At 36.5% G+C, this 144,179-nt stretch overlaps 4 protein-coding genes and 1 pseudogene across 10 annotated transcripts; 1 reads left to right on the top strand and 4 right to left on the bottom strand.

Moving 5' to 3' along the window:
• Positions 1-33,947: 33,947 nt before the first annotated feature.
• On the bottom strand, positions 33,948-34,831 carry LOC148879669 (uncharacterized). Its single transcript, XM_088961274.1, has one exon. It carries the CDS (start codon positions 34,662-34,664, stop codon positions 34,194-34,196), a length of 471 nt encoding a protein of 156 aa, XP_088817400.1. The 5' UTR covers positions 34,665-34,831; the 3' UTR covers positions 33,948-34,193.
• Positions 34,832-42,852: 8,021 nt separating this feature from the next.
• LOC148879670 (Transmembrane amino acid transporter family protein) lies at positions 42,853-54,836 on the bottom strand. 6 transcript variants are annotated; one of them, XM_088961277.1, is made up of 7 exons: positions 54,522-54,836; positions 54,126-54,356; positions 50,444-50,503; positions 44,991-45,152; positions 44,374-44,504; positions 43,843-44,079; positions 42,853-43,611 (listed from the first exon to the last, which is right to left on the bottom strand). In XM_088961277.1, exons 1-7 carry the CDS (start codon positions 54,595-54,597, stop codon positions 43,222-43,224), a joined length of 1,287 nt encoding a protein of 428 aa, XP_088817403.1. In that variant the 5' UTR covers positions 54,598-54,836; the 3' UTR covers positions 42,853-43,221. The 6 variants fall into 6 exon arrangements, with proteins under 6 accessions (XP_088817403.1, XP_088817404.1, XP_088817401.1 ...); XM_088961278.1 differs by having other exon boundaries at positions 50,444-50,541; positions 54,522-54,833; XM_088961275.1 differs by having other exon boundaries at positions 44,991-45,177; positions 50,444-50,541; positions 54,522-54,833.
• Positions 54,837-54,987: 151 nt separating this feature from the next.
• On the top strand, positions 54,988-57,374 carry LOC148879671 (QWRF motif-containing protein 2-like; annotated as a pseudogene).
• Positions 57,375-74,447: 17,073 nt separating this feature from the next.
• On the bottom strand, positions 74,448-80,169 carry LOC148879672 (protein trichome birefringence-like 24). The gene is made up of 3 exons (XM_088961281.1): positions 79,245-80,169; positions 78,490-78,767; positions 74,448-75,622 (listed from the first exon to the last, which is right to left on the bottom strand). The coding sequence occupies exons 1-3, from the start codon at positions 79,519-79,521 to the stop codon at positions 74,849-74,851; spliced, it is 1,329 nt and encodes a 442-aa protein (XP_088817407.1). The 5' UTR covers positions 79,522-80,169; the 3' UTR covers positions 74,448-74,848.
• A 4,605-nt stretch (positions 80,170-84,774) lies between these two features.
• LOC148879673 (uncharacterized) lies at positions 84,775-90,810 on the bottom strand. 2 transcript variants are annotated; one of them, XM_088961282.1, is made up of 5 exons: positions 90,182-90,810; positions 87,562-90,034; positions 87,177-87,237; positions 86,852-87,075; positions 84,775-85,239 (listed from the first exon to the last, which is right to left on the bottom strand). In XM_088961282.1, the coding sequence occupies exons 1-5, from the start codon at positions 90,294-90,296 to the stop codon at positions 85,185-85,187; spliced, it is 2,928 nt and encodes a 975-aa protein (XP_088817408.1). In that variant the 5' UTR covers positions 90,297-90,810; the 3' UTR covers positions 84,775-85,184. The 2 variants fall into 2 exon arrangements, with proteins under 2 accessions (XP_088817408.1, XP_088817409.1); XM_088961283.1 differs by lacking the exon at positions 84,775-85,239 and having other exon boundaries at positions 86,848-87,075; positions 90,182-90,665.
• Positions 90,811-144,179: the final 53,369 nt, after the last annotated feature.

Below are 144,179 nucleotides of genomic sequence, written 5' to 3' on the forward strand. Positions count from 1 at the left end.
CTCAGGTCTCTAATCCGCTATTTTCACCTTCCTGGGGACCTCGTCTACAGCCTCCCTACTGGTAACTTCCCTTGGGAGCATGGTCCTGATGATATAGTTATTTTCCATGAACAACTTGAGGCTGGCCTGCGTCTTCCCCTGCACCCCCTAATAGTGGAGGTGCTAAACCACTTTAATGATACCATCGATCAGCTTCATCCCAACGCTATTCGGAACATGGTTGGGACCGTTTCTTTGTGTTATAAGTACTGCCTCCCCTTGAACCTTGACATTTTTGCTTCTATTCTCTATATAAAAAATGCCACTCCTGGAGTTCCTCCGGAAAGGCATTTTTACTACCTCTCTCCCCGCCGCGGCTATAAGCTCATGTACGAGCTACCAAACAAGATTCCCGCCTGGAAGCGGGATTATTTTGTGGTCCGTAACCCCGAGGGGTGACCCTTCCCAACTTCTTGGAGGGGCACCATCCAGGACCCCGGGGCCGAGTTGGACCCTGAAATTGGGAAGAGGAAGAGCTTGACTCCCCGAAGGACGAGGACGAGGTGGAGGAGGTGGTCCCCTGAGGCTGGCGGCTTTGCTTTTCTGTTCTTTTGATTGTTGGTGGCTCTCAGGTGCTAGAACCCGGTCTTGAAAAGATCTTCTTGGGTGGTTGTGCCCTTTTATATCTCTTGTTGAACTTTCTTGAGATGTTTAGCTCAGTTTTTTGTTTTTTTAGAATAGTAATGAAATTTCTTTTTTCTTCAAAGTATGGCGTGCTCCAGTTAGATAATTTTTGTATGCCCTTAGCTTCAATCAGAATGATGTACATTATGAATTTATTGTAAATGAATAAAGTACATATTTGATTCATGTTCCTGTGGTGTGTTTCTATGTAATACCCTTAAACTAGACACTTATTGAGACTCGTGTTAGTTTAGAATGTTCATAGCAGTGGGTCGGTCTAGGGAGACCTATCCTGATAAGGCTAACACTGATGTGCCACCAAGTCGGTTGGGGTGGCCTGTCTTAGCCGCCAGGGTGAGACCCTAGGCACATACAGTGTAGGATAAATTAAATCTTTGAACCAGACCATATTTCCAAGATTGCCTTGTACCTTGGAGATTAATGGGCAAAACTGGAAAGTTACACCCGACCCCTAGACTCGATTATGATACTGCACTAGGTGTCGGATTGGACTGTCTTTGATGTACCAATCAGTGAGATCCTTAGCGGGGTCAAAACCTTGGTATGCTGGGACAGTCTGAGAATTCATCTAAGTGGGTGATCATAGTGACTGGATCAACCCCTTTGTCAGACAAAGGTAATGATCGGGGATGCACTCTCACTGATGGAAACCAAGACTGTTGGCAGCTGATTTCAATCGTTGAGATTTGTTTTGCAAAATATATTTTATATGAGATATAAAAGTATATATATATATATATATATATATATATATATATATATATATATATATATATTATGGTTTCCAAAATGTTTGCAAAATGTTTTAATTCCCGGGATCCATATAAGCAGAGAGTGCAACACTGTTCCTTGCAGCCGAGGGAGAGATCCTCTCTTGTCAGGTAGTGTTTGATCATTATGGGTTGAGAGGTTAAGTGTAAGACCACTGAGGGTAATACCTAATGGGCTAATCTTGCATCTACCCATATTCCCTAGGTGTTACAAGGTGGCTTGGAGAGAACACTACGAAATTCTTTCTTGCCGCAACCTCACCTGCCAGTTTGACCTCCAGTTTAGTGGGAGAAATCAAGATTCGATCTTGACATCAGTTCCTTGTGAAGGGACTGATAGGAAGTTGTGCTCACATGCCATCCTACTACTTCTTGCGAAGGATTAGGTTCTTGGAGAGAACACTGCTAATTTTGCTCCATCCTACACTGTGCCATCTTCAGTGGGAGCAGTATTTGGATCTTTCCTTGGGCATGAACACCTTCGTTGGGAGATATTATTTTTCTGTATCATGTATAATCCTCTCCTTCTGCTTTTGTTCAGATCTGGTTCAGTTTATGGTTCAAGATTGATCATTGAAGCGAAGGATTAGGTTCTTGGAGAGAACACTGCTAATTTTGCTCCATCCTACACTGTGCCATCTTCAGTGGGAGCAGTATTTGGATCTTTCCTTGGGCATGAACACCTTCGTTGGGAGATATTATTTCTCTGTATCATGTATAATCCTCTCCTACTGCTTTTGTTCAGATCTGGTTCAGTTTATGGTTCAAGATTGATCATTGAAAATATGATTTTCTAAAATAAGGATTGTGATTCCCAATTGAAGGGAGAGAAATTTTTTTTTGAAATTCGCCCACCTTATTCTGCAAGATTTGGGCATCCATACGATGGATCTCTCATCCCTTCAGTGGTATCAGAGCCAGGTTCAAGTACCAAATTGGATCAAATCTGAACCTGCGCAAATGGGCAGAAGGTGCTCTACCTGATTTGCACAGATTTGATGTTTCTCTGGAAAATTTGTTTCTAGTGAATGGGCGAATAATCTGAAATTAATTTTTATAAATCTAATTATTATTTAGAACTGTTCTTTATAATTTTCTTGATTGATGGGTTGTTCGTACACATGGAGATCGAAGTCTTGATTGGCGTAGGGAACCTACGATTTTGCAGTTTCTTGATTATTTTATTACATTTGGTCAGTAAAATAATTTTTTTTAGACTAAATGTATAGGTATTCGATCTGATGTAATTACTAATAGAAATTAGGTTTTCTATTTATTTTATTTTGAATCAAAGATGGCGGCACAGAGAAGGAGATTTCGTAGATGGGAGAACCGTTATCTGCGATTTGTAGTTTATGAAACTGCAACCTGTGATCTAACCTCTGTTTTGCATGATGGATTGTGCGAACAGCCCTATTTGACTATTTTTTGCCTGTTCTTTTTTCAGTAATTAATTTCAGATTAATTCTTGAATTAAAATCTTTAATTAAAGATCAAACCCTAGACCCATTTGAACCAGATTGGTCCAAACTGGTTGGATCGAATCTAAGGTTCGATCAAGGTTGAATGTCAGCCCTATTTTTTCCACTAATGGGCCTTAGGATTGATAATTAATTAAATGTTTAATTTGGCCCAACCTGTAAAAGCCTAGTTTTAAGTTGTTAAAACTACTAAGAGCCCACTTCGCGGATAAGGCTATATGGGCCAAACCAATCAACCCTAATTCAGCCCATATACCTAGATAATATTAATGGTTAATATTATGGATTAAAAATGGGCCTCAAATGGGCTTTACAGATATTTAATTGATTGAATCAATTTATCATTGCATGTGATGTATGGATGTGTGATGTGCTACGTACATGGGCCATAAGTGCTTGGTCTATGCTGAATCGGTAGTGGCTATTGCGCACACCATGGCTGAATGCACATCATTGCCATGGTGTCCCTTCTGGTCATTGGATGACCTCCCTCAATGGTGGGCTCCACACCTCATGAAGAGGTTACGTGCGGAACCCTATCCGATTTGGGCCCACCGAAATCTAGCTTTATGAAAGTCAGTGGGAGCCACTTTGGTTTGACCTAGATCAAACTAGGGCGTAATTTACTATTCCCTCCAGCTAATATGAGTGCATGTGATAGGGAGATTCATATGATGAACTCTCTAAAGGCCTTCCATCATTAGCACGAGGATGGGTTCTTCAGTAATGAGGAAACGCACAAGAAAATGGGCTATCCATTTGTTGTTGGGCTTGTCTGAGTGTTTCATAAGATGATAAGGGCGTCATAGACCGATGTGGGAGGGTTTCACCAGAAAATGGAAACTCTCTCATGGTACATTGGCGTTCACGAATATGATGGGTAAGCACTCATTGGATTGAAAGGTTTACCTGAAAACGGCTCTGAACCTTGTCTGACAGATGCCAAAGGGAAAGCTCATATGATGAGTGGATATGATCCTTCACAGAAAGGTGGTGGGGTTATGCAGCTGAAACAATTGGCTCCATGCACCCTATGTGATTTCCCACATTTCCAGAGACAACTCGTAGTCTCTGTCACTGAGATGGGAGGGAAATCTCAGAGATGAATAAATGGGAATGGAACGTAGATTAAAAGCCATATCTATGTGATGAACATGAATCAAATAAGGTTGTGGACTGATGTTTGCTCTTTTATCAGAAAATGGCAAACGGACAATTTGCAAAGCTTCGTGATGACAACAAGCTGAAGGGCCCGAACTATGCCGACTGGTATATGAACCTTATGCTGGTCCTAACTTCTGAAAAGTTAGACAAAGTGGCTAAAAATCCTGCCCTAGAGCGTCCGGCTAATAGGGCTTCTAAGGCCCGGAGGAGAGACTATCAGGATTGGGAGGAGAAAAACTCCCTTGCCCAGTGTTACATCATTGTCTCATTGGTCAATCCAATACAGAGGCAGTTTGATCAGATCGAACTTGCCAATGACATATTGGACAGTCTCAAGACAATGTATGAAGAGCAGAATCATTCTACTCGACAAAAGGTCTTGAAATAGTTCATGACCGCACAAATGTCCAAAGGGCAACAAGTTCTTGACCATTGTCTTCAGACGATGGGCTACATCAATGAGCTTGAAGCTCTTGGATCTGGGTTGGACCTTGCGACCCAGATAGACGCTATCCTTAATTCTTTGCTTCCTTCCTTTAATCCGTTCATCATGAACTATAACATGAACAAGCTGAATGTCAGCTTACAAGAGCTCAGCAATATGTTGCAACGAGCAAAAGAACTGATTAAAAAGGATGAGCATGTAGCTATGCTTGTTGAAGCTAGCAAGACAGGCAAGAGAAAGAGGAATGAAAGAAGCCTTAGAAGAAAGCCACTGAGGGTAAGAAGTAGAAGAAAGACAAAGCATCGGATGCCTGTCACTTCTGCAAGAAGACCGACCATTGGAAAAGGAACTGTCCTGCCTACCTGGAATCCAAGAAAAGTAATTTCGAATCTTGTGTTATAGAAACCAATTTATTGGTAGCTTCTACGTCCTGGTGTATTGACTCATGGGCTTCAACTCATGCGTGTAACTCACTGTAGGGGTTCAAGGTAAGCAAAAGGCTGAGTGAAGGAGAAGTTATGCTCTACTTGGGGACTTCTGCAAGTGTTGCAGCCGCGGCCATAAGAACCATGGAATTAATTTTTAGAGAATGAACTATTGTACTGAAAGTTTGTCTTTATGTACAAAATTTAAGAAGAAATTTGATTTTTGTCTCAAAACTGTGTCTGGATGGTTATTTTGCCTTTTTTTAGTAATACGATTACTATTAAAAGAAACAACTGATTCATCGCATACGGGGAACTAGAGAACGGTCTCTATGTTCTACATCATTCTCCAGAAACTAACATAACCGAAACTACATCGGCTGAAATCCCCAAGAAAAGAGTCAGTGATACAGTTAATCCTACGTGCCTATGGCATTACCGATGGCCATATCGGTGTTGACCGAATCACAAGGTTGGTAAAGGATGGTCCTTTGGATTTTCTAACTGTAGAAGATCTTTCCACTTGTGAGCCTTGCCTACAAGGTAAGATGATGAAATGACTATTTAACGGTAAGGCTGAAAGATGTACAAACACACTTGACCTTATACATACTAATGTATGTGGTCCCCTGGGTGTTAGGACACGGAATCAACATGTGTATTTCATCACCTTTACAGATGATTTCTCACGATATGGTTACGTGTACCTAATGAGACACAAGTCTGAATCCTTTGAAAAGTTCAAAGAGTTCAAACAAGAGGTTGAGAAACAGTTGGGGAGAGAAATTTAAGCCATTCGATCAGACCAAGGTGGCGAGTATCTCTCTGACGAATTCAATGACTACTTAAAGGACAATGGGATAGTATCACAATTGGCTCCTCCTGCTACACCACAACTTAACGTTGTTTCAGAAAGGAGGAATAGGACCTTATTGGATATGGTCCGGTCACTTCTCATACACTCAGAGCTACCCACATCCTTTTGGGGTTACGCATTAGAAATTATGATTTACATGTTGAATCGGGTTCCAACCAAATCAGTTCCGAACACTCCATATGAACTTTGGACCGGAAACAAATCAAGTATCAGACACTTGAAGATTTGGGGTTGTCCAACACACGTTAAAAAAATAACTACAGACAAGTTGGAATCCAAGACTAGTCATTGCCTATTTGTAGGCTACCCAAAAGGCTCTATGGGTTACCTATTCTATGACCCAAGTGAGCAGAAAGTGTTCTGCAGTCGAAATGCACAATTCTTGGAAATCGATTACATCCTAGACACCCATCGTCAGGAAGTAGTTCTTGATGAAGAGAGCTCAGGAGCAGTGGGAGATGTCCCACAAGTTCCAGGTAGTGACCAACCTAGAAGATCCACTCGGGTATCCAGGCCACCAGTTCATTATGGTTATGATCAGGATAGTTACCTAGTGGAAGCCTTGACTACTGAGGAGGATCCTGTGACTTATGTGGAAGCTATGTTGGACATAGATTCCCAGAAGTGGGTGGAGGCCATGAAAGCTGAGATGGACTCAATGGAAACCAATGGAGTTTGAACTCTAGTAGATCCACCCTCCAGGGTAAAAGCAATTTGTTGCAAATGGATTTACAAGAGGAAGAAGGGCCTTGATGGTAGGGTTGATACCTTCAAAGCTCGTCTGGTGGCGAAAGGGTACACTCAAAAAGAGGGCATCGATTATGAGGAAACCTTTTCTCCTGTGGCCATGCTTAAATCCATTAGGATCTTGCTAGCTGTAGCAGCATACCATGATTATGAGATTTGGCAAATGGATGTCAAAATTGCATTCCTAAATGGAGATCTTACTGAATATATCTATATGCAACAGCCGCAAGACTTCATTGTTGCTGGTCAGGAACACATGGAATGTAAACTTAATAGATCCATTTATGGACTTAAGCAAGCTTCTAGGAGTTGGAACATCCGTTTTGACTCTGTTGTCAAATCGTTTGACTTCAAGCAGAATCCGGATGAGCCCTGGGTTTACAGGAAGTCCAGTGGGGATAATGTTACTTTCTTGGTTCTGTATGTAGATGACATTCTACTCATTGGGAATGATGTAGGAATGTTGACTACGGTGAAAGTATGGCTTTCACAGCAATTCTCCATGAAAGATCTTGGAGAAGCCTCCTATATACTAGATTTTTGACTCTATAGAGATAGATCGAAGCGGATAATAGGATTATCCCAATCTGCTTACATTGACAAAATAGTCAAAAGATACAGCATGGATAACTCCAAGAAAGAAAGTGTTCCTTTCAGGCACGGAGTCACTCTCTCCAAGAAGATGTCTCCCAAGACCTCTGAGGAGATTGAGGGCATGAAGGACGTTCCCTATGCCTCTGCCATAGGGAACATCATGTATGCCATGTTGTACACTCGGCCTGACATTGCTCAGGCAATGAGTGTGGTAAGCATATTTCAGGCCAACCTAGGGCAGGAGCACTGGACTGCTGTGAAAAACATAATTAAGTACCTTCGAAGGACAAAAAGAGTTTTGCCTGGTATTCAATGGTAGCTCACTACAGATCCAAGGGTATACTGATGCTAATTTCCAATCAGATCTAAACGATAGAAAGTCTACATCTGGATATGTTTTCACGATAGGATCGTGTGCTGTTTGCTGGAAAAGCAGCAAATAGGGGTTCACTACAAACTCCACGACCAAAGCCGAATACATTGCCGCAAGTGAGGCTGCCAAAGAAGCCGTGTTGATGAAGAATTCCATTCACGAGTTAGAAGCAGTTCCGTCCAGCACATCACCCAGCCCGTTGTTGTGTGACAACAATGGAGCAATTGCTCAGGCTAAGGAGCCACGAGCCCACTCGAAGTCAAAGCACATCGAGAGAAAGTACCATGTACTACGAGAGATTGTTGATAGAGGGGACGCCCTGATTCAGAATGTAGCATCAGCGGAAAATGTAGCAGACCCATTGATGAAGCCACTATCACAGAAATTGTTTGAGAAACGCATGGAAAGCATGGGACTCCGACTTGTACTAGATTGGACCGAAGTGCAAGTGGGAGCTGTTAGATACTTTTTGTATGCCCTTAGCTTCAATCAGAATGATGTACATTATGAGTTTATTGTAAATGAATAAAGTACATATTTGATTCATGTTCTTGTGGCGTGTTTCTGTGTAATACCCTTAAACTGGACACTTATTGAGACTCATGTTAGTTTAGAATGTTCAGAGCCAGTGGGTCGGCCTGGGGAGACCTATCTTGATAAGGCTGACACTGATGTGCCACCAAGTCGGTTGGGGTGGCTTGTCTCAGCCACCAGGGTGAGACCCTAGGCACATACAGTGTAGGATAAATTGAATCCTTGAACCAGACCAGATTTCTAAGATTTCCCTGGACCTTGGAGATTAATGGGCAAAACTGAAAAGTTACACCCGACCCCTAGACTCGATTATGATACTGCACTAGGTGTCGGATTGGGCTATCTTTGATGTACTAATCAGTGAGATCCTTAGCGGGGGTCAAAACTTGGGAATGTTGGGACAATCTGAGAATTCATCTAGTGGGTGATCATAGTGATAGGATCAGCCCCTTTGTTGGACAAAGGTAATGATCAGGGATGCACTCTCACTAATGGAAACCAAGACTGTCGGTAGTCAATTTCAATCGTTGAGATTTATTTTGCAAAATATATTTTATATGAGATATAAAAGTATATATATATATATATATATATATATATATATATATATATATATATATATTATGGTTTCTAAAATGTTTGCAAAAGGTTTTAATTCCCAGGATCCATACAAGCAGAGAGTGCAGCACTGTTCCTTGCAGCCGAGGGAAAGGTCCACAATCTCTGGGTGTTACAAGGTGGCTTGGCCCAGGGACCACTTAGGGTAAGTGTTGGGTCCATAGAGCCCATGCAATGGGTTTCAGGGGGTGCACTGTCCATAACAGTGTATTCGGCCAGGCCTTGTAACAAAGGCTGGGCCGAACCCATGTGGCTGATGTGTAGATCAATGTTTGGGTCTCACGCCATACAAGGAAGCCCAACTGGGCAGCAATTAGGAAGGCTAAGTGAGCACATAACCTTAATGGAACTAAAGCCCATTTTGAACTGGGCTAATTTAATCAGTTAAATAAGGGGTGAATTCTGGGAATGGATTAGCATATAGGATAGGGTCTTAACCCTATCCACTCAGAGAGTCCAGATCTGAATGTCATTCAGATCTGGAAATCTCCTAATGAGATTAGGAGAATACTGATCTAATCTGCAGATAAGATAAGGGTTTACCCTTATCACCTAAAGGGATGTCTGATCCAAATATGATTTGGATTAGCAACTCCTATTGGGATTAGGAGCTGATCCCATTAAGGTTACAAAAGGAGGGGGCGGCAGCCTTTAGAAGACACATATTCACATCCTCTTCAGAGCTGAAAACACAGAAGGAAGAATTAAGCAACCCTGCGAATTTCTTTCTTGCCGCCTCCTTCCTGTCGCCGCCTCACCTACTAGTTCGGCCTCCAGTTCAGTGGGAGAAATCAAGATTTGATCTTGACATCAGTTCCTTGTGAAGGGACTGATAGAAAGTTGTGCTCACGTTCCATCCTGCTACTTCTAGCGAAGGATTAGGTTCTTGGAGAGAACACTGCTGATTCTGCTCCATCCTACACTGCTTCATTTTCAGTGGGAGCAGTTTTTGGATCCTTCCTTGGAAATGAACACCTTCGTTGGGAGATATTATTTCTCCGTATCAGGTATAATTCTCTCCTACTGCATTTGTTCAAATCTAGTTCAGTTTATGGTTCAAGATTGATCATTGAAAATATGATTTTCTAAAATAGGGAATGCGATTCCCAATTGAAGGGAGAGAATTTTTTTTTTGAAATTCACCCACCTTATTCCTCAAGATTTGGGTGTCCATACGATGGATCTCTTATCCCTTCAGCTCCCATTATTTTTTGCCAAAGCAATCTCATCACCGGAGCTATTAGCACTGCATACTCAAAGTAGGATTTTTCGGTAATCATTATCCTAGGCTACTCTTAATATTTAAAGCATCTCTATGGTATGCCGCGAAGTGATTACCATGTATGCCCGAACTAAACATTTGTCGGTGATTCCTGAGTTCAACCAATGTACTGAGACGAGCTATGCTTCGTAAGGTTTAAACCCGAGCTGCTTAGGCCTCCGAAATTTCATACTTTGCCTTCGCCACTGAAATGGTTAAGTTTTTCTTGATGTCGAGGTCTTTGTTAGCTCGGTGTTTTAGCCCTTAGGCTAAGGGGGTGACTTATAGTCTGCCCTCGAAGTTTTCCCATGCCATGGAGGCGACTAGGTCTTATAGCGCCGAGGTCGTGGTAGCTAGACATTTTGGCCCTTAGGCTTTGGGAGTGACTCATGGTCTACTCAATAGTTTGCCCATGCTGTAGAGGTGACTGGGTCTTATTGTGCCGAGGTCGTGTTAGCTCAGCGATCTGGCCCTTAGGGTCTGGGAGTGACTCATGGTCTACTCAGTAATTATAGGTAATATTGCCTTAAGTTGACAATATTCCATGCCCGAGGTACTTGTCTCCCTTCAAGGGTTTCGAGCTCGTATGTTTCTTCCCCGAGCACCCATTTCACTCGGTAGGGTCCTTTGTAATTCAGTCCGAGATTTCCAACACCGGGCTCAGGTACCATAACTTTACAAAGGACCAGGTCACCGACGCAGAGATTCCACTTCTTGACCCTGGTGTTATAGTACCGAGCTACTCTTTGCTGGTAGGCTGCGGTCCTGATATATGCGAGGTCCCTTACTTCATCGAGTAGGTTGAGGTTGGTACGTAGCTCGTCTTCATTTGCCTTGTCATCGTATGCTTCCAGTCGTAGCAAGGGAACCTCGATCTCGGCTGGGATGACCGCCTCGGTGCCGTAGGTGAGGTTGAAGGGAGTCTCTCCTGTGGCAGCCTTCTCTGTGGTTTGGTAAGCCTATAGAACACTAGGTAGCTCGTCCGCCCATAGTCCTTTAGGTCGGTCTAACCGTGCCTTCAGTCCGTGGCGTATAGCCCTGTTCGTGACTTCTACTTGACCGTTTGATTGAGGGTGTGCGACCGAAGTGAAGTTCTGTCGGGTCCCCATGTCTTGGCACCAGTTCTGGAATTTGATCTCCTCAAACTGCTTACCGTTATCAGAAATCAATACCTGAGGTAACCTGAAGCAGCACACTATGTTCTTCCAAAAGAAATTCTGAACGTTTCGGGCTGTGATTGTTACAAGGGGTTCGGCTTCTACCCCCTTGGTGAAATAATCCATTGTGGCCACTAGAAACTTCCTCTGGACTGTTGCTGGTAGAAACGGTCCAAGTATATCGATGCCCCATTGCGCGAAAGGCCACAGTCTAGTGAGATACTTGAGATCGGCAGTGGGCTGATGGTGGATGTTGGCATGTCTTTGGCACTTGTCACACTTTCTAACAAACTCAATGGCATCTGCTTTCATTGTTGGCCAGTCGTATCCCTGTCGTAGTGATTTTTGGGTGAGGGCCCTGCCTCTCAAGTGTCCACCGCACAGGCCCTCATGAGTGTCGTGGAGCACAATCTTGACTTCAAAAGGTCGCAAGCAGTGCAGGTAGGGAAGCGTGTAGGATCTTCGGTAAAACCGTTTGTCTATCATGACATATTTGGCTGCCAGACGCTCTACCCTTCTGGCAGCATTGCGATCTGCAGGGAGGATCCCGTGTAGTAGGAAGCTCGCGAGCGGGTCAATCCAGCTCGACTCTTCTTGAATGATAGGAGCGACCTCCTCTGCCCCCCCCCCCCCGGTTCTCTATGTACACAGTTCTCATGGTGGTATCACTGGTGTTGGCTAACCGGGACAGGGTGTTAGCCTCAGCATTCTCAGACCTCGAGACTTGCCTGATGAAGTGTGACTGGAAGTTGGGCAGAGCCTCTCTTACTTTGGCCAGGTAGGCAATCATGGTCGATTCGCGAGCTTTGTATTCTCCTATGACCTGATTGACCATGAGTTGGGAATCGCTGCAGATGATAATGTTCTTGGCTTTCATTTCTTTGGCTAGAGCTATCCCAGCTATCAGTGTTTCGTACTTTGCTTCACTGCTGGATAACGTGAACTCAAAGCATAGTGCGTACTCCAGCTTCATGCCACTTGGGTCGTGCAGAACTATTCTGGCTCTACTGCCCTACTGGTTCGAGGAGCCATCTACGTGAAGGATTTAGGGCTCCTCATCCCAATTCTCTCTTGGCCTAATTAGGAGAGATGTCGCACTAGCTGCTACCTCACGGTGCTCGGACTCAACTGGCCCGGGAGCTCTGGGCTCGCTCGAGCTGGGGGCCTCATGCTCAACTAGCCTGGGGACTTCGGAGTTGAAAGTGCACTCCGCAATGACCTTAATAGCAGTTCGCAACTTATATTGGAGGTCGTACTCGCTGAGCTCAATGGCCCACTTCGTCAGTCGACCAGAGACCTCGGGCTTGAGTAAGACTTGCCTCAGAGGTTTGTTGGTAAGAACGATAATAGTATGAGCCTAAAAGTACGGACGGAGCTTTCGGGCTATAACGACCAGTGCGTATGCCAATTTTTCTATCTCTGGATATCTCATTTCTACTCCCTACAACACTTTACTAACATAGTAGATAGGTCGTTGGACCCGATCTACTTCCTTTATTAGTACCGAGCTGACCACTTCGTCACTTGCCGAGAGGTACAGCTCTAAAACATCACCCTCCTCGGGTCGGGTTAAGACCGGTATGCCAGCGAGGTACTTTTTGAGCTCATCGTACGCAAGCTAACAATCTTGAGTCCATTCAAACCCTTTGTTTTTAATTGCTTTAAAGAAAGGTAGGCAGTGATCTGCCGACTTGGACATGAAGCGGCTCAGGGCGGCTATTCGGCCATTCAGCCTCTGAACCTCCTTTATTTTTCGGGGTGGTTTCATATCCAGGATGGCCTTTATTTTGTCTCGGTTGGCCTCAATGCCGTGCCGGATCACAATATACCCCAAGAATTTACCCGAGGTGACTCCAAAGACACACTTATTCGGGTTCAACTTCATATTGAATTTACGCAGGATTTCAAAAACCAAATTCAAGTCTTGTATTAAATCGCATGAGAACCGGGTTTTGATGACCATGTCGTCTACATAACATTCTAGTTTTTGGCCAATCAACGGCTCAAACAGTTTGTTTACAAGTCTTTGAAAGGTTGCCCTGGCATTTTTTAGCCCAAAGGGCATGACCTTGTAATAGTACAGGCCGAGCTCGGCTATGAATGCAGTTTTCTCTTCATCAGCAGGGTCCATCCTAATCTGATTGTGGCTCGAGTAGGCGTCTAGAAAGCTTAGCAACTCCCCCGAGGTCGAGTCCACCAGACAGTCGATCCTGGGAAGTGAGAAGCAGTCCTTTGGGCAAGCTCAGTTCAGGTCAGTGTAGTCAACGCACATGCGTCATTTACCATTAGCTTTTTTCACCAAAACAGGGTTGGCCATCCAACTCGGGTAATGGACTTCCCTGATAAATTTGGCTACAAGGAGCTTCTCGGCCTCCTCGTTGATTGCCCTCCATCGCTCTGGGGCTAGGTTGCGTTTCTTATGTCTAACGGGCCTAACTACATGATTAATATTAAGTTTATGAGTTATGATGCTAGGGTCTATGTTAGGCATTTCTAACGCAGACCATGCAAAAACATCTAAATTTTCAAGTAAAAAGTGTACCAGTTTAGATCGTAGGGGCTCCTTAATGGAAGCATCGATCTGAAGAGTTCGGGCTGGGTCTTCCGCCGAGGCCGGGATGGAGACGGTCTCTTCTGTGGGCACGGCTCGCTCCTCGCTTTGGTCCGTAGGTCGCACCAACTCGAGGTCATCGGCAACCTTGGTTTTTCCCTTAAGGGCAACGACGTAGCAATTGCGAGACTCAAGCTGGTCACCTCGCGCTACCCTGATGCCGAAGTCCGTGGGGAACTTCAGGGCCAAGTAGTAGGTGGACACCACAACCCGTAAGGCATGGGTAATCGGCCAACCTACTATGGCGTTATACGGGGAGGGGGTTGCGACCACCAAGAAGTCATGGTTGAGCCTCACTATGCTCGGCCAGGTGCCAACTTCCACAGGTACAGTTACCCTTCCTAGGAGCCGAACTTCCTCTCCGCTGTAGCCTACCAGGGGAGTGTTCGTAAGCTTTAGGTCGCACTCTTGAAGCTGGAGTTGGTCGAAGGCCGCTTTGAAGAGGATGTCTGCTGGGTTGCCCGAATCGACAAGGATGTGCCTAACTTCGAAGTCGTTGATCTTCATCTTTATGACGAGCGCGTCGTCATGGGGTAGTGGACCCCGCATGCGTCATCCTCTGTGAAGAAGATGGGGTCTTCTGTCCTTGGTCACTTCAGTGGGTTCCACTCTTCCCTTCCGGTCTCGCGAGTTGATGCGCGAGCTGCTATTGAGGTGCAACCCGCCATAATCGAACCTCCGACTATGACATGGATGGTTCCCCGAACTAGTCTCTCTTCAGGGGGCTGCTTCTGCGGTTGTTCCGCTTGCCTGCTGGACTCGAGAGCGTCTCTACTTTGCTCCCCTTGTTGACCTGCTTTATTATAATTATTATTACTTTGTACAAAATTTCTTAAATATCCGTGATGGATGAGCTCTTCTATCTCATCGCGGAGGTTTTTACAACTTTCGGTACTATGACCGTGATCTTTATGAAAGCTACAATACAAATTTTTATTCCTGGCGTTAGGGTCGGCCTTCAGCCAAGGTGGCCACTTCACATACAAAGTGTCCTTCAACCGAGGTGTCCTTTCTGCTGCTGGAACTCTGATCCTTCTTCTTCCTACTGTCGCCTTGAGATGGGGATTTTGGCTCCCCCTTTCTTTTTTTTGGGGCCTGCTCGCCTTTCTGGTTGATTTCCTCCTCTGTCCCTACGAACCGATCCGTGAGCTTAAGGAACTCGGTCACGGTCTTGGGTTGGTTAACAACTACGTACCACTTGAACTCTTTGTGGGTGATACCTCGCATGGCTGCTGTGAGGCAAACTGCGGGATCCAGGTCGGGTATCTGCAAACAAGCATCATTGAACCGTTTGATATAACTCCGGATGGACTCCCCTTCCTTTTGCACTATGCTGAGGAGGCTCTCCTAAGTTCGTGGGCATCTTTTGCTGGTGATGAAGTGAGAGGTGAAAACTTGCATGAACTGCGCCCAACTTCTTATCGAGCTGGGTGCGAGGTTTCGGTACCAGGTGCGGGCTACCCCTTTGAAGGTGGTGAAAAAGGTCACGCACATGCAGGACTCACTGGCTCTTTCCAAGTGCATCTGGGACTAGAAGGCATTCACATGGTCATTTGGATCAAAAGACCCATCGTACTTATCCAAAGGAGGGAGCTTAAAGTCCCTTGGAATGGGGACAACAAGAAGTTCTGGAGATAACGGGGAGGAAACTGAGAGGAGAGGGGTAGCTTTCACTTCACCTGAGCATACCTCCTCTTTTCCTTTGAGCTCGGGAGAGACTCAGGTAGCAGTTTGGTGAGCTTGTCGGCGTCTTCGCTGTTGCTTCGCTGGCTTGGCGTTGGTGCTTGATGCTTCAGTGTCGCCGAGCTTGATGGGCTCAGACTACTGGTGGTGACTCAGACAGTAGGAAGCTGAGGCTGCTCCTCAGAAGCGTTCTTGCTGGTACCACGTCCGGCGTTACTGGAAGAAGCCATGAATGCCGGTTTTTTGGAAAAAGAAACTATGAAAACTCAGAGAAAGGCTTTTAGAAGCGTTTCCCACAGATGACGCCAAATGATGCGGCACGATCCGGACACTCCTAGCTAGCTGCTAATTGGCTCCTTGTTGGCAACGGACGTCACCTAAGAAGATGAAAAAGAAGGATTCCTAGGGATTTGCCTGGCGGGAATACTTCGAAGCTCAAGTTAGAACGCTAGGGAGGAAGAAAAGAGTATAAAAGGCTAAGAGTGTAGGTCACGCTAGATTGCCATGCTCACGAGGTTAGCTCGTGAGCAAGTAAGATAATTCAAGTTCAGATGAGAATTTCAAAGTGAGTAGATGTTTGAGAGTGTCCTCTCCCCATCACCAAAAAGGCTTTTATAGGGGTGTTCTTGTCAAATCGGGCGTAACTGCAATTGGGCTCCTGTCGCAACTGTTACATGCTAGGTCTGCACAGGTGATCGTTATAGTGTACTATCTGCCTGGCTAAGCGACACGTCCCAAAGGGGCAGGCACGCCTCCGTCTGTCAAGAGACGTGGGTGTAGACTGTCGAAAGGACAAGGACTGCACCGCCAGTCAGGAGACGTAGCACAGTCTGACCAGTACGGTCTTATCAGATGGATGCTTCCTGAGAGCATCGTATCACTCAGTCACAAGTTATTTCGTAGCGAGCTATCTTTGCCCCGAGCTACTTTGTAGCAAGCTCTTAGGGGTACTTCGAGGTGACCCTCATCAAGATTGGTCTTTGGGGCAGTTCTTCTGCCCAGGTGCTGGAGCGAGCTGGTTTCCCTAGCCCGTGAGCTAAAATAGTCTTGGAGTATTCCCTTCTCAATAGCTCGGGGGACCTGGAGCTCGCGTTGTAGCGAGCTTCCCCTATAGCGAGCTGATCTATAGTCTCGTTACTTAGTTGTGGTCAGGCCATGATGCTGAGTTGTTGCTCCTGTTGAGTCAGATCCACGTGTCGTCGTCTCTGTAGGACGGGTCAAATCATCATCCATCACATACATACATACATATAATACTAATATTTAAAATTATAGAAAATAATATAAATAATATTTATATATATATATATATATATATATATATATATAATTATAACAACTAATTATTATAATTCTTAATTTTTAAATATCAAATGAAAAATATTATATATATTTATTTATTTTTATAAAACATTTTTCTTAAGTCGAGCTCAAACTGAGCTCGAGCTTACGAGCTTTTGACTTGAGCAGAGCTTGAGCTCAAGGTTTTAGATCAAACCGAGTTCGAGCTCGAGCCCGAGCCTTGTACTACGCTGGTGAGCCGAGCTCGAATCCACCCCTACCTATCTATGAATTCCAAACAAGGTCTCAAATGTTTCATTTGAAAATTTAAAGAATGATGGGTAAAATAGTCTTTCATCTTTCAATTAACAAACGTTAACAATAGGGAGGATTTTGTTAATTGTCAAAAACTCAAGGTACTTTATGACAATATTTAAACAATAGGAGTAGAATTATTCAATTTCCTAAAACTTAGGAGGTACTTTAAATGGTACAAGATTATCAAATGGACTTAAACCTTTAACCTATTAGAAATCTAGATGATGTCATGGACTTAAACTTTTAACCAAAAATATAAAACTTAAAACTTTTTACCATAAAAAACCTTAACCCTCTTTTTACCCAAAAATAGGTTTGCTTATGTAGTAAAAATATGAAATACTAAAACATATTTACTCGTATTAATAGTTCAAGGATAAAGTTAGAATTAGAAAAATCTACTAACTTCATTGGAGAAATTATATGGGAATAATAGACATTTAATGTCTTTGTCCACTTAAAAGTAAAATAGGGGTCTAGAAGTCCCTTTATCGATCCCCAAAAGTCTGGAGAGGTTTAAGGTCTTTTTAGAAAACTCAGGGGAGCTTTAAGGGATTTACCCAATAGTCTTATATTTAAAGATGCATAAGTAAATAGGTTGCAAATCAGAGGGTGTCTTAGTAAATGATAATTAACTTCATCACATTAAAACATCTCGGCCTTAGGTTAACTACTTAAAAGAACACCTTACTGTTTGAAAAATTATTTAAGTATCTTAGGTTTATTGTCAATGGACAAAATCCACCCCTACCGTTAGTGTGACATTACAATCCATTGCATGTAATGTCACATGACTTGTATAATTTTTCTTCACTCCCAAATTACCTTTTGCGACCGATTTTGCCCTTCATTGTTCTTTAACTCTTTAGAATAAAACCCAAAGGTTTTCAAACCCATCCTCATTTTTAGATTCACCAGTTCTCTTAGGAAGATTCAATTTTGCCCTAATTTATTTAATTATTGTATATATAAACAGTTTTAAAAATCAAAATTCATAAAAATTAAAATTTTTAATTTTTTATCAATTTTTTAAATAAATAACTTTGGCCCAATGCACGGTTCAACCTGGACTAAGACTCGGTCCACGGGTCAGCCCAACCCACGGCATGGGCCCGCACAGGCCTGGGCTGTGGGCCATGCCGGGCCGACCCCCCAAGTTATCCCTGTGGGTGGCACGGCCCGTTTTACCCCTCTAATTGGGAACCATGGATTGAAGAGATGTGTAGAGACCGCTCATCTGGACTCTCCGGTCGCGTTCTGTGTTAAGCGAAAGTTTCCATTTTCTTGAAGATGAAGCAGCTTTTGCGTTAATGGTGATTTCCTTTGATGGCAAAAATTCAAATAATGAAGCAATTAATGCATCGCAGCAGCCCTCTATGAACTTCAGAAACGTCTTTGTCTTCATAGTTTCCTTCCATCGATTTGTCTCTGTTAGCAACCTGTTAAGCCTCTAAAACCATGGTGAGGGGGGAGAGGGGGTATGGACCATTTATCGAGTTGGGAATTTGTGTATGGGGAGCAATGGGGGTCGTGATGTTTGGCTCCGATAAATAACAAAGACGAAGACGTTGCTGTTCGAACTGACTAGGTGAGGCAAAGAAACAGGGGAAAGAGAACGAAGGGGAAGAAGATGGAGAGAGAGAAAGAGAGAGAGAGAGAGAGAGAGAGGGGCTGGAAGTGAAGGGTGAAGGTGCAGAAGACCAGGATGATGAACGTTACGATGGAAGTGACCTCAGGCGATTCAAATTCTCTAAGTAGTGATACTGAATCAGGGCCATTAGCAGATCTGGGTTTCAATGGCAGATTGGCAACATGTGCTGATGGCTCTAGCGTTGGTGTTGGTGCCAATAGTTGGAGCCTTGGAGGGCGGAGGTGGAGGTACGAGTTTTGAGTTCTAAGGCAAAACAGATCTCGTCAAACCAGAATTCGAGAAGATTCTGAGATTAATTGGCAAAACAGATCTAGTTCTTTTTTTGTTGATTTCTTATGGCTATGTGGCAGCCATCGTCTCGCCTTTAATGGGTGCTTCTGGTCCTGATTTGGCCTCCAATGCATCTTTTTTAGATAACAAAAAACACTCTCTTTCCCTATTATAGCTACTAAAGATTTTCTTGAAATTGATGACAAGAATGAGATCATTGCTGCTCCACGGAGGGGGCTGGAGACGATGAATCTAGGTCGAAGGAAACATCAAAGAGAAAGTGAGAGAGGGGCTGGGCGATGTAGTGACGCTGTAGCTATCGTAGTAACGGTGGTTGCGGACGGTGCATGTAGCAATGGTGATGGCGGGAAATTAAATTTGACGTTTTATTTTTTCTGTTATTATTTAACGATGGTGATGGTTGTTAAAAGTAGTAGGGGTTATTTAATACAATAGTGAAATAGTATGGGTATAATTAGTCAATTTCCTAAAACTTAAGGGAAGTTTAAGAAATTTATGGTTTAGGTGGGCTATAGCTTGTGTCGTGGGCCTGGCCCATGTCAGGATAGGCTATAGGCCAGGCCTTGGGCTTAGACCGAACTAAGCCAAACTTTTTTTTTTTGTTTTTGACATTTTGATTGATTTATTTATTTTTTCTAAGTAAACACTAAAACTAAAATACTTCACTTTGAGCTTTGGGAACAAATTGGAAAAATAAAAAATCTAACAAAGAAATGAAAAAAAATGCTTAAATACTTAACAAAATACAAAATAGACAATAAATTGGAAAAAAAAATAGGACTTTTCTTTCTTGAACTTGAACAATACAATGGTCAATTGATGAATGAAATATAGAAAATAGAATAAAATATAAAAATATAATACAATTATAAATTAAAAATAAAAAAAATATATTGTTGAAAAAATAACAACTAATTTAAATAAAATTGAAAAAATTATAATAATTTTTAAAATTGAAAAAAAAAATTACAATAATTGAAATATTGAGTACACAAAAATAAAAAATATTGACTTCATCATTTTTCTTCAAGTTCCACCTGCATCTTCATCTCCTTGATTTTCATCATCTACTTCAGGTGAAACATCAGGTATAATGGCATGCTCTCCTTTGTCTTATAATCTATCCTTAGCATCCAACCAAACTTTAAGGAGATGCACATCTCTACACTTTCATCATTCATGTAGCTTCTATTGTTGTCCAATGCCCTAGTACTTGCATTAAAATAAGACTCCGATGGAATTATAGACACTGGAGGGGTTATTAGATCACGTGCCATGGCAACAAGGACTGCATAGTTATTTTCGTGTCCTCCCCACCAAGCTAAAGTATTGAAATTATCCTGTTTCTCCGAGTCGAAAGAATCAACTAAAGTAGAAAAACTTGCTTGTAAATAAAAATTAAGTTCATTAAATGAACTTGTTGATGAAGTGATAGTAGATTTTTGCCTCTTATTAGAGACCAAATTTTGTCTTTTCCACTACTAAACTAGTGGAACTTGCACCTGTACTAGATTTCCTATGCCCTAACACTTCAAATTCATATAAATTATACATTTCAAATAATAAACTATTAACTTCTTCTTTTTTATTTCTAATTTCAATATTCATATTTTCACAATATGATTCAAGTAAAATTTTTAAACCATTTTTCCTAATCCTAGGATCTAATATTGTAGCTAACCGATAAAGGGGAGAAATTTTCTCCCAATATTTTTTAAATTTATTTTCAATTATTTCAATAATACTTTGAAATTGTGGATTTTTTCTATATTTTTCAAAACATTCACTAATAAAAAGTATTCGATTAACTAAAAGAGAACTAGTGGAGTAATAAACCCCAAAAATTCATTAGTGGCATCATAAAAAATTTGTAAAAAAATCTTTTATGCAAATTGCCATTGTAAAGTATTTAAAATACTTACAACAATAACTAGGCTAGTATGTAACCACTCAAGCCTAGTAAAACTTAATTTTTTTTTTGTAAAAACCATTTTTCATAAATATAATGACCGGTAAAACAAATATTACTTATATTTGCAACTTTAGAATTAATATTTGATAACATAGAAATTAAATTTTAATTATATGAATAAAAACTTTTAAAGCATATGTTCAATTAGTAAAAATGGATATTTAGCATGCATAATATATTTTGCTAACTCTTGCCTCATTTTTTCTTGGTAATATTTTAAAAGTACCAAAAATCTCACTTCCTATTTGTGCTCATAATGTTTTTTTCCATCTTCTTCTTTCACTATATGGCATCTCAAATGTTTGCCCAAGTAGCTAGTACTACCACTACTACTGTAGCTAAAGTCAATCTTACATTTTTGACAAACGGCTCTCTTTTCCTTCTCCTCAACCTCTTCTATGTTAAATAAGGTCCAAATTAGGCTAATCAACCTAATGCTCTCTTTTTTCTTTCCCTTACCTCTAGTAACACTAGTAGAGGTGGGAATGTTAGTAATATCAACAGTATCTATATCGGTGCTAACGTTATCATATTGTAACTGAACATCGACATCGTTGGCATTGACCACATTGAGGAATTGGTATCAAGAGTGAGAAGAGAATCCGACCATTTTTTTAATTATAAAAAAATAAGTTATTTAATTGCACTTATCTAGATTACCGGTTCAGAATCTCAACTTGATTTCAATGGTTGAAGCCTCAAAATCTCCCAACTTGCTAACTTGAGATACTCAAGCAAGCCTTCTTCTTGTTGAAACTTGAATCAAGTTGAGAATTGGAGAGTAGAAAGAGCATAGAAATATATGTGCGAGTATGATGTACGAAAGATTGAAGTTTGAAAGAGTATAAGAGAGTATGAGAATTGGTGTGATGAAAATGGAGGATAAAGCTATTTATACGAATTGCAAATAATTTAATTCTCTAAAATACCCTAAAAACTAGTCATTTTTTAGTTGTTAGGAGTATTTTGGTCATTATAAAGTGATTTATTACTTTACCTAAATACCCCCTAAACTAGTTGTTATATAGTTATTTGGGGGTATTATTGTTATTTTATCTCCTTCCAAAGTCAAAATACATAAATACCTCCACTATATAGTTGTTTATAGTTGTCAGGGGTATTTTTATAAAAAACCCCAAAAAGTTAAAACTAGTCGTTGGAGTGGAGGTCTCCAATAGCTAGTTCTTCAAGTGGGCCGTGCTAGGCCCGCACTATCATCTTGTGCCCAGCATGGCTCATGAACCATCATTTCGGGTAGCGGGCAGCACGACCCGATTTATACCACTAACGACCATCAAATGTAAGCTATTCTAGACTCTTTGGTGTAATGTTGTGGCCTTATATGAAGTGTTTGTTGGAGATGTTTTTGCACACTATTCATATGTATAACAATGTTTACAAGAAGACGAAAGGGAGTTGACACAAATCCTTAAAATTCAATAGTTTGAAACATATATACCTATCTAAACCTTGTACCTTAGTTTTAGAAGCCTAGTCTAACCTAAAAGGCAAACTGGACCTAGAATCAAGTCCTACCTCAACATGGAATCATCGGCCTAGAGGACCCACTTTGACCTGCATCCTTTGGCCTAGGGGTTTAACTCAACCTGGTGACTTGAGTGAGCACGTAATAGCTGTGTGATACATGTCCCAACATCTCTAAGATATGTCATTGGGTCTGGATGTAGTAGGAATGTTAGGTAAGCACAATGAGTGAGCACATAATAGTTGTGTGACACATGTCCCGGTTAATGTGCCTTTCATTCATACGTTTTTGTTTCATTAGAAATTATTCATTATTTTATTCTCTTTATCAAAATAATTAGAAATAAAAACAATGAAAAAAGAAAACGTAAATGAGTCCCAACTCCAAACACGTTTATGTTTTCCTTTTTTATTGTTTTTATTTTTAATTATTTTGATAAAGATAATAAAATAATGGATAATTTCCATATAACAGAACAAAAATGTTTGGATGAAAGGCACATTAATTGGGACATGTTTCGCACAGCTATTACGTGCTCACTCATTGTGCTTACCTAATGTGCCTACTACATCCGGACCCCATGACATATCTTAGAGATGTAAATCGAGTCAGGTCGTGCCAAGCATGGCATGAATGTGCAAGTAGTGCTGGGCCAGGGTTTTAGGTCTGTGGGCCGGTACAGTATGGCATGGCCCAACACGGCCCATAAAATAAACAATTGTATAGTATTTAATTATTGTATATATAAATAATTGTATAATATATAGTATTTAATGATTATATATAAACAATTATATACATGGTTTTCAAAACAGGACCGGATCGGTTTTGATAGTCAGACCAAAAACACCGAGAACTGATTAGGTGACCGGTTCCATTTTTTGCCAAAAAATGTTGAGTTGGTCAGCAAACCGCTGACCAGACGGTTGAACCGTTCGAACCGTTCAATGGTTTTGACCGTTTTTAAATTTTTTTTGTCAAAACAGTTCGACCATTCGATTTTAAAAACCTTGATTATATACATCAAAATTCATATAAAATAAAAATTTTAAAATCATTTTTTTTGCTCGGACTGGCCCAAGGCTTAGCCCACGGACCAATCCGGCCCATGGCATGGCATGAGCTTGGGCCATGAATTGCACCGGGCCAAACCCCCCCCCCCCTCAAATATCCCAAAAGAGGAAGGCACGGCCCGGGACAATCTGCACTTTGCATGGGCCGCACGTGGGATGTGCCATGCTGGCCCAGCACGGCCATTTTATAACTCTAACATCCGTGGCCAATAGGGTACCAAAGCATAGAATAAAATAAATAACTTTTGCTGTATTTATGATGCCCTAGAAAGTGACATTACCCATGGGTATTTTAGGGCCCATAATTGGACATGGTATTGAAATCAACTCGAGTATTTCATCTCTTCTCCCTAGTCTATAAATGAGAGTGAAAAGAATACATTTTAGGCTAGGTGGTTACCTGTATACCACTTTTACATTTCTTTTGTCTCATGGAGGCTCTTTCATGGCCTAAAGCTCATTGTTGATTATTCCTTTTTTCCTCCTCAATCAGTGTTTGAAGTCACTTTAGAGAATCATCTCACATTGTGGCTGCTTTCTCAAATGGCAAGAGGTGTCATTAAAAAAGGGGCCTGATATTGTTGTGGAACGTCATGATTCCTGGTATTAGCCCTGAACTAAAACCATGTAATACAAAAAGCGAATTCTTGCTAAAATACATTAAAAAATGAACTATATATATATAGTAAAATAAAGCGTTCAAGAATTTTTTTTCGAATTTTTTGTTTTTTTAATTCAGTGTCATTTTTGAAACAGATGCATTTTCCCAATAACCTAAATGATCTCTTCTCCTAAAATCTATCCTAAACTATCTCCACCACTTTATCCATAATTACCTCTAATTCCTATTTATCTCCACAATTATCTCTAATTTAGTAGAGTTTCTCTCCAAAATTATCTCTATTCCTATTTATCCTCTCCCCTAAATAGGATTATTAATTTAAATCCTTCTCAAATATTTAATAATATGTAATAGCTTTAAATAAATAAAATTCAAATAACAAAAAAATTAAATGTTCTATATATTATTTAAATATTTAAATAACTAAATATTTATCATAACTATATTTTAAATAGTTAAAATAATGAAATTATCTAATAAATATTTTTATATTTTTACAAAATATATCACGAAATTATGTTTTTCCCGATCATCAACTTAACTGTTTTTCAAACATTTAATAATATATAATAACATTAAATAAATAAAATCCAAATAACAAAAAATAAATAAATATTTTATAGATTATTTAAATATTTAAATAACTAAATATTTATCATAACTAGATTTTAAATAGTTAAAATAATGAAATTATGTAAAAATTTAAAAAATTTCTTTAAAGCAGAAAAATAATTATACCATAACATTGAAATTAATAATAATTTAATATATTACAAAATTAATAATGAAATTATGTAATAATAGTATAAATTATCTCCCCCACTATCCCCCACTTTCTCCAAAATTACCTCTAATTCCTATTTATATTCTAAATTATATCTAATTCCTATTTATCTCCAAAATTATCTCTAATTTAGTAGAGAGTTTTTCTCCTAAATCATCCATAATTCCTATTTATCCTCTCCACTACTTTTTATTTATATCTATCTAAAGAAAGTTTAGATTAAAAAATTTAAGAATTATTTAAATATTCTGACAAAATTATATATTTTACATTATGTTTATTAAAAACACAAAAAAAATTATACTTTTACAAAATATATCACGAAATAATGTATTAACCATTTAAATTATTTTTTTCCGGATTATCAATTTAAAAGTTTTGTCAAATATTTAACAATATGTAATAGCTTTAAATAAATAAATTTCAAATATCAAAGAATTTTAAACATTTTATAGATTATTTAACCATTTATCATAACTAGATTTTAAATAGTTAAAATAATGGAATTATGTAATAATTTTAAAAAATTTCTTCAAAGTAGAAAAATAATTATAACATAATATTGAAATTAATAATAAGTTAATATATTATAAAATTAATAATGAAATTATGTAATAATAGTATAAATTATGATTTTATGGATAATCAAAATCAATAAATAATTAATATTTTAAAATTTACATATTTTACATATTATTTAAGTATTTAAATAACTAAATATTTTAAATAAAAAAATAATTAACATAGCTAGATTTTAAATAGTTAAAAAAAAATTATGTAATAAATTTAAAAAAAAATCTGAAAAGTAGAAAAATAATTATACCATAATATTGAAATTAATAATAAATTAATATTTTTGCATATTATTATAAATAACTAATTTCACTTATATCAAGTAATAATTCAAGAAAATAAATTTCAAAAAAACAACATTTATTAATAATAATCTTAAACTCTTAATATGTAGTTATTATATAATTATATATACTAAAATTAATATTTATTTTATTTCAGTAATTATTTATTGTTTTTTGTGATAAATGCATTTTCAATGATTATGTATAAATTTATTTTGTTTTCTTATTTAACAAAAAACTTTTAATAATTATTGGAGATTAAACTACTATTTTTTAACTTTTTAAATTTAATTTATTGTACTTGTTGTATTTACTATATTTTTGTTTTAACTTATTGATTAATGAATATTTATTAGAGATTAAACTATTATTTGAGATTATACTATTTATTGATTAAGTTAATATATTTTTAGTACTTATTGCAGTATTTTCATTATAAATATATTTTCAATAATTGTGTATTTTCGCTAAAAAATTTCAATAGTTATTGGAGATTAAACTATTGTTATTTATCAGAGATAAGACAACTAATTTAGCTTTAATTTAGCTAAAATTATGAGTGTTAATGAATTGGTTCGGTCCGGCCGTAGGCTATTTGGCCAACTAAATTGACATGGTTAGGTTGGGGAGTTGGTCAATTGAAACCGACTGACCTTTTGTGAAAACCGACACACTCAAGTTGTATCGATTTACACAAAAGGCTAGTCGGTTCAAAAGATATAAACTTAAAAATTTAATTTAATTTTAAAAGTTATAGTGCAATTATTAAAATTAGATTTATAAAATAAAACATTTTAGAATAAGAAATATGAGAAATTTCTCACTTTTTCATATTAAAAATTATTTAAAATATAAAATATTAATATATATCCATGGTTAGGTCATTCGATTTTGGTCAATTCACAAATGACCAAAGTGAAACTGATCCAAATTGGTCAAATTGGGAATTTTTTAAACCAAAGCCGACGTAAAATACTAGAAGAAAGACCAACTCGGGTCGAGTTGATCGGGTTGGTCAGTTACATAAGTTTGATGAATAAACCTAACTAAAATTAATAATTGTTCTTTTTTAATTATGAAAAATTTATTAAAAGTAGTACCTAAGTTTTGAATAATTATTAATTATTTAAAATTTTGAAAATATAAAACAATTGTATACTCTTATGTGTTTCTATTAGGGTCATTTATAGAAAACACCTTATAGTTTTACATATTTACTTAAACTGACCTTATAGTTTCATTTTACTAAAACATCCAATATATTTTAACAACTTATTTACTTAATCGACATTTCATTAAGGAGTGTTTGTTTTGCCATTAGGCCCATGATTTTTTATTTCAAAAATACCCTTAACACATTTTTAGCCAATAGAGTGGTTGCCTGTGTCTTATTAAGGGCAAAAATGGTATTTTAATTTCTATTTTCTTTTGACTAAATTCATTTAAATGAACATTAGGGTCAACACTATCATTTTCCACTATCATCTAATGGAAGATTGATTAAATCCGTTGCAAATTAGATCAGTTGCAAATTATAAGTGGTGTTTTAGTAAAATGCTAATTATACGGTAGATTTTAGTAAATCCATGAAAATATAAGGGTATTTTAGTAAATGATCATTTATATTATTTATCTTTCACTTAATAAACCCTGTGCATCGCACGGGTCCCCACTAGTATATATATTAAAACAAAGTGGTCAAGAAATTTTCTCCATTGTTTGAATTATTTATTTATTTTTTATTTCATGTCATTTTTAAGACAACCAATGAGATGCACTTTCCCAATAAACTAAATAATCTCTTCTCCTAAAATTTCTCCTAAACTACCTCTCCCACTATCCCCTACTTTATCCAAAATGATATCTAATTCTTATTTATCTTATAAATTATCTCTAATTCCTATTTATCTCCAAAGTTATCTCTAATTTAGTAGAGAGTTTCTCTCCTAAATTATCTCTAATTCTTATTTATCCTCTCCCCTACTTTTTATCTATATCTATTTAAAGAAAGTTTAGATTAAAAAATTTAAGAATTATTTAAATATTCTAAAAAATTATATAATAACTTTAAAACATTTATTAAAAACAAAAAATGATTTTACATTTTTACAAAATATATCACGAAATTATGTACTAACAATTTAAATTATATTTTTCTGAACTACCAATTTAAATGTTTTTTAAATATTTAATAATATGTAATATCTTTAAATAAATAAAATTCAAATAACAAAAGATTTTAAATATTTAATACATTATTTAAATATTTAAATAACTAAATATTTATCATAATTAGACTTTAAATAGTTAAAATAACGAAATTATGTAATAAATTTAAAAAATTTCTTCAAAGTAGAAAAATATTTATAACATAATATAGAAATTAATAATAATTTAATATATTATAAAATTATGTAATAATAGTATAAATTATGCTTTTATGGATAATTAAATTCAATAAATTTTTCATATTTTTTATTTTAAATATTTTACATATTATTTAAGTATTTAAATAAATAAATAAATATTTTAAATAACAAAATATTTAACATAACTAGATTTTAAATAGTTAAAATAAAGAAACTATGTAATAAATTTTAAAAAATCCTAAAAATTAGAAAAATAATTATAACATAATATTGAAATTAATAATAATTTAATATTTTTACATAATATAGTAAATAACTAAATTCACTTATATCAAGTAAAAATTCAATAAAATAACTTAAAAAATAATATTTATTTATAATAATTTTAAACTCTTAATTCGTATTTATTATATAATTATAGATATTAAAATTAATATTTGTTGTATTTCAGTACTTATTAATTGTTTTTTGTGATAAATGTATTTTCAATGATTATGTATAAATTTATTTTGTTTTGCTATTTAACAGAAAACTTTTAATAATTATTGGAGATTAAACTACTATTATTGGAAATTTTAAATTTAATTTATTGTACGTATTGTATTTATTATATTTTTATTCGAAATTTTTTTTTTTATTTTTATTAGAGATTAAAACTATTATTTGAGATTATACTATTTATTGACTAAGTTAATATATTTTCAGTATTTATTGCATTTTTGTAATTATTTTATTTTTTTCATTATCAATATATTTTCAATAATTATGTATTTTCGCTATAAATTTTCAATAATTATTGGAGATTAAACTATTCTTATTTATCAAAGACGAGACTATTAATTTAGCTGAAATTATAAGTGTTCATGAGTTGGTTCAGTTCGGTCATAGGCTATTTGGCCAACCAAATTGACTTGGTCAAGTTGGGGAGTTGGTCAGCTAAAACCGATTAACCTTTTGTGAAATCTGACCCACTCAAGTTGTATGGGTTTGGGTCGATTATTTGGTTTGATTAGTTGGTTCAAAAGACTTAAACTTAAAAATTTAATTTAATTTTATAAATTGTAGTGCAATTTTTAAAAAATTAGATTTATGATATAAAACATTTTAAACTAAGAAATATGGGAGATTTCTCACTTTTTCATATTAAAAATTATAATTAAAATATAAAATATTAATATATATCCATGGTTAGGTCATTTGATTTTGGTCACTTTACAAATGGCCAAAGTGAAACTTATCCAACTTGGTTGAATCGGGAATTTTTTGAACCAAAGCCAATCTAAAATACTAGAAAACCGAGCAACTCCAATCGAATTGATTGGGTTAGTCAGTTTCATCAGCTTGATGAATAAACCTAACTGAAATTAATTATTGTTATTTTTGTATTATAAAAAATTTATTAAAAGTAGCATATAAAATATTAATAACTATTAATTATTTAAAAGTTTAAAATATAAAACAATCGTATACTCTTATGTGTTTCTATTAGGGTCATTTACGAGAACACACCTTTAGGGATGGCAATTTTCCCCATCCCCAACGGGGACCTGACTTCCCTGACCCGATGGAGCCGGGGATGGGGATTGTTTTGGCAGGGCGGGGGCGGGGACGAGGATTAATAGGAATCCCCAGTCGGTGTCAGGGATGGGGATTAAGGTCCCCACCCCGCCCCAACCCATATATTTTACAACTTATTTACTTAATCAACCTTTCATTAAGAAGTGTTTGTTTTGCCATTAGACCCATGATTTTTATTCCAAAAATACCCTTAAAACTTTTTTGTATAGAAAACAAAATTGACCAAATATAACCAATAGAATGGTTGCTCGTGTCTTATTAAGGGCAAAAATGATATTTTTTTATTTTCTTTTGATTAAATTTATTTAAATGAACATTAAGGTCAACACTGTAGTTTTCCATTGTCATCTAATGGAAGGTTAATTAAATTCATTGCAAATTATAAGTGGTATTTTAGTAAAATGCTCACTATAGGGTAGATTTTAGTAAATCCATGAAACTATAAGAGGTATTTTAATAAATGACCCTTTCTATTATTTAACTTTTGCTTAATAAATCTCGTGCATCTCACGGGTCCCTGCTAGTATATAGATTAAAACAAGGATGACTAGAAAATTTCTCTTTTTTTTTGAAAATTTGATTTTTTTTTAATTCATGTCATTTTCAAAACTATCAATTAGAAACTCTATTTTCCCAAAAAAAAAAAATCATCCTAAAATCTCTCTCTCTCCCCCAATAACCTAAATAAACTAACATCCTAAAATTTCTCCTAAACAACCACCCCCAGTGTCCCCAACTTTCTCCTAAGGTATCTCCAATTTAGTAGAGTTTCTCTCCTAAATTATCTCTAATTCTTATTTATCTTCTCCCCCACATTTTATATACATCTATCTAGAGAAAGTATGAATTAAAAATTTAAATATTCTAAAAAATTATTTAGTAACTTTAAAATATTTATTAAAAAGACAAAAAATGATTATAATTAACTTACTAATATTCATATTATTAATAATTATATAATTTTAAAAAATTCATCATGGAATTATGTACAAACAATATAAATTATGATTTTCTGGATTATTCAATATAAATTTTATTCAAATAATAAAAATCTAACATTAAAAATGAAATATTATTTAAATATTTTAATAACTAAATATCTTAAATAGAAAATATTAAAATTAATATTTTAAATCAATTACTAATATATTTTAAATATTTTCTAAATAACTTTCATTTATAATAAATAGATTAAGATTTTAAATATTTAGTTAATTAAATAAATATTTTAAATAACAAAATATTTAACATAACTAGATGTTAAATAGTTAAAATAACAAAATTATGTATTAATAGTACTATAATTTTATGGATTATTAAACTCAAAAAGTAATTAGTATTTTAAATTTAAATAATGATATTATTTCAATAAATAAATAATATTGTAAATAACTAATTTCATTTATACCAATTTAATAATTCTAGAAACAACTTTGAAAAAAAATTATTGTTTATTAATATTATTTATTTATTATATATTTATCTATACTAAAATTAATAGTTATTGTATTTCATTAATTATTTATTTATTTTTGTCATAAATATATTTTCAATAGTTATGTATAAATCTATTTTTATTTTGTTATTTAATAGAAAATTCTCAATAATTATTGGAGTTTAAACTACTGTTATTTAGATTTTTAAATTTAGTTTATTGTGTATTTCACTATAATTTTTTAATAATTATTGGAGATTAAACTATTGTTCACGAGTTGGTTCATTTTAGTTGTAGGTTGTTTGGCCAACCAAATCGACCTGATCTGGTAGGGGGTTGGTCACTCAGGTTATATCGATTCGGGTCAATTTTTGGTTTGGTCGGTCGGTTCAAAAGATTTAAACTTATAAAATTAAATTTGATAATTAAGTTTAAATTTTAAAAATACAATGGCATTATTAAAAATTAAATTTATGATATAAACTATTTTAGCCTAAGAAATATTTGGAAATTTCCACTTTTTTGTATTAAAAAAATATATTTAAAATATAAAATATTAATATATATCTATGATTGGGTTGTTCGATTTTAATCAATTTATAAATGGCCAAAGCGAAATTGATTCAACCCATTTGGTTTGAGAAATTGTTGAACCAAAGCCGAATAGAAATACTAGAAATTGGGTTAGTGAGTTTCATTAGTTTGACTCAAAATGGCAACAGGGCAGGGCGGGGACGAGGAGCCTCTCCCCATCCCTGTCCCCATGAAAATCCCCATCCTAATGGGGACAAAGTTATCCCCATCCTTGTTTTCATGAGGATCCCCACTCCCCGTGATTCTTTATAATGCCAACCATTATGTTTTTATTTTTTATTTTATTTAAAATAAAAATAAAATAATTAAAATTTACAATCCTATTGGAAAAGATTCAAACATATTCATCCATATTTTTAAAATATTAGCATATAGACGTATATGTATATATGCACATATATATAAGCTATGCGTATATATACATATATATTAACGTGGGGCAGGAGTGCTCTCCCCGTCCCCACACCATCCCCGCCAACATGGATGTAAATTTCCCCATCTTTGTCCCCGCAGGGGGAAAATCATCCCCATCCTCGCCCCATTCGGGGCAGATCCCCATGGGGATCAGGGAAATGGGGAAAATTGTCATCCCTAAGTTTGATAAACAACCATATTTAAAATTAATTATTGTTATTTTGTAGTATAAAAAATTAATAAAAGTAGTATATAAAATATAAGTGATTATTAATTATTATATAAAACAATTGTATACAAGGTAGGTTATAGGGTCGGGTCAGGGTCAAGTATATTTGGTTTAGAGTTGGGTTAGAGTTTTGATTCTTCGACCCAAGTAAGGTTCGGGTTTTGGCTGACCCGCCCTGCCGTGTCATGATACCTTGCATATATACCAAGTATTCTTGCAATTTTTTGACTTCTAACTTCATAGGCTTAAAGTTTATAATTTATTTATATGTTGATTTTGATTTTCTTCTTTTTTAAATAGAAAAAATAACACCTTAGAATCTATAAAACAATTTCCTTATTTAAATTAATGTATTTTAGGTCTTCAAAATGTGTTAAAAAATATATTTAAAGCTATATGGGTCAAGCCGGGTCAGAACTGGGTTAAATCCTGTAGGGTTTGAGTTGGAATGATGGAAGGTGATGTTAAGATTGAGGCAAACCCATATCAAAACAACTTGTTGACATCTCTATATATACTCCTACATGTTTCTAGTGTTTATCTTTAATTTGACAAATCATGTGCATCACACGAATCCCCACTAATTCATTATTAAATTAAAGCATCCGGACCAACAAGATAGGTAGAGGTGACCTCACCGATGAGCTCTATCAACTCAATCCCAAAATAATCTATTACACCTCTTCTTATTCAAAATAATTATAATAGGATGAATATTAATGTTCTAACTTCTAACCTATTAAAAAGGTCACAACTCTCGGTAAATTAGCGACCGGTGAGCTCTATCAACTCAATCCCAAAATAATCTATTACACCTCTTCTTATTCAAAATAATTACAATAGGATGAATATTAATGTTCTAACTTCTAATCTATTAAAATGTTCACAACTCTCAGTAAATTAGCGACCGTTAGGGTGACCCTGAAATACCGATATATGGTGATATAAGACTATACAGATCGGAAGGAAAATCTGTGTTTATACTATTTTAACATTCATTTGTAACCTTGTATTTCCTTGTAAAATAAAGCACAAAGACTGCTCAAATGGACTTTGTCCTAACTGAAGTCGAACTCAAGATTATAAGAGGAGTTTTGTCAAAATCCTAGAGATTGTTTGTCAATGTATAATTTTGCAAATTAACCAAAAAAAAAAAAAAGATTTTGTTGATGCGTTTACTACTTATATAATTCCTTGTTTTGATGGGCAAGTCAAAAAAGATGAATAGGCAGGTTTGTATGCATTAAGCCAGTGCCAGTGAACCCCACGTGCATCTTGTCACCGAGTCCAATGACTCTTGGTGTCTTTAAATAAGAAATAAGCTTCAGCTGCAATGGATATAGGGGCCAACGATCTGATAAGCTTCAGCTGGATGGATGAGAATAGGGGCCAAAACAGGATGCAACGTAACCACGCACCCGAGCAGCCTCCAACAATTGCACCAAAGCTAGCTTTATTTAATGCAAGTAAACTAGCTCCACCTCAATTCATCTTTACCACACCAAAATTATTAACTCTAACGTGGCCAATTTTCATCTGAAGCATATGTCATTCGTTTTACACACAAAATAGGTCTAACGTGGCCGATTTCCAGTGCATAACTAACTGGAAATCGGAGACGGTACTGGAGATTTCCTTTATTGATAATTACCGAATTAAGTTGCGATGTGATCAATAAGATCTTAGGGTAAAGTAGTCCTACACAAGGGTCATTAAACACAATAATCCCTCTCTCTCAGACACACACACACACACAATTACACAAGATGAGCCAAAATGAGTAGCTAGTATGTACACCGTATCAACATGAATCAATTAAGCACAGGAAATACCAACTATAGTTGCTGTAAACCGTTCGGAGGCGGTTCTCCTAGGCAGTGAGAGTGAGTTGAACTCTGGAGAAACCCTGATCATCATGTTGTTGTAGTTCATACCCACGTCTGCAACCTCTGGAATTGTTGAAAGCGTAAGGGATGGATCATAAAACGTGTACGACGACTCGTGTTGTGGTCGCTCCGCTGCTCCATACATGGTGCCGGGATTCGGTTTTGATCGAAAAACTGATCGAAGAAATCTGTTGAGGGAGCGAGAAATCTTGGAAGATTTCTTGGGCACCGGCTGGGCCTGGGGTGGCCGAACTGGGTCGGATAACCGCGGCATAGACATGGTCCTAGAGGCGATGGCTGAGTCAAGCTGGCGTTTGAATGCATTGAGCTCGAACGAATCGTAGAGTGAGCTACCACAATCCCAAATTGGTCTCTTCTGTTCTTGGGATGCTTTCTTCATATCTTCTGCTGTGAGCTTCAGCTTTCAGAGAGCAGGAGGGAGGTAGGGGAATGATGATATAGAATTAATAAGACTGTGTAAGAATGGAAGGTTTGAGAGAAGAGAGAAGGTAGGTTCGTATTTATTTGTAATGGCTTGGCCGGTGAAGGACTGAAACGCGCTAGCGACGACTAAAAGGGATGGGTAATTAATTGGGTAGGAAATACCTTCCCCCTTCGCATTCTCCTCGTATTGACTCACACTCACCATTAAATTCCATGTGCTGTAAGACTGCATAAATTAATTGTTGGATCATAGAAACCTAGCTAATTCATTCATTTGAATAATGGGAATGGTTTAGTATTGGTTTTCCATCTCTAATCAATCTTTAATCCTTCATAAAGTTGACATTGACCTGCCTCTGCAACTTCAGATGCATCCGTACCGTGCACAGTTGTGGGGTAAATGAATCCCACCGAATCGGTTGGTCGATCTCATCTCACACATCACCCCAATCGGCGTGTTTGATGGATAGGACAAAGGGCACGTTACCTGGTATATGTATGTGGTCTTATTTCTCTTTTATTCTTATAAGATTGTCTGAATAAAATAGTATAAATAAATCCGGTGGGGTTTGCTTTGCACGGAATTAATGCTTGTAAAGAAAGGTGATTGGTTAAGGGCTTTAGTTGGAAAGCTATTTAATGTTCTGCTCATCTCTCTCTCTCGTGATTCATGAGCGATGGGATGACCGGATGAGGATGGAATTTTAATGCTTTCACGAGCTCCCTGCAAACACGGAAAGGACAGTTAAAGGGTGTTGAGTTGAGGTGATATGCCTACTTTTCCAAGCCATGGTTGATGGCTGGCTGACTTTTCTTTTTTCTTTTCTTTGTAAACACCCTGTTTTGGGGTTTCAATTATTCTTCAATCCTTTACACGCGTCTGGGGATCTGAGCTGTGTGGTGGATTTTACAGGAATCTGACAATCTGAAGCAATAGAAAACATCCAACTGCTTGCTTTGATGGCGCGACCAACGATTAGTATATTAATTATGATTTATGCTCTGTTTCCGAATTTCTCTTGGTCCAAGCGAGAGGAAGAAGTACTCTGAATCCTATTTCATCTCATCTCATGGAAAGTCTAGAAGCAGAGACGCGTCTTTCTCTTGCCTCAGTAAGTTGGCTTGGAAAGCGGGTGGAGTGACTATGAGTATGAGCCATGCATTGCCCACGAAGAGGGTTGTCGGCAATGAAGAATTTATGAGTTAAAAGAGTTATTACTTATAGTGCCCTATGCCCGTGGCTAGGGTTGTTAATTGGATTGGATTTGATCCAATCAGATTCGGTCGAATGCAAGAATGGATGAAAAATTTCGGAAGTCAAAGGTTGTATTTCCATTGTTATCTTATGATATATATACAAACTTGAAGGAGTTTCTTGCTTCCAAAACTTTATAGAAACTCTACATCCTAAATGCAATGCAATTTTTATCTCCAAAAGACTTCTTAATCTAAAAAGAATATCTTCCTAAGAACAAGGCTGCAAAAAACAAAACTTTTAAAACACAAATCTTTGTAACTATACAAAAAATATATAGATTCAGGATCTCCTAGGACTCTCGCGAATCTCGTCCAATATTCATCTTCAAGGTGGTGCATGAGGATTACGAATGCCCAACTTGGGAAGGAAAAAATCAAACTATTTTTGTCCAAGAGCTTTTGTGAAAATGTCGGTAGATTGTTCACTGGTACGTACATAGGAAGGTGCAATGGTGTCGGCTTGGAGCTCATTGCGAATGAAATGACAATCAACTTCAATATGTTTGGTTCGCTCATGGAAGACAGGGTTCACAGCAATGTGCAGAGCAACTTGATTGTCACAAAACAAGCGTATAGGTTGAAGACGAGATATACCCAAAGATGACAACATACCTTTTAGCCACTTCAACTCACAACTGGCAGTAGCCATTGACCGGTATTCAGTATCGACAAAGGAACGGGAGACAGTATGTTGTTTCTTAGTCTTCCAGGAGATGGGGGAATGTCCTAACATGGCAAATTACCCAATAAGAGAGCGACGAGTTAGAGGACAACTCGCCCAATCGGAATCACACTAGGCATACAATTGCATATCACTATCAGAGCGCAGGAATATCCCTTGACCAAGACGTCCTTTCAGATAACGAACCACACGTAATGCCACATCCTAATGATCAACACGATGACACTGCATAAATTGAGCTAGGACATGGATGCAATAATTGAGCTCTGGCCGTGTAATGGTTAAATAAATCAAATGGCCCACAAGACATTGATATCGTTCAGGGTCATCCAGGAGTGCTCCGTCTGCAAAGGCAAGTTTATGATTCTAAGCAATAGGAAAATGAGTAGGTTTAGACCCTAATAAGCCAGTTTCTATAAAAATATCAAGCGCATATTTTCTTTGGCAAAGAAATATCATCGATAATTCACGAGTCACTTCGATGCCCAAAAAATATTTAAGAACACCCAAGTCCTTCATGTGAAAACACCAGTTCATATACTGTTTAAATTTGTGTACGAACTCTAGGTTATTCCCACCAACGATTAAGTCATCAACATAAACCAAGATGTGCAAGACAAGCCCATTCTTGCGATATGTAAATAAGGAATAACCGAAATAGGACTGATCAAACCCAAAAGTTTTCAAGGCAACACCTAATTTAAAGAACCAATTCCAGGGGGCTTGCCATAGACCATACAAAGATTTTTGGAGTTTGCATACCTTTCTAGTCCTAGAGGCCTAAAAACCTAGAGGAGGTTTCATATAGACGTCCTCATGGAGATCACCATGCAGAAAAGCATTGTGGACATCCATCTTATGCAATTCCCAATGTTGGGCTGCAACAACTGCTAAGAAGGTTCGAACTGTGATCATTTTAGCCACAAGGGCCTTGTTGTAGTCAAGACTTTCAACTTGAGTGTTGCCCAAGACTACCAACCGTGCTTTAAATCTTTCAATGGATCCATCAGAGTTGTACTTGATTTTGTAGACCCATTTACACCCGATTGCCTTTTTTCCAAGTGGGAGGTCTTCCAAGGTCTATGTTCCATTGACTTCCAAAGCCTGTATCTCTTACCCCATAGCCTTGCACCACCGAGCATCAGCCATTACCTTAGAGAATTGAGTAGGTTCTCGGCCTACAGTAACAGCTGCCAAGAAATGTCTGTGTTTCACAGAAAAATTATCATACGTCACATAATGAGTTATGGGGTAAGGAGTACCTGAGGACTGAGATGATGCAGGAGAAACAACGGAAGGGTCTAAACGATGAGTAGAGTGTGTGACAAACTCCTGTAAATAACTGGGGGTCCGCTTTTCTCGATGTCCGCAGCCTAATAACTCTATGGTAGGCTGAGGAGCAGTTGGAGTTTCATTATTCCTGCAATCTGTATGGCTCATTGTCTCATCAAGAGGACCTACCTCATCATTACCCGTGTTCTGATGTCCTTCTTCATCGATTGTGTTGTTCCCCCTGACTTCTATATGAAGTGAATCAAATGCCATGTCAAGAGGAATGGTCGTAGAGTTCGGTGGTTGGACAGTCCAAGGCAACCCAACATTTTCCTTGGCTATGGGAGGACTAGTTACTAAGGGTTGATGTTTTGGAGTGGAAAAGGGAAACTCGGCCTCACTAAACACCACGTCTCGTGAGATGAAGTAATCACCAGACTCAAGATCGTATAATTTCTACCCCTTTTTCCCAAAAGGGTACCCAACAAAAACACATTACCTACTCCTAGCGGTAAATTTTTCACAGTCCCGAGTATGCAAAAAACATAAGCAACCAAAAACTCTGAGATGTTTATAAGAAGGACTTTGTCCAAATAGCATCTCGTAAGGTGTTTTACCACCAAGAAGGGTCAAAGGTGTCCAGTTAATCAAGTACCCTGCGGTCAAAACACACTCACCCCAGAAACTGATCGGAAGATGGACTTGAAACATGCGTGCTCTAGCCACATTCAAAATATGACGATGCTTTCTCTCCACACGACCATTTTGTTGTGGTATTCCAACACGGGAAGTTTGAAATAAAATTCCTTGCTTGTCAAAATATGATTTCAATGATTTAAACTCTGTTCCATTATCACTTCTCACCACCTTAACCTTCTTATTAAATTGTCATTCAATTATTGCATAGAAATTTTTTAGTGTTCGACCAACTTCACTTTTTTCAGCCATCAAATAAATCCAAAGCGCTCGAGAATAATCATCAACAATTGTCAAAAAATATACAACACCACAAGATGTAGGTACTCTATAAGCACCCCATAAGTCATAATGAATCAACGCAAAACAATCAATCACTTTATTGCCGCTTTGAATAAAAACATCTCTAGTTTGCTTTTCCTTCAAACAAACATCATAGGTTTTGTTCTTACTATTACTGATATTAAGAAGCAAGCTAATCGTTTGATAAGAAGGGTGTCCCAATCTCCGATGCCACAAATCGCATGACTCAATTCCATTTGTCTTGTAAGCATGAATCGGCGCCCACCCTTGAAGACATAGACCCCATCAAGCTGTTCACCCGCACTAATCAAAGTCCTCGAGATGTGGTCCTGTATCACACACAACTTATTAGTAAATGTCACAATACAATCTGTGTCATGGAGTAACCGATCTACTAACAATAAATTACAATTGAGTTTTGGGATATATAATACGTGCAACAATTTAAAATTATTTCCAAGTTCAACAGTGCCTTTCACGGCCTCGGTGTGCGCACCGTTGGGTAACCTAATAGGACAAGGTGCAACATCATAGGTGTCGACGAGCACATTTAAATTCCCCGTCTTGTGATGTAACGCCCCATACTCAATAATCCATTTAGTGGAGTAACTCTTACCAGAGAGTTTTTCATTAGTCCCGGTTTTGTAAGCATTAAGCATGCTTACAAGAGTTTGCCATTGCTCGTCATTAAGCCCACTCAGTCCGGTCCGGTCTCTGTCAGTCACAGCTGCATTAGCAACCACCTCATGCCCCGCTGATGACTGAGCAGCATGAGATTTTGTCGTACCTCGGCCACGTCCACCAGAGGGTCCACCCCCTTTTTTTCGTCCTATTCCACGCCCGATCGATGTACCGCGAGGTCTGTCTCCCCGCCATTTAGGGTATCCAATTAATTGGAAGAAATTCTTTGCTTCATGGCCAGATCGACCACAATTGTTACACACAATCGTTTTGTCTTTTGAAACAGCTCTACTGTTTTGCGATGTCTACGAGGCTTGTGTTGCAAAACCAACCGCATCTGCCCGTTCCTCCTTACTTCGTGCCAACGATCGATGTCGATCTTCTTGTATGATCATTGAGTAAACTTTGTTCATATTTGGAATTGGCTCCAGACTCAATATGTTGGAACGCACAGTTCCAAATATATCGTTGTCCAAACCCATCAGAAATTTGTGGATTTTTTTTTCTTCTCTTTCTTTAACCAATTCGGTTGCCGCTCCACACCTGCACCTGCATGTACACACGAGTACCTTAGAGTAGCTTCCTAATTCGTCCCACATTGCCTTCAATTTTCTGTAATATGCAACCACTGTCTGTCCATGTTGCTTGCAGTTACCAAGCTCGGATTTAATCTGATAAATCCGGGGTCCATTGCCGATCGAGAATCGTTCCTTCTAATCATCTCAAAGCTCCTTGACCATCTCCATATACGTGATAGTTGAACGCAATGATGGATCGACAGTATTGAAAACCCAAGCCACCAACATCGAGTTCACAATCCACCAGAGATCGATCTCTGGAGCATCATTCTCTAGCTTTGTGACCTTGCCTTCGATGAAACCGATTTTGTTTTTGGCACGAAAAGTAATTCGCATTGCCTTTGCCCATTTGTCGTAGTTATCTCCTCTCAAAACCACCGAACTGATAATAATTCCAGGATTATCTGATTGATGCAAATAGAAAGTAGAAGACGGTCCAACAGACTTACTCGAGCTCTCACCATTCCTGTCGTTGTTGGCAGCCATGGTGACCGATCAACAAATGGTCGAAGATGTCTTTGGTGTCGATGTGGTTCTGTTGCTCAACGTCAACAGTAATATCTTACCCAAGGTGATTGATTATTGCATGAAACACATCGAGTTTGATTTCAAGAAGAAGATGGACGATCCTAATGAGGCTTAGGAAGAAATCAAGAATAGGGACTCAGAGTATATCAACGTCGGTGTCAATGAGCTTTACCATCTTATAATGGCTACCAACTACCTTCATATCAAAGGGTTGCTGGATTTGACTTGCCAGAAGGTGGCTCTGATACCATGAAAAATTTCGGAAGCCAAAGGTTGTCTTTCCATTATTATCTTATGATATATATATACAAACTCGATGGAGTTTCTTGCTCCCAAAACTTTCTAAAATCCCTACATCCTAAATGCAATGCAACTTCTATCTCCAAAAAGAATATCTTCCTAAAAACAAGGCTGCTAAAAACAAAACTTCTAAAACACAAAGCTTCCTAACTGTACAGGAAATATACAGATTCGGGATCTCCTAGGACTGTCACGAATCCTGTCCAATAATGGACCTGGTTCAATCCAGTCCATTGAATATTGGACTATTTTGGATTGGTTCGGGAACTGTTTAATTTATTCAAATTCATGTTAATTTAGATTGGTTTCAACTCAAATCTGGTTCATTGATATTTATGTTCTTATCTTTTACTCAATGAACCAGATATTAGCTCAATCCAATATAAATTCATTATGGACAGATTGATCCATCCAGTCCGTCCAAATTCAATATATCTTATTAGACCTCCAATCCATCCAAATTGATTTTGATTTATACAGAATTCAACCCAAAACCGGTTCATTCACACCCCAACCCGTGGCAATGGGGATGGGGTTGAGTGATTTAACAACTGCGTAGAAAAAACAGAAATAGAAAATGTAGAAACATGACAAAATGGGAATCAACAGTGTATACTACGACAATGTAAAGAACATAAGAAATGGGTCACCACCAAAAAAAGTGCTTCAATAATGTTTAGACTTTAGATAAGAAGGAAAGCAAAAAAAAAAAAAAAAAGCAGGAAAAGAATGTATATTGTGACGCATCTTTTCACAGTAAGACAATAATAAATTAAAGTCATGTTTAACGGTGAAGGGGAAACCGTTAATAATTTATGGTTTCGTCTAAATTATGGTTTCCTCTAATAAACTCTTCTACATTAATTATGGTTTCGTAGTTCTCAAGTCACATCACACCAATCCATCAAATTGCGGATATAAAGCCAAATTAATAATTTGTTTTTAATAAAAAAAATTAATAATTTGTTTGTGGCTTTGTGCTTAACATAAAACTGAAAACCCCCAAGAACGCCCACTGAAGCATGATGGATTGGTGTGATGTGAAACCATGTAATCAATTTTGCTACACAGATTTTAACCATGTCAGTTCCACCACATTATTTTATTAATTAATTTTGTTATTTTTATTTATTAATTTTATTTAAATTATCTTATTAATATGTTATTAAATAATTAATAATTTTTAATGCATCATTGGTGTAAATATTAACTCTTAAAAATACTACAAAAAAAGGTTGTTTTTATTCCACAAAGGAAACATGGGAAGAGAAGAATATTCAAAAACATTCCATTTTTTTCCCTTCCCATCCCACAAATTTGACAAGACCAAAAAATATAAAAATAAATAAACAACGAAACAAAACCTATCATTGACAAAGGAAACTTCAATTTTTGATTTAGTTGGAAAAGCAGATCTGTATATCTGATTAAGGTTTGCGAATTGGGTCAAATCAGAAGATGCAGTGGACTGGGTGACACTAGATCAGATCCTTTTTAATATATGTAGCAGAGTCCACATCTGCTGTTACCATGATCTCAGAAAAATCTACTATCTCCCAACAAAACACCTAACACACAGGCAACCTAATCAAAAAGCAGACCACTGGGGTCTAGGAATCCAGCCCTATTCTGAATTTTCTGATCAAATTCTACTTTAAAGCCATTTGTTAAACATGCTCCGGAGTTGTGGTCTTATTGGGCAATTGTGCAGGTTGATCTGGGGTGCCCAGACTTTAAATTCAAGTTATCACATGCATGGGTAACATGGAAACTTTGTTGCCTCACCTGAAGTTGAATATGATCCTTGAACTTGAAGATAAAACAAAAGTAAATAAACAGAAAGAAAAGAAAGAAATAATGTGCACTCTATTAAATAAACAAAAGCAAAGGCACAAAAGAAATGCTACCAATTGTTTTTCTAACTTTTGACAGCAATTCCTTGTAATGTGTACATTAATTTCACAGTTGGGGCTGAAGAATGAATCCAGATTATGGACAATAACAACTCCTACTCCATGTTTAGCTTTGCATTTTGTCAAACTATTAGCGCATTCATCAAATAAAACAGTTGTTCTCTTATAATATGTGTGCCCTGATGGCATTGAAACAGCGAATAGCCATTGGATTTTCAACAAATTAGCCAGTTTCTGCACACTCTACTTGTTGCCCAAGATCAAGCAGCAGTTCTTGAATTCTTGGAATGGTGAGATCACATTTCAGTCGACTACATCACTACTGAAGAGCTTGAACTTTTTAGCATCAAGGACCAACTTCCTTATAGAGGAGAAGGAGCCCATGATTCCAACACCAGTGAAGACAACTATAATAGATATGTTGATCCAGAAGGTGAAGGATGTTTTTGGAGGTCTATGGGTCATGTTGAAGAGAAGCATGGGAAGTATAAAGTCAAGAGGAATGAAACCGATAGCCCCTACTACTCCACTGATGTCACCAAAGAATGGCAGCATTGCTGCAAAAAATGTACAGAACACCATGTACAAGGTTCTCAGCAGTAGCCTCGGAATTAGGTTCCTCCTGGAGAACATCCCTTGATTCACATCGGCTGATTTTTTTTCCATGATTTCATACGCAACTTGAGAATAAACCTGCAGTCAAGTCACATATAGTTGAGGAATTATTACACCACTGGAAGTCTGCAACCTAGTAAGATTTTAAATTAAGGGAGGACAACACCAAGCAAGAAACTGGATCTTGACAACTTTGAAATAGATAAGAGTAATCAGGGCTGGTAAGACAATATTCTTGTTGTTTAAGAAATTAAACCCTGAACTTCAGCTTCTCATAATACCATAAGAAGGTATTGTTTATAGGTTTACCAGACCAATGGCAAAGAGCTGAAAGAGAACAAAGATAACTGCGAGACCAAGAACCCATATTGGAGCCAACGAAGGCGCATCGTCTGGCATTAGGCTCTTGAGAATGTTTGAAATGGATTTACTTCCAAATGCCCAATATCCAGAAACAGCTATTGAGTAGAAGGTGACAAATGAAACTGCATAACACATAAGAAGCCCTTTCACCATTTTTCCTGTAGCTGGTGGAGCAACAGTGGCCTGTATGAATCACAATTTGCAAATGAAATTATGGTTGAAGAATTAAAAAAGAAATTTCCAGAATACAGAACTGGATGGGTGCGACTAGCTTCAGCAATTTTGTACTTATTAGAAGGATCTACCAAATAAATAAATAAATAAATAGCACGATCAAGTTGGTTATACAAGCTTATATTAATTATTAATTCGTGTGTAAATCAACCATACAACATGAAGCCTCCAAGGATGAGATTAATATGGTCAATTGAACTGTAAGTTCTCTGAAACTAACAGATTTAAAGGAAGTGATATTACTTGTATCTCTGGTAGGATTCCGTTCCCAAAGATGCCTGCCAAGATAGAAATGGATGTAAAAGCATTGAACGTTCTAGTTGATTTTGAAGCGTCCAAGGAGTAATCCTTTAAGGGGGCATGTTTGGAATGTCCTGCAGGCAATAAATAAACTCAAATATTAAAATCACTTTCAGAGAATTCCCAACCAATTTAATTCGATTTTCTTTTGTCTTTAGGCATGGATGGAGCCCAGTCAACCCAACGCATTTCCAAGCCACGCCCCCTCTGCACGTAATTGCACTACTTGCAGCTCCTGACGGTCCAGCAGCTGGATTGGCCCAAAATTTTCAGAATACAGACCGAAGAGAGTAAGTCAGAGGCAAACTAAATTACCTAACCAGTAGATCCACTCCACTCAATAATTAAGGGATCGAGCTGCATGGAAATATAATAGGTAGCAGAGCTGCAGCCAAGTAGGCACATAGGCAATAATAGTTCGCTGAAAATGCTGCTCCTTACAATTGGATCATCGAGAGCTGTTCAACAGTTATTTGAAATACCAGCCCACCCAGAATCCAGAAACAAGTAATGAAATACAATTGAAATGAGAAAGAAAATAATGGTTTTCTTATCAAAACCTGCATAAATACATGCACCAACCACCAGAAAGGTGTAGCCCAAGCTTAGCAGAAGCGAGCCGAGGTTAATGTATCTGAGAGAATGGAAGGATGGAAGTTGAGAGAGAACTATCATGACCACTGCCACCATTGCTATGAACTCGTATAATTTCAACGGCCCATCTGGATAAAGATTCGAGTACATGATCTATCTTGTTCAAACAAAAGACTGTTAGAACTTCAAATAGAACATTGATCGAATTGAAATATACCCCTTGAATATAAGAATATAATTGATTCAAAGTTGATTCTTTTATATTTGGATTCAAATGATCAAATTTTATCTGAATGTTTCGGATTCATATTGAATTCAGATTGCATTCAGATTGAATAGTATTAGTAAATTAAACTTTCATTACACACACAATATTCAAACCAACTTTACTAAATGTATGATACCGAAAGATCCTTGACTAATCACTAATGAATTTTGACCAATACCACCTGATTCATTACCACTATGATACAGTTTTTTTAAAAGCCTACTTATGGTACCGGTTGATTGGTTTTAAGTTTTTAAGGTATTATAGTCGAACCCCAAAATTGGATACGACGGATCCATATTCCATCGAATTCAGATCACTCTTACCCAAATTGAACTAGAATTCGGTATTCAGATAAACAGATATATGACTATCTTTCTAAGCTATCAAGCTCTCCAAGGTCCAAACAAACACAACTCATCTTATAACCACCATATTACACAAGTTTGGATCAGGGTTCCAAATCCCAAAACTACAGTTTTTATTTTATTACCAATAAAACTTCATTTGTGGTTCATATTCGACCATATGGTGGTACACATCCCTCTTAAACACGATTAGACTGAGTGGCACTGAGCTTGTAACTTGTAAGTTGTATAACTGGGCTTACTATTATGCCTGCCTGCCCGGGCCTGATACTTCACTTTTAGTCCATGGGTTGGGCCGGGGCCAGGCCTTAAGTAGCCTGAGCCAGACCAAGCCTAGCCCAAACTTCCTTATGTATAACAAATAGCGAATAGCAACATAGGACTATAGGAGGAAAGTAGGCAACATAACTAAGAATAACCTTAATAGAAAACTGCAAATGATTAAGTTGTAGCCATATACATTTTATAAGTTCAAAATATAAAAATTGCTTCACTTTTTGCTTATATATTTTACTAATTATTTGAGATGGAACACCCTATAAAATCGAATGAGAAAATTTCATGTACCAAAAAGAAGACTTGGAAGACTTGTCATCCTCCTAGACTTTTGGGGGAAAAACTTTAGCTGTTGGGGCCCAACAGTCTCTTCTGAGAGAATTTTTGGGAATGCCACGTTATTCTGAGAATGAGTAAATTAGTAATTACATATTAATTTATTTTTACTAAATATCAAAGCATGGGCGTGAATAGGTGAACTACCCAGAACGTGCCCAGCCCGGAAACTGTCTCAACAGCCTATGCTGTTGGGTCCCAACAGCCAAAGTTAGTGGGTAGCGACACTTAGCCCCTGAATTTTCCTTTGCAACAAGGACTCACCCTGAACTTATTGCGTCACTTTGCACTTACCTTGTTAGCAAGCTCAACAATGAAGGTAAAATTAAAGCACCCCCCTTTGAAGTTTGATAGGTTGAGAAAAATAATATCAAAATAACAAAAATAGGCATATTAAAGCACAATATCTTTTTTTGTATTTTTAGTTTTTTTATGTATTCCATTTTCTTCAGTGTTTTCCTCTTCTCTTCCATTTTTTGTTGTATTTCTTATATTTTTTTGCAGTTTTTTAAAATTTCTTGTATTTTATGACTTTTCTGTAAATTGTTTTCATAAAATGATATAAGGGCAGTTTGGGGTTTTTGAAATGTTTAAACATGCACATAATAGTCAGGGACCTAAGGACCTAAGTGTCACTACCCCCAAGGTACAAGGTGGCAATCTGTAATTTATCCTAAATTTTATCTAACTATTCATTTGATTTGGCTAGGAACCTTTAATTTTTCACACTAAGGTGGTTCAATAAATAAAAATAAAAACAACAAAAAGACAATACACTTTTAAGCTGTGTTTGATTGTGGTGTAAATATCATTTGCACTTGTATAAATTCGTGGGATTGCAAAAGGTTTTAGTGTAAATTCTGTTTTACTTTTGCTTCAGAATTAACTTTATCTTATTTATTGGTAAGAAATAATATAGGAAGTAAAATGAAGCTTTTACTTTAAATGAAAGAAAATGGAGGTAGAAGGGTAATCTGTCTAAGAGTAAAGGGGTATTTCGTTGGTGTGTTAGCTGGGTTGTCCCAGCATTGACGTGGAATTAAATCCCGCAACCAGCACTTTGGGAAAAAAGGGGTACAGGGGAAAGGGGAAAGTTATTGTTGATTAATAAAAAAGAAAAAAAAAGAATACGGTAGTATGCAAGATGAATGGTCTCCACTTTATATAAAAAATAATTGAGATGGGAGGAAGGTGGTGTAAGTTTTGGATCATTTTTACAAAAGTACAAACTTTGTATCAAATAGAAATGCAAATCATAATTATAAAAAAACCAAAGCAAAACAGAACTAGGTACAAATTTTACACAGTCAACGTTTCCACTACAACCAAAATAAGTTTAGTTTGTCTTGTTTTAAGATTTAAGACACAATGCTATTGAAAATAGGGATGCAACTTGGGCAGGCTAAGGTTGGGCTTTTGTCAAAATTTGAATGGGCCTACCCGTAAGGCCCTGTCCTAAATCAATGTAAAATGCTAAAGAGGTCCACCCAAGTTGCGCCAATGGTATATTAGTAAAATACTTAATTAGTCCCCCACCCCATACCATCACTTTTGGGGTTCTTAGAGAACTGTGTTTCATTGCGGGGTGGGGGAGGGGGGAGGGTGCTGCGCGCAACTTTCTCCTAGCGGGGACCCGTGCATGGGATTTATTAAGCGAAAGCTAAATAATAGAAAATGTCATTTACTAAAATACCATTTTTAGTTTCATGGATTTACTAAGCACCCCCTCTCTATTATTTTAGTAATTAATATTTTTATTGATGATGAAAACCATGAAAATACCCCTTATAGTTTCATGGATTTACTAAAATAATAATGTGATTAACAAGAATTATTTTTATTGATGATGAAAATGAAGTACATAATCTAAAACTAACCAAAAATGAAATTATTTTTCTGTTTGGTGGAGATCAATAGTTTAACTTCTGGGTCAAATGTATCAGTGTCATGATTAAATAATAAAATTAATAAAGTATAAAAACACTAAAATGAAAAAATACATAAATTTTACAGGAAAAACATTTAGGCACATGTATAATATCATACATATCATATTAAACAAAAGATAAGTATATATAACAGAATTATCTTTACACACATAGAAATAAAAAATATAAAAAAAATTGAACACATCTACGGTTCTATATATATACTACTTTTAAAAATATGAATAACTGAAACTTTCTTTTGATTGAAATACCCATTTTTTAAATTTAATCCCTATTTAATTGCGAGGTTTAAAATGTAATTTGAAGTACTACTTTTCACCTCATTTAATTTACTCTCTTTAAATCTTATATTCTTTTGATAAACAAACAAAAAATGACACACTAAGAAGATAAAATATTACAAAAAGAAGAGCCTAGCCAACCAAATAGACCTGTCACATCTACATCCGATTAATAATGAAAAACAAAAATATAAAAAAGTATATGAATTTAGTAGAAATTTTTTTGATACATTATTACTATCATTATTATCATTTAAAATTACCACGTGCAAAGCATGTGCACACTTGTTTAGTTCATTAAGAAGTTACTTCAAATCAATTGTTAACAAATGAAACATGATTAGAAACAATTCAGCACAAGGCTTTCAATGCATTACATGGTGTGGGAGTCATTCGTTTTTATATGTTACAAAGTATGAATATTCTCAACTCTAACCTTTTTGTACCTGTTTCATAAGGCACTTGGGCAATAGTACGTGGATAATATTTTATAATATATTAACGCTTGTTAGTAATTAAAATTAACTAATCTCTAACATTTGGCATATCATTAACCATGAAAATCGATTTGTATATAACTATATATTGTGTTGTGCTTTGAATTTTTTTGTTGTATCCTGCTTCATGTCCCGAACAAGGTTCAAAGTATTTATACGTATCAAGCTGATGGCTTCCCAATATGCCCCTCCAATGAGTGTATTGTGTCAGACTATGATTCAGAGGGTAGTCGGGCCTTAAACCGACCCCTCTGAACCGGTTTTGAAAAATAAATAAAACCTAAAAAAAGTACCAATACAGGTCAATACGCCCTACTGATGTATCAACCTATGTCAATACTTTGAACCTTGGTCCAACCAATATTTGTGTTAACAACCTAAAGGAAAATTTTCGAAGTGTTTTATGGTGAAAGTGTAGCCCCCGTGGTGGTTTGGAGCTGATTGATCCACATTCAGCTTCAGGTCTGACATAAATATGTTATATTATGTTGTTGATGCTTTTCTCATTTATGCATCTTTCGGTTTGCACAATGAGTTTGAGCAAGTCTTTGAGAGAGAGTTCAAGTGTATTAGCCATTAGGTTTTGGGGTTTTTTGAGAGAGAATTTGTTCAATTTTGCACTATCCATTGCCATTCTTCATAGTGGAGTTTTTGTTCCTCCTTCACCCGTAGATATAGGCTTTAAGCCAAATCATATAAATCCATGTATGTATGCTCTGTTTTTGACTTCTTTTTATATCTGTTTTGCTTCATTTGTGGCATTTAAATTTGAGTTTTCTGATTTTTTTGTTCTGGACTAATATCATTATATGTCTACAAAAATACATATCAATACTATGAACCATGTATATCATTGCCCCATTTAATATAGGTTAGATGCCTGGGCCCAACTTACCCTTAAGAAACAGAGCAATTCATAGTACACTAAAACATCTCCACACAAATGTTAAAGTGCTCAGAGGAGAAAATAGCTTATGCAACAAATTTTCTAACTTTTGTAATTTTGACACCATACATGCCCTTAATTTTCTTTATCTATTCATCTGAGTACTATCTGTCCATGTTTTTCCTCCCTCTCTATTTTGCTGCACGTGCAAATGCAAGTACTGAATATGAAATTTGGGCTTAGTTTGGAAAGAATATAAATATAAATATGTACAGAATAAATACATACAAAATAATACAAAATACAAGGTTCTGCATTCTACACATTTGCATCTATACTCCTCCCAAACTAAGCCTTAGGGAAAACGAGCATTGGCTCTATTTGGGAAAAATACAAATACAAACATATTTACATTTTTTATTGTACATATTTACATTTATACTTTTCTCAAATTGAGCCTTAAATTCAATATTGCATTAATAAGAATTTAATGAGGACGAATTACCAATCATTCACGAAGAAAGAACACCAGCAGATGAATGAGAATAATATATATACCTGGAGGCACTCCCCCGCAAGCAGTATAGCACCGATTCCAACCCCAGTATTGATAGCCGTCTGAATAAAAATTACAAAATAAAACATCCACCCCGACCCTATAAAGGGCAAAAGAAAGCATATTAATAAGTAGATGATTTAAATTGGGTTTGGTATCATCGATGTTTCTACATGAGACGTTTTAGGTTTATCAATATTAATTGGCATATAATTATTAATTGAGGCTATATTTATGGTTGAAAAATGCATTTTGAGAGGTCTAATCATTTTATCTGAAGTAACTTTCACATGTGATATGACAATACATATATGTTTGATCAATTTATATTGATCAATCCAAAATATTTTATGCATAAACAGCAATGATATCAAACACAAACTTAATCAAGTATGTAAATGCATCAGCAAGACCCTACTCCAATTAAACATTGGACATGCCAGGGATGAAAATAAATATCTCCCATTTTCTTATATCAAGAGAAAAACAATTCCAATTTTCTTTGCTACATGGTTAAACTTTAGTGCATTTGAAATGGTAGGTTTTGAAGCTTATCATTCAATGATATTTCATATTTTGTATTGTATTTCGAAATATTGAGAGTTGAGATATAGATATTTCTGTCAACTTATATTAAATCAATGTTTATTAAGTGTATCAATGTGTTTTGTGTTATAGGACACAAGATTTTAATATGTTCCAAAACCTATCTGAAACCAAATTCAACCAGCTCCCAAGGATGAGACAATTTAAAAAAATGCATGTTTGTCATGGAGCCATGGAATGTTCTGAACGGAATTTATGAAGTTTTCCATTAAATCAAGAACCTAGCCCCTGTTGTTATCTCTCCAAGCTTAATATACCTTTGTCGTCCCATCTTCCCTTCAGCGAAACCAAGCCAGAATTATGAAGGGCCAGGAAAACAAGGTTGATAAACTAATAAATCAAATAGAACCAATTATATATTCAATTGCTTTGTGTTTATGATAAACGCAAAGGTAGGGTTTACAAGTGAATGGTCATTCTATCATAACATTCGCATCTCCTCTTACAATGGTTAATTTCCTTTTAAATTTACCTACTTGTGCTTTTCTTTTGCCTCAATGCTTCTCCAACTCCAATGAATCTTATACATACAGTCGCTAATGGATTTGTTTACTGGATGTTTTGGTCGCGACGCGAGTGATGCAGAGAGGAGCCACTGCAAGTAACATTTTGCTTACCTTGCAATTCTGGATTTGCTGGGACGATTTCAGTAAAAAGAGGAGTTTTGTAGTTTGGAAGGAGTATAAATACAAATATATAGAATGCAAAATTTCATATTTTATATTATTTTGTATGTATTTATATTTATTCTGATTCCAAACTGAACCTCAGTTCAGTTTAAAGGTTTTGCATTCTATGAATTTGTATTAATTGAAAAATTTTAACCAATCAAAAACCCCACATGAATTTGAATGAATAACAGTTGAAGGGTGATAGATACTGGTTGGTTGGTTATCAACATTTTAGGTACAATTCCTTTTCAGTCGAAGCCTACACGTTTTTGTCGTGTGCAAACGAATATAGGTGCTGATGGCGAAATTCTTTTAACGATGGAATATGGATAATAGAGCCGCATCAACCATGTTATTAAGCTTTTCATGGTTAACATGGGTAAAAATGATTATATAGTGTGTTTCCTAGGGTGCAAGTAAGGCCGGGTTAGGTGGGGTTGACCAGCCCGATTGTGAACCTCCAACCCTAACCCTAACCCAGCCGGGCCAAACCTTAAGTCCTTGATTTGTCTACTTTTTTTTTTTCATTAGCGGTCCTAATGAAAATAAAATCTATCATCCATCATAATAGATATCCTACCAAAATTTTAAAATCATGAAATCAGCAATCATAGAACACGAAATGTAGAATAAAACCCACTAATAACAACTTGTCATTAGAATTATGGATTAAGAATTAAGACAAATGGATATGATAGTTTGTAGTGAGAATATAATAACAATACAAGAGCCGGCTCAAGGTCGGAAACAGTCAATTCAAGCCTTGACTCATTATCGACCTGATCTAACCCAGTGGGAATGGATAGAAACATTCCTCCTGACTTTTTCTTTGAGTCCGATTCACACGATCGATATTAAATTAAGGGTCATTTATTAGAACACCCTTCTTGTTACATGAATTTATTTAAACTTATCCTCTATGTTTTATTTACTAAAATCCCCCTTATTATTAACAACCTATTTACTAATCGACCTTTTACTAAGAAGTGTTTGTTTTTTCTTCTAAAAATAGTAATATCATCAGCTAAACTGAATGGAAAATGTTCAAGGGCATTTTTATTCCAAAATTACCCCTAACACTTTTTCGTACAGAAAATAAAATTGACCAAATAGAATAGTCACTTGTGTCTTATTAAGAGCAAAAATGGTCATTTCATTTTCTTTTTACTTTCTTTTGATTAAATTTATTCAAATGGAGATTAGGCTGCATTTTGTTGAAGTGCAATTTTATTTGCACTAGTACAAATGGATGGGAGTGCAAACAAAAAATTGCAAATTCCAGTTTAACTTTGTTTTGATTTAAACTTTATTCTACTATTTCATGTCTTAATTAACTTCATTTGTACAACAATCAAACAAAATAAGCTAAATTTTGAAATAAAAAATAGGTCAAAATTTACACTCATATCATTTGCACCACCATAGTTTTGCATCAATACAAATTTATTTGTATTGCAACCAAGCATAGCCTTACGGTCAAAACTATCATTTTCCACTGTCATCCAATGGAAGGTCAATTAAGTAAAGTACACTGCAAACTATAGGATAAATATCAATAAATCCATGAAATTATTGAACCCTTAGGAGGCTTTCTTTTTTTTTTTTTTTTTTTTTGAGAGGGGGGGAAATTGGTCAATGAGATTTTAGTTCCCATTGATTAGGAATTCCATATTCATTTTCCAAGTGGTATAACATTTGAATGAGACAAAAAATCTCCTACTATGAAATAAAAAACAATGCACTTAAATTAAAGCCACCTCATCTATAAAATTACAACACTTTTCAAAAAAAAGAGGATTTGTGGTGGAATGCGTAATTATGAAAAACAGAAAAAGCATGAACGTGGAGCAACTTTGGGAAATTTCGGTCAATACACCTAACACCCCATGGGTGATGGAACCGGATCCCATCTCCTACAACTACAAACTACAATCATGGCATGTATAACGACGGACCAAGAGGAGACCGGATCTGCTCGACCAAGAGTAACAAACAGATCGTCGCTGGCGCATTCAGTAGTACTCTTGACTGGGTTAACGTAGCCCGTTTTACACGCCCATGTTTGTAGCACATAAAAGTGTATACCTAACCTGATCTTATGATTGTTAATTCATTATTCAAGGATATTAGCCAAATCCAATTAACTATATGCTGGCCCAGCCAATCAAACCCTTTCAGCTCTGCAGACTCTAATCTGCACCCACCAAATTCGTACTCCTAAGTCTAAGAGGTCGTCCAAACTTTCGAACTTTTCCCTTTCTTTCTCTGTAAATTGGGTGTTTCGATGATGGTTCAGTTGAGAACATCAGATAGATGGTTCAGACTTAAGAGTATTTTGTCTTTTGATCCCGATTTTAACTATGATAATATTAAAATAGGAGGCAAAGTTTTTGAGGAGGTTACCTACCGAGGACATCGGCGGCGAGCTCCCGGAATCTGATGTGGCGGCGACCCTCCTTCTCGCAGTGGTCGAGAACCTTGGACATGAGATAATAAGAGTAGAAGGTGACAACGGCCATCCCCGTCAGACAAAAGAACCCCATCGCCCATCCCAGTCCCCTGAAGGCGTAAGGCAGAGTCAGTATTGATGGCCCCACTATCGCCGTCGTCAGATGAAATCCGGCATGCCACCAATTCCCTGATTGTATTAAACAGTACCAGTAGCATAACATGGCCAACAGAGAAACGATTGTTTATTTCTTTTAACAAAGAACTTGAGAAATTAAGCATTAATAATAAAACAGAGAGGGAGAGACTAGCTCAGTAGAAGGCACGGAGCCATACAGCATGGTTCGGTTGTTACCTTTTGATTCTAAGACGAAAGCAGCTCCAGCGTCGTCTTCGCGATGATTCCCTGAAAATCTCGGAGGCTCTGCCATTGACGACAGAGAGAGCTTAAGCCGTTTGGAGGAGGCCTATGAGAATGGTGATGATTATCTGTAGTCGTAGTGGTTCCGGCAAAGGAGGGGAATTTACGAAACTCCGATCACCGGCCTTAGTGCTCACATCAAAGAGGCGTTAAAAGCAATATAAGCATTACACGGCACGCCTTCCCAGTTCTCTCCCTTCACACAAGACAGGACCCAAGTCTGATGAGTGATGACTGATGAGTTAATGTAACGTGTAATAATATAATGTGTATAATGTCTATCTTTCTAAAAAAACGTCTGATGAGTGACGAGTTCAAACGATACGGGATCTGCTGCTACCAAAAAGCGTAGAGATACGCTGAGAGCATACATCTAGCCGCACATCGGGTACATCTTCCGATGAATTCGGCGTACAAGGGCGGTTCCCGATGTAAGGCAGGGTGCCGTACTCTTGATCTATTGCTTGCAACTGATTCGGGCTCAATGTCAACAGACGGGACTATTTACAGACCCACCAATCTGAACGGTCTGTCCGACTCCATCTCTTTCTTACGGTAGCGAGATTAATCACTCTAATGGCTATTGACAAATTAATAATTAGTCTGTGTTATCAGTAAAACTTATTAGCAAACTTTGCAAATGCAAGGCTGTCCTGAACATTTGGAATTTGGAGGGGATTTCATTTTCAACCTCGGGCAAGTAAATCGAAAGTCAGACTCGCATCGACGGTTTTTTTCTTTTTTAAATTTCGGGGTTAATTACTTAATCCTCCCTTTGTTTTGTGAATTTTATGGTAAATACTTAAAACCTCCTCTATACTTTTATTAACCATCCTTTACGAGGCCTGCCCTTTATCTTAATTATTTTTATTTCAATAAAATGTTTGGATAAAATACAAAAATCTCCTCTGAATTTTTTGACAATCATAAAAACCTCCTCTATAGTTTCATTTTAACAAAAACCTTCTCTCTATTTTTGAAAAATTCAACAAATACCTCCCTTCGGTTAATGACCTGTTCGAACACTGTTCATCTTCTTCCTCACACTTATTGTGGCAGAATGGCGGTGCACTCCCCCCTCCAAAAGATTGCAAAGAACTCTCCATCAAGACACTCTGCTTACCTCCTCACAACAAGAAGAGATTCATCAAAATCTAAAAAGGCCTCCCCTATTACCTTTTGAAAAGGACAATGGCGTCATTGGTTCTCGAAGACCGAAGTCCAAAGAAAACACTTCTAGGTACATGTCCCCTTCCACTTCCACCTCTTCTATTTCCTTCTATTCTTCTAGACAATGCCCACCTCCTCTTGTTTTGAGGTCCACGACAACCACTTCAACACTTTTGTTGTCCTTGATCAAACGGTCTCAATCTACCGAGTGGAAGCGTCCAGTCGCCCCTCAACCCACCACGCCACTTGCCTGATTCAACGAGGACGGGCAATGCTGCCGAAGTTTCAATAGCTTTAAAAATGTTGTTCACTTCTACACGGAGTTTATCAGTTCCGTTTCATGGGGAATCGTTCTCACTTCCGATTAGTAAGATGAAGGTCGCTCCAATGCCCAATTAGAGTAATACGAGAAAGGCTACATTGGAGTAGAGGAGGACGATGCCATTGAGAGGGAAGATTGAGGGTCCTAGAGGAATAGATCAGATGGAGAACTCAAAACCCATTGATCAGCAACGTTGGCCGGGCAGAACTAGAATGGTGAATCCTTTAACAAGAAGTTCATATTACACTATTGACAAGAAAAAACTCATTGGATCTGGAACCGTGGTTCATGCATTGGAGCAATCAATGATTGATGAAGGTAGGAGGGCATCGTTTGATGGTAGATTACACTAGGATTCAAGCATTGTCGACTTTGTAAAGACTGCTTAGCATGCAATGGATGCCAATTCCACAAACCTCCCATTGAGGTTTGTAACCACAGGTTTATTTTCAAAATTATAGGAGGGTTTGTTAAATTAAAATCATAGTTCATTCTTTTCTCGGCAATCTTTCTCCGACTCTTCTTTTGTTTTCATTCCAATGTTCTACTTCCAGCTGAATTTGGTCCTTTAAGACCTTGAGTTGATTCTTTTTCTAGGAGGTGAACAGAGGTGCATTCTTGGTCTTGAATTTTCTCTTTTGATTTGTCTGATAGAAATTTGTTTTTTTGAGAGTTTGGTCTAGGGTCCTTGCATTCCCTATTTTTTCCCTTGCAAAGTTTGTATTATACAGATGAGTTGCTTTTCTTGTACGAATCATCAGGGAAAGGGCATAAGAAAAATTGAAGACAGTAACAACATTCAATCTCGCTATCGCCATTTCTGTAGTTCTTCAAGTCGCTCTTATTCCTTCATTTCTCTTTGCCGATTCAAACCTTCTGTTGATCTCCTTACCACTGCTTTGGCTTACAGGAACCAGTTTGTAATGGATGCCAATTCCAAAAATGGGTCATTAGTTCCCTTCGATCTCACTGCATTTGATACTGAGAGTGGCTCCTCTGGCAGAACTTCTGGAGTACAGGAGTGCAATAGGGTTTCTCAAGCTCGGATTGGGCCTCATGGAATCAGTGTCCCTGCTAGGTTTTGGCAGGAAACAAATAGCCGGTTGCGGCATTTAAAAGACCCTAGTTTGCCATTGTTGACGAACACTAGTTCAAGGACGACTGTTCCACCAAAACTTATTTCATCCAAGAAACCATTGCGTTTAAGCAATGGTTCCATATCATCTCCTCGGGTTATCTCCACTACCGGCAATAGGACGTTGTTAGATATTGGTAGGTTGCACCATCTTTTGTGATGAGGAGGAACAAAATGGCTCGTGGGGAAGCCTCGGATAGAGAAAAAAAGAAGAGGGAGAGCAAGAGGAAACGTAGAGATGCCATTGAATATTGAAGAATGATAGAGAGAGAGTGGAATGATGAATAGTGCTATTTCGTGTTAGTAGAGAGAGAGAGAGAGAGAATCGAAGGAAAAATCAAGAAGAGGAAAGGTTGGAGGGGGGAGTGCACCACCATTTTGTCATTGTGCGTCGTGAGGAAGAAGGTGAACAGTGTTCCAAATGTACATTAAATCATAAAAGGGTAAAATAGGTATTTTGAAAAAATATCATCTCTTTAATGCTTTTCGTCTTGATCATTAACAGAAGGGAGGTATTCGTTGAATTTTTCAAGAATAAAGGGAGGATTTTGTTAAAATGAAACTATAAGGGAGGTTTTTATGATTGTCAGAAACTTCAGGGGAGGTTTTTGTATTTTATCCAAAATGTTAATATAATGCTTTTATTTAAATTTTTATGTTTTCCCACGAGGAATTTTATTATTTTATTAGATTAAAGACCAAAGTTTAAAGAAATGGACCATGGGGTTGGGCATCAAACCATAAAAGAGAGACATTCGTGGGTAAGAAGTTCAATCAAGGTTTAATCAGATGTTGAACTATGATCACATAATAAATATAAAATACTATCATTTAACATGTAATAATTGTATAATATATAATATGTAATCTGCATAGTTACAATATATATTATAATATTAATTACATATATTCAAAATATATATATATATATATATATATATATATATATATATATTTTAATTTTAGTTTTAGTTTTTATACTAAAAATAAGATTTGAGACCAAAAAGGCTTTTTTATTTGAAAAAAAAAAAAACTAGGTAAGCAAAGTTATGGCTTAAAAAAATCACTCAATATGGAACACAAAGTTAAAAGAAGGGTAAATATACCTTGACTTAAATTAATATAAATATATCCAAAGTTTTTAAAATAGACTTAAATATACCTTGTGATTATTTTACCCGTTGCGGTTGAGATGTTGACATCAAAAACACCACCAAAACGACACAAATGGCTCCCAGCGTTGGTTTCAGATAGATATCTGATTCAACTACCACTCAACAAGCCACTAAGAAGTTATAGTACATTATTACATCTGGTGTGTTAATGTTTCAAAGACCTATATGGTGTATGGGATATTGGACAATGGGATCACGCACATTTCAAAGACCCATCATCAAAGGCTAATTCAAACACTGATCTTGGATGGCCATGGTTATCTTGTTCTCTACGAACCAAGAGCTCGACAGTAAGGGTGTCAATACATCGGTTTTGGATCGGAAGATCCCATTCAGGTTAAAATCAATTTGGATGGATTGGACGGACTAATAATATATATTGGATTAGACCAATCCGGTCTAAAATATTTGTTAGATTGGATTGGACCCGATTCATCCGTAACAAATTTATATTGGATTAGATTGGATTAAGCCAATATCTGGTCCATTGATATAAGATAAGAATATATGTGTCAATAGACCAGATTTGGGTTGAAACCAATCTAAATCAAAATGAATTTGAATAGATTGGACGGTCCATACATTAATTTGGACCAGTCCAAATTAATCCAAAACATTTATTGGATTGGATTGAACCTGGTCCATTTATAATGAATTCAGATTGCACTGGATCGAATTGGACCAAATCCAATCCAATTGACGCCCCTACTCGACAGATCCTCCATCACTCTGGACGAGCAGAGTACATGAAGGAATGAAATTAAAGTCAGCTAGCTATCCCCCTTCTCAAAAGTCCAGCAAAGAATAGTGGTTTCTGCAACTCTAATGTTTGATCACAAGAAGTAGAGAAGAGAAAGCCATGAGTTTATAAAGCCAAAACTTCGACCATTTCCCTAAACCATCTCAACACACCAAATGTTATATAGAGAGAGAGAAATTGATTAAGGATATGGTACATATGGTGTATATCACCAGTCACAACAAATTTCACTTTTCCTTGTAACGAATAGATAATTATCTTTTCAACTCCCTTTGCTCTCTTGCTCTTCTTGGAAGAAGAGGAATGTCATTGGCAGAACGATCACACCGAAAATTGGAAGGCAAAATAGAATTAAAAAAAAAATTATGAGTTATTATGTGATATTTCACTAATGGAGGGTATGATTAAGTTTAATGGGGTCAGCCCACCAGTTATGTCTTATGTATAAGTATATTTAAAAAACTCAAGGTATGTTTAAGTCAATTTCTAAAAAGCCAGAGCATGTTTTTTACTCTAAAAAAATGAAAACAGGCTGGTTTTATAAAATGGGAAGCAAACTTGTATTTTATCCATATAAATACATATATCGGTCGGTTAGATTAACCACCGGTTTTTTCTAAGATAACCAAAAATCGAATAGGTCTCTCAGTTTTGCAAAAATTCTGAACTGAAACCGAACCAATCAATTTAATTAATCACATTTTTCGAATAGATTTGTTCAATTCAGTTAGGTTTTTCAATTTTTTATGACCATCCCTACCCATTAACTCTTTTTTTCTCACTTTGAACAGAGAAAAAAAAAAAAAAAAGAAAGATAAGTACTACAAATATATGTAAGAGAAAGGACAAAGGGTGGCGATGATTACCTTTAAGATCATTGTTTCTCTCAACAAAGGGTGGCGATGATTCCTGCCCTCTATGGAGCTGCTACCGAACAAGCAGTTCATCTTGAACACCTTGAATGAGTGTTTGGTCTTTAGTAAAGAAAAGAAAGAAAGAGCTCAACTATATTGTTGGCAATTGGAAGCAGTGGAAATGCATGCATTATTGTTGGCAATTGAAACAGCTCAATTGTATTCAGGTAAACGGGTGCTTATCAAAGATGATTGTTCTGTTGTCATCAACCATTTCAGAGATAAGCAGATTGAGGCACGTTAGAGGTGGAGCCATTGCTGGTAGATACGAATAAGGCTCAAAGTATCAGAAATACAAGATGTATTAAAAAGACAATTTTAAAAGACGTATCGGGATATGTTTTGGATATTTATGGTTATGGACGAAAAATCAAGATGCGCATAAATATGGTAAAAAATTCAAATAAATCTTAAAAAATATATTACTAACTATAATTACAAATTTTATATGATTGTAAATAAGTCATTTAAATGTAAAAAAAAAAAAGCATATTTTATTGGTTTGTATAAAGTGTGACATATCCGAACACAATTAATAACCATTGAAAAAATGATGGAATAACTACAATATAAAAAAAACTAAAATGTGTATCAATTTTCAAAAACCAATTTAATTAATCTTAGTATTTATCAGTATATAAGTTTTAATAATTAATTCTAGCATTTATTAATAAAAACTTGTCACTCATTAAGGAAAATGAAAATTTACTTAAAATTAAAAATACATATAATCATAGCAAATAAATATGTGTGACTCATTGGCAAACTTGTGGTTGTTAAAATTTAAAATCAAGTGAGCAAGGTTTGAATCTTGTTATAGCTAAAATTTGAAGTTTCTGCACTGACAAAATGAAATTAATGATAGGGGATCACTAATTAAATGAATTAATGAGAGAATCTGAATTAGGTGCTAAAATTCAAATTTAAATTTAAATTTACCTTGGAGTAATTGGCTAATTAATGAAAGAGAAATTAGACTTAAATAAACGACATTAATGAGAGATTCGATATTAAATATGGATTAACGAATAATGATACAGATCCAAACTATATCGAACTATATTGAGTTCTTGTCGGAACGATACAATATATGGACCAATATGTTGTGATATTTTGAACCTTGAATACCAAGAGTCTTGCTTCTAGTTCTAGTCATGGCCTTATTTCAGTCCAGTACATTCAATGAACTCAAAATATTGTTGCTGATGCTTTTGTTAAGTTAAAGTGGTGTTTATTGTCAAATGCATTTTGAATTAGCCTAGCAGTGCTCCCTCATGTATTCTATCCTTCGATTCTTGTCCAATTAATTTTTTTCGTAGCAAAGAAAGAACAAAAAGAAAGAACCAAAGAAATAAAAAAAAAAAAAATTGGTGGTTGGTTTTCAAATGGTATGGTTTAGAACGAGTATTTCCTAATTTTTGCCATCATTGTTGCTAGCACATAGAAACTTGGAGGGGTAATTTGATAATGTCATTTTTTTATTATTAACCACTCAGTGATGAAATCTACGATTATAGATGGGTTTCATTGTATAATAAAATTGGGACAAAGTGTCACAACCCCAAATCTAAGATTATATATACGTCAGTAGAGCGTATCGGCCTATATCGATATTTAGATCCTTGATTCTAATACCAAATGGTAATGGAAGATAAAAGCACTAATCTTGTATTTTTTTTATTTGCTGGGCAGTAAATTACAAAGACCCTTTGTACATGGGGTCACTGACAATTAGCCCCTGAAATTTCATTTGTGACAAAGACCACCTGTATTTTGGAGTCAGTGACAATTACCCCTAAGCTTTTTCGTTTGTGACAGACCCTTGAACTTTCACTTTATGACAAATACTCCTACTTGTTATCAAAATACCCACCTAGACTTTTTTTATTTTCTTTTCGTCCCCTTTTCTCTTAAACCCTAATTGACCCAAAAATACCATACCAAACCAACTAAAATAACAACCATTTCATTGATATAGAAAAACAAACTTCTTTAAATTCTTATTTTATTTCACTAACATTCATATCAGTGAAATAATTGCCACGGACTTCATAACACAGGGTGTCTTTGTAATTTATCCATTTTAGAATACTAGTAAACATGTATATGCAATTACACGTGAGAATATCTTTAAAACAAACTATTTATAATTCATAGAAAATTTCTAAACCGTTACAAGTGAATAATTTTTAAACAATTATAAATAGACAGTTTCAAAAATAAAAGTAAAGGATATATACACGCTTTTTATGCCCACTGTATTCTTACATAAAGAAAATTAAAAAGGTTCAATAAAAATGTCATCCAAGTGATACGTACCAATTCAAACCAAGGACCTAGTTCATCAAAGCAAAGGTCAAAGTTCAAAGCATTATATCAACTGACAATTTATGAGTTCAGAATAAAAAAAATACTCCATTAATCAGAAACTCTCTTTACGCAATTGTTTTGTATCGAAATTCTCAATACTTCGAACTTCGAACCAAAGTGGTATCCGTGCCAAAGCTTCATAAGACATAATTTGTGATTCCTGCCATTAATAAACATCTTACATCAGTCTTAATTACTAAGTTCAATGTAAAAATGCAAAATCTTATATATGGTTTTAAACTTTGAATTCGAGTGATGCATATTTGCTTTCACTCTTCCCAAAAAAATTGGTTTTGAAATGTAAATAGGCAACTACTCATTCTGGGGATTCATGTTTCCCCATCTCTCCTTCTTTTCATTACCTTTTCTTTTAAATCAAACACAGCCCAAATGAAAGTATTAGAGATAATTGCGGAAAAATTATACAATGGGCCAAAGTAAAGGGAATTTCCTATAATTTACCCTTTTTTGTGCACAGGAATTTGGGAATTTGGCAAGATGAGTGTTTTATTTTTCAAAAATGTGTTAATATTATTGATGAAGAAAGATTTGGTCCGATCTCGTAACCACTCAACACATGGCAAAGGCAACAACTCGGCACAACAGTACGCTCAAGACGCGAGCTCCGAAAGGAGGAATCAGCTATCCGAACTCCCCACAAGGAGCCCGAGCTCTCCCTTTGACCCCGGGCCTTACGAACATAAAGGGCAACAACCCGAATTAGCCTGCCCTAGGGCAGTTCGGGCCACACCTCTATCAGAACTCAAGACTTCACCTCGCACACACCTCCAACACTTCGCCCCTAGGACACCGAACTGAACAACCGTACCGTACCTGACACCAAAGGAGTTTGTATCCTGAGGCAGCGCACTTGACTGACTTGGGATCTGACACTTGACAACCACACTTCAACGGCCACTTGCCACCGCCACCTGCCACCGCCATCTCCAGTTATAGAGACGACTCCGACAAAGAGAGCAGTGGTGGTTCTAACCCAGTAGAGGTGATGACACCCGAATTGATAGAAGAACAGATGTAATCATACCCGACTTGACAGAAGCTTGGGAGCGAGTGCGCGAAGTGGTTATAAAAGGCCCCCTTCCCCCCAAGAAAAAAGGTATGTGATAACTTTGTGCCATCTAGTTTTTTATCTTGCCTTTGAGGAAATACTAACTTGAGCTTCGGAGCACTCTCACCGGGTTCTTCACCGGAGATTACTCGCTTCTCCCCCGTTTCAGGCACCTTTTGCTCCAACCTGAGGCAAGATTGTTGACAGTTAGGACCGGACGGATTGTGCACCATCAATTGGCGTCGTCTGTGGGAAACGCTTCTAAAAGCCTCCCTCTAAAACTCTCATAACCCCTTTTTTCCAAGAAACCCCAACACTCATGGCTTCTTCCAGCAATGCCAGACGTGGCATGGAGATGAACGCCATCGGGGAACAACTTCAAGTCCCCATGGTGTGCATCGGACAGTTCACCATCCCCCTTCCGGTGGATGGGATCCCCAGCCTGAGTACGCCACCAGCAGTGGCGCCTATGAACCTTCCCGTCATGAATGCCCCCCTTCCTCTCCCCGTCGAGACAACCTTTACCAAACCAACTGTTGTCCCCTGGCAACTAGCTAGAGCCAGTTTGACGACTTGATGCAGTGTGTGCAGGCAATGCAAACCCAAATGCAGTAGTTCCAGCAACATCAGTTCCAGCAGCACCAAGTACTGCACCACTTCTCTCAGTATCACTATCAGTAGCAGTTCCCCCAACTGCCTCCTCTGAACCAACCACAGCTTCCACCTCAACACCCTGCTCCAAAGCCAGTTAAGCCCTCCCCTCAGGGTGGACGCCATCACCGATGAGAAGCCTCTCAACTTCAAAACCCCCCCAAGAGCCAGGCCTCATCCCCGGGCCGAGGGGAAAGAAAAATCACCCCCGCCTCGCAGCTTGTCGGCGGGTCGGGAACCTCGCCTGCCAAGTCAGTACCTCGACACTCCAAGTCTGAGCTCCCGCCCACAGAGAACCGATTCAGCGTCCTAGCGACGGACTACCAACAGTCCAGGCCCATCGAGCTCGGCAACACAGAGGCCAGCGGCGCCAGTACCAGGCCAACTCAGCAACGAAGACGCCAACGAAGTCGTCGAACTGCCACCCGTGTCCTACCCGAGCTCAAAGATAAAGAAGAGACAAGCTCGGATGAGGTAAAAGCTGCCCCTATTCTCTCAGTTCCTTCCCCCTTCTCATCATAACTCCTTGCAGTCCCCATGCCCAAAGACTTGAAGCTCCCCCTACAAGTATAATGGGTCCTTCAACCCCAACGACCACATCGATGCCTTCTAGTCCCAAATGCACCTAGCAAGGGCCAGTGAATCATGCATGTGTGTGGCCTTCACCACCACCTTCAGGGGGTGGCCTGCACCTGGTACAGGAACCTAGCCCCCGGGTCAATAAGAAGCTGGACCCAATTCGTGTAGGTCTTCACCGCACACTTCATTACTAGAAAGCAGTGCCCCAGAACCGAGGAAAGCATCTCCAGAGTAATCCAGAGGGAAGGAGAGTCCATCCGGGGCTACATCAAGCGGTTCAATGATGCATGCTTGCAAATACCGTGACTGGACCCTGCGATGCAACTCACGGCGGCGAAGAGAGGAGTAACACACAAGGAGTTCAAATGGCACATGGTAGCTAGTCAGCCCGCGACCGTAGCCGAATTCCTCAAGCTCGCGGATAAGTTCATGAGAACGGAGGAAGATATCAACCAAAGGACCGAAAGCGGGATCGAGAAAAGGAAGAGGGAAGGCGAGCCCTCCAACCCAAATGACAGAAGAAAAAAACCCAGCCCGGGAGACGATGCTGAGCCAGCCGTTCCGAGCTCCCTTAGCAGCTCGGACGGACTACACATCCTTAAACACGAGGCAGGCCGAGATCTTGATAACGATCAAAGATGCTCCATATGTAAAATGGCCACCTCGCCTAAAAGGGAACCCAAACGAGAGAAACAAAAACTTGTACTACAGTTTCCATAGAGATCACGTTCATAGTACCGAAAAGTGTAATAATCTCCAGGATGAGATAGAGGAATTCATCCGTCGCGGGTACTTGAGAAATTTTGTACAGCATAATAATAATAAAATAAAATAATAATAATAATAATAATAACAATAATAATAATAATAATAATAATAATAATAAGACAGGTCGGCAAGGGGAGCACGGTAGGGATGCCCCCGAATCCAACAGCAGGCCGGCCAAACGGTCACAAAGACAGCCTCCGGAAGAGAGGCCAGTTTGGGGAACCATCAACGTGATAGTGGGAGGTTCGGTGGTAGCAAGTTGTACTTCGGCAGTGACCCGGGCGTCAGTTCACGAAGTTGCCCGAGAAGAATAAAACCCTCCGAAGAGACCGAAGATGGAGGAACCGATTTTCTTCACAAAAGACAATGCGCGAGGGGTCCACTATCCTCACGATGATGTGCTTGTCATAAAACTAAGGATCAGCGACTTCGAAGTCAAGTGCGTACTTGTCAATTCGGGCAGCTTGGCAAACATTCTCTTCAAATCGGTGTTTAACCAGCTTCAGTTGTAGAGAAGCAAGTTGAAGCCCACGAACACTCCTCTGGTGGGCTTCAACGGAGAGGAAGTCCGGCCCCTCGGAAAAATAACAGTACCTGTGGAAATCGGCACATGGCCTTGTGCGGTCAGACTCAACCATGATTTCCCGGTGGTCGCGACCCCCTCCCCATACATTGCCATAATAGGGCGGCCAATCACGCATGTCCTACGGGCAGTGGTCTCCACTTGCTATTTGGTAATGAAGTTCCCTACAGACTTCGGTGTGGGGGTAGCGCAGGGCAACCAGCTTGAGTCCCGCAAGTGTTATGTTGCCGCCCTGAAGGAAAAAACCAAGGCGGCCAATGACCTCGAACTAGAGCGGCCTACGGAGCAAGGCGAGGAGCGAGCTTCGCCCATAGAGAAACGGTCGCAATCCCAACTTCAGTTATGGACCCGGCTCGGACGCTACAGATTGGTGCTTCTGTCCAGGAACCTCTACGAACTGAACTGGTGAGTTTCTTACTTCAAAATGTAGATATTTTTGCATGGTCCACGGCCGATATGCCCGATATTGACCCCAGCCTTATAACTCACAAACTTAATACTGACCCTGTAGTCATACCCATTAGACAGAAGAAACACAACTTAGCCCCAGAGCGTTGGAGGGCGGTCGACGAGGAGGTCGAAAATCTCCTCGTAGGAGACTTCATAAGAGAAGTTCATTACCCGAGCTGGGTAGCCAACCTAGTATTGGTAGAAAAGGCAAACGGCAAGTAGCACATGTGAGTCGACTACACCGACCTGAACCGAGCTTGCCCGATAGATTGTTTCCCCCTCCCCAGAATTGACCGCCTAGTGGACGCGACCTCGGGACATGAGTTGCTAAGCTTCTTGGACACCTACTCAGGCTACAACCAACTCAGGATGGACCAGTCCGATGAGGAAAAAATCACCTTCATAACCAAGTTCGGCCTGTACTGCTACAAGGTCATGCCCTTCGGACTGAAGAATGCTGGAGCGACCTTCCAAAGACTTGTGAATAAGCTGTTTCAGCCCTTAGTTGACACGAAGATAGAATGTTATGTAGATGACATGGTCGTCAAGACACAGTTCTCGCATGAATTAATACAAGACTTAGATTTTGTTTTCAAAATTCTGCGTCAATTTACCATGAAACTGAACCCAAACAAGTGTGTCTTCAGTGTCATCTCGGGTAAGTTCCTAGGGTACATCATCAACCGGTGCGGTATTGAGGCCAACACAGACAAGATAAAGGCCATCCTAGATATGAGACCACCTTGAAAAGTAAAAGAGGTTCATAGGCTAAATGGTCGCATAGCCGCTCTGAGCCACTTCATGTCCAAGTCGGCTGACTGCTATCTGCCTTTCTTTAAAGCAATCAAAGGCAAAGGGTTCGAATGGACCCGAGACTGCCAGCTCACGTTCGACGAGCTAAAAAACTACCTTGCTAGTGTGTCGATCTTAACCAGGCCCGAGGAGGGCGAGGTCTTAGAACTGTACCTCTCGGCAAGCGACGAGGTGGTCAGTTCGATACTAATAAAAGAAGTAGATCAGGTTCAACGACCCATCTATTATGTTAGTAAAATTCTGTAGGGAGCAGAGACGAGATACCCACAGATAGAAAAGCTGGCATACGCACTGATCATTGCAGCTCGGAAACTCCGCCCATATTTCCAGGCTCACATTATCATCGTCTTGAGTAACAAACCTCTGAGGCAAGTCTTACTCAAGCCTGAGGTTTTCGGTCGACTGACGAAGTGGGCCATCGAGCTCAGTGAGTACGACCTCCAGTATAAGCCACGAACTGCTATTAAGGCCCAAGTCTTAGTAGATTTTATCGCTGAGTGCACGTTCAGCCTCAAAATCCCTAGGCCGGTTGAGCCTGAGATCCCCAGTTTGAGTGAGCCCGGAGCTCCCAAGCCAATAGAGTCTGAACCCCGTGAAGTAGCAGCCAGGGTGGCATCTCTCCTAGTTAGGCCAAACGCGAACTGGGATGAGGAGCCCTGGATCCTTCACGTAGATGGCTCCTTGAACCAACAGGGCAGCGGGGCTGGAATAGTCCTGTGCGGCCCGAGTGGCACAAAATTGGACTATGCACTACGCTTTGAGTTCGTGGCATCCAACAACGAGGCGGAGTATGAAGCATTGATAGTCGGGCTGAACCTAGCGCAAAAGGTAAGAGCAAAACACAATGCTATCTACAGCGATTCCCAGCTTGTGGTCAACCAGGTTACGGGCGAATACGAAGCACGCGAGCTAACTATGATCGCCTACTTGGCAAAAGTAAAGGAGGCTCTGCTCAACTTCCAATCATACTTCATCAGGCAAATCCCGATGTCAGAGAACACTGAGGCCGACGCCCTGTCCTGGTTAGCCAGCATCAGTCACAACGCCATGAGAACTGTGTACATAGAGGACTTACCTTGACCTAGCATTCTCGGTGGGGCAGAGGAGGTCGCTCCCATCCTTGAAGCAGAGCCGAGATGGATCGACCCACTCATGAGCTTCTTGCTAGATGGAACCTTCCCTGCAGACCGCAATGCAGCCAGCCAAGAGGGTGCAGCGTCAGGCAGCCAAATATGTCATAATAGACGAACGGTTGTACCGACAGTCCTACATGCTCCCCTACCTGCGTTGCTTGTGACTTACCGAAGTCGAGCTCGTACTCCGTGACACTCATGAAAGTCTATGCGGTGGACACTTGGGGGGTAGAGCCCTCGCCCAAAAGGAACTTCAACAAGGTTACTACTGGCCAACGATGAAGGCAGAGGCTATTGAACTCGTCAGAAAATGCAACAAATGTCAGAAACACGCCAATATCCACCATTAGCCTATCGCCGACCTCAAGTATCTCACCAGCCCATGGCCCTTTGCGCAATGCAGCATCGACCTCCTAGGGCCATTCCTGCTAGCAATAGGTGGGAGGAAGTTCCTAGTGGTGGCGGTAGATTACTTCACAAAGTGGATAGAAGCTAAACCCCTTGCAATAGTTACAGCCCGAAACGTACAGAACTTCTTTTGGAAGAACATAGTATGTCGTTTCGGGTTACCTTGGGTACTGATCTCCAACAATGGCAAGCAGTTCAAGGATATCAAGTTTTAGGAATGGTGCCAAGATATGGGGATCCGACAGAACATCACATCGGTCGCACACCCGCAGGCAAACGATCAAACAAAAGTAATGAACAGAGCTATCCTCCGTGAACTGAAAGCGCGACTAGACCGAGCTAAAGGGTTGTGGGCGGACGAGCTACCAAGTGTTCTATGGGCTCACCGAAATACATAAAAACCACCACAGGAGAAACCCCCTTTAACCTCACCTATGGCACTGAAGCAGTAATCCCGGCGAAGATCGAAATACACACACTACGACTAGAAGCATATGACGATCAGACAAACGGAGACGAGTTACATACCAACCTCGACCTACTGGACTAGGTAAGAGACCTCGCATACATCTGGACCACAGCTTACCAACAAAGAGTAGCTCGGTACTACAATGCTAGAGTAAAGAAGCAGAACTTCTGCGTCGACGACCTGGTTCTCTGTAAGATCATGGCACCCGAGCCCAACGTGGGCAAACTTGGACCGAATTGGGAAGGGCCCTACCGAGTAAAGAGAGCGCTCGGGGGGGCATACGAGCTCGAAACTTTCGAGGGAAAACAAGTACATCGAGTGTGGAACATCGTTAACTTAAGACGATACTATCTATAGATCACCAAGCAAAGTGGATTAAGTCGCTACCAGAGCCTTAAGGCTAGAATGTCGAGCTAACAAGGACCTCAGCACAGGCAAGCAAAGGCAAAAAGGCTGCACGAGTGCAGTAACCCGGGCAAAACAGATTGGGCATATGGTCAATTCAGAAGAAAGAGTGACCAACACTTAACAAAAAAAAAATCATTCCATTGCAAAATACTTTGTGTACATTTCTAAATATATATATATATATTGAGCTCATAGTCCCGGAGGCACTTCTTCACCATCAGAAGGCACTTCAACAATACCCGAAGGTCCTGCCTCATCCTCAAAGTCCGGTTCACCGTCTGCACTGTTGGCCATCTCCTGAGTAATGCACGAAGTGGTTATGGCGCTAATATCGAGCTCGGGGTATGTATTCTGAATCATCCATCAGCTCAATTTAAAGCCCCTTCTGTACGAGCCCACCATTAGGTCATCAAAGCGCGATGAGGCGATATATTCATCGATGACCTTCTTCTTGGCATCCTCGATGCCTTGAGAAAAGATCTTTATCCTCTCCCTAATATCCTCTTGAATGTATTCAACCTGATGCTGCAAATCCAGCCTCAGGTCTGCCATATGCTTCACCACCACTCCCATGGCCTCGGTATCTCTCTGAGACCTGGCCAGCCTAGCCTGTGTAGTGCAAGAAGCCACCTCAGCAGATCGAGAAGCTGCCTCAGTAGCGTGGGAAGCCTCTTCTGCAGCTCACGCCCGCCTCGAGCTCCTTTCCACTTGGGCCACCAAGGCATGGATAGAAGAAGTCACCTACCAAAAGGAAAAATAGCAAATGTTCAAAAGAACAATAGCAAGAAAGATAATAGCAAAGAGTCCGACAAGAAATCGCTGACTTACCACCATGGCATGAGTGGCAGCACGGCAAGCTACCTGGTTCGAAGGAAGCTGGGTCCATGCCGCGACCTCCTCAGAGTAAATGGCCTCCCTACTTTTCTGAACAACATGGTTCAACGACAACACACTCCAGAACTCACCTTGGCCTCTCAAGCCTGAAGGCCCAGCTCACGTATAAGCAAACTCAGTGTAAGCGGGAGCCCCCGTATAAGTAGCCTTGGCATAAGGGGCCTCTGCCGCTTCTTGTACTGGAGGGGCCATCTTGGGCTCCCTGGACGGATTCATTGACGGGAAGTTCGGTACCTCGGGCTCCGCATCTCGGGGCAGCTCGGCACAAGTTTGTTTGGCAACTCGCTTCCTCCTCTTCATGACGTGAAACAGGTTCCCACCACAAGTCTTCTCTACGTCCATTGCACCTGCAAAAAGAGCTCGGCATCAGGAAAATGAAAAAACAGAAAGCAAAACAAAAGGCAAGTCTCTGAGTAAGGAACCTACCCGAACTCAGACCGGCCTCGATGAGCTTGGCCTCTGTCAGATAATGGTGGCATTTTAGCCCAAGTCGTGCCCATTCTTGAAGGCCCTTCGCCGTCTTCCTATCAAGCATAACACCGGCATCAGGGGCAGCCACCCCCCACCCGGTTTGGAACAGCCACCCCAATGCACTTCGCACCCTGAAGTAGTCCCGTTTCTATGTCGGGACCTTGTTCGGAAGATCGTGTAAAAGCTTAAAACCTGGGCAAGGAGATAGGCAATACGCTCGCCTACACCCGGGAAGGGGACCCGCTTGCTTCTTAAGCATTAGAATGGAAGAAAAGATCTCTAGGTCTAAAGGCAAGATGTGTTCGCAAAATAGGGAGATTGTCCCACCAAGTTACGAATAGAATTCGGGTGAAGCTGACCGACAGTAACGCCAAAGTGGTTCATAACCTCGACAATGAGGGGGTGGAAAGGCAGGCACAACCTAGCAACGAGCTGCTCTTAGAATATCACGATCTCATCGGGACAGTGTTCCCAAGGGAAATTGCCCGAGGGTATAAAGTAAGTGCACTCCCTAGGCAAGTTGAATTGGGTAATAAGGGAGTGAAGCCCCTCAGGCATCATGGTCGAGGGCCCAAACTTGTCTAACGTCCGACTTCGACAGGAGGAGGACGCTAAACTAGCCGAGGCGACTCGGCCTACGGGTTCGAACTCTTCATCGAGCTCTACCTTGGGTTCACTAGAACTGTCAGGGGTTGCAGCTCAGTTCGTAGAACCTACATCTAACCCCCTCGAAGAACTGTCTGAGCTATCCGAGCTAGACATCGGGAGGAGAAGGATTCCAGGAAAGTATTCACCCGGAAAAAGCAAACGAACTACGGGAACTTGAACGTGAGCTAAAAACTTAGGCGCAAGCTGAAACTTGGACGCGAGCTCAAGAAGCCAAACGCAAAAGAATGACAATGAAAAGCTACTGGGGTCCCCCACTATTTATACCCGCAGTAACAGAAAATCAACGGCTTTGATCAAAGCAAATCCAATAGCCCACAGTCGCGTTGACCGTACGTCTCTTGAGACCGAGACGTGACTGGCTGCACGTCTTTTGAAACTGAAAGAGCATCTGTGCACGTCTCCCCGTGTTAAAGGCGGCAGCGGCACGTTTTTTTCAAATTTGAAATAACGCCCATGGTCATGTCTCCCAACGGCTCATTTTTTAAATTTTGAAATAAACGCTCGCTGTCACTTCTGTCAGCATTTATAGACGGATTGGCGTGTTTCCCGACTTTTTGGCGCTCAAGAAACCTGAAAAAATCCTGACGAATGCGCACTTCGCACTATTAGTCAAACCAATTCGAAGTACGGGTCAAATCCACCCGCCACCTTGTGAACTCCCCGCGCCAGGGCAAGCCCCTTTGCACGAGGAGTGGGGGGCAATTGATGAAGGAAGATTTGGCCCGACCTTGTAACCACTCAACATGTGGCAAAGGCAACAGCTCGGCACAACAATACGCCCAAGGCGCAAGCTCCGAAAGGAGGAACCAGTGGTCTGAACTCCCCATAAGGAGCCCGAGCTCTCCCTTTGACCCCGAGCCTTACGAACACAAAGGGCAACAACCCGAACTGGCCCGCCCTAGGGCAGTTCAGGCCACACCTCTATCCGAACTCAAGACTTCACCTCGCACACCACTCCAGCACTTCGCCCCCAGGATGCTGAACTGAACAACCGTACCGTACCTAACACCAAAGGAGTTTGTATCCTGAGGCGGCCCACCTGACTGACTTGGGATCTGACGCTTGATAGCTGCACTTCAACGGCCACCTGCCACCGCCATCTCTAGTTACAGAGCCGGCTCCGACAAAGAGAGCAGTGGCGGTTCTACCCCGGCAGAGGTGATGACACCCAAACTAGCAGAAGCGCAGAGGTAATCATACCCGACCTGACAGAAGCTTGGGAGTGAGTGCGCGAAGTGGTTATAAAATGCCCCCTTCCCCCCAAGAAGAGAGGTATGTGATAACTTTGCGCCATCTGGTTTTTTATCTTGCCTTTGAGGAAATACTAACTTAAGCTTCGGAGCACTCTCATCGGATTCTTCCCCGGAGATTACTCGCTTTCTCCTCCGTTTTAGGCACCTTTTGCTCCAACCCGAGGCAAGATCGTTGACAGTTAGGACCGGCCGAATTGCGCACCATCAATTATATTGCAAAAAGACTAAAGCATAACAATACAGGGGGGTGCAGCAATAGCATAAAACCTTATATTTGCAAATTTGCATTATATGCATTTGTATTTACACTCTTCTCAGTTTGGTAATAGTATAAATACAAATATGTACAGTGTAAATACAAGGTTTAGCGTCTTTAAACAGACAAAATATAAGGTTTTGCACTGTGCATGTTTGTATTCATACCCTTCCCAAACTGAGTCTAAGAAATAAATACCTATTTGGGCATAATTCCCCATTAATCTTGTGAAACAAATATCCAAGGCGTGAATTAGCTGCAGGGCTAAACATGTCTTATTTACTGATTCAAAGAAAGGAGGTCAGGTTGCTTTCGTTTTCATCTTCACCCACATCAACTTTTTTGCTTCCTCAAGGCAACCTAAATAGATCGAAAAGCAAAGTTTTGTTTTTATTTTTACTGTTACAAATATGTATAGTATAAGTACATACAATATATAATGTTTTGCAGTCCATAAATTTGCATTTGGAACAGTCCATAAATTTGCATTTGTACTCCTTCCAAACTGAGCCACGATTGGCTTTATGCTTCCAAGTTCCAACACAGAAAACCACATGAAGCTACTCCAAGTAGTTTACTATGTACCGGTACCACGCCTTCTCAACTTTAGCATCTCCAAAACGCAGGAGCCCTGCCAAACCGGGCTATAATAACAATTTTCTAGCAATCTAGCCAATGCCCATCATCTATTCCTTTGGAGCAATGACATTCCGTGGCCCTGGGCCCAAAAGGCCCATCTTTTACTTGTTAAAATGGTCCCAAAAATGACTCGGTGTGACATTAACCAATTTCAGTCCACATATTAGGCAGTAGTTTTCATGATCCCGTACTTTATTATAGACCTTCATGTTAAACTAAGAGGGTGTTTGGTCTCATTTTGTGTGACTGCAAAACCAAGACAAGCATTTAATGAGGGTGTTTATGACACAAAGACGCCATTAAGCACCACATCAGCAAAACGCCAATAAATGCTTACCCATTTCAGGAAGCTCCAAAATGAAGCTTCCTGAAAAAGTAAAGACGCATAGAAACCGAGGTTTGCTTTTCGATACACAAAAATGCAATTTGTGAGGCATTTGCCGACAAGATGTGACACCATCAATAAATGTTTACTCAATAAACATAAACGAAACCAAAATATACTAACATGTTGAGGCCTTTCTATTCATTCATTTCATGGGCCTCCAAATTTTTCAAGCCATGGGCTCATAGCTGTTGACAAAACTGCGAGGAGTGTGATACAAAGATCAATTTCTTGAATTTGGAATGGGAGTTGCTGTAAACAACATAATAGTTAATGCATTACAAGTTACTTCTGCACCTTCCTAATCAAGACCTTAACCCAGAAGGCAACATGCAGAAAACCAGCTCTGCAACTCATTCACTGGATGGGCTCCCAATGTGGCAAATCCCCTTTCCTCTATGACTTTGTTAAACAATCTTCTCCTTTGCCATCCAAGAATCTCAAAAATCGGAGATGTGAAGACTGATTGCAACAAAGATATTTTTACATCGATCATCACACTCAACAATGGAATGCTTCAGCTGTTTACCACCATTTCCATCAGCAAATCGTTCCACGAGTCTATTGGTCCTGGCAAGCACCAATGGAGGCAATCATTTTGAACTTTTGCATTTGCATCCTCTGCAAATGGGTGGAAACTCCGGTATGGACCAGGATGCCCATCAGGCCTCAACAACGAAAGCCGCGTAGTATCCATAAGTTTCACATTCAACCCCTTGTCAGATGCTGTTGCCACTGCCTTGGCAAATTCCTCCAACTCGATGTCATGCATTGCCTTGTCTACATCTTTTATATCAATCTCACCTTCTTTAAATGGTGCCGTTCTGTTGCAAGTCCCTCCACTGAACCATTCACCATTCTCAAAGTGATCTGGTGTTGTAGTCCTGAACAAAACGAACCCCTTGTGGTTGGATGTGGTGATGAAATTGAACACCAATTCAAGGGCTTTACGATAAGCATAGTCAAACCCGAGATCAGTTAAATTCCTCCCTCGACAGTAGTGGCAACCCACGATTGTGTTGTTCTCATAGTAGATTGCAGTCTTGAGAAACCATTTTCCTCCAGCAATTACCACGTAATCGAAGCTCTGATATTGGTCCATCCATTTACTGTCTAGTTTGTCAAGATGCAACTGAACTTCGGATATTGAAACACCATTATTATCTTCAAAAATAACAGCTTTCACAAGGAAAGGGGACCAAACTACTGAGATTGTGAAATTGTAGGAAGGGAAGTGCCATCTTTTGGATTTGTATTCCTCATCATGGTAGACTTCCACTGCCTTTTCTACCTGTGGTAACATAAAAATGTCACATTGTCAATCACAGTGCTTCCAAAGCGACGTTTCGGTGTCACATTTACTCTATTTTCAGCAACATCACCGCATTGCTCAGAACATATGATGGTGCAAAAGAAGCAAACATGAAATTAGACATTACGTACCGGATTTTAAAACCAAACCACTTCACAATAACAAAAAAATACTTCAGCAGCTTCTTTTCTAACATTCAAACCTAGTGGAATTTATTTCACAAAAATAAATAAACCCACAATGCATTGTCAAAGCATGCAAAATAACAAGTCTCATATTGTTAAAAAAACAAGCTATTAAAATTTAAATAGTCCAAATTAACTAGTTATACGCACTCTTTAAACTCTCACCAAAAGGCTGATTAAAGAACAACTCACTAAAAAGCAGGAAGCTTACCAGAAAACCATCTAATCTAAGACTTAGAAAGGCTTCTAAATAACCACTAAGAATCCCAATCACAATAGGCAAGTAGTAATTGGAGCAGATAAGAAAACTAGTGCACCAATTGAGAGAAACGCAAGCTGGCATTCATTCAATATTCCTTTGCTACAGCAATGCTCATGGGAATTAACTGTGTGAATTCCTAATCACTGCATGTTTCCCTTGAACAGGTTAGATCTTTCTGTCAAACAAACCTATTACAATCCTTCAAACATGAAGAAAGGATGGTGCATATGCATTCTATGGTATTGCAGACTTAATAAAAGGTTAAAAAAGATTTTTTTCTAGATTCCACTTTGCAAAGAACGAAAAGTAACTAGAGCAGTTGGCTCAGACACGGAAACCCACTAATCTATTCTGAAGATGGAAATACTTCACCAAGGAATTAGAAAAGAGAAATTCCTAAGCATCATAGTTGTCAAGGCTAGGCGACAAGGCGCCCTTGGAGCCTCACCTCTAATCGCCAAGCAGTTTTCTATAGTGTGTAGACAAAACTTTTATATTCTTAATTTTTTGAGGTTATAATTTTAAAATAGACATTTTTAAACTAAAATATTCATTTTTTGTGTTTATGTACTAATTTCTTTTTATTATTTTCTTATTTGTTAGGGTTTAACCAACACAAACATTGCTAAATATTGTATTGAACCCTGAAAGACTTCAAAACCTGAACCAATAAGGAAGAACTTAAAATGTTGTCTAATCAACACATTTACTTCCTTTTCTTTACTAATTCTGTGTGTCTATACTATATACCAATTTTCTTCTTCCACCCTTTCTTTTCTTCTTTTCCTATAACAGAAATAGGGGTTCAGCCCTTATATTTTTTGAAATTTCTTTTCTTTCTTCTTTTTTCTCATTAATATGTTGGAATATGTTGATTTTCTAGACTTTAACATGAAATTTATACTTTTCTCATGAAAATTATGGATAATTAGTAAGGAAATATGACTATGGAACCTAGGGAACTACCCTAGGATACACATTTTTACTTGAAAAAATCCATTGCCTAAGGCGCCCCCCCTGTCGCCTAGCCCCACCTTGGCGCCTTGAAAACTATGCTAAGCATTCTTTTTTTTTTTCTTTTGTAAACATTACAAATCCATCTTACATCATAAATCTAAAATAGAACGTGGAACTTACTATAGTGGCAGTTTCTGAACTCACTCAAAATGACAGAATGTTTGGTTCACTTCTGTTGGCCTCATGCTCGAAATTCTTGCTCATTCTGGGCCAGAATGAACTAACATCCTTGCTCACCATTGACCATCTAATCAACAAAGGACTGATTGATAACAGATGCAGACTATGTGGTATTGGATAGGATCCTCATCTGATAGGTTGGGATCCTCTAACAATTTGTAGGAATTGAACAGGAATAGTTTGGAAGCTGGTGAAGTATTCTTTACTTATTGTGTAAGGGGGTGGGTGTTAATGATGGTGCAATCCTGTTTTGTCTTTGTTGTTGCACAACTGAGGGAACCTCTTTCTCACTTTCAATAAATACAAATTTCTTTTACGATTTAAAAAGTAGATAAAGACTCCAAAATGGACACAGATAGGAGAAACATGGATATGAGACTCCATTCCCAATGTTAATAACAATAAGTCTCTTTATTATTATTATTTATTTTGAAATGCTAATAACAATAATTCTCATTTATCACACCTATTATTGTTAAATATGATGCAGGTTTGGGCCTGGGATGGGACTGGAAAACATAGGCCCTGGCAGGTAGGCCAGACTAAGCTACAAATGACAACCCCTAACTGCAGCCCAAAATTTTATTTTGGTTCATTCAAAAGGAATGAGAATGAAAATTGTAACCAAACAGGTCCATATTCTTTTTTTTTTGGAAAAAGTGCTTGGTTTACAGCAACATTTTCTCCTTCTTGCCCATTCTAGAATCTCATTCTGAGCAAGAATGAGAATTCAACCAAACATGGCCTAAATTGCCATGGCAATTTGAATGGTGAGGTTAAATTTATAACTATAGCTATAATACATAAGGTTCAAATTTTAATTTATGCTAAATAATTTGTTTTTACAAAGGTTGTGTAATTGCACTTGTTTCAATGTAAAATGGGTAGAAGCTTTTCCGGCTGAAATATTTGAGACATATTCATGATGAAAACTTTATTTTCTTGCTATATTTACATCAAAACAAATAAAAAGGATGAAAAACAAAGTTTTCATTAATAATAGCTGAAATATTTCAACCTGACAATTTTTAATCTATTACACAGACAAATAAACATAGCCTGAACTAAAATGAGCATGTCTGAATTAAAAAAAAAAAAAAAGAGAAAAGCCTATAAATACACAAACCAACTTGATTCAATAAATAGTTAAATACAATAATCGAAGCATATGCCAGATAAGAAACAGCAAGGCTAAGAAGTACCCTTGATAGAATGCAAAGTAACGACTGAACGTGGTTGCGAGAAATTGAATCACCGATTAATGCCCATGATTTATTCTTCATCAGCTCAAGAAAATTCTCAGCATCAAACTGCGGCAACTCACAATTCTGAGGACTCCACCTCCAGTAAAGATACTCTGCATCAGGGCGACCATTCCTCATGCAATTCTGATGATCTTCTATGAAAGGGCAGGTCTCATTTGTGTAAATTGGACCTGATGGGTTTGGGATCCAATCTCCGGTGAAGAGATCGCATTTTTCTGTAATTAAACCAGTGAAATTGCAGTCAAATACAGTATATAAAAATAAAACGAGTCTTCTAAGGAACCCGTTAAAAGCAAATGATAACAAGGAAATATCAAACTCGAAGTATGAGGATAGTTATAGTAAAACTGATAACTTTTTTTTCATTCCAAATGCCAAGAAATTATTTTTCTTATTTTGAGCCGATCAGAAAGCAGATGTAAATTCAATGCCAAGAAACTATGAATTTCTATACCCATCAGGTTTCATAACATCCATCAATATTTATTGAAAAAACAATTAAAAATAAAGCAACCCAAATCAAATAAACAAAAAGGGAAAAAATATCCGGGGAAAGCCGGGAAAAGAAGAGAAAAACGGAAGCAGTTTATTTGGCTATTTTTCTAGACTACCAAACGACTCTTCTGATTTAAATATATTGTCCATGCATTTATTCGAAAACCCCAAACAGAAAAAATTCGGAAATGGTATACCTTTCTGAGGCGTCTGATCTTCAATCTCCGGGCCATCGATCAATGCCGGCGACTCAACAGGAATGGGTGGTTCAACAGGAATCGATGGCTCAGAAGCCAGAGCCACTGTTTCTTCTACAAAGGGTGCTTCAGTAACGGGAGAAAAATCAAACGAGTGAAAGAAGAAGAGGCGAAAAGCAAGACCTAGTACAAGGATCGAGATGGCGAGTTTAACCAATACATGGTTGTACTTGTGAAGGGACAATGGGTTCCAATCGAATCTCATCTCCTTCAACATTTGTTCTGAGAAAAGAGAAGAAAAAGTGAAACAACAGAAAATGAGCCGAGACCCAAAAGCTTTGCCACCAGTTGCCAGTGGTAATCAACAAGACACCAAGAGCAGTAGAGCACACACTCAGACAGACAGAGAGAGAGAGAGAGAGAGAGAGAGAGAAATATATATATAAAAACAGAATATAAAACACCCAACTATTGTCTGTTCTCTGAGCTGTGGCTGCGGAAAAAAGGATTTGATTTGAGAGGGAAAAATTAAAAGGGACGATAAATTTGACAGTTGGTTTATAGAAGGATTAGTGAAATAGCTGTAGTAGCATTTAATATATGATTAATGACAAAAACCTCCTTACTCGTTGCAGTTTGTAGCTTGCACCATGCTGTAACTGGACAGGAATCCAATCTCACAAGAAAATAAAGGGAAACAAACAGGAGGAAGAGACGGACGAACAAAACAAAAAAATGGTAAAACCGTAATTGTCCTTGATCAGCCTGCACTGGTTTGGTTTGCACTAAGCTAAGTTTGTACTTTGAAACAGTTCAAGTCTTCAAGAATCAGAAAACCCAACAGATGACCCACCTGCCTTATTAATTAGCAATAACCACACCCCTCGTCTTCAAGTCTTATGTTTTTCCCATTCTCTCTCTATCTCGCTTGTGGACTTCGGGCCGTCATTTGTTCAACCTTTTTTAATTGCTAGTGTGGATTGGTTCACCTCACGAGTCACGACTAGCAAATTCCAACTCTTCTGAGTGAATTGGATAGGACCCTCTTGTCCATCGATTATTGTGTTTCGTCTGATTTGTTTGTTGGAATTGTAGTGCAGTAAGATAATGGACATGGGATATGTATGTCCCCTACCGAGTGCGACTGGTAATATACACAAGTACCAATTTGCACTCAGAGATGAGGTTGCCATCTGGCCACCTAGGCTTCGAAACAAACATTTTCGGCCCCACAAGGCTGCTCCTAATTTGGGTGGTTCGGTGTGGGGGAGGGATATCCATGACCCAACAACAGCAACATGACCTACAACAAAAGAGAAATTACTAAAACAATGCTACCCAACCGATAGTTGTAAGTGGTTGTGTGGACCTCACGTTAGTGTATTGAGAGAGAAAAAAAGAAAAAAAGGCACAAGACAGGGCTTACAATAAAGATTGGTAGTTTAGAGAGGAAGGAAAGAACAAGTGGGTACTTGCACAAATTTTGTACCTCGAAGAAAGAATATCTGTCATGTGGTCTAATTTAACCTATGTAAGTATGTCCATCATGTGGGATAGATTAAATAGACAATAGTTGGGGATTTGGGGAGGGGGGGTGTTGATTCTGATCTGATTGGTGGGATCCATCCATATGCCCACTCATGGTCATGCCCAGCTGGAACTTGGTGATACCTTAACTTTATTATAAAGACTCTCTCTTCACTCTGAAGACTGAAGTGGGAGAAGAGAAGAGGAGGCCCATGCCCACCCACATTCCCAAACACCGCCCATTATCATACATAATAAATTTAGGGGGATTCATCTACCTCTACCCTCTCAAGTCTCAACCTCCTAGGTCCTAGGGATTGTATTTGTATCCAACACCAACACAAACATTAATTTAAGCCCTCTCTTCTCGGCGTTCTCGCTCCTCTCTTTTTTGATTCTCTCGTTAATTAATGATGTTTCATCTACAGCCAAAGAAACAAAAGAAAATTTTCAAGTTGCTTTAAGAGTTAATAATAAATAAAGAGATGAAGCTTTTTCAGAAGCACAGGGAGCCATGTGTATATGCGTTACAGCTATCAAATTTAGGTACGTGGTCAGTTTCAAATAAAGGAATCGTCCTCACTCCTCACTCCTCATCGATTCATCGTCTTTCTTTCTTTAGGAGATACGTCGCTTTACCATTTTTAGTTGGATCTAAACACAATTAATAAGGCATTAAAATATTAATATATATATAGAGAGAGAGAGAGAGATGGAGAAAAGAAAATCAAAGATGAACAATTAAAAATTTGTAATATTTGAAGCCAATAAGGAAGGGAACCGACGCATCAGTAATAATCTAAACCAACCCCAGCGGGCAGCAGTTCACTGACTAATTTATGAATCATAATAGAATCTCTTAATAGCCTACTGACATAAACGTTTATGATCTCACTGCTTTTTTATTAAATGTGAAACTCAATCCAACATTACATACACAACCCGACAAAAAAATAAGATAATTAAAAGTAAATTTTCACGTACAAATAAATCGAAAATAGGTACAAGTGTTGCATCATAAATTGTGACGGTGCTAACTAGGCTCAGTTGGTACTTGGTAAGGTCTGCTTGGTTGTAGTAGAGCACTAGAGTGTAGAGAGACTGTCACCAGAGTTATGGGTTGTTTCGGGTACGGGGCGCGTTATCCCGTCCCGTGGTGCAGCCGAACGAAGAAAAATAAAATTGGGATTTTTGGACTGTAATACCCCTCAAAATTTTTTTTGCAGCTCTTTCCTAGTTTATTAGTAGTCTCTTTATAAACTGCATTCTACCCATAAATTTGGGCAGGATTCAGTCCACCCTTAAAAACTCCAAAAAAAAAATTATAGGAAAATAGAGAGAGTCCATCATTTTGGGTTAACAGTGTTGGGCCAGACTAGCAGAGATCAATAATTGGGTAATAAGGAGCCCATAAAAGAAGACTTGTTCAGGAATTGGGTTAATTCGGATCCCAAATTCCAATGAGTTGATACTTTTCTTTTCTGCAAATCAACTAGCTTTATGCATACTGAACAATAACAACTACACATCTTTTCGTACCATTTATAACTTTACAACTTTTTTTTTTCAAGGATCAACTGACTAAAGCAACGACTATAGGATTGTTCTAAACTTCTAATACATTTCAGCATTGGCATCTCTTCGAACTATATGTCTACGGTGATATACGATTTGAATTTAGCTCAATTAACAATCGAATCTGTATTTTGGGCTTTGAATTCAGCTCGAAATTTAATTTAATTTAGACCTAGCTAATAGGAGTTTGGAGTAGGGGAGTTTAGATGGTAGTCTGTCATGAGACTCCATCTTCTACACACATGCACAAGACACTAGGCTACAACCGCACATTTCAAACTTGTATATTGTCAATAGTAATTAATGGGATCATGTGCGCGTAGCAAATCTAGATTCAACTATCATGTGGTTCAAATGTGGATTTTGGGCAGGTCCAGATTAGTAGGCACCTTAGGTAAGCACAACCAGTGAACATATAATAGCTGTGTGACATATGTTATATTTAATGTATATTTCAACCAAACAATTTTGTTCCGTTAGACATAAATTATCCATTATATTATCATTTTTGTAAAATAATTAAAAATAAAAAAAATAAAAAGGAAAAACGTAAATGAATCCTAACTCCCAATATGTTTAAGTTTCTTTTTTCATTGTTTTTATTTTTAATTATTTTGACAAAGATAATAAAATAATGAATAATTTCTGTTTAACGGAATAAAAATGTTTGGATGAAAATTTAATTGGAATATGTGCCACACAACTATTACATACTCACTCATTGTGCTTACGTAACGTGCCTACTATATCTGGACCCATTTTGAGCCGAAAAAGTTAAAAGGAGCGCATCTCATGCGGCTTGGGTTGATTTGAAGGTTAACTATCCCAACCCTAAAGGTGAAAATCTTGGGTTTGGGACATCCCAACCCTAAAATTGAAAACCTCAGGCTTGGGCATGGCCCAACTTGAGATCAAGTCTTAGTTTTCAATCCAAGCCCTATCTGAGTTTAACTAAACATAATCTAAACATAATACAGATTGGGTTTTAGGCATCAGGTGGGGTGAGTTAGATTTAGCCAAAATCCGATATCTAAACATAATACAAATATATATTTTATGCATATATATGTACATAGGAGTGTCAACGGTATCTAAAAATCCGATTTTAAATTTCAGATTCAACATATATATGACTTTATTTCATTTGATAAATATCTGAATTTGGCCTAGTATTTAATAATTATATATAAAATATAATACATTTAAATGTTATATATAATTTATATATATATAATATTTAAATTATATAAATAAAAATATTTATTACATATATTAATTATCTAAAATAGTTAATTGGTCAAATTCAAACATTGATTTTCAATATCTGTCAATATTAAATTGAATTTGCATATCAAATTTTCTAACCGAATTCAAATTTGGGTATTATATGATTCAATACGGTTTAAAATGGGAATCAGAATCAGCAGGTATGAGATTTCCTTTTTAAGAGAAGGGCAAGGAATAAAGGAATGTCATTCCAGTAGGAACGGGAATGGGATTCTGTTTCCACTCCATCAAACAGTTAGAATCAGAATAGCCCATTCTAATTCCAATTCCAGACCCCTATTACCGTGAATCAATGGGGCCTAAATATAATAGAAAAGAAAACGCATTTTTGTATAAACATAATATATACGTATGAAAATATTTGAACGGACTTGGGTTGGATAAGACCGAAGTTGGATTAGACTGAGATCGTAAGTCAGGCTAGGGGTACCCAAGGCCTCAACCCAAAACCCACCCAAATTTAGGTCAGAGATCCAACTTTTCTGACCCAGGACCAAGAGCCGGTGCAAAATGGGTCAGGTCAGGCCCATTCCCGTTGCACTCTTATGGAAGATGGTAGACGTAGAGACTAGATTGCATCTGACGTGCATCAAGACAACAAATTACTCTCCTCAAATTCTGAGCTGTATCCATCAATACATTATATATTATCTGTAGAATTGAACGCAGTCGTATTGTTTTGTTTATTTGCCATCTCCGAGAATGACGGTGTCCTACTCCTACCCAAAGCTAAAAAAACATAAGAGAGAAGAGAGGTCGGTGTAGTACTGGTAGAGTGGTAGAGGTACCACACCACAAGTGGGCTGTGGGCACTCCTATATTTAATTACAAAAAATTCATGAATTGGCCCCCGGGCCCATTGGATGGAAATTGAGTTGGGCTTGGACAATGCCCAACCACAAATCTTACACAACCCAACCTTTCGGTTAAAGATTGAGTCAGGGATTAAGGTTGAAAAATACCATGGCCAACTCAACCCGATACATGGTCATCAGTCATCACCGGAAATCTCTGCCTGTGAAGGTTTTAGGCAAAATGTCATCGGTGTTTGCCTTTTTTTATTTTTAATTTAAAATTTGAATTTGAATACGGGGTTTAATGCATCTAATAAGAAGTAGCTTGCACAATGCACATGTGCTGATTGGAAATACAGAATCGTGAGTGCATGATATATACGAGCTCACCATCACCATTCCATGGCTTCAAACACCGAATCTGACTTTAGTGTCCCACTACAGCCTTTGATACACTTGAAATATTCAGATCTAAGAAAAAAATTATATATAGAATTACATACAAAAAAAGAAGGGAAAAAATACACCAAACCCTCGAAATCTGTCCCAGATTACACACTCAAAATGCTGACTTCTGAATTACAGAACAACACTCCATATAATTCCCAGAATATATACCAGGCATGTATATTTCTTCATCAGAGGATAACTTTCTTTGTGGATAGCCTTTGAAAAAATATTCTCCCGATCAAATCCTTTCCACTCTAAAGAGGGGATTGACTTCAGATTCTTCCTTGTGAACCAATAAAACCACTATTTACATGGCGACTTTTGGAACCCTCATGCCAAATCCATGCTTTACCCTCTCCACTCTGTTCAGGAAGCAGAAAGATAAAATGATAAATTCATTTCTGCAGATGGTAATATAAATGCATATTCCACAAGCATCCAAGATAGAGAGATCAGAGAGAACAAGAGTTTCCAATCAAACAAGAACTGGTAGCGTGCATCTGGGCTGGAGTATTTCAATTTTCAACCACAGGTGATGTCAACCAAAGGGTGCCCATTACATTTATACACATAATTATTAGACGGTGGAAATCATGGTGCTGGAACCAGCAGGATTATTTAACCAGGCAGCTGAGAAGCTAACAACCAAATCAGACCTAACTACTGATTCAGCAGTTGATGGTTGCTTGAAGAATTAAAAAATAAATAAATGCTATCAGAGACGATGTGAACATATCGACAGAACACGCCACCTTCACTAGAAAGTCTAAAAGTGAAAAGCAAGAAAACCCAACCAATCCATTTGAAAATACGCAAAGGAAGAGGCCGACAGAGGATGATCAGAGAGAGAGAGAGAGAGAGAGAGAGAGAGAGAGAACAAATCACAGAGGCTCCAATTGCCAACTATGTTATTGCTTGCTTTGGTGAGAGATAGTACAAGTGTTGCAACTGAGAAGATATTGAATGGACAGAAAAACTAAGGATTTTCAGCAATGGCAAAACCCAGGATAACAATGTGGGGTACAAATCGAAGGGGATATTTGATAAAGGCTAAATGACTTAACTGAATGACAATGTTTTGCAGTTTAGTCTATAAAATGATAAAATTCTATAATTATAATCAACCATTAAAGAACTCAATCTCCTTGATAAATTATTCAGTGAAAGCCAAAACAATAAGCCATTAATTTCAGCCACTTTGGATGTTATTAATTGTCCCTTCATCGACTATTTTCATGCAAGAAAATGTTGAAGGGTAGATTTGTATCCAGTCCACCCCTCCCAAGTACTAGTATTACACATACATCTGATTGTTATGTTTTTAATCCAATCAACAGAAAAACTGAGGCTGTGTTTGTACTACACTCCATCCAAACATTGACAAAAACAGACTGGGAGTGGAGTTTTAGACTGCTACTTATTTACACTGCAAACATTGACAAAAACAAACTGGCGGTAGTCTTACATCGATGGTCTTTTGCACCACAAACAAACACAGCCTAAGGTATGAATTACCATTTGAAACCCTGCCTGACATCTCAAAGTCACTAAGACCTTGGGAATATTGATACAATTACACTGATTCGAACCATGCAATCTTTAGGTTCATCTACCACAAAACAGGAACAGGAAGGATATGATGGATCCACTGCTTAGATCCAGTGTAAAGACAATATCAGAATTCAGAATCATGGGGCAGAATCATGACAAGAAGCAGATCCAATGTAAATCCTGCCTTATATCTCAAAGGAACTAAGACCTTGGGAATATTCACACAATTTCACTGATTCTAACCGTGCAATCTTTAGGTTCATTTACCACAAAACAGGAACAGGAAGGATATGATGGATCTACTGTTTAGATCCAGTGTAAAGACAACATCAGAATCATGACAAGCAGAACTAATTTATTAAAAGTTGTAGGCACAGAATAAAGAAAACATCTACTTTGAACTTTGAAGGTCAAGGTACTTACGTTGGGGCAAGTTTGCCAAGGCTCTCCAATTCTTCGCCAGAGTCTGCATCCATAACTCTGCCTGAAATCTCGATAATATATGACTTATCTGCAGTATCTGGCAGGCCTCTGCTGGAAAGTAGATCCAAATCTTTCTGATGAAGTTCTCTCCCATTCACAAAAATCCTAGTATTTCCACCAGCACAATTCTTGGGCATGGGATAATTAAATTCTTCGATGAATGGCTGCAAGAAAGGCAAGCACATGACTAACACATTCATGAACATAAACATTACTATTAAATTCCAATTCAAGGAAATATTCAAACAACGATAGTTGAACTTACAGGAATTATGCCTAGACAAGGTTGGCCCATCACGCCCCAAAAACCACCTTGGGAGTCATACCTGGTAAATGCAGGTAAAAATATTACAAGACCATACATTTAAACATCTTTGAAGAAAAAACCGAACATGTGTAAAACTATAGAAAGCGAAACCAAAGCAGCTGAACATTGAATATAACTATGAAGAGGTAGAAACCAAACTTTCATACAACATTAGAATTTATTCAAGCTTCATTAGAAAACAAACTTGTTGTATATAGCAACAGCTCAATAGGTGCCAGCAATCATTATTAGACACAAGCACAAGCACCAATATCCATACAAACAGGGCAGAACATTGTTATTAAGAAGTGAAAATACCGTATGAGTAGTTACATGTGCTTACCAGTATTGTCCAGGATGAATTGGCCCGGCCTTCTTTTCAGCCTTCTTAACCAAACGATCTGGAATAGGTTGCCCATTAACTGAGACAATACATCTCTCATTCTCCACTGTATGATTAGATCTAGTGAAGTCTCTGAAGCTCTTCTTGATGAGGCCTGCAAAGAACGAGTCACCCCCCTTACTGACCCTTGGCACATCTTCTCTGCTTACCTCCCCTGAATCCTGAGACATCCCAGTATTGGAGTATTCATTGAATGAAACATCCATCTCAGTTGCTGCTGATGCATCTTTTATAGAATCTTGTCTGAAAGTACCCTTATTAGAAACCACCTTTTCCTGCTCTGATCGTTTACTCAAGTTTCCCTTTCCAAACCTGTTCGTCCCTTGACCATAAGTTGAATGCTCATGAAGGGGCGACCCTGGAAGAGTTGGAGTTACAGTGGCCTTCAGGGGTTGCTCCCCGGATTTAGATACCTGCCTCCTCGCAATAACGCTATCAGGGCTCTCCTCATTCTCAGAAGAACTGAATGACGAAGAGAGATGGCCTTGCATTTTCTGAGACTCACCTAAATTCCACTTCTGGTCTTTTGACGACAAACCTTGCTCGCTGTCTATACACTGAAAGTTATAGCCTGAATTATCGAAGTCCTCGGAGGAGTTTATGCTATCTCGGTTGACATAAGTGTGAGAATGTGAAAGACCTTTCACCATCTCTTCAGAACCATCTTCAGCCTGATCAGGAGATGTTTGCATGGCTTGCACTGGGAACGAAACAACGAGTCTCTTGCTCTCAACTGATAGTAGCATTACGGTAGAGCAGGCACCACATCGCAGTTTCTGCTGATTCTTCTGTATCAGAGAAAGTTTCCTAGGCAATTGTAGCAATGCAAAGCAACTGCAGCATGTTATAAATGGTGCACCACCATCTATGGGAAGGCAACGACGCCCAGTAGCATTAGCTACCACCACCCTTCCTGAACGGGCCCGACCAAACCCATCCATTTCCGAGTCAAGATCAACTTGCCTTCTTGCTCGGGACTGTGGTTCCCGAGAATGCAAGGAAGCTGTGTTGGCACCGCCTCTGGGAGCAGCACAATTCCGCGGAGGAAATGGAGCAGGGGTCTCAAGGCGGTTGAACATAGGATCAATTCCGGCGTCGGGAATTCGTCTATTTTGAAAGACAGGGGGCGGGAAATGTGCAGGCATTTGCCAATGTTTGTTGTAGCACTGCAAACAAGAGCAGGCTGGTTGGTGAAAGAAGGTATTCTGGGGGTATGAAGCAATAGGGTCCGATTCAATGTCCATGTAATGCCCAGAAAAGTAATCGTGGGATGGTCGTTGAGCATATTGACGAGGTGGCTGATGGGGATTTCTTCTAAGCATCGGTGGCCCAAAAGGATCTCCGTACCCCGGAATGTCATTTGCAACGTGCATAGGAGGATAAAAATTCTTTAAATCCATATCGGATCTGTTCATCAATTGAACAGATTCATGGCCATTGCTAAAATAAGAGGGCCTTGGCAAGCGCTTATCTGGCGGAAATGCCTGCACGGAAGACCTACTGTTTGATCCGGCCAAGCCCTCTGGAAACCAGGGATCACGTCCCCCATAAGGTTCTGGATGGACCATCCTCCTATCCATAGCAATCCTGTCATTTGATTTCTCGGTCACATCGCAAGATCTACTAAGTTGATCCTTCAGTTCATCCAGCTTTCTCAGAAGCTCTGCTCGATCTTGTTCCAGGTACTCAACTTTGTTGGACCCAGTTGGTTTGTTCTGATTCTTTACGGAAGGCTCAGCATAGCCATGAGAAGATCCCAGGTGATAGTTCGAGGGGCCTTCGTCGGGATAAGGGAAATTAGAGTATCTGAGACCTTCGACTGTTACAGTTCTGGGGGGTCTTCTAGAGGCTGGCTGCCCATCTCTTTCCCCACATCGCCGCCAGTCTGGTGAGTGTTCAAGCCCCAGCGACCCATTGCCATTTGCAACAGTTCGGGGTTTTACTTCTCTTATTCCCTTTTCCATGTGTGACTTGTCAAATTCATCCCTATTCGCATCGATTATCCGATTTTTCCCATCGACCCAGTAATCGGCCGGAGCCTTGGAAGGATTCCTATACCTACTACCACCACCGTAACCAGATTCCTTTTCCGTACTGACATTGTTGTATCTGGACGGGGTAGGTTCAACACCTCTCCCTCCATTATGATCACTATTCATACCCTCCCTACTTTGGGGCCTGGACGAAGATGCAGAATTTGAAACGAACACCTTTTCTGGCGAGGATAAGGGCTTCTCTCTGGACCTCCGGCATTCCAATCCGTTGCTCTCCCTATCCGTCTCTGAGGCGTCGCTCAAGTTAGCTCCACCTTTCTCAGTGGAAATCTCCAATTTTTCAGAACCACAACCGCTTCTAGTCCTCTCCTCGTCAGACTTGTTCGATGATTCATCGATTGCAGATGCTTGAACTTTAGCTGTATTTATAAAACAAGAAAAAGGCAAAAATTTCTAGTCTCGAAACTTATTCAAGAGCACGCCAAAAGAAAAAGTAAAAGAAAACCAAGCAAATGGGGAACAGAAGATAAGAAGAGAAACAATGAAGAAGATGATTAATAGCGTACCACGAAGAACAGCACCACACCCACCACACTGATAGACCGAATAATCAGGGAGCTCTGGTAGAAGATTCTCGCACCTGGGGCAACGCACAACTCGAACTTTGGTTCCCTCGGCCATTTTTATGAATGGAAAGGAAGAGCTCAGAACTTGGGAGCTCGAAAAAGCATAAGCACTACCCTACCAAGACATCACTTTTATACGGGGAGAAATCATAGAAGCAAATAAGATAGAGCTGATTTAAATTGACTGTCTTTTCAAATCCCCTGTGAAGGCTTCCATAAACACAATGGAACGGGGAAGCAAAAAAAAAATAGAACAGGCAAAATGGTAGTAGCTATAATATTCACAGCATTCTACTTGGACATCCAAGAGAAGCTAATCATGAAAGGTTCCTTGGGGAGAAAATATCCCTCTCCTGTTGAGAAATCAGAGTTCTGAATCATACATCTTCCGTCTTAACTCTTTAGTCTTTAACGAGGATGGAGAGAGAGAGAGAGAGGGAGGGAATGGGTGTGAAAGGCTTTTTGAACTGCGGTTTCCCGATAAAAGGGAAAGCTTGGAGGGAATAGGTCGGATCGATTCCCAACGTTAGAAATGAAAGAGAAAAGAGTGAGAAAGTCTTCAAAGATCCAAAGGGCAAAGGAAAAAAGAGGAATTCTAACGCTACGGCCTACGGGAAAAACAAAAGTAAAAGTTGTTGAGATGTGCGTAATTAATCGTCGGTTGAACTCAAAAACTCGGCGACCATGCGCGTAAAATTAGAACAATTTTCAAGATATTTGGTGTTTATTATTTTTGCATGTGTTACCTAAATTAATTAAAATAATACAGTTACAAAAAAAAATTATTTTAAATTCTGTGTTTACTATTTATTTATTATTTGAAATTAAAATGAAAGCATGGGAAAGTGGACGCACACGATGAAGATGGAAACTTACGTTCCCACGTGTAGAACACCTGACATGATTATGCCCTCTTGAATGCTTTCTGCTTACACAGTTACATGTGAACCCACTAACCAGAGCATAATACGGTACCAATTACAGGAATATATATCCTATAAACAAATAATTGTGTGGTATACCTGCCTTGGCCTCACATCCAGCGGTCCAGGGCTGTTAATGAACCGGATATTGGTCCAATCTCATATATAAACAAATCTTATTGGATTATCCAGTTTTATTTCGGACGAGCCCAACCCAAATTCAGTCCATTTAGCCCCCCTAAATGCTGTCATCCCAATGACCTGATATGCGAGAAGGTGAACCTTTGCGGCGATTAACGAATCGTAACAAATGTTGGTAGAAGGAGACTTGGTTGCATGGTCCACTCGTTTGGGTGAATAAGTGTACAGATGACAAGGGAGAAAGTAAAAGTACGCGTCGTCTAATCTGGATGCCAGCTCTTTATTTGTTTTATTTGATCCGTAATTTGAATTTATTAGTTTGATTAATCGGTCTACTCCATCTACAAAATAAACTCATAATTTTAGCACTAAGCAGCCAAATTAAGAAGAAATAAAGCCTAATTAAATAAATCTCCATTGTAATAAACAAGTACTTATACAGTAATTAGATTTGGTGTTTAATCCAATGGAATCGATCACTCACATATAAAAGCAGTTGACTTCTATTACTGGTCTACCCTATCTCCATTTTATTTTATAACTATTTTATGCCTCCATTTTTTTTTTTTTTTGAAGTTTCATCTCAACAAGTTACAAGGCAAGGCAAGCATTTAGTCTCTTGACGTCGCTCAGGGATTGCTTATGATATAAGCTAACTCACCTACCATTTATTTATTAAATAAAAGGAGAGAAAAAATAATAATTGTAATTTGTATGGTGTTGAACAGGGATCATCTAACGTACAATTTAGCGTAGTGTGATGTAATGATGTTTGAGTAAAGCGGAGTCCTGAGACACCATACTTGCATACACATGCATGTAAAGCTGATGGCAGACACAATAATCTCCGACCGATCTTGTGTGGACCCATGCATATTTTCATCACACCGGTGTAATTTTCCAGCAAGAAACCTCAGAAAAAAGGAATAGGGCCACCCTCCTCGTCATGCTGTCGTGTAAAGAACGGTGAGATGCTGTCTAGCGTCGTCCCCTTTTAAGCAAGTATGTAGGACTATAGGGTACAATTGCAGTTTGCTGAAAACTGGAATCCACTCTTCTTATGGTATATATGGTCTATACTTGGATGTTTTCAGCAAGGACACACCTGAGACCTCCACCGGCTTATCTTATATATTTTATTAAGGTTGTGTTTGGTTGGTTGTAGTGCAATTTTATTTACACTAGTATAAATGTATGAAAGTGTAAATTTTGATTTAATTTTATTTTGTTTTGGATCTTATTTTACTTCATTTTTAATGCAATCAAACAAGGTAAGATAAAATTTGAAACAAAAAAGTTCAAAACTTGCATCCAAATCATTTACACTATTATAGTTTTATCGGTGCAAATGAATTTACATTGCAACCAAACACAGCCTAACGAAAAAAAAAAGTAAGAATTATACACTTATTTTATATATTCATGATAATTTTGTAATGTATTGAGCAAGGGTGAGATGGTGTTGATGTGGCAAAATTTAATTACTGGCCAAGGGCTCAACTAGTCGAGTGATGTTTGTTTTCAATGAATGAACTTCCGAATTCGGTCTCGTGAAGAAAGAACGGCAAAATCCGGTCTTGGCAGTTTCCCCGAATTTTAATAAATACATGAACAATTATATACAAGGAAAGAAAAGTTCTTTTGTCCTGCCAAGGAAAGAAACGCAAAGGGTGAGATGCACACGGGGATACCAATTAGAGAATCGGAAACCAGAGACTACCTGGCAGTAGACTACCAGTAGGGCTGTCAATGGGACGGTTCTGGGTCCGGACAGAGTGTCCAGTTCTCTAACCCATTATTAATGGGGACAAAATTACAACACCTAGAAGGCTACAAGCTAGTATCGTTCCCACTCTTGACTCGATAGACCTAATTATTTATATAGATAATAAATTAAAACTTAATTTTTGTTAATATATAAAATATATATTATGTTAACAAATCAACTATTTTAATTAAAATTATCTTATATAAAAATTAATAAAATTAAAAAAAAAACACATTTGTTTTTCTTAACAAAACAATCGATTTGGGTCTGTATTGATATGCAACAAACAAGAACCAAACCCAGTTCATCTTAAAACTAGAATTGATATAATCGGTTCGGTTCAATCGGTTACAACCGATTCATTCACAGCCCCAACTATCAAATGTGGGTGACTGGGTGGGGAGTATAACTCTTCATGCATGATGCACCACTAATCGATTCGTTGTGAGGTGAGAGGTTGGTGTGGTGATTGAGACTGAGTGGTGAATAATATAACAAGAGGCGTAAACTTTGAAAGGAGTGCCATAATCCGTAGAGAAATATAATCGGCGATTTATAAGAACTTAAATGTGCGAAAGGCTGGTTTTGGCTGTTGTGAAAAGACGCGAAAGAGCCGCGCAATCTCAGTCTGACCGGTCCACGATCCACTTTGCAGGTGGTCCCACTCCATTTGCAGGCAGGCATGGCCCCCACCATCTTCTTCTATTTATCTCGTCTGCCGTCTGGACGTTGCTCTATTAAATTTCTTTATTCATGCTTGCAAATGATTTTTTTGTGGTGGGGTCATCCTCATTGGATACAGCGGATGTGCTCTTGGCCCAGACCGTTTGATTCACAGATATAGGTCATAAGGGAAAGAATCAGATATAAACATCATAGATATTGCCTTCTTTATAGAATGATTTAGAATACTCGTATGAGTGGCAACTTATTCAATCGATCCCGCAAATGATATATTTGAAATTTTGAAAGTTTTCAATCCATCCTTTTTATGCATAGCTGCTTAGGAAAAGGATGGAGAGCGCAAAGACCCAGAAAACAACATAGAAAAAGGAAGATCCGAATGAACGGAGGGAAAGAAAGATACGGAACGTATGTGCATCCAAAAACGGTGAGAAGTAATGAGATAGGGCTGAAAATGGATCAAATAATTTGAATCCGATCCGACTTTTCCGGTATAATAGATTTTCGGGAAATTTCCTGAACAGTAATCTGAACTTTTGGGTTGGGCCTAGACACCTAGTCAGTCCCCAAATTTTCAAACGTATCTCTCTATTTTTCTAAACTTTCAACAATCAAGTGGAATGACCAAATTGCCCTTCATATTTCGATTAAGAGAGAGTTTTAGAAAAAGATAATACTGCCCTCTCTTGTATCTTGCAGGTTTCTACTGTTAATTGACTGTCAACAGCCAAGTGGAAGCATCGAATTGCCCTTCATATTCCGAGTAAGAAGAGAGAGAGAGTTTTAGAAAAAACAATCTTGCCCTCATCTAAAAAAGGGTTGTTGCGGTGGTTGCCGCCAGTGTTCTAAAGGTTCTTCCAAGAATCCAGTCCAGCCAAAGGCCACATCTTCCTCCTTCAACAACGCCAGCCCAAGCCCAACACCACTACTACGACTAGGGCACCCTGCAAAGCATTGCAACCTGTGATTTTTTTTAAGCCAAGGGTTTCGATTTGCTTTGGCCAATGATTTCTGTTCGAATTTTTCCCAAACAACTCAATTGTATCCACTACTCAAGGGACTGTTCACTGGCCGGTCGGATCCTATATGGAGCCTCATCATGGCAAAATTCGGGCTGGTCCGAGCAATCTACCAAAGAGGGGGATAGACACCATGTATGGGTGGAGGGTGGAGAGTGAAGGGGTAGGGGGTGTCCTCTACATGATGATTAACTCCAATTTCAGTGGTTTGTGACTTGCTACAAGGAAAGAATCATTCAAATCAATGTTCCTAGAATCCATTGGAAACTACATTGATTCAATTTATTCTTTTAATTTTTCCTTTTTTTTTATGAATGGATAAGTAGTGGTTCCCCTCTCTCTGTTGGGTCCCACCTCTATCTTCTGACTTCTTATGAACTTTGGCTTATAGAAATTGTAGAGCTGAAGCCCATTACAAAAAATGAGAATCATCTGAAATGAATTTTCTTTCTTAAGTGATAAATAGGGATGATAATTTTCCCCATTTTTCCAATAGGGATTCGCTCCGAATAGGGCAGGGATGGAGATGACTTCTCCCCATAGAGATGGGGATGGGGAAATTTTCATCCCTGTTAGTGGGAATGGGGAGAGCACTCCCCACCCTGCGGGGACTAGGAGTGGCAATTTTTAACCCAACCCACCCAATCCGCCCATTTACTTGGCAAGTTGAGTGATCAACCTATCACCCACCCCACCCATTTAAATGGGTTGGGTTGTGGATAACCATTGGGTTAACCATTATAGACATAAGCATTAATTCCTTAGCCTTTTTTTTCTAATTTTCTTCATTTAAATTAAATAATTTATAATTAACGTATTAATTTTCTATTAATAATTGACTAAATTTAGTTTTGTCTTTAATCAATAACTTCACCCAATATAAATTCAAATCAATTTGACCCAAGTCCGGACCAATTCAACGCGGTTTGACCCCAATCTAGCATATACTGATCCGGGTCGACCTGAATCTGAAATAGACCCCAGGCGGGATGGTTCGGTGCTACTTGATCTGTTCGATTTGTGTCGTCCGGTCCAACCAATATTCACACACTCCGACCCGACCTGGTACAACTTGATCCGGGTGAACCCGAAGCCGAAACGATTTTGGACGGGATGATTCGACCTCTGCGTGCTTTGCCCCAATTTGGACCATCCATCCAACCAATGTCCACACAAACTGACCCGAATATGGACGACCCAATTTAGCTACATTGACCCGATTCAGGACAGTCGGTCCGGCTCCGAACCCGTGCACAAACCTAATATGGTCCAGTCCAAGTCAATCCACCATTAACTGAACCGGTCTGGTCTGGTCTGAACATATTGATTCAGATCTAAACGGTTCAACCACCTTTGGACCTAAGTGGTTTAAGTTGGTTTTACCGATTTGAACTTAAGTGGTTTGATCAAACCCAAAATCCAAACATAGTCAAATGGTTTCACCGCTTGTGTGTAAAAACAATATGTATGTAATGTGATTTGAACTTTCACCACTTATGTAAATAATAACTACAATAACCACCAAGCTACAACCAACTTATTTGTTAAAAGAGAGAGAGTTTGTTTTTTAAGTCCACAAATATAAGATTAATGGGTTTGGGCGGGTTGGATTGGGTTAAAGCGGGTTTGAGTTGAACCCAACCCATTTAATTTTATATAACTAGGTCATTAATGAGTTGGCGGGTTAGATGGGTTGGGTTGAAACTCAACCCAAACCAAACCCAACCCAACCTGCCCAATTGCCACCCCTAGCGGGGACCCCAATCCCCGCCCCATGGGATCCCCACTAATATATATGTATATATGTATGCATATATTATATATGTATATATGTATACATACATCTATATATTAATATTTTAAAAAATATGGTTGAATATGTTTGAATCTTTTCTAACAGGATTGTAAATTTTAATTATTTTATTTTTATTTTTTAAAATAAAATAAAAAATAAAAACAATTTAATTAATATTATAAAAAATCATGGGGAATGGGGATCTCCGTGGAGATGGGGATGAGGATAACCTTGGGGATTTTTGTGGGGATGGGGATGGGGAGACGCTCCCCGTCCCCGCCCCACCCTGTTAGTGACAAGTTCCTCTATTCTCAGTCACTTGGGATTTCTCTGCAATGCCATTAGAACTTGGATCTGAAGACGTGTTCGAATTTTCGTTGACTTTCTTTTCATCCAAATAAATATCGATCTGGATCTCCATATTCAGCCATTCATTAGGATCTTGAGCCTCAAAACGGATATCCAATATAGGAAACCCTAAATAAAATTAGGGTTTTTTCATTCAATCCACCTTCGGACCACATATTCACTCGAACAAAGCCAATCGGAGCAAGAGATTAACCCGAATCACATAAAATCATCAGCTGGGGGAGATTAACTCTTTAGCGCTATTAGAGATTCAACAAAGAAATATATGCTGGTTTTGGCCTTTTCATCAATTGGAGCGTTCATTCATAGGCTACTATCACAACGGTGGATGAGGCAATCTAAATGGGGGATCACGGTGGACCGGGGCGCTTCAGTTGTGGCTCACAGAGGACTGTGGAGCCTAAATGGAGAGCTTCAACAATGGCTCGTTGGATAAAGAGCTTGAAGATGGGAACTCGTTGCTAGAGAGATTGAAGATGGGAGCTCGTTGACACAGAGATTGAAGATGGGAGTTTGTTGACGGAGAGCTTGATCGGCATCTGATTTCCCATTTTCTTCTTCCCTTCCGTTCTTTAAACACTAGACGCAACGGGCAAAATGGTCACAAAAATATCAGAAAATGTAATTTTGTCATTTTGAAAAATTATATGCACTTGATATTACATGATGGTGTGGATTTACGGTCAATTAACGACAAGGGCCTGCTAGACACAAATTGAAAGTTCAAGATACTGCAGAGACTACTGTTCAGGAATTTTTCCTAAATTTTTCCCTCATTTCGTATTAAACGATTCGGGATAACAACAATAAGGTGTTCTACATTTGCTTCTAAAATTCCTGCATCGGAGGAAGAAAAAAAGAGAAAACTTTGTTATTAAATTGTGTTTTTATTTTGAATATGAAAAATAAATTAAAAACAATACAAAATCATCAAAATTTTCATTTTTAAACAAATTTTGTAGTGTAAATAAATTTAGGAGAAAATAATACTTGATTCTCGAATTTTAAACACAACAATTATATGTGTGAATTAAACAAAAAAAAAAAACAAATATTAGATTCTTTTGGTATATTAAACCTTTGGATTCTTATCCGATCTGAAATCCGAATAGTTGGACTTGGATTGAATTTAAATTTAATCCATATCAACCTTTTCTTCTTAAAATGATAAAGAAAGTTTATAAAACTAGTTACTTTTATATAAGTAAATCTATATAAATATAAAATATTAAATTTGTTGGTTATAACTTTATATAATTGTATATAATATCCACCTACATACATAATTATACCAGATATAATATATATATATATATAATTAGTTTTTAATCGGACTTTTTTATAGAGTAAAAACTATATATAATTTGATTATTAACAAATAAGTTTTACCACCCAAATTCAGGATAGTTAGATTTGGTATCAAATTAGATATTGGCATTGACAGCCCTCAAAAAATACAGTGTAGATGAAACAATAAAAGTGTATTGAGCATATTGTGTATTTGAGAGGCAATGGCATGTTGGAAACTTGTTTGGTTGGTACTTATGCTAATTGGGCGTTGAACAATTATTCTAAGCATTTCTTGAATGTGGTAATGACATTGATACTTAAAACTTTTAAATGAAATATTTATGTTTAATGTGATACGACCCTACCATACTGACTCACATATTATGTTCAAATTCAAAAATAAAAAAATAAATAAATAAGCTGGTTCATTATTACAAATACATTAACATCTAGACGTAGTGTAAGTGTGGTGGTGAGGCTTCGTATGAGGATCTCCTTGAAGGACAAAGGAAGACCGGATGTATGAGGTAGGCTAAAGGCTAGGGCAAATGTGAGTGATAAGATGATGATTTTATTACAAAATGGACCCCCTATTTATCGAGAGAGATCTCGGGGTCTCGAAAGAAGGAATCAAAAGCATTTGATTCCCACTCGGAAAGGGAATATTAGATTCGTTGTTAGTTGTTAGGGAGCACTATTAGGGTTTTGTCATGTGTCTTACAAAATATCTCTAGGGAAAACTTTCCTTTTGCCCGAAGATTCTTATAATCTGTGTGTACTATTTCCTTTTGTCACCCATTTAACCGACATGGCACGAGTGATGTCATCATTTAGCAAGTGTGCCTTTATTAGGCCCGTGGGGCAACTTGTCACGCGCATAACTTAGACTCATCGCAAATCTGTGTATAACTGAGGTTAATCGCAGATTTGCGTGTGCCTAAAGTTCATCGCAGATTTGTGTGTGTCTATAGTTCTTTGCAGATTACATTAGCCAATGTTCGTTGCAAACCGTTTCAAGTACGGGTTTGTCACAGTCATGCGATGAGTTATAAACTCATCATAGACATCTAATGAGTTATGAATTCATCGCAAGCATCCATGTGGTATTAATTCGGTATTCTTTGCACTCTGATGGTCGAGTGATCACTATGTACCTACATGTAGATCTAATGGCTTTACATAGAATCAACCAATCAACCTTTCTTTTGGAAGTAAGGTTTAGGAGTATTAGTGGTAGGGGCGTATTGGGCAATATTGGTACTATTCTAAATATTGATATGCTCGATACATTGGTAGGGGCATATCGATACAGTTTTTTTTTTTTTTTTTTTTTAAATCCGGTTCAAGGGGCCAGTTTAAGGTTCCTCCACCCCCTGAATCAGTCAAAACCCCGATATACCCTCTATAAAGATGTATTAGGGTGCTCCCGATACGATAAGTATCGGCCGATATAGGCCAATACGTAACGATTGTTTGAACCTTATATTGATGATGTATATCCCCTCTTGTAAGACTCCAACTAAGAGCCAAGGTATTGGGATGTTTCTTAAAACAGGCAGCTGATGGGAATTTTTTATGCTTCCCCCAACGGATGGGACTGTTTCTTCAATTGATACAATTAATTTTTTTTTTTTTTTCTTTTGGGCACGTAGAATACTATTTTAACTCAAAACAGTCTCAATCAAATAGAAAGATTTTATTTAAACTCAAGTAAAAGTAACCATAATAACAAACATCACCTAAACCAGTGGTTTTGCTCTTTTCTTTGCTTAAGATAGATTGGAGATTTAGATTAATTTTATCTTTTTTATTAATTATATTTTTATTTATTACTCTATTTTTAGGGGGCTAGGACTTGGTTTAGGGGTCCACATTTCAATTAGAGCAATGGGTTATTGGGTGAATCACCCAGTCTGATGTGGCCAAATGTGATGTGACATGGCAGATCAAAACTATAGATATGGAAACATATTGTCTTTGATCTTAATATGCCACCTGTAAAAAATTGAGCATAATAAGAGGTTTGTACATCATCCAACAAATTGAAATCTGCTTTATTTTTTCCACAATTACTTATGATTGTTGCATAATGACATATATCTAACAGGGTGTATCGATACACCCGATATGGCGGTAGAGGCATATCGGAGTGTATCAGTAGCTGTTTCAGTCCCTCCCCTGACATCTAAACTCTAACCTTAAACCCTTACATCTAAACCAAGTAGGAGTCAAATATATTTGTTGACTCTATTGTATTATTTTAATTTCTAATTAATGTATTGTGATAGGTTAAAGTCTTGTGGAAGCTTGTGAGAAGCAGCTGGCTTTCAAATTAAAGTGGCATATTTTCTTATTTCCCAAGCTTTGGGTGCCCTTCTCCGTAGGTTGACTCTGTTTATCTTTTTAATCTCGAATTCATTGCAGTTGAATCGTTGACTAATGCCTAAAGCTAAAAGAAGAAAAGGTCTTGTACAAGTTATATTTATACCCATTTCATTAAACTGATAATGATATATAATTTCCCTTCATCCTTCATGTCAATTTGCGGAATAGATGCAGACATGGCCCACTTTCTTCTTACTTAAAAAATCAGAGCTTGCAACACTACAGTGGGCGGGCCTCGTATGTCCTATTGCTTCCTATAACACCAATAGCAATTCGCAGCTGTGGGGACCAAATCCACGTTCAAAAACCAAAACGAAACGACAAGCTCACAAACAGCAATCCGAGACCGTGGGCCGTAAGCCCGTAAAAAGACGGAGGCCCGTTTAGTGTCGTCGTGGTCGTGGATGCCCGCGGCGTTGCTTATGATTATGAAATCCACCGTCCATCTGGATTCAGGACCATCACTGATGTGATCACCCCCAACTTTTAAGTTTCAAGCCTTGAGCCTTTGCGATGACGGATTCCACGCTTTGCTTGTTCCACACCTGAATTGAATTCGACAACTTATATTTTCTCGTAAGTCGTAACCCTGGAGTGGTCAAACTTTGACTTGATCCTTTTCCTGGCGACATGCATTTTATCTCTCTCCTGTTGCTTTACACCTATACCCTTTTACCCTTTGTTCTAGAATACAAGGTGAGATCATGGTGGATGTTCGATTCTTGTCCAATATTCTGATCTCCTAATCACAAATTTTTCTCACATCTTGACCATATCATCACCAATCACAAAGGGAGATATTCCTAATAAATTAATCACACATCTATGCGTATGTAGGAATTGTTTAAATAAATTAATGGTCCAGATAAGTGAGCCATTAATTTGAATTGTTTAAATAAATAAATTAATTAATGATGTTATCGGCTTAATTGGTCAATTGCGAGTCATTGTTTGGGTAAAGTAGTGGTTGTTTCATGATAGTTAATGGAGAATTTGGCAAGAATAGCTGGCCTTAACATATCGCATTCAAAATTCAAACGCGGCCTCGTTGAATCACAATTCTAGGTGGTGTTTGGTAATGTGGACGTTTTTTGGGTTAAAAAAAGAAAAAAAGAAAAAAAGAAAAACGTTCACGTCCAAGGTGGTGCATGTTAATCTGTTTGGTACTGTTTTCAAGATTCAAAATATCCATACGTGTCACATTGGGGGTTTCTCAATATGTTCTTACAGGGAGTGTTTTGGGGTCTAAGCCGGCTCAAGTGGTGGATAGGACCTTAAACCGACCCTCTAAACCAGATTTGAAAAAAACTAAAAAAAAAAAGCTATGGATACATTCCAATATGCCTTTACCGATATATCGGATATACCGATACTTTGAACCTCGACCATTTCTATCAGGTAGGCTGTAAAACAATGCTTTTCACCTTTTTTTACTGTTTCATCACTTTTTTCTTGTATATGCAATCTATTTGGTACCAATCAGCACCACGCCAGAGTGCCACTGATGCAATAAACATCAAATTTGATGTTTCATTTACCGAAAAAAATTGCAATTTATGAGGTGTGGGCGCTTTTTACCTTTTTTTCAGAAAAAGAACTGAACCAAACAACATGATAGGTGATAAAAAGTAAAAACGCCGAAATAGTTTTAAAGTAATACTAATTTTCTAATAAACGACATTAATACCAAACATCCCCTAATCTACACATCAGTACTCAATTATATTTCTCAACAAATAAGAAACAATCGCCCTAATCTACACCGTAGTCCTCAATTGTATTTTTCAACAAACAAGAAACAATCTCTTTGACTTTCTTACCTTAAAACCAGAGGATTAATATATGTCTTTGCATCATTGCATGTATAACATTACTGACACTATTGCTCTTAAATTAAAAGGGTTACGTTTTCAATAAGCCACATTACTGACACATTACTGACACTATTGCTCTTAAATTACTGACACTATTGATGCTGGAATTATGATAGAATCCAGGTTTCCTCTCACAAATACGGGTGATGTTCTCAATGAACGGTTGCAGCATGTTGTGAGGTGGGTAAGAGATCCATCTTGAACGCATAATTCAATCACCCTTTTTATTCTTTAACATTCAGCCACAGCCTTTATTATATCCTCTCTTAATAGTTAATACACGTATAACTCATCCATTTTGACATGGACAGTAAACCACTAATCTGCTGTTCAATCGTAAACCGTCGTAGTTTACGGTCCAAGATCGTGCTGGACCATCGTGCCGGGCCGTCTCCTTTCGAGGCCAAACCTACCAATAATAGATCTTCCTATTGGTGGAAGCAAGCCCATAAAACCCTCCTTGAATTCAAACCTAATCTGTTATGGGAAATACAGAATAGGGAAGATACACTAGTCTTTTCGGACCCATGGATACCCACCATCCCAAGGGGAACACCAACCTCTAGGGTCCCACTATGTCCACAGGATTTGTCCAGATCTGCTCCTCACAATGTGCACTTCGCACTGTCCTCACAACATGTTCTGGTCACACATGGAAAACATCTCTCCTACTTATATTTGTTATCTATAGGTAGATATTCTCAATATAGGGTGGGATGTAACTGTGAGATCGATGTGAGATGCACTCTGAAGAGCAGATCCCAATTCCCACCTGATTGCAGGCTAAAAGTGTTCAGCCTTATCAATCAAGAAGGATCTTGGAATCAAGCCTTGTTAAATCATTTCTTTGAAACCTAAGTGCATACACACATCTGTCAAATAACCCTAGGTACCGAGGGCAAGGCTGAAAAGGACACAATTATTTGGAAAATAAACTGGGATTTACACTGTAAAATCGGTTTACCTCTCTTCTGTAAATACCAATCCCTCATTCTCGAGGCTGGAAAACTCTATAGAAACTGAAAATCCCGTATAGGTGTGGAGTTTTTCTATGTAAGTTAGGCCATGTTTGAGAGTGCTTAAGTTAAAAATAAGTGCTTATTCGAATAAGCACTTACTTGCATTTGGCACCCAATTTTTTTAAGTGCTTATTTTTTAAAATAAACACTTACTTTATATGGAGCGTTTGGTAATCTTTTTCTCTAATAAACACTTAAATAAGTATGTGACTATTTTGTCCTTCATTTTCTTTCAAATTTTCAAAATATACCATTTGAAAGCGCTTTTATTAAAACACTTTTATAAAAATACTTTTGTAAAAATGCTTTCATAAAAGTACTTTCGTAAGTGTTTTTATTAAAGTACTCTATTAAAAGTGCTTTCGTAAAAGTAATTTTATAAAAGTGCTTTCGTAGAAATGCTTTCTTAAAAGTATTTTCTTAAAAGTGATTTTGTAAAATTCTACTAGGGATAGTTCTATAAGTGGTATTTTAAAATACAATTAGGGATAATTTTGAAAGAAAAAAAATTGAATAAGTGCTTATTGTATAAGCACTTAAAAAAGCTAGAAATTTGGGCTTAAAAAATAAGTCCTTATTTTTAAAATAACTACTTATTATTCGCTTATTTTCCAAAATACCAATAAGTGCTTAATGGCCCAAATAAGTATTTGTTTTGAATGAACACTTATTTTTAAGAACTCCCAAATATGGCCTTAGTATGAGACAGTCATTTTGGATGCAAAATGACCAACTTCAGTGCCCTTTCTACTATTCAGAGCAAAAAACTCCTCAACATCTCATTTAAAAATGTTCCTTTTCGAGGGCAATCTGGTGTCAACTACAAGCTGGCCTAAATAGTTAAACCCAGAAGTAATAAAGCTGTATTTGGAAACAATGCAAATGGAGTGTAAATCCCGGGTAAATTTGCACTTTGGTTCACTTTTGACTGTGTTTGGAAACATTACATTTATGATTTGACAAATGACAAGGAAACACATTTTCCAATGCATATTTATATTGATAATAAGATGCAAGTACATCAATGAAAAAGAAATAAATTTGCATTCAAGTAGGCTTTTGATAAAAAAGCATATGATTTATTAGAATTTCGTGTATGCATCCATTACAACTAAAAGTATATTTGGTAAAAGATAAATTTGATAGTGCAAAACTAACCATACTTTACAATTTATATGAACCATTTTATACACTACATATTTGCATTCACACTTCTTTGCATTGCTTCCAAATGCAGCATAAGGGACTGTGACAGCATGCATTAGATCCTCAACCTTTGGTGGTCAAAACTCAAAAGAAACTCAACATCTGTTTGGTAAAGGTTGTGCGACTCTTTATGTTCTATGTAGAGTTAGAAATAGAGTAATTTTTGAAAACTCTTCGAGCACTCCAATCGAGATTAGCCAAAGGTTCAGGAATATTGCCCTCCCTACTCATCATTTACTCCATTAATAAGGAACACAGCCTCAGCCTGACAAGGAAATAATGAACAGTTGAACATAACATGCATATGTTATATTTGGATGGTTCTTTTGATATTAATACAAGCTTTTCAGGACGAGCACTCATCCTCCAAAGCTCTTATGCTGGGCATCAACAGTTATGATACAGAAATCAGAGCACTGATTATAGGGTTAAAAGCAGCTTAAGATAACTAGTTTAATTGGTTATTTACAACGATTCTCTGCAGCTGGTTAATTTTTTGAGTAGCAGAAGCCAGTCGAAAGCATGGATAGAAAGACTTCATTTTGCAAGCATAAGTCGCCTCCTATCACCTTTTGAGCAGCTAGGTTTTGTTAGAAACCTGAATCAGGCTGCGCATACCTTGGCATATATAGCATGTAAAGTCAAATTCACTATCACGTTTAACTCTGGAGAACATCCTCATGTACAGTTTGATTATCGTGAGTAATGAAAGCTGCTTCTTGTTTTAGAAAAAAAAAAAAAAAAGGACTTGATGATTGAACATTGTAATAAAAATATAAAAGCTCTGTCTATAAGGAGTACACTACATTATATTTTGTATTATTTTATGTTTACAGATGTGGTGTTTATTTGGAAAATTTTACTTTAAATGTTTTTTTTTTTTAATTTTAAACATTTGATGATTTTGTTTTTTGGTTGGGAATAACTTTAAAGGTTTCTTATTTTCCACCTCAGATAAACACACTATAAATTATTCCATATAAACAACACTGAGGCATTGGAGGAGACAAGGATTTTATGTTTTTCCAAGTGCCTCGTGCACATAAACCCAATTGTTTATGTTTTTAGTATTTATTTGATAAACTTTGAAATCAAACAGTGGTTTCATGCATGGTTTAAAGTATCGATACGTTACACCCCTATCGCAGGCAAATCTAACTGTGCCTTGTGCTGTTTTAGGTTGTACCTTGAATATTTAAGCTGCTACCATAAAGAGCATAAGGTGCAGTCTTGCATTGTATGTGAATTGGGATACAAGTACAACAGTAACATATTCTCCCTCGCGCCATCGCAATGCCATGAAATAATAAGATCATGAACGGCAGGAGAAACGGAAGCCTAAAAAGCCAAAGCTTCGTTTCTATCAATAAAAAGCCGAAGCTTCGGAATTGCACACTCCGAAGTCTGAGCTGATGTGAAATGGACGAAAATGGTTGAAGGCCTAAAGCCAAAGAGCTGGGAAACTGTCAACCTGATTGTTCCAAGCAGAATCAGCCTTTTCGCATTCCGATGGTTGTAAGTGGAGTAGAGCCGTAGAGCTGATTGAAACTGGAAAAGTTGTTGCAGCCTGCAGCCATAGTTCAAACTATATAACACTGTTTTCGCCCCTGAATTCCATATAATGGATCCAAACATAGCCTCCAGTAAAATGTACGTACGTGGCTTAGGTAGGAAGTTGACACATGGTCAATTCAGTGTGTTTATATGGCTCACTAACACTGATAGTTCGTACAAATGCTATTGCTAGCTAGCTAGTGTCACGACCCTTTTTATCTTGTCTTAATAACAAAAAGAAGAAGACAAGACGTACTAGAAAGCCCGTATATTTGCACTGCAACCACCCATATGTGGGCTGTGGTCTGTGGGTGCAATCCCAACCAAGGGCCAAGGGCCCAGGGCCAAAAAACCAAAAACCTCTGTTGAGCGGGTGAAAGGAAACCTGATGTTTTAGGCCCAGCCCAACTCAACCCAAGTATCCCTGGGTCTAGGTATCAAAATTCAAATCCAGTTCATGCAAAAGATGGAGTTGATCACTTCGACCCACCATTGCTGCATGGTGAGAGGGAGGCTGAGAGCAACTATTTATTTAGTAGGTAACAAGCGCATCAGCATTCATCCCTGAGGAGAATACATACAACTACTGTTTGTAAATTAAGTATGATGGCAACTGGCAATGTTGAGGTTGATATTTCGAAATGGCAGAGCTTCCGAAACAGCACTGCCCAGTGCCCACCATCATAACAAACAACGCCTTTAACTAAAGGGTTTTAAATGCATTGTTTCAAGATCAGGACCTTGTTGAGACTTCATACTAAGAAGATACTGACTACACTAATTAGGTAGTAGATCGAGAGAGAGAGAGAGGATGAAGTGAGCTACACCGATTCATCCATCGATCAGCTTGACACCCATTCCAATGTCTGGAAACGGTTCGTTGCAGGATAATTGAGTACTTGTATAGTAATTGCCTCACCTATCCCATCCGAGTTGTGAGTGGTACTGTGGTAACTGTACAGGCCCATTCATGTTGCAAAAGAAATGCTTTTGCTTGATAGTGCCCACGGGTGTCAATTGGGCTGGATTTGGTCCAATCCGATCCAGTCCAATGTGAGTCATTATAAATGGATCAGGTCCAACCCAATCTAATGAATGTTTTGGACTAATTTGGATCGATCCAATTCAACGTCTGGACCATCCAATCTGTTCAAATTCATTTTAATTTAGATTGATTTCAACCCAAACCCAGCCCATGGATACATATATTCTTATCTTATATCAATGGATTAGATATTAGCTTAATCCAACCCAATTCAATATAAATTTGTTACGAACGGATTAGGTCCAATCTAATCTAAGAAATATTTTGGACCGGATTGATCCAATCCAATGTCTTGTTGATCCGTCCAAATTGATTTTGGACTGGACGGAGTCCAATCCAAAACCGGTCCATTGACACCCTTAATAGTGCCTGGTGGACACTTGACCGTGTTCTCTATTCATGTAAGGATGGGCTTGGAATGGGCCTGGGCTTTATAGAATTCCTCAAAATAAGGCTTGGGCTGTGTCTTTCGGGCCGCAAACTTGCACCATGTCGAAGCCGACTCATAAATAATCTATCAAAAAGGGGTTCAAGTGTTCCACTATGATATCACAAAAACTTGTAATCAAGTATCATAAATTGTGTTAATCAATTCAGGTGAGATTTACAAAATTTATGGGTGAGTTTTGATTGGTCAAAATTCTTTCAGTACCATGTCTTTCGGGTATCATAGATTTTTCCATAAAAAAAGCCCATCCCATAACTGCAACGTTTATATTTAGGCTGCATTTAAACGTGATTTAAAAGTAAAAGTACACTTATGAAGTTGTAAACTGGTCAATTTAAAGTTATGGACTGTTGTATATTGGAAAGTGTGATTATCGATTATAATTATTTAAATTGTTTTTATTGAAGTTGTATTTACACTCTATGTGATTGGAGTTTTACATTGACTTTCTATGTTCAACTACACTCCATCCAAACGCCAACAAATATGGATAAGAGTATTTAATTACACCGGTTCGGATTTACATTGCAAACAAACGTAACCTAGCTCATGTTCAATTTCAAGATCTGAAAAGTTAAAAAGATATTTTTTGTGTCTGAAATCTGAAAAGAAGCATATGTGTTTTTCTACTTTTTAGAGGCTCTGAATCCATAAATTTGTTTGTTTTGGATCAACCTTTTGGCCTTTACTATCTGAAATTCATTGATTTTACTAATTTACCCTTAGAACATACTATTTAGAAATATTGAGTTCAATTTGTATTATTTCATAAAAAAATATTTTCAACCTCAAAATAATATTGAAACAATACAAATAAAAAATAAAAAATTAATAATTAAAAATTACTAATTAATAAATGAAATGATTAAAATTAAAAAATAATGACTATAAAATGTTAAAATAATTAATAATTTACACAAATAAAAATTAAAATAATTTTTGAAAATTAATGAAATATAAAAAATTACTAGTTAATAAAAATAATTAGTAAAAATAATTTATAAAAATAATAATAATAATAATAATAATAATAATAATAATAATAATAATAATAATAATAATAATAATAATAATAATAATAATAATACCAAATTATTGCTGCAACTTGCAACGGCGGTGGCGGGAAGACAGGGAGAGAGAGAGAACCCTTGCTGCTGAGAGTTGTAGCGGCAGTGGTATGAAGATGAAAGAGAGAGAGAGAGAGAGGCCGAATGGGGTAGGGGTATTTTTTACTTTAGGCCACGTCTGAAACGCAGCTGAACGCGTTAAGTGACGTGCTTGAGTCTTAAAATTTCAAATCTAAAAAAATTTTTCAGATTATATTTCAGATGCAACACCAAACAAAGGTGGCATCTGAAAAGCAACATTTTCACGTAAAGGCTTTTGACTTTGCAACACGGGCCTCACATGGAAAGTCTAGAAAATATATTTGGGGAAAACCCCAAAAAGTTTAAATTCACATTATTTCAATATGCTAGTTTTAGAAGCTTCTTCAAAATGGCTTGTTTAAAGTAGTTCAATCAAAGCTAAAGCCCTCACAAATGGGCTCTAACATTTTCACAACTTTTATTATCTTCAGACCTACCTACATTCTCACTTGGCAACAAATACAAATATGTAGAGTGCAAAACCTTATATTTTGTATTATTTTGTATGTATTTACACTGTACATGTTTGTATTTATACTCCTTCCAAACCAAGCCTTAGGTTGCATTTGGAAATGATGCAAATGGAGTGTAAATCCTGGTTCAGGGTAAACTTGCACTCTGGTTCACTTTTGCCAATGTTTGGCAACATTACATTTATGCATTGACAAATGATAGACCAATGCATATATATATTAAAGTAATGGAATCAGGCGAAAGTCTCCCCTAGTCAGACACTTGACAGCCCTATAGTAAGACAAATGTCCTATTAATTTGCAAAATCAAGAACAATTTGAGTAGTGGCCTTCCAAATTTTATGAGAAAAATTAGACACCTGTCAACAATCTGAGAAGTGGCCATTCAAGAACACAGCCCACAACCATGGAAAGTCATGTGTCATTCAAACCATGGTTTCAAATGTCATGAAATGTCACCAATGTCGCCCGATATATGTCGGTGTCGAGGCTTAGCGACATGAAAATGAGTTGTAACATAAATATTACATTATTTTGGTCGACATTTCCGAATCGGTCCAAAAAAACAAAAGAAAAAAATCTTTCCTAATATGTCGATAGGCATGTCGACTAACGTACAAGAAAAAGAATATGGTTTCACATCTAACAAAAAAAGAGAAAAAAGCATCCGCATGATACAAAACATAATTTCATACACAGAGAATCACATACATGCTTAAAAAAATAAAGAACAAGGGGACAACATGTTACAAACATAGAGAATCATCGTACTGATTCTAAGCTTATAAGAAGAAGAGGAAGAAGGGTTTCATACTTCATAGAAGAAGGGGTTTATTGTTCCCTTACCTGGAGGCTGGAATGAGGAGTCAAGGCTTGGTTTTGGTTTTCTGGAGGCTGCATCAGCAACTGGTTGGAGTTGGAGTCTTGGAGACTTGGAGGCTGCAGTTGGAGTTGGAGTTTTGAGCAATTGAGCAAGTGAGCATCATACACTTTTCATCTCAGGTTTCTCAGGCTCTCAGCTATTCTCGAACTCAGGTAAGACCGTAAGAGCATACCCTTTTTCAGATTTTTTAGAAGTAAAAAAAAAAACGAAAAAAAAACTTGAGGCTGAACTTCCGTCGGAAGCCTGAAACTTGAAATTGATCTAAAAGTTTTGGGTTTCGCAGATGTGATTTGTTAAGGATAGAAGGACCAAAGGTTGAAGACTTTGAAGTTGAAGTAGAGCTCCCTGAGAGCGTTCTTAGGTTCTTAGCTTTATGGTTTCCCTCTTTCGAATGAATAGATTATGTATTGACAGTTGTTAAATTGTTAAGTATAAAAGTTTAAATATGATGTGTGATGGTCTATGAAATGTCCATAGACCATCACAACAAACACATTAATCTGGGTAGATGCTCTATAGTAGATGAAGGTCTACCATAATTTTGTAGACCTTCAACAAAATAACTACTTAGTATTTTTAATATAATATAGTATATTATTTAATATAATACAATATATTATATAATATAATATATTAGAAATTTAGTATATTATTTAGTATTGTTAGTATAATACAATCCAGTATATTATATAATATAATACAATATATTATATAGTATTTTTAATATAATGCAGTATATTATTTAGTATTGTTAATTTAATAATATAATATATTGTCATATTATATTAATATAATATAGTATATTAATATAAATTATTCCATTAATATATACTGTATTATATTATATCATATTTAATATTTAATATAAATTATTCCATTAATAATTTATATTTAATATTTTGAAAAATTAATTAACAAAAAAAGAGTAAATTATTCAAATGTTTATTAAATCAGAAAATTATATTAACAAAAAAAATCATAATTTATAAAATCAGTAAATTAACAAAAAAAGAGTAAAATGTTTATTAAAAATCAGAAAATGTTTATTAAATTTTATAATAAATCATAATTTATTCTAAATTTAATATAAACAATCAGAATAAATTTATTAAATTTTACACTAAATCATATTTTATTATAAATTTAGTATTAAAAAACAGAATAAACTTATTAAGTTTTATAAAAAATCGAAATTTATTAGTCTTAATACTAAAAAAAGGAGAATCAGATTATTAAATTTATAATAAAACATAATGTGTTATAACTTTAATATTTAAAAACATTAGAATAAATGTATTTTTATTTACTAGTGTGAAATAAATATATTAATATTTATAATAAATCAGAATTAAGAATAAGATAAAATTAGATAAGTTTGTAAAAGCATAATAAACCAGTATATAAGTTAAAAATTATTAAAATGAAATAGTATATTATTTAAATGCATAAAGAATATATTATTTATATTATATAATATATATTTATGTTAATATAAATTAATCATATTGACACATATTTAAACTTAATATTTAAAATAAAATGTTCATAAAAATTAAAGAAATAAAAACAAAACGAAAACTAGAATATAAAATAGACATGCATATAAAATGTTTATTTATAGTAATAGAAGTATTAAATACTTCACCTTTAATTTAATTGTTACTATTGATCAAAATTTATAATAAATCAGAATTACACATAAACAAGTAACATTTCAAAATTCATAATAAATCAGTATAAAAATTTAAATATATTTTAATAATATAATATATTAGTATATTATATTAATATAATACAATATATTAATATAAATTATTCCATTAATATATACTGTATTATAATATATTTAATATTTAACATAAATTCTTTTGTGAATAATTTATACTTAATATTTATAAAAAATTAACAAAAAATAAAGTAAAATTAATTACTTTATAATATAAAACATAAAATATTTTTCAAGTAATAAAATATTAACTACTTAGTAGGTTTAAAATATTTATTAAAAGTCAGAAAATGTTTATTAAATTTTAGAATAAATCATAATTTATTCTAAATTTAACATAAAAAATCATAATAATTTTATTAATTTTTATATTAAATCATAATTTGCAAATAAGTATATAAATTTAAAATTTATTAAAATGGATAAATGTATTATTTAAATAAGTAAACAATTAAATTTATAATAAACTTATTAAAATTAATAATAATAAGCATATAAAAATTAAAAACCTTAGTAAAACCTTATTGATATGTCAAAATTCATAATAAATTTGGAAAACCAAAATATTTTATCTAAAAAACTGTAATAATTATTGGAAATGGTGATGTTTATCTAAAATGATATTTTAATAAAAATATGTATAAACATAATAAATTAAAAAAATGAAATATTTTGATAGTAAAATTAATACAATATGTTCATTTTGTTGTAATAAACTAATAACTAATAATAAAACTTATATTATAAATTTATAATTATTTAATTTTCTTTATGTAGACTGAGACATTTAAAATGCCAAAACTAGATGATATTGGGTGGCAACATGGAAAACTTGTAGAAAGTGACAAATAAATTTATTTGTAATTATTGTGGCATGGTAATTGGGAGTAGTGGTGTTTCTAGATTGAAATAGCATTTGGTAGGTGATTTTAAAAATGTAGCCCAATGCCAAAAATGCCCAAGAAAAGTAAGTCTAGCTATGCATAAAATGCTACAGGAACAAAAAGCATTAAAACAAGAAAACACAAAACGTGCAGAAGAGTTTCAAGATGCACTCTCCCGACCATCACATGAATATGATCAATATGATAGGGTTGATGATGAAAATGACACAGCATATCCAGATGACTGTGTGACAGAAAGAGACAGAATAGCATACAAAAAAACTGTTAGAGAGTCTCTTGAAGATAAATAGAATAGTGATCAATTATGAAGAATTAATTCAAGTAGACTAAGCGGTGGCAATAAAGGATTTAGTGTTGGTGGTAGTAGTAGACAAGGACAATGACAGAGTAGTATGCATCGTTCATACAGTGTACGACAACCTGAAGTGCCTATAGACCCACAACTATATCGATATAAAGATGCAGGTCAAAAAAAATTGAAATCAATGTTTAGTGGTCAAGATTTGAGAAAAAAACAGGGAAGTACAATGACAAAGTTCTTTCATTTTAATCATATTCCTGCCAATGTTGCCAACTCTCCTATTTATAGGACAATGTGTGATGAAGTGGCAAGATGTGGCACAGGTGTAAAGCCATCCACCCCTTATGAGATAATGGGCCCTTATTTGGACAAAGAAGAGAGTGAAATAAAAGTATACATAGAATTCTTAAGCTGAATTGGCTTAAATATGAACTAACAATTATGCGTGATGGTTGGACAAGTCCTACAAGGTTGTCTATTATTAATTTTATAGTGTATTGCAATGAAAAGACAATATTTCACACATCCATTGATGCGTCAAGAGATAAAAAAATGCACCATATATTTACAAGTTGATGGCACGTGTTATAAATGAGGCAGGACCTGAAAATGTAGTGTAGATTGTTACAGACAATGGAAGTAATTTTTTGAAGGCAGAAAAAAGAATAATGGATAAATACAATATATTTTGGACTCCATGTGCTGCACATTGCCTTGACTTAATGATAAAAGATATCGGGAAGAGCAAATTAATGAAAACTACCATTGATGATGCAAGAAAAACATACGATTTGCCACTCATTTTATTGCTCTTGGAAGCATAGAAAAACATAGGCAAGGTCTGAGAAATTTATTTAACTCTAAAGGATGGGAAGAATGTGGCCTTAGTAAGAAGTCCGAAGATAGAAAAGTTGAAGAAATAGTTTGTAGCAATTCATTTTGGGATTTAGTACATACTGTGGTTAATATCTTGGAGCCTATATTGAAGGTTTTAAGAATGGTTGATGGTGATATATGGCTAACCATGGGATTAGTGTATGAGGCCATAAGACTTATGAAGGAGTCTATTAGAATCGTTACAAGATCTTATCAGGGGTACTAGAAGGTCATAGATGAAAGATGGACAAAACAGCTTAAGCACCCACTTCATGGACCTGGTAAATATTTTACTCCTATCATTTTATTTATTTATTTTTATAATGCGATCAAAGTTCATGTTTTAATTTTTAAATGCATGTCAGCTTATTTTTTAAACTCGAAATACCAATACAAATATGAACTTGGGGATCGTGCGGATTTGTTGAAAGCATTACAAGATGTCATCGAGATATTAGAACCAAATCCTAATGGGCAAGCTGATTGCATGATAGAGATAATACTTAATAATAATAATAATAATAATTAAATATTATAATACAAATAAAATTAGACATTTTTTTGCTTAAACAAATGTTATTCCTAAACTTCTCTGAGTTAAGGTTAACTGAACTTCTATAAACTTCTCTGTGTCTCAACTCATATAAGCTTACAATCTCAAAGAAACTGATTCTATGAGGTTAGTTAACTCATATCAATATAAATTTAATTATATATATTTAGTGTTAATTATTTACATTATTATTATAAGTAATTATAATTAATACTATTATTATTCTCCAATCAATATTTCATTTAGAGAAAGTCAAATTATAAAACTTTGAATTCTTTAATATTGTTAAACTAAAAGAATTATTACAACAGTTATTTTTTCATGAGTTATCTAAAAATCTTAATTATTACAGATTATTTACTTTAATAATAATAATAATAATAATAATAATAATAATAATAATAATAATAATAATAATAATAATAATAATAATAATAATAATAATTTAATAGAAAAGTTTTATTACTTAAAAATCATTGCTGAAACTACCTGTTTTAATTCAAATAGATTATTAATTAATAAATTTAATTTCTTAAAATAATTATTTACTCAATATTTTTAATTACACTTTGGTTAACGACCTTATCTTTGACAAATTGGTTTTTTATGTTCAATAAATGTTATTTTTTGCAAAACTCCAAATAATTTTTCATTTTCAATACTAACCATTTTATTTTTCTCTTATTCAGTTTTCCAAAAGATAAAAATAAATTAATGATATTTACCTATTATTATCAAACCCGATTAAAATAACTACTGATAATCAATAACAAAAATAATAATAATTCTTTTATATTCATAATAATTAATTTGTAATGATACATGTAATGTTAATGTTCATTAACCTTACTTAGTACAGGGAAATTAATAATTATTATTTCCGTTGGCAACAAATAAGTTGAAATTATTTTCTAAAATTATCTGTTTTAAATCAGAATTTTGCATTGGGTTGCAGTGTATATATATATAATTAACTTCCCCCGATTCATGTACTTAGTACGGGGTCATTCACTAGTTTGCATTGACAATAAGATGCAAAAGTATATCAATAAAAAAGAAGTAAATTTGCATTCAAGTGGGCTTTTGATAAAAAAAAGCATATGCTTTATTGGAATTCATGTTTGCGTCCATTACATCTAAAAGTCTATTTGGTAAGAAGGTAAATTTGTTAGTGCAAAACTAACCCAATTTTGCAATTTATATTAACCGTTTTACACTCTACATATTTACATTCACACTTATTTGCATCGTTTCCAAACGCAACCTTAATTACATCTGATATCCAGATACAATCTAAATTCAACAAAGATCTGATATAGATCTAGTGGATAAAAACCAAAACAACCATGTTTTAGAACATCATTTTAAAATTCAAATATTAACAAAATCAAATTTGGGTGTAGGTAACTTCCGATTTCCATTTGCAGCTCTACCCTAAAATTGCCACATAAAAGGTAGGTAACATGGGAAACAGATTGAACTGCTATCTCATGTACGAATTTCAAGAATTCGATATCATCAGAAACCAACAGTATCTATATAGTTAATTTCACCTCTTTAATGAACATATTATATAGTTTTAAGTTTCTTAGGCAACTATTATTTAGCTTCAAGTTGCATGGTAGGATTGTTGCGACATCTATTGTAGTGAATGGTTTCCACCAGCAGCGCTGCAAATTGAATCAGATAACAGTTACTCAAATTGAATCACATATACTTATTCAAATTTGATTCATTAATACTTAGATTTAAATCAAATTATGTATTGGATATCATTAATAAATTAAATTAAAAATGATCAAAACATTATATATTATTAATAAAATGAATTAGAGTTGACTTTAGGGCCCATTCGTTATTTGGATTTTGAGAGGGGAAAATTTGGTCAATGGGATTTTGGTTCCATTGACCAAGATATCCATGCTCTTTTTTTTTTTTCAGATTTATGTGGGGTTCATTGAAAATTTATTTTCCTTAGGTATCACATCTCTCATGTGGATAAATAACTTTCCCATCTAGGGGAAAGTTGCCAACACCTGGATGGGACAAAATTTCCATTTTTAATAATGGATATTTATAACTAAAATGGTCATTATCTTATTTACCCGAGAAATAAAAAATAAACATAGGTAAATGAATTTACCCGGGTAAGTATTTCCGAGGAAATGCTTACCATTTACCTGGGTAAGTATTTTCTAGAAAAGCAAACAGGACCTTAAAGAAAAAAAAAACTTCTATGAAACTCTTTAGAAGACATACAAAATTCAAACCACCTTTACTAGACTCTGTCTCTCCTACACTTTTTTCATGCATTTTTACTTTAGTCTACCACTTTTACTTTATATGGGCGGCAATTTAATGGGTTGCTTAACCCAATATTGGGGCAGCACTTTATTGGGTTGTAACTATTTAGCGCCATATAGAGGCGGCAGTTTATTGGGTAACCACTATTTCCCTCTCTATCTCTCTCTCAAATACCTCAAAATGTCTTTTCTCTCTCTGTTCATTTTAATTCTGCAATTCTACTCCCTCTTTCTAGCACATTTTTTTTTTCCTGTTCAGCACTAGCTCCTCCCTAGTCGGAACCCGTGCAATGCATGAAACTTTTTAACCGAATTGCAAATTAGAGTTAATGGGCTTTTAAAGAGCCCTACATACTTATAAACACTTTACCACAAAATTTCATCGCAGATATCCCCCATTTAACCCTTCATCACACCTGATTTTAATTTGGGCTATCTCATTGGCCGTGATATTCATTTCTTAAATACCCTTGATCATACCATTTATGGACTAATCAAACCCCACCAATTGATCCAAGAGACTAATACCTCTAGAAAGCCCATTGTCAGCACTTAATTTTTATTTAATTCATCGTCAAAACCCCAATTTACCCTAAACACCCGATCAATTCATTTCGATAATTCCAAAGTACCTAAAAATCCCTGAACACAGTCATCAGATCTAGGACCTCCCAAAATATCTACCCCTGAAATTTCAATTGAAGATTTTCGCTTGTATATTCTTTTATCAAACCAAGGTTCCCTCTCAAATCTTCTTGTTAGCTTGAAGCACCCACAACCCAAACCTCCTTGATCCTAAAACCTCTGAATCAATTAGACCATACAATTGAACCCTAGACACACCAAAAACATATATAAGTTTTCAATCTAAAATTCCCCCATTCGCCTTACGTCAAATAAATATTCCATTTCAGATGCTCTCGTTGATCCAAATTTTTGTAATTTTGGCCCTTCAAAATCAATAAGATGTTAAAAGCCCTAAAAACCTACCAAAAAAATCCTAAAATACCTTTGTTTGCCCCTCTATTACACTAAGATTCCGTTTCAAAGCTTCACATTGATTGGATCAAGTCCTTTTTGGATATGTCCAATCTCAACATAATTAGGCCAATTTGACCCAACCAATCAAGCCATAATGTTCAGCAACACTACCCTGTCAAATTTCAACAAAACATTCCCTCATTTCCCCTCCATTACACCAAGATTCTGTTTCAAAATTAATAAATTAACTGAATCACTACCCCTCTAGATCTGCCTACTCCAAACCTATTTAGGCCAATCTAACCCCACCAATTGATTCAAAATGCCTAAAAATCCCACCCTATAAAATTTCAACCAAGAATACCCTTGTTTTCCCTCCATCTTCACCCTTCATTTTTTTAACCCAAAATATCCACCATTAGATTAGAATTTTGTTTTGGCCTCCTTAGACCTGAATTGACTAAAATAACCCTTGAGCTTACCAAAATTACCAAAATACCTAAATTAAATAAATAAATACCATAATTAATTATGGTATTTATTTAAATAATTAATTTATTTAATTAATAAACAATATTTATGAAAGTACTATTAATTAATTAACAATATTTTGATATAATTAATTAGTAATTCATTAATTAACAATATTTTTATTAGTTATGGTAATTATTTAATTATTTAACAATATTAGATGTATTTTTTGTAACTGTATTTTTTATTAATTATGGTATTTAATTAAACAAATACCATAGTTAATTAATAAATACTTTAAAGAAATATCATAAAATAATGTTAATTAATTAAATAAATTAAATAATTCATTATGACAGAGGGAGAAATGAGCAATGAGGTGGCTTCATAAGGGAGCAAGAAAGGCTAAAATGAAGAGTGTGTGAGAGTTCTTGGTTGGGGTAAAGGAGAAAGCTTAGGCCATGACGTGGCATATTTCTACTTTAGTATATATATAGATAGATTGAAAATTTTCTATTAAATAGAAAAACAAAAAAATAGATTTATACATAAATATTAAAAATATATTTATAACAAAAATACAATAAATATACATTTTAGTATATATACATATATAATAAATATAATTAATATTTTAAAACTATTATTAATAAATATTAATTTTCTGATTGTTAATTGATATAAGTTAAACAATGTTTTTATTATTAGTACATTAGTAATTGCAATTATTATTCATTTTTAATATCTATTAAAAACTATATTTTGAAAGTTATTACCTAATTTTGTTATTTGAAATCTTCAATACCTCTAAATTATTTAATTTATTTTCATTATTTCAATAATATTTATTTTTTTTAAACTATTTATATTTTATATTCTTATTATTAAATATTAAATCTATTATAATATTTTTGTCTTTTTGATAAAATTTTTAAGGTTATTACATAATTTATTTATTTAATATATTTTATTTGTTTTAAAATAATATTTAAAATATGATTTAGTTATTATTTTTTTAGTATATAAAATATTTAAAATTAGTTATTTACAATATTATTAATCTATTTATATAATATCACTATTTATTTAATACAATATTACTTATTTATTGAATTTCATAATCCACAAAATTATAAGTTGTACTATTATTACATAATTTTGTTATTAATTTTGTAAAATATAAATTATTATTAATTCAAATATTATGAAATCTATTATAACAATTTTCTACTTTTAATAAATTTTTTAAGTTTATTACATAATTTCGTTATTTTAACTATTTAAAATTTATTTACCTAATTTAGTTATTTTAACTATTTAAAATTTCTTACATAATTTTGTTACTTAAAATTTTTCATTATTTAAAATTTATTTAGTTTAAAGTTATTACATAGTATTAAATATTTTCAATATAATATTTTGAATACTTTTTTTATTTATAATATTTAGTTATTGAAATTTTTAAATGATATATTTTTTTAATTTTTAGTTTTTATTATTTGAATAATATTTAAATTGAATAATTCATAAAATTATAATTTATATTGTTAGTACACAATTTCGTTATGAATTTAATAAAAGTATAAAATTATTAATAATATGAATACTATTAAATGTATGATATTATTAATAATATAAATATTATTAATAACTGAATAATTCATAGATGTATGATATTTTCTATAGTATTTAAATCATTTTTAAATTCTTTAATTCAAAATTTCTTTTGATAGATATAGATGAAAAGTGGGGGAGATGATAAATGGGAATTTTGGATAATTTAGGAGATAAATAGGAATTATAGATAATTTAGTAGAAAGTGGGGGATAATAGTGTCACTTGGCTATATTTGATTAGATTTTGGTAGAGAGAGATTTTAGGAAGTTTTAGGAAGGGATATCAAAGGGATAAACATTGAGGAAATAGGGGTGGGCCAAGCATGATGAGGTATCATTATGATAGAGGGAGAAGTGATGAGGTGGCTTCATGAGGGAGCAAGGAAGGATAATATGAGAGGGGCTAAGAGTTTTCTGTTGGGGTAATAGAGAAAGCTCGGCCCATAACGTGGCATCATTCTACTTTAGTATATGCTAGTGGGGACCTGTGTAATGCACAATCTTTGTTAAGCGAAAGCTAAACAATAGAAATACATCAGTGTATATAATTGTTTTATATTTTAACTTTTTAATAGCCAACTTGATCAAACTCGACCCAAGTTAGTTGGTTTTCTAGTATTTCTGATAAGTTTTGGTTCATCAATTTTTCAACCCGACCAAGTTACATCAGTTTTGGTTTGGCCATTTGTAAATCGACTAAATCGACCATAGATATATATTAATATTATATATTTACATATAATTTTTTAACACAAGAAAGTGGAAAAGTTTTCATATTTCTTAGTCTAAAATACTTTATTTCATAAATTTAATTTTTTAATTTATTTTTAATAATGCCACTATTAGTTAATAGTTGGTGTTCTTTAAATGAAATTAAAATGGTCCATAAACATGAGATAAATTGTTCCCAAAAGATCAAAAATCAATAAAAACCTCCTAATCTCCTTGTTTCTTTTTCTTCTATTTACTTGATATGGTGAGAATGCAAACTGAAATAAAAAAAAAAATTCTTACATGTACAAACAACAAATGAAAGATATCATTATTATCATCACCACCATTTATGCCTTATCCCAACCATATGGGGTCAGGTAAATGAAAGATAGCATGTTATTAATAATAATTGATGCTTCAATTGAGGTGTCCATAACCTAAAGAATCCACAAAGTACCTTTAGGCTGCGTTTGGAAATGATGCAAATAGAGTGTAAATCCCAGTTCAGGGTAAATTTGCATTCTGGTTCATTTTTGCTTGTATTTGGCAACATTACATTTATGCATTGACAAATGACAAACCAATGCATATTTACATTGATAATAAGATGTAAATGTACATCAATAAAAAAGAAGTAAATTTGCATTCAAATGGGCTTTTGATAAAAAAAAAAACATATATTTTTATTGAAATTCATGTTTGCATCCATTACAGCTAAAAATCTATTTGATAAGAAGGTAAATTTGTGAGTGCAAAACTAACCCAACTTTACAATTTATATGAACCGTTTTACACTCTACATATTTGCATTCACACTTATTTGCATCGTTTCCAAAAACACCCTTAAGGATTTGCCTGTGTGTCCTCTTCCTTGCAAAATTTCTCATAAGTAACTTGGAACTTTGCATCATTCTTCAATGAACATTCACACCGAAATTCATGCAAAAATGTAACACAATAAAACTAAGGCATTATCCCTGCAGCTATAATAAAATCCATCTCATCCGATCTACATTAAAAGTCGCCCCTATTGTGCAGACCTCTTCTGAGCTCTTTGAAAGAGCCTTAACAAAGCTCTGCCTATGAGAGAAGATAACATAGCAATTAAAATAATACCCATGTTAATAGAATGGAGAGAAACAATGGTTGAAAGCACTGCAAAATTTCGAAGCTTAGAAAAAAATGCACATATACAAAGTCATGGAAAAAAATGCACAAGTTTTTTTTTTTTTTTCTTTATCAAATTGTGACCTTGCATCATCTAGCATGACCTTGATCTTTGAAGCCACACTGCCACAAGAACCATATTAGCATGAACAACCAACTCATATTGAATTCATACAGCACCTAGCTAGAAAAAAAAAAAAAAAGACAAGAAAAAATCATTAGAGATAACATAATAAAATTGATAATCTTGTGTCACCAAAGTTCTGTACATCACACGATGGTATGGTATAAGGATACAAGAAGAAAGAGGGGAAGCAAAGAAACCAACCAGAATGACAAATCTAGGAAAATGTTTCATTATTTTCTTAATTAAGATCAAATATGAAACTCAATGGATAAAAAAACATGGAACTTGATGAATTTTGAACGCATTATATAAGCACTCAAAGACAGATTATAGCATACACGAATCAGGGTATATGTAACCAGCCAAAGGATAATCAGCACTATTTTCTGATTGTAGTGAATTGTTGGGATCAAATCCCGCTGCAGATGGGCTCCCCCCCGGAAAAAAAAAAAACAAAAAACAGATGGTGCTATAAGCACCTAAAAATAATTTAAATATCTTGGGATCCAATCCTTTTACCCCATTGTGTGCCCCCTCTTTCTGTAATTTTGCTTTCCCCTCTTTCCCTTATTCATTCTCCCTATGATCAAATCCTGAACAGTCCCATTCTCCCCTAAATCATTGTCACATTGAAACAATACAAAGAAAAGAAAGTAAAAGTTTTGAATCCTGGCCACCCCATCTCACTAGTGGACAACCCCAATTTTTACCATTCCATCTCCTCTAAGACGTACATCAAAAAATTTCTAGCAGGCATAAATAGAAGATATCAATATGGTGCCCAATACAACTTCCCTCAGAACAATGCAGAAAATTAACTATTTTCTCTATTTTTATTTTCAATGGGGGCAGCAAATTCATCCTCAATCTCCATAGCCCTCACAAAAGGGCTCCTACAGCCGACTTCATAGTCAAACACTTCAGAAACTCCAAAGAGGGTATTCTAGGCTCTCTACATTTTACATGGTTCAAGGACTCTGGCATCTTCAACTTCTCCAATCCTTAGTTTCAAGTGGTCAACTATGATCAGGCACAGAGAAGCCCAGAATTACTTGTTTTCTTGTGTATATTCTTTCCTCTTTGATTTTATTTTTAAATTGGTATGACCAATGTAACTAAACACCACAAGGACAGTTGTTTTCTCCAACCATGGAATTAGTTCCATTGCTCATTAATTGATCAATCCTTATCTGAAATTTTTGCTAGATATAAATTCTTGTAAAATTAGATTACCGTTTTGAAGCCAGTTAACTGTTTCTTGCACTTGTTGAATTGTAAAGGCACATCTCTTGATAAGTCATGCTGTGAGATCAAAAGAAAGCATATAATGTATCTCATAATAGTCCTCATCTCCTCTTGGTATATATAAGCTATCATCATTTCTTACATTTGTATTTGTACTCCTTCCAAACCGAGACTAATGAAATAATTTCAACTTTGTAAACACCCTATATTAAGTTATTATATCAGCATTTATTGCAAGGAAATTGTTTGAATTTTTATCCATTATTGTCCAAAAAAGACTAAATTGTCAAATTTCCTCTGCTGTAAATGTAACACATAGGCAAGGGCAAGCTACCAGCTACAAGTTGATGGGAAGAATAAAAGTGATCTAATTGTACTATAATCTTCATATCAATCCCATTTGTGTCATTGGTTTGGAAGATATTTAGAAATGGAATAGGAGTGGCTCAGTAAGGTTCCTTTACTGGATGACTATAACATCCCATCAGGTCACTATTAGTATTGATCAAATTCACATCAATGCATAAAGGGAATAGATAATATAATTCTGATATAAAAGATAATCTAGCATCTCAAATTTCAAGACTTTCTATCACCGTCCTTTGAGAACTAAGATCAGAAATATATGGAATTACAAGAGTTTGGTTTCAGCACTGCAATGATCCAAGCTACAAACACATACATACAGTTACAGTTCTGCCCAGAACAAGGTAGATCTATTTGCCCCCTGTTTTGATAAGGTATCTGCCAAACCATTTGCAGTCCTTTTTATCCAACCAAATTGAGAGTTGAACCTCCTTGCAAGTATGCCAATTTCCCTATAGATAAATTTGAGCTTCCAAGGTGCTGATGTGATTTATTTAGCCCAAGAAATGACCAGAGAACAATATTAATATTGCCATAATGCTAAAACGCAGATGATCAGGATCCCAACTTGTTAATTGTTAGATTTAATTGATACACGATGCAAAAGTATATTATTATCTATTCACTATTCACCTATCAGCCAACAAGAGGCTGGTTTTTCTGCATACCTCTCCAGATGAATAAAAATGGCATGGGTTATAATATTGTAATCAAGGAGATACATTTAGCAACTATTGAAGAAGGGGCTTCTATCTCTGAGCAAGTTCTACCATGTAGAAGCATTTGTACCCAAGACCAAAGGAAACTGGTATAAAGTATCTATCTTAATTCACAACCTCCCTCATCACTTCCCTCTAGCTAGCTCGATAGAACACAAGCTTGTTTATAGTCACCCAAGCTAATTATAACCTCCCATGTTCAAAGCAAGAAATTCGGATACACTAGCCTTGCTTGTGCCCACACTTGGAGTACATGTCCATGACGGAAGTTTGTGTAACAGTTTCGGAAATAGAACTAGCTTTGATGACCAAAGCATGAACTTGTCAACCTTTCTTGAGATCTACCAGGGCTGTAGACGCGCCAATAACAGGTGTAAAGGTGTAAGAATCCAGATCATGGTGCATTTGGTGCATCTTATGGAACAGATGCCATGCAGCCTAAGCATCGCCATTTCGAACGTGGGCAGCAAGAGATGCGTTTAGTGACCATAAATCTCTGTTGGACATTTCATCGAACAGGTTCCTAGCATGTTCAACGCCTTTATGCGGTTTTAGAACGTTTGTAGTACAAGTTCCATAAGAAGATTTGTTTTAGGTAATCCAACAAGATGAGATACTAGAGACATAAGACTTAGGAGGAGAACGGGAGAGGATAAAACAAGATGATTCAAACGAAACAAATAGTAAAACATACACACAAGAAAAAAGAATTTAAATATAACAAAAAAAAAACAGTTTAAGGGTAATTATGTGGAATAGTTAAGCTTTAACTTTTTAGAAATACTTAAGCTTATGTTATTTACTTATTGGTTTAATGGGTAATTATGTGAAATTAAAAAAATTAAAAAATAAAAAAACAGAAAATAAGGAAAGGGGTTTGGAGCAAGGAAAGGCATGGTGACGTGGATTGTATATACTAGAGGGGACCTGTGCGATGTACGGGCTTTGTTAAAAGAACTTGAGACAAAAGGAGTTAGGGGTGTAACTTGCATGAGAAGGCCTAACCTACGCCCGACCCAACTCAACCAAAGATTTTGCATAGGTTTGGCTTGAGTTTTCAACTTCAAGCTAGGCTTAGGCCAAAAAATTAAGGGCTAACCTAAATTCAGGTTGGGCTTGGATAGCCCTAGTCCAATTCGAACAATTTGAACTCGCCCAACATTTTGTGATATACATATTTATATATTATCAATATATTCTACCTAGAAATTGTGCTACAAAGCTCAACCATTACTGATAATTTATTAATACATAACAAAAATAGAATGACAATACTTATTGATAATTTACTAACTCAAGCCCAAGTTTACCAACTTAGGCCCAATCCAAGCTTAACCTAACATCTTGGGTTGAACTTGGGCTTGGGCGTATTGAGCTTTATAGCCCAATTTCCAAGTAGAACATATTGATAATATGTAGATATGTATATCATAAAATGTTGGCACAGGCTCAAATTGGGTTAGGTTGAGCTTAAACAAATTTATTCTGGCATGGAAATTCACAAAAATAATTAATTTATTTTGGTATAAGATAATAAAATAAAATGAAATTGTTAATTATAAATGATAGGTAATATACCATTCAAAGTAAATGGGTCGGATTAATGAAAACCAAACCATAATTGATCCAATAAACCACATCACTTTAGTTAAATGGATCGAATAGTGTGTGTGTGTGTGTGTGAGAGAGAGAGAGAGAGAGAGAGAGGGAGAGAGAGAGAGAGAGATTTTAGGTAAAATATATTGAGCTAATTATGAAATGGAGACATAGGGTGTTGAGTTGGCTTAATAGGAGTAGTGGGAAGGGAAGAGGAGAGAGAGTGAAGGAGAATGCAGGGTGGGGGTAATGGAGCAAGGAGAGGCATGGTGTCATGGACCGTCTTGCTATATATATATATATATATATATATATATATATATATATATATATATGTATGTATGTATATGTATATGTATACACTAGTGTGGACCCATGTGATGCATGGGTTAAGCGAAAGTTAAGCAATAGAATTGTATATGAGTATATAATTGTTTTAAATTTAAACTTTTTAATAACCAATCTAATCGAACTCAATCCAAGTTGGTTAGTTTTCTAGTATTTCCAATCGACTTTGGTTTAGCAACTTTCCAACCCAACCAAGTTAGGTCATTTTCGATTTGACCATTTGTAAACTAACCAAAACTGAACCGACCTATCATAAATATATATTAATATTTTATATTTTAAATTTAAATTTTTAATATAGGAAAGTGGGAAAATTCACATATTTCTTAGCCTAAAATATTTTATATCATAAATTTTATTTTTAATTTATTTTTTAATAACAAACCAAACCAAAAATAGACCCAAACTGATACAACTCAAGTAGGTGGGTTTTTACTGATCCTTGAACAGGTCGATTTGGTTAAATCGACCAAATTCGAGTGACAAACTCTCGACTTGACTAGGTCGATTTGATTAGTGAAATAACCTACAACTAAACTGAACCAATCCTTGAACACTCCTAATTCCAACTAAATTAATAGTCTAATATGTAATAAATAACAATAGTTTAATCTCTAATAATTATTGAAAATTTATAGCAAAAGTACACAATCATTGAAAATAAATTTATAACAAAAATATAATAGGTATCTAATAAAAATACAATAAATACTGAATATATATTAAATTAGTCAATAAATAGTGTAATCTCAAATAACAGCTTAATCTCTAATAAATATTAATCTATAAATTATAAAAAATATATAACTACTAAAAATAAATGTACAAAAAAATGCAATAAATACGATAAATTAAATTTCAAGAGTTAAATAATAGTTGTTTAATCTCCAATAATTATTGACAATTTTTTGTTAAATAACAAAATAAAAATATAATTATAAATAATTATTAAAAATAAAATAAATATTAATTTTAGTATATATAAATATACAATGAATATACACTATTATTGAAAAATTATTACTAATAAATATTAATATTTTTGAAAGTTATTTTCTATAATTATTAATTGATATAAGTGGAATTATTTATTTAGAATATTATTTAGTTATTTAAATATTATTTTTTTTAATTTTTGAATAATCCATAAAATTATAATTAGTACTATTATCATATAATTTGTTATTAATGTTGTAAAATATTTAATTATTACTAATATCAATATTATGAGATCTATTATAATTCTTTTTCTACTTTTAAGAAATTTCTTAAATTTATTACATAATTTTGTTATTTTTTAACTATTTAAAATTTAGTCATGTTAAACATTTTGTTACTTAAATATTTATATAATATGTAAAATATTTAAATTTTCATTATTTGAATTTTATTTATGTTAATGTTATTACATAATATTAAATATTTTATATAATTATTTAGCTATTTCTAATGTTTTGTTATTGAAGATATTTAGTTATTGAAAATAATGTTTTATTTTTTAATGTTAAATTTTTGTTATTTTAATAACATTTAAATTGAATAATTCATAAAATTAGAATTTATATTGTTACTACATAATTTCATGATGAATTATGTAAAAATATAGAATTATAAATAATATGAATATTGCTAAAGCTATTATAACTAATTTTTGTGTTTCGAATAAATATTTTAAATTTAGTACATAATTTTGTTATAATATTTAAATAATTCTGAAAATTTTTAATTGAAACTTTCTTTAAATAGATATAAATAAAAAGTGTGGGAGAGGAAATTATGTTTTATTAGATAATCCGAGTAGAAAGGTAAAGAAGATGTAGGTAAGCAACTATTTAAGGTAATTATGTTATCTTTTATTAGATAATCCGAAAACGTATACATCATGTGTTGGATTTATATGAATAACTCTGCCCCTGGTGGGGTGGTGTCGTGTGCTAATACTGTTGAGAACTTGGTGGTGGTAGGAGTGAAGTTTAGTCTCCTCATTTTAAAATTGAGGGAGTGATCTTTTCATGGTGGATATTTAAGACACTTCATCCAATATTATCATAAAAAGAAATTTAAATATTTTAAAAATAAGAAAGCATGGCCTTGTCATCCACCATGAAAAGGACTGTCTACTGTTTTTAAAAGAGTGGGAGTTTTATTTATTTATTTTGGTGTTAGGAATACCTAAAATTGTGTCCAATCTGTTTCTCTTGATTATGAAATTTCACAATTAGAATAATTTTTTTAAGACGGTGGATCACTCTAAAGTGAAAGCTATTGTTCACTGACTGATGCAAATTAAAAAGGCTCCAATAGGACAAACGAAATAAGAAAAGGGGGCATCGTTGAAATAGTAAGAAAATGACTGTAATATTTAATCATTCAAGAAATGCAACCCTGAATGCCAATCCACTCGATGCCAAGTCGATCGGTGGTAAGGGATACCTTGGATCAAGGAGTTTTTTGTTTTTTTTTTTTAATTATTATTTTGTGTCTGTTAAATCTGAGGTGGCATGGGTTCAAATCGCATAAAACAGGCTCTAACATATGCTAAGTAGGTTGCACTCTATGACTATCCAACTATTAAATCCAATTTGTGCATATAAAAGAGTTAATTTGGTAGATACATCTTAATTGAGTTAATTTTATGTTCTACATTAATTAATATTGAACATAAAAATGAGTCTTAAATAACCAATTGTTTGTTCCAATTCAACCACCAGCATTACAAATCAATTGAGTTCGATCCAATTCCATATGATCTTCAGAATTTTAAACCTTATCAATCACTAGGGTCCATCCATTTTATCCAATCGAATTACAAGACATAATGGTAGAATGGGATAATCAAACATTGGTGCATCTCCTCATGAATCATGATGGCTCTCTTCCTTAGAATATCAAATGAAGTCTCAGTTGAGAGTTTCCTTTCACCACATTCATAGGGAAGGCTAGCTAGCTAGCTAATGTCCTCTCCTGTGTTTTTGATCTTAATTAGTGATTTAATTTTTAATAAATTCTTTTTGGGCAAAAAATAAAATAAGAAGAAGCAATGCCATAGCTTTTGGGTGGGAGAGTAATAATTATAAATTCTTCTTCGGATAAACTTGAGGATTTGTGTTTAAACTTTAAACCCCACAAAGCACAAACCCAATTCTAGGCTTTGTGATTTTGGATTTTAGATCATGTTTCTAAAATACAAACTTATCAAATGCTTAAAATGCTTGTTGTTACATTTTTATTTACCACCGCCCAAAGCTCAAAACAGCAGCTTATATATTCAAAAATAGCCTTACGCCTCCCTTGCAATTTTAATTAATTTTCTACGTCGGTCAGTGGGCGTGGAATAATATAATAAAAGGATCATTGTTAAAAGAATAAAAGGTGTTATATGGCTTTCTTTTCTTGGTTGTGCCAAGTGTCTGTCGAGTTGTTGTTTCTGTCTTATCTGCTGCAGGGGGTGATGTATATTTTTTTTTATTTCGTGTGTATGTAGACGATTGATTTCAGCGTTACAAAAAGTTGCAAATTCGTCTCTTCCGGTCCTACTCCATTGTCTTGGTTGTTTACCTATCTTTTCAATAATGATAAACCCACGAGGTCCAGATATCACCTTCACCCACTAAACGACCCTATTAAATTTTGGAGGAACAAGCGAATTTAAGCCTGTGTCCTTCAAAAATGTGGTAATCTCGTCTTCGCCGGCCGGCCGACTTGCCGTAAACCCTAATTGAATCTTCTTCGTGTTTGTGTCGGTTCAAGTTTTGGTGGCCACTGCACTGTAGAGATTGCAGAGTTTACAACTTACAAGCTAACCCAAATTTAGCTCTGAAGGATGATAGTAGGAAAACAAATTAATGACGACCCGTCGATCCGACCAAATTCGTTAAAACCAACCCATTACGACGATGTTGTTATTCCTTATATATATATATATATATATATATATATATTTCATCATGTTCATCATTGGCCTTATTTGAATTCTTCTAAAAGTTTCAAAATTGTTCTCAGCGTGATCAATGAAAGGTCGTAATCGTCGATCAATACAACCAGGAAAGAAGGGCGTAAGAAAATGAAACGGAAGGAAGAAAGAACGAGTATTAATTTCTATCTGTTTTACAAAAGAGCTAGCAGCAGCAATAACAGAAATGAGAAATCTTATTACATTCATGATTCTGGGAAAGAAACAAATTAAAGATTAAGAGCATATATAAAAACATACACCATGTATAGTATACATACATCTATACATAATATATAAAATTCTTGGCTTCTACAACATGTATACATCATGATCATCTACAACATTCTATTAATTTCTTCCACAGAGACCAATGCCAATACGATTTAAAAAGCCATATAACCCAAGCAGCTGCTGCTGCTGCTTCTTCTTGGCCTTCTCCTTCTTTTCTTCTTTTCTCATCTTCCTCTTCCACGTATTTCTCCCCAAGAACTCATTCAACGACCCAACCTTAGATAACTTGTTCGCAGGACTCGCAGCATCCGTGGTCGATAGACTCGACGGAGTTGGAGTAGATACATCGGAGAAGATGCCGGTGAACTTGCAGGTTGATAGACATGAGAAAGGCAATGTCATCAGGTGCCTTTCTATCAGATGAGTAAGAGAGGCCAATTCGAAGGAGTCGTATAGAGGACTCCCGCAGTCCCAAATGGCTAAGCCTTCCCTTTCTCCATCACCCTTTTCCTGTTCCTTCATTTGGGCTTCCGGGGAAGGGGGTCCTGATCAGTGATGACTCAGTGTCGACAGATGTGAAACTGAAGCGAAAGAGTGTTAATCAATTTGATTATATTTTGTTTTTCTGTCTCTAATTATAGAAGAGAAAGAGTGTTAATCAATTTGATTTTGGGTGGTGAAAAAGACAGCTTGTGTGGTATTGGAAAAAAGACAGCTTGTGTGGTATTGGAACAAAATCAATTTGATTTTGTTTTTCTGTCTCTAATTGCACATATTTTTATTAGTGATCGATCACCAGAGGCTATAAAAGGAAAACCAATCTGAGACATCAAAGCAGCGCGAGATTAGGCAGAATTTGTCAATTCTTTTAGTAACGGCTTTGGACTGTTTAGAAGCTCGAAAGCCTGAATTCTAGGATTTTCTCATTTGGCAAGATAAAAATCTATTGGAAAAAAGCTCTAACCCATAAAAGACGCCAACAGCTTGAACCTGGGCTTTTTCAGGAAGCTTCAAATGAAGCTTTTACAATTTTTTAGCGTCCCTCTCTTCTTCGAATGTGTGACACAATGCGTACATTTGGGAGAAAATGGGTTATCTTTTCACAAAAACAAACTATTTGATTGTGTAAGTGGGGCCCACCTTGAAAAATGTATGTGGCTCCACATACATGTCCACACATTAATTCTAACATTAATTATTGCACATATTTTTATTAGTGATTGATCACCACAGGCTATAAAAGGAAAACGAATGAGACATCAAAGCGGTGCGATATTAGGCAGCATTTGGCAAGTTTTTTTGTGTGGGCTTTGGACTATTTAGAAGCTCGGAAGCCTGAATTCTAGGCTTTTCTCGTTTGGCAAGATAAAAATCTATTGGGAAAAAGCTCTAACCCATAAAAGACGCCAATAGCTTGAATTTGGGCTTTTTCAGGAAGCTTCAAATGAAGCTTTTACAATCTTTTAGCGCCCCCCCCCCCCTCTTCTTCGAATGTGTGACACAATGCGTACATTTGGGAGAAAATGGGTTATCTTTTCACAAAAACAAACTATTTGAATGTGTAAGTGGGGCCCACCTTGAAAAATGTATGTGGCTCCACATACATGTCCACACATTAATTCTAACATTAATTATTGCACATATTTTTATTAGTGATCGATCACCAGAGGCTATAAAAGGAAAACGAATTTGAGACATCAAAGCAGCACGAGATTAGGCAGCATTTGGCAAGTCTTTTTGTGCGGGCTTTGGACTGTTTAAAAGCTCGAAAGCCTGAATTCTAGGCTTTTCTTGTTTGACAAGATAAAAATCTATTGGGAAAAAGTTTTAACCCATAAAAGACGCCAACAGCTTGAACTTGAGCTTTTTCAGGAAGCTTCAAATGAAGCTTTTACAATCTTTTAGCACCCCCCCTCTTCTTAGAATGTGTGACACAATGCGTACATTTGGGAGAAAATGGGTTATCTTTTCACAAAAACAAACTATTTGAATGTGTAAGTGGGGCCCACCTTGAAAAATGTATGTGGCTCCACGTACATGTCCACACATGGACCCCACGTACATGTCTACCAATAATATATGGGGTCCACCTTGAAATATGTATGTAGACCTTGCATACATGTCCATACATGGGCCCCACATGCATGTCGACCAATGGTATGTAGGGCCCACCTTGTAAAATGCATGTGGGCCCCACATACATGTCCATCAATGATATGTGGGGTCTACCTTAGAAAATATATGTGGGTCCCGTGTATTAAAAGAAAGATTAATTGGCCCACACACAAGACATTCATATATACATAACACATATTTTCATCACATTACTAAACGATCTTCTAGCTTTTATGATTTTCTTGAGATCTATGAAAAACATTTCAACCAAACATTCTTTTATCTTCCAAAATCTATTTGCAAAAGCTTACCCTGTCTTTTGACTATCAGATCTTATAAAAGATTTCTTAGAAAAAGCTTGTCAAATAGGCACTAAATGAAGCAACGTATAACACAACCTAGTTATATATATATATATAAAATGGTCAATATGTAGTTTACAAAATGGTCGGCCACAAACAGCTATTACTACGAGAGAGAGAGAGAGAGAGAGAGAGAGAGAGAGAGTAACAATAAATTACCATATTATATCCATGTATCTATATAATAACTGATGTTGCCAAAGCCCCTAAAAAATTCAAGCCTCTGGACGTGGTAGGCACATTTGTTAAACAGAGTTCAGATCTGTGCCTCGACGAAGCACCCCACAACGTTCCACAGCGCATCCCTGTCTTGTATTGGAAACATCTTCCGATCAGGTTTAGTATTATCATCGGGAGATATCCCAATACACGGCGGGAATGTGCTGTGAGACATTGTGGGGCGCAGATGTAAACTCTGATAAACATACTTGGTAATGTCAATCAGTGTGCCAACAAAGATGCCTATTATTATATATTGTGGGTCTGTGAGACCAAAACCCAAGCAAAACAAAAGAAAACACCCTTCCAAAAACATCTTCTGAACTGATTTTATTACTTCTGCATCAGTCGTAGCATATATGACAGACTGCTATTTCATTTGATTCTCAACTATAGGGCAACAAAAGATCTGAGATGTCCATATTAATTTCCAAAGACAAATATTAAATTTTGATCAAGACTCTACTTTCTCTTTTACCCATGGTTTTGAAAATGGGATCGGACTGGGTGGTTGGACTGGTTGATCTAGAAATTGATTACGGTTTGAGGTCTGGTTTTGGACCTCAAAACTGTCTAACCGAATGATTAGATTATTTGACATAGAAACTAGTGGTCAAAACGGTTTTATTTCTAACTTGATTTTTAGAGTTATATTTTTACCCCTTAACTGGTAACCAAAAAATAAAAGTGATAAAATGTTGAAACACATTCTCATTTTTTAAAGATCATGTGTTAAATCACTCTAACAATATATAAATTATTCATGAAGAAGAGAAGATATACTATAAGTTGTAGAACATATAGGACCAAAAATGCATATAGAGTAGAGTATATTGACATATTAAACATTGTTGGGAGGTTAAGGGGGTGGGGACAGAGAAGGATTCACACAGAACCTGCAGTTAAGTGAGTCCATCTTTGGAGGGATGTTGTGTGATCACCCCAGCTACTGGGTCATTGGTAACGCATACAACTTTTACCATATAGTATATTAAAGGTAATGTTTGGGTCTTTCTCTAGGCTTTACATTTTTTAATTCTTATTCATTCTGGGCATTAATGGGCAAGAATGAATTACTTTAGAGCCTACTGGTTGCCACTAATTTTTTAATGCTGAAGAGATATTATGAAGAGGCTTTCAGAGCGTTTGTACATTTTGCTCAAAATCTTCATACCTGAATTTCTACTAATTTGTACCGACATCCCATCGATCAATTGGCATCGTAAATTTAATTTTAATTTTAACCCTCTCTTTATATTTGTATTCTATTTTCTACAACACATCCATCTTCTCCACACGAGTCACAAGGGTACCCATTTTGGGAGATCCATGTGCAATATGGTTTTTAATAATAATAACACACAATAATAATAATAATAATAATAATAATAATAATAATTTTATTTAATTTAGTTAAATAATGGATTATTAAATATATTAATTATTTTAATATGAAAAAACAATTTTATAATTTCAAATAGTTATTTTAATAATTAAAATAACCATTTAAATCATTATTTATTACTTAACTAATTTAACAGATTTATTATTAAAATATATTAATATTTAACCACAAAAATAATAATTAAATAGTTATTTAAACAATAAAATTAAAAACTCTTACTTATTTTAATAAGTAAGATGATTATATTAACTTTTAATTCTTAATTAATTAAACATTCATAGAAATATTAAAAATAAATAGTTAATTATTTTTATTTATTTAATAATTAACTATTAAAATTACTAACTTAGTAAATATTACAAAATAAAACAAATGTTTTAAATAATTTATTATATATGAATGATTATTTTATTATATTCTCAATTATTGAATAATTATTATTTACTTATTTAATTTTCATTAAATAACTAATAAAATATTATGTACTAAATATCTCTTTATAAATAACTATTAATTGTCATCAATTCCATTTTTCTTAATTATTTTATATTTATTTAATTAATTTGTTAAATAGTTAAACAAAACTTTCATATCCAAGGTTAAAATGGTCATTTGTTACTTTTCAAAATTCAACATTTAGATTTCATAACAACATTCTCAGCATTCAGACTTCAAAACCAAGAAAAGTTCACCAACTCCAATACACTTCTTAAAGTAATTATTACAGTTTTAGAAGCATTCAGATTTCATAATTCAGTGCAAATGAACAAGCCCTTAAGAGTGTTTGGTTACCAAATTCTTGCGAGGGGTTTATGAAAAATTAGCCATAGCATAACCTGTACATGAAAAATAATCATGTCCCTTCTTGCTTATTTTCATTCTTTAAAGAAACTCTATCCTAGGGGTCATAAACAGCCAACCTAGGTCTACAAAACCACCACCAAATAACCATTTATTGGCGGATTGCCGTGGAAACTTATGCCAATTGGCATTGACTGCTTTCCGTCCACCAGTAAACATCTATGCAAGTTGGAGACCTAGGCCGGTGGTTTATGACTGCTTAGACATTTTTCTAAAAATGTAAATGAACAATATAAGACACATGGCAATTTGAAAAGAAATTATTTTTCTAGGAAAAAAATGTTTGGTTCATAATAATATTTTCTCATTCTACCCATTTTTACCAATTATTTTCTATTTTAGAATTTCGTCTTGGATAAGAATGAGAGTTGAACCAAAACATGACCTTTGTTTGACTGTTTTTTTAATTCTTTTATCTTTGATGTCAGATTGAACATAAATCTCTTCTGTACCATAGTTTGCATTTGGGGCACCACTCTACCAATGGAACTCCAGATAGTCCATGGACAGCCTGTTCTACCAAGCACAATTCCAAATTATATACAGATGCGCATGTGTATATAAATTATTATGTATATGAAATATAATGTATATAGTGAAGTCCAACTCAGCCCAGCCCATGATCACCCAAATAATGCATTAAAAAATAATATAAAATGGCAACATAGTTGTTCAAGGATGTCCATTTGATTTGTAGTTGGAATCAAAATCAAAAGCGTTTAGAATTAGAATTAGAATAGTCTGTTTGGTTAAAACTGGAATCAGGTTGGGAATTGAAATAAGCTGAAATGGGTTCTGATTCCGTCCAACCAAACAGTTAGAACCAGAATGGTCCATGACGATTTTGATTTCAAACCCCTGCCAACCAAATGGGTTCCAAATGGATTATAATACAAGAGGCATGTTGGAAAAACTATGTTATAATCTAGGCTTGGCCAGACTTGTTTTAATAATCTAGGCCCTGGAGCTGGATCCATTCAAAATTTTAACAAATGCTCAATCAGAGCCCTCCCAATTTGTTTTTCTTTGTCTTCTTTTTATCTTTATCTTGGTTTCTAGGGCTACACAATCGGGGCAGGCGGACAGTCCATCCCCCAAAACCCATAAACCATCTCAACCCTGTGCATGTGGGATTCGATTCGAAGTCTCCACTACAACTAACCGGAGAATATCTTGCAGAACTTTCCCAAGTTGTAACCCTAACAAGCTAGAGAACATCTTGTGGGGCAAAAAGAAATCTATATTTTTGCAGGCCCATTTTGTGAGGTATAGGCTGTAGGCCCAACCCAAAGTCCGTCCTAAATTTCTAAGGCCTGGATAATTGCTTTTTTTTGGGCATCTTAGTACTCGGGGTTGGTTAATTAATAGATGTTAATGGAGGTTTTCCAATTAATAGGTTGCTTCGAAGATTATCTGTTCTGCAAAAATATGAAAATAGGGAAATTGAGTATGTACTGTGAAAAGAGAAAGTGTAAAGGGTAAAGGATTATTCATATCCTGAGTTTTCATTGAGTTAGAAATACCTTAATGTTTTTTAAATGTTTTTAAATATTCCTTATAGACTAATCAGATAATTGGACTTAAACAAATCCTCTATTACTAAAACGTTAAGATCCAGTAACACGTGACTGCCGTGGCTTCTACATAGTGCCGTAGAAATCGACAATGAAACCAAACAGTACCATGAATAAACATTTTCTCAAAAATCATTATTTTTTGAAAAAACACTATAAAGAGAAAATTTATGATGTGAAACTGGAAAAGATATGATATGGGAAGAGTTTTGATCAATCAAAACTCATTCATAAATTTTGATTAATAACACCTGATTGACTATCACATTTATGAATCCAATTGATTAATCAAAAGTTTTTCAGATATATTATATGTTTCCCATATCATATCGAACCCCACAATAAAACTAAACACCTTCTATTCTTCCCATATGATAACTGATACTCCGCTAAGCCCCACGACCATGCTAGAAATTATTGAAAAATATTGAAAATTAGTTGTATTTTTTATTCACTATGGTATTTATTTAGTTATTTAATTTATTTTTTATTGAAAGCAAACGAAAATTAATTTTGTAGTGACTAATATGTAAAAATAAATGCTGAAAATATTGAAAATTATTGAAAAATACTCATATGTAAAAATTATTGAATAATAATGAAAAAAACACCAAAAATAATTAAAAATCCAAAAATTCTGAAATACCTCAAGCTTAATTAAAATACTAAATATAATTAAAAAATTAAATTAATGGTATTTTATTGCAAAAATACTGAATAATAATGAAAAAAATGTATTTTAATTATTAATAGTAATTTGATTAACAATAATTATTTTTAAATTGTAATTAACAGTAATTATAATTTAAGCTATGAATAGTAGAAAATTACAATATTTTAATAGCTACTAATATTTAAATAATTAATAATAAAAAGTAACAAATCTTTTATAACTTAACCTAACCCGATTAGATCTATAAATTTGTAGGCTCAAGCAATTGTTTTCTTTTGAGTTAGGTCTAATTGAGGTAACCATTAATAAGCACAACTTGGAAGTTATACGCAGATATGATAAATATTATTATATAATATTTAAATAACAAATTTTATATATATATATAGAGAGAGAGAGAGATAGATAGATATATAGATAGATAGATAGATAGATAGATAGATAGAGAGAGAGAGAGAGAGAGAGAGAGAGAGAATTAAATAACTTTTTTTATACTAGACTAGAATTAAATAAAAAACTTAATTTATCAAAAGTCATAGTTTTGTAATTAACACGGTCCTCTTTATCAATAGAAAATATACAAGCCCGAGCCCGAGCCTGATCCAACCATTGTGCCTAGATCTTAAGCCCGAGCCAAGCCTTTATATAAAACTCGAAGATCGAGCCTATGCCCGAAGCACAATTTGTACACAAAATTTCTTATTTTCAATATAATTTTATAAACTAATATTATATTGATTTAGTAATAATTTAATAAATGAATATACTAATTTATATTTTCTAATAGTAAATTGATATTTATTATTAATTTAAGAAGCATATATATATAACATAAGTACTTTTTATATATGTAATAGTATAGGCCCGAGCTTGGGCCCAGGTCGGGCTTATTTGAGAAAGCCCGAGCTTGATCCCACAAGCTTGAAATTTTCTCCAAGTCTATAAAATAAGAGGTTAGGTCGAGTCGGGCCGTCGAGCTACCTAGCCCGTGAACTAAAGCCTATAAAATATAAAATCAAAAATCAAATGAAATAACATCAAAAATCATATGAAATAAAGATTTAAACATCTTTTTCAATTTTTTCGAATGGACCTCTAACAGCTAGGCGCGGTCCATGGCCTAGCCTAGCCCAAGGCTCAGCCCATGGACCAACCCAACCCACAGCATGACATGGGTGGACCAACCCAGCCCACAGCATGATATGGGCCCATGTGGTTTCAAGCCATGGGCTATGCTGAACTGACCCCCAAATTATCCCAGAGGAGGGAGGCACGGTCCAGGACACCCCGTGGGCCAGCACGACTTGGCTCGCACTTTGTATGGGCCGCATACGGATCATGTCGTGTCACCCCAACACGACCCGATTTACCTGCCCAATAATGGGGATGGGGTAGGGAAATTGGAGGATTCTCCATCCTTAATGAGGAGTGGGATGCCTTGCTCCGCTCCCAATTTACCCCCAATTTACCCCAAAATAACAAGCCCATTGTTATTTTGGCCCAAAGAGTCCCCACCTATTTAGCATTTTGGTGACCCGATGAGGTCTCTTATTGCCCTATTTTGGCCTATCCTCAGTTTTACCCATGAGAGTCTGTTGTTAGATTGGCTCTAAAAGCTAGTCCATGGTGGCATTTTGGTTGATCCATTGAGGTTTTTTATTAGCCCTTTGTGGCCCACTTTGGTTAATGGAATCTCCCTCTTTCTTGATGAAGCAATGGTACACCACATCTACTTGACAATATGGGTGTCAATGGACGAATCAAAATCAATTTGAATGGATTAGACGAACCAATAAATTGGATCATTCCAGGTTTAGGGGGTATTTTAAGATGTGGATAAAAATTGGTGAGTGTGGATTGGTTCATACTACACCATTGTGGCAGGAACCAATCCACACCATACCACAATTCACATTTCTTTTGAGCTATGAATAAACTGTGTGGATTGAATCAATTCACACAATACTTTTTGATTCCATATATCTCAAATACAATTTGTGAAATGGCTATACAATCGATTATAAATAAGTAATTATACCCAATAACGCAAATTAATTTGGAAATATTATCGATAAGTTCATAATAACTAATAAAAAATTTAATAAAAAATAAGTGAAAAAAATTTATTAAAAATTAAATTATTCAATAAATAATTATTAAATTATTTTTATAAATAGTAAAATGTATGCTAAAAATTAAAAAGTATATCATTAAATTATAGCTTCAGGGGTGTAGTGGTAAAAACAACAAAAATATGTATTAAGGCATGTGATGCATGATATCACATGCCCCATTTGTCCACTCCATCCATGAAAATAATAGGATGATCTCTATCCATAAGTTATACATCGCATGCCCTAGAACACAATATAGAACACTACCTTAATGCTCCAAAGTGTTAGTTTGATTGAATTGGATCAGGTTCATTTGCAATTGATTTATATTGGATTGACTTGGATTGAACCAATATCTAGTCCACTCATTTATATTGCATCTAGCAATCTCGGATCATATATGGCTATTAAGATCGATGATCATTCTCAATGGTGAGTCAGGCAAAAGTAGCGGTGGCAATTGGGTGGATTGGGTTGTCCATCTAACCCGTCAATCCATTAATGACCCAATTATATAAAATTAAATGGATTGGGTTCAACCTAAACTCACCTTTACTCAATCCAACCCATCCAAAACCATTAGTCACATATTTATGTACTTAAAACTAAAACTAACTCCCACTTAACAAATAAGTTGGTCATAGCTTGGTGGTAATAGTAGTTGACTATTGTTATTTACACAAATGCTAAGGGTTCAAATCACATTACATGCATATTAGTTTTACGCAAGTAGCGAAGCCATTGACTATGTTCGGGTTTTAGGTTTGACTGAACAAGTTAGGTTCAAATCGGTTAGACCAACTTGAACGATCGAATTGGATTTGACTTCAAGCTAATCACATCAAGAGTCGTTGAACCGTTTGGATTATGATCAATTCGGTCAGACCAGATTGGACCGGTTCAGTCAATGGTGAATTGACTCGGACCGGCCCATCTCAGGTTGTGCATGGGTCTGGGACCGAACCAACTAGTTCGAAGCACGGGGCATGCCGGTCCAAACTGGTTCACACATTATTGTTTCGAAACCGGGTCGGGTCGACCCAAAGGGATCTAAAAACGAGTGGTTCGTGTGACTTCGGGTTGTACCAGATCTGGCCCAAACTGTTTTTTCATAACTGTTTGTGATTTGGGTCAGTTCACGTTGAAACAGGCCAAAGCAGGTGGGCCAGGTTGCTTCAAGCCAGATCAAACCAGATGTGGTTGGAAGTGGTTCGCCTAGATACGTTCCGAATTCGGGTCGAATCAGATTGCTCCATACTTAATGGGGTTGGGTTCGGACTAGGCTGATCGACCCAAACGAATCAAACAAGGCAATCAGGTATATTTATATTCAGACCGGGCGGAATTGATTTGGACTGATCCAGACTTGGGTCGGATTGATTTGGATTTATATTGTTTCGGGTGAAGTGCATTCATTCAAGGAAAACTAATTTTAGTAATTAACTAATGCATTAATAATAAATTATTTCAATTAAATGAAAAAAAATTAAAAAAGAGGTTAAAGAATTCATACTTGTATTTTTAGTGATTAAACTAATGATTATCCACAACGCAATGCAACTCAATCCATTTAAATTGATCCAATAGTTAATCAACCCATTTTCAAAGAATAAAGTAAATAGAGAACTTGAATGGATTAGATATTTGGGTAGATTGGGTGGATTCAACGGATTGACCCTATGCAATTTGCTCAATGGTGATCGTCACAAGAAAATCTCGAAGCCGGTGGTATATGCTTAATTATGGGTGGCTGGAAAGAAATAGTGTAAAACAGTGATGGAAGTAAACGGTCTGTTGTCTCCCCGTTGAGCCAATATTATTATTGGTTGTGAATGTAATTTAATAGCCAAATATGTTAAAATAATAATAATAATAATAATAATAATAATCTTCGACTACTTCATACGTGAACGTGGGCCTTTCTTTCTGTCCAGGACTTTCTTCGTCCTGTACTTTGAATGGTATGAGAATTGAGAAATTGATGATTTTTGTCGAGAACCTTAAAAAAATGTTTTATTAATTTATTCTGTTTTATTTCTCCCCTCCTTTTACTATACATTTGGAATCCGAAATACCCCAAACTCAAATAAGGTGGCGACCGAAACAATCTCAATATTTTTACTCTACTCTATTCTGGTCTTCTCATTTTTGTCCTCTGACCTATTGCGTTTATATCCAAAGTAGCTTTCCATGATGTATGAACGAATCAAGGATCAAAATAATACCACATTGCGATTGTCTTGTCTAAAAAAAGAAAAAAGACCATTGAAGTTTGAGATTTCTGAGTTTTAATATTGATGGGGCCGGGGTTACAGGTATAGAAAGGAAAGGAAAGGAAATGTGAATTCAAATAGAAAATCAACAAAGCATGGCATGTTTTCCAATGTAAACATACATGGATGGATCTATTAATCTTAATTAATTCAGTATGGTATAAATAAAATCTTTATATAGAATAATTGTTTATTGATAAAAAAAATTACCTAATTATATATAACCTATATATTCAAGCTTGTTAATAGGTTGGATAAACAGGTTGCCCATAGTTTGGCGAAGAGAGTTCTAGAAGAGTTTTATTTTTTATATATGTATATATTTACACTATACATATAGTTGTTAATTAAAATATAATTCATTCGGATCTTAATTCAGTCTTATAGATTTGTGATTGATCCAATTATTAAATACAAAGAGGAGGGAGAGGGGGAGGGATGAAGGAATGTCATTCCATAAGGGAATAGGATTTTGATTTCACCCAATCAAATAGTTAAAATATTTCAATTTCATTTTCAAATTCCTATTTCTGCAAACCAAATGGAACTTTGAAATACAAATTTAATTTATTCATGTAGATGGATCATTTAAATAAAAAATAATCTGGTAGAATCTTTGATTGGATTTTTTTATTTGAGTCCCTATTACCAATCACATGCAAACTTGACACATTTCTAGGGGTGCAACTTGGTATGTGATGAAGGAAGATTTGGCCCAACCTCGTAATCACTCAATACGTGGTAAAAGCAACAGCTCGACACAATAGCACGCTCGAGGCACGAACTCCGAAAGGAGGAACCAGCAGTCCGAATTCCCTACGAGGAGCCCGAACGCCCCGTAAGGAGCCCGAGCTCTTCCTTAGGCCCCGAACCTTATGAACACAAAGGGCAATAACCTGAATTGGCCTGCTCCATGGCAGTTCGGAACACACCTCTATCCGAATTCAAGACTTCATCTCACTCACCACTCCAACACTTCACCTCCAGGACGCCGAACTGAACAACTGTACCATGCCTGACACCGAGGAAGTCCGTATCCAGGGGCGGCGCACCTAACTGACTTGGGATCTGACGCTTGACAGCCGCACTTCAAATAGCCACCTGCCACCACCACCTACCACCGCCATCTCCAGTTACAGACGGCTCCGACAAGGAGCAGTGACGGTTCTGTCCCAGCAGAGGGTGTGACACCCGAACTGGCAGAAGCACAAAAGTAATCATACCCGACCTGACAGAAGCCTCAGAGTGAGTGTGCGAAGTGGTTATAAAAGGCTCCCTACCCCCCAAGAACAAGGTATGTGAACTTTGCGCCATCTGGTTTTATCTTGCCTTTGAGAAAATACTAACTTGAGCTTCGGAGTAATCTCACCGGGTTCCCCCCGGAGTTCCCTCATCTTCTCCGTTTTAGGTTCCCTCTAGCTCCGTTCAGAGCCAAGGTTGTCGACAGCTAGGACGGGCCGGATTGCGCACCATCAACTGGTGTCGTATGTGGGAAACGCTTCTAAAAGCCTCCCTCTAAAACTCTCATAATCTCCTCTTCTTCCAAAAGACTCCAACACCCATGGCTTCTTCCAACAATGCCGGACGTGGCACAGAGACGAACACCACCGGGGAACAACTCCAAGTCCCCGTGGTGTGCATCGGACAGTTCACCATCCCCCTTCTAGTGGATGGGATCCCCAGCTTAAATGCGCCACAAATAGTGACACCCCTAAACCTTCCTGCCCTGAACATCCCTCTTCTATTCCCTATTGAAACAACTTTTGTTGAACCAACTGCTGTCCCCCTGGCAACTCGCCAGAACCAGTTCGACGACCTGATCCAATGCATGCGGGCAATGCAAGCCCAAATGCAACAGTTCTAGCAGCATCAACTCCAGCAACACCAAATACTACACCACCTCTACTATCAACAACAGTTCCCCCAACCACCCCTAAACCAGTCACTACTTCCACCTCGGCACCCCACTCCGAAGCCGGTTAAGGCCTCCCCTCAGGGTGGGCACCCTCACCGAGGAGAAGCCTCCCAACTCCAGAATCCCCCTAACAGCCAGGCTTCATCCCCAGGCCGAAGGGAAAGGAAAATCACTCCCGCCTCGCAGCTCGTAGGCAGGTCGGG

This window comes from Nelumbo lutea, chromosome 1 (assembly GCF_056320005.1).
Source record: "Nelumbo lutea isolate HS-2025 chromosome 1, American lotus-T2T, whole genome shotgun sequence".
Taxonomy (NCBI): domain Eukaryota; kingdom Viridiplantae; phylum Streptophyta; class Magnoliopsida; order Proteales; family Nelumbonaceae; genus Nelumbo; species Nelumbo lutea.

Excerpts from the sequence above, each read along its gene's own strand:
- LOC148879669 (XM_088961274.1), bottom strand. The coding sequence starts at position 34,664 with ATGAAGAAAGCATCCCAAGAACAGAAGAGACCAATTTGGGATTGTGGT.
- LOC148879670 (XM_088961275.1), bottom strand. The coding sequence starts at position 54,597 with ATGGCAGAGCCTCCGAGATTTTCAGGGAATCATCGCGAAGACGACGCT. Across the intron at positions 50,542-54,125 it reads GCTCGCCGCCGATGTCCTCG|GGTCGGGGTGGATGTTTTAT; the intron begins GTAGGTAACCTC and ends TGCCCTTTATAG. Across the intron at positions 44,505-44,990 it reads TGGTGCATGTATTTATGCAG|GACATTCCAAACATGCCCCC; the intron begins GTTTTGATAAGA and ends TATTGCCTGCAG.
- LOC148879672 (XM_088961281.1), bottom strand. The coding sequence starts at position 79,521 with ATGTTGAAGGAGATGAGATTCGATTGGAACCCATTGTCCCTTCACAAG. Across the intron at positions 78,768-79,244 it reads AGATCAGACGCCTCAGAAAG|AAAAATGCGATCTCTTCACC; the intron begins GTATACCATTTC and ends GTTTAATTACAG. Across the intron at positions 75,623-78,489 it reads TACTTTGCATTCTATCAAGG|GTAGAAAAGGCAGTGGAAGT; the intron begins GTACTTCTTAGC and ends ATGTTACCACAG.
- LOC148879673 (XM_088961282.1), bottom strand. The coding sequence starts at position 90,296 with ATGGCCGAGGGAACCAAAGTTCGAGTTGTGCGTTGCCCCAGGTGCGAG. Across the intron at positions 87,238-87,561 it reads ATTCATCCTGGACAATACTG|GTATGACTCCCAAGGTGGTT; the intron begins GTAAGCACATGT and ends TGCATTTACCAG. Across the intron at positions 85,240-86,851 it reads CTTGGCAAACTTGCCCCAAC|AGTGGAGAGGGTAAAGCATG; the intron begins GTAAGTACCTTG and ends CTTCCTGAACAG.